Source organism: Hemiscyllium ocellatum, chromosome 44, assembly GCF_020745735.1.
Source record: "Hemiscyllium ocellatum isolate sHemOce1 chromosome 44, sHemOce1.pat.X.cur, whole genome shotgun sequence".
Taxonomy (NCBI): Eukaryota; Metazoa; Chordata; class Chondrichthyes; order Orectolobiformes; family Hemiscylliidae; genus Hemiscyllium; species Hemiscyllium ocellatum.
The window spans coordinates 6,623,642-6,767,820 of NC_083444.1; the positions used below are offsets into that span (position 1 = coordinate 6,623,642).

Genomic DNA, 144,179 nt, shown 5'->3' on the forward strand with positions numbered 1-144,179 from the left:
GCGAAAGCGAGAGTGGGAGAAAGAGAGAAACAGATAGTGGGGTGGTGGTGATGGGGAGCTAGAAAGATAGCGAAAGAGACAGGGAGAGAGAAAGTGGGAAGAAAGAGAGAGAAAGGCAAAGAGAGGGAGAACGAGAGAGAGAGAGCGAACGAGACAGGCAGATAAATATCTGACCGGTTGGACCAACGCTGTTTTAAATCTGAAACTAACCGGACCCTTCAGTTTCACCTCGCGCTGACCGCTCGGTTCTGACCAGTCCGGCCACTCGGCTGTTAATTTCACCCAGAAACTGACCAGACCTTTCCCTTTCATCCCATCTGACCCCGACATCTTGGCAACTCATCCGTGTGATTGACTGGAGACCAGTCCCCAAACCCAACACTGGGGCAGTTCCCTCCCAGGGACACGGATAGGAGACAGATTCACCCCCAGGGACACAGAGAGGAGACAGGATCCACCCCCAGGGACGCAGAAAGGACACACAACCACCACCAGGGAGAGAGGACACACAACCACCCCCAGGGACAGAGAGAGGACACAGAGCCACCCCCAGGGACACAAACCCCCACTCCCACAGACACAGACCCCCAACCTCCCAGGGACACAGACAGGAGACAGACCCCCAGGGATGGGGGGAGATTCTGTCTGGTGAGGCTGCTGACCCACGGTAGGGAGGGAGTCAGTGACCACCATGGCTAACGAGTCTGCCTTCTCCCGGGACGATCTCCTTCAGCCGGGCGGAACCTTCAACGAGTCCACCTTCAGCAATGTCTCCGTGGAGCTGCTGAGGAACCTCATCCACTCGGTCCGGCACAGTACGGGCTCTCAGACCCTGACGGTCAGGGCATTACTGATCGGCGCTTACACACTCACCATCACCGTCTCCCTATTCGGAAACCTCCTGGTGTGCCAGGTATTACTGAAGAACAAGAGAGTTAACACAGCAACTGGCCTCTTCATCACCAACCTGGCCGTAGCAGACCTGATGATAACTCTGCTCAACACCCCCTTCACTCTGGTAGGTTGGAACTCACCTTCACTCGCTGGCTCAAGGCTGCCTTGAGGGTGTCCCTACTCCTTACCTCCAATCCTCGCATCCATCCCCTCTACTCCCCAGTCATGGTATCATTGCATCCCTACAACCAGAATTACTCTGTATCTAACTCCGTGCTGTCCCTCCCTGGGAGTGTTTGGTTGGGGAGGGGGAAACAGTGTAGAAGGAGCTTTAGTCTGTATCTACCCCTGTACTGTCCCTGTCCTGGGAGTGTTTGATGGGAGATAGTGTAGAGGTAGCTTTACTCTGTATCTACCCCTGTACTGTCCCTGTCCTGGGAGTGTTTGATGAGGACAGTGTAGTGGGAGCTTTACTCATGCTGTCCCTGTCCTGGGAGTGTTTGATGAGGACAGTGTAGTGGGAGCTTTACTCTGTATCTAACCCCGTGCTGTCCCGGTCCTGGGAGTGTTTGAAGAGGACAGTGTAGTGAGAGCTTTACTCTGTATCTAACCCCGTGCTGTCCCTGTCCTGGGGAGTGTTTGATGGGGGACAGTGTAGAGGGAGCTTTACTCCGTATCTAACCCTCTGGATCTAATGCTATGCTGTTCCTGTCCTGGGAGTATTTGATGGGGTGACAGTTAGAGGGAGCTTTACTCTGTATCTAACCCCGTGCTGTCCATGTCCTGGGAGTGTATGATGGGGGGACAGTGTAGAGGGAGCTTTACTCTGTATCTAACCCCGTGCTGTCCTGTCCTGGCAGTGTTTGATGGGGGGACAGTGTAGAGGGAGCTTTACTTTGTGTCTAACCAATACGGTTCCTCTGACCCTGTTCAGGTGCCATACTCTGAAGAGGATATTGTTGACCATGTGTTTTGGTCCTTGGCCAGGTTGTGAAGTTTTGCTGTGGTTAACCAGGTGGCACTGCCACTCTCACCAGCTGGCAAACCCTTTGTATGGCCACCAAAGTTTGGAGCTGCCTGTTTGGAGTCCATCCCCATGCCCTCTCCAGACAGTTTGCCGAAGCCTTTAATTCTTGTCGCCAGTCCGGAGAGCGTTAGTTCAGAGCTGTCTCAACACCACCCCATGCTCAACCCCGCTCATTTTCCAAGTGAGCCCTCCAATCCCTGCCATCAGTTCAAGGTCCAATCCAGAGCCCTCATAAACCAGGCTGACACTTCCACAGATGACCTGCAGGAGGTGCTGAGCTGTCCTCGAGCCTGGATGTTCAACCCTGCCTTACTTCAAAAGGGAGTACGGATCTCTCCCAGTCACCAAATGGAGGATGGCGCCTTCTATACCGCTTGTGGGATCTTGCTGTGTACAGCCTGGTGGCTGCAGCCCTCGCATTTGTGCTGGGCTGTGGAGAAGCAATGGGAGGCTCGGAGGTCCTTGAAGGTACTACCCAACTGCAAAGTCTTTCCCATCAGTGAATCTCTGCAGTGTGGAAACAGGCCCTTCAGCCCAATAAGTCCACAGTGACCCTCCGAAGAGCAACCCAAGCATATCCATTCCCCTGCTACTCTACATTTCCCCTGATTAAAACCCGCACACCCCTGAACACCGTGGGCAATTTAGCACGGCCAATCGACCCTAACCTGCACATCTCTGGTCACTATGGGGCAATTTAGCACGGCCAATCCACCCTATCCTGTGCATCTTTGGATTGTGGGAGGAAACCCACGCAGACCAGACAAGGGGAGAATGTACAAACACCACACAGGCAGTCACCTGAGGCTGGAATTGAACCCTAGTCCCTGGCGCTGTGATGCAGCAGTGCTAACCACTGAGCCACCATGCCATCCTACGCACTTCAAGGCAAGCAACAGGTTTTCCAGAGGTTCCTGCGGTGCTAGTGTCCCAACCTCTGAGCCAGGAGACCCGAGTTCAAGTCTCACCTGCTCCAGAGGATATGCCTTAACATCCCTGAACAGGTTGGTGATAGAAAGTAGATTGACCTCGTTTAAAGCAGTTGTTGACTGGGTATGGGTTGGTGAGGTCTTCTCAAGTCACAAAGGGGACCGTGGCTTGTGGATGGGTGGGGTGGGTGGAACAGGAAGACAGCATCACCTCCAACACTGAGCTGCAATGTTCTCCCTTAGGTCCGGTTTGTGAACAGCACCTGGATCTTTGGCAAGACTATGTGCCACGTCAGTCGTTTCGCCCAGTACTGCTCGCTCCACGTCTCCGCGCTGACTCTGACCGCCATCGCCCTGGACAGGTACCAGGTAGGTCCACCACGTGTTCATCCATTGGCTCCCCCACTCCCCACCACCCCCATCTCCCTTCAACCTTGGAGTCCTTGTATCCAGCCACTCTTTCCCGAACCCGGGCACTGTCCCTGTCCTGCAATCGAGAATTTGAATGGAGGGTCCTCCCCCTCCAGTGATTTCCAACATTCGTCCATGTAACTCCAGCCAAGTTTGGCCTGGGAGCCAGAAACCATAAACGGATGCCACACAGCAGTTATCGAAAAACCAACTATCCTTGACATTCCAGCCCTCAACCCACGTCTGAGAGACATGGCTCTCTGATCCCATTCCTACCTCCCCAGTCCAACTGACAAGTAACACCATTCCCTCCTCACCCTGATCGTTCCCACACTTTGTTCACCCAGGGTTATGCAGCACAGAAACAGACACTTCCTCCACACTAAATCAATTATAATGTTCCCTACTCCCTCAGCTTCCAGCTTCCACCAGGGGTAATCTATAATGCTCCCCTCAATGTCTCCCTGTGCAAGTGAGATTCACAGTCTCCCCAGGGTCCGGGTGAAGACCAATCTCCTCAATACCTGATTGGATTCATTAGTGGTGGTCTCCTAATTTTCCCCTTCACCACAAGAGGAGACATAGGAACATAGAAAATAGCTGCAGGAGTAGGCTATTCGGCCCTTCGAGCCTGCCCCACCATTCAATATGATCATGGTTGGCTGTGCAATTTCAGAATCCTGCTCTTGCTTTCTTTCCATTACCCTTGATCCCTTTAGCTGCATGTCCAAATCTTTTTTGAATATATCTGATTAGCTATCCCCAACAGCTTCCTGTAGGAGAGAGTTCCACAGGCTCCTAACTCTCCGAGTGAAGAAATTCTTCCTCATCTCCATCCTGAATGGTTTATCCCCTTATTCTTAGACTGTGACCCCTTAGTTCTGGACTTCCCTCAACATCAGGACCATTCCTCCGGCATCTAGCCTATCCAGTCCCATCAGGATTTTATATGTTCCATGAGATTCCTCCTTCTAAATTCCAGCAAATACAAGCCCAGTCAATCCAGTCTTTCCTCATACGTCAGTCCTGCCATCCCGGGAATCAGTCTGATGTTCCTTCACTGGAATCGCTCAATAGCAAGAATGTCCTTCCTCTAACTAGGAGACCAAATCTGCACACAATACTCAGGGTGTGGCCTCACCAAGGCCCTGTATAACTGCAGCAAGAGATGTTCCCCCTCTCTCTGGTCTCTGAAAAATCTTCCATTGTTTTCCTGACTTTCACTCACCTCTGGGAGAGTCCTTCCTGATGAAGGGCTTTTTCCCAAAACATCAATTCTCCTGCTCCTTGGATGCTTTTTCAGCCACCACACCTTTGACTCTTAATCACCCCTTAGCCATCCCTTTTCAAGAGAATAGAGTCCCAGAATGTCTATCTTTTTCTGAAATCCTTTCCAGATATATTTCCTGTTATTATAGAGTCATACAGCACGGAAACAGACCCTTCAGTCCAACCAGTCCATGCCGACCGTAATCCCAAACTAAACTAGTCCCACCTGCCTGCTGCTGGCCTATATCCCTCCAAACCTTTCCCGTTCATAGACTTATCCAAATGTCTCTTAAACATTGTAACTGTACCCATATTCACCACTTCCTCAGGAAGTTCATTCCACACACGAACCCCTCTCTGTGTAAAATAACTACCCCTCATATCTTTTTAAAATCTTTCTCCTCTCACCATAAAAATATGCCCTCCCCCCCCCCCCCCCCCCCCCCCCCCCCGACTGGGTCTCGAACTCCCCTACCCTAGAAAAAGACACCAGACACCTGTAATTCACCTTATCTGTGCCCTTCATGATTTTATAAACCTCTATAAGGTCAGCCCTCAGCCTCTGACACGAGTGAAAAATATCCCAGACTATCCAGTCTCTCGTTATAACTCAAACTCTCCTCACCCGGCAACATCCTGGTAAATCTCTTCTGGACCCTCTGCAGTTTATATATATATATATAAATTCTATAACAGGGGGACTGGCACTGGACACAGTACGCCAGAAGAGGCCTTACCAATGTTTTGTACAGCCTCAACATGATATCCCAACTCCTGTCATCAAAGCAGGAGCAATTTCCTGCAGATGTTGGACTCTGTACTGAAGACAAAAAGTGCTGGAGATCAGGCAGCATCCGTGCAGAGAGGGCAAACTCATGTTTTGCGTCGAGATGACTCATCATCAGCGCTGACGTGAAGCTCTGAGCAACAGTAATCTAGCCTCGAAACGATAGCTTGCTTTCTCTCCATGGATGCTGCCTGACCCAGTGTGATCTGCAGCACTGTTTGTTTACAGTCCTGCACTTGAAGGACTGAACAATGAAGGGAGGCATGCTAAACACTTAACTGGCCTGTGATGCAAACTTCAAATTATCATGTACCTGAACCCCTGTAATACCTCGCATTTATCCAAATTAAACTCTATCTGCCCCTCTTCAGCCCAATGGTCCAATTGATCAAGGTCCCTTTGTAATCTTAGGTAACCCTCTTCACTGTCCACAATACTCTGTTGTAAATCTTCCCTGCACCCCTTTCCCTCACCTCTGTATAACCAGCTCTCCTACAGAGGAGTCTGGCAACTCTCTGGCATTTTAACCCCTTTATACCCCTGTGAGATCACAGTTGCCCCAAGAATGGCAGTGTTTCCAAAGGCGAGAGTGTGGTGCTGGAAAAGCACAGCAGGTCAGGCAGCATCCGAGGAGCAGGGGAATCGACGTTTCAGGCAAAAGCCCATCATCAGGAATGAAAGGCTCTTGCCTGAAAGCCCGATTCTCTGGCTCCTCAGATGCTGCCTGACCTGCTCACCTTTTCCAGCCCCCCCAACTCTCGACTCTTATCTGCAGTCGTCACTTTCTCCTAGTGTTTCAAGGGGTTGAGCCACTTTCGGGCCATTGGGAGATGTATGGTGATGTAGTGGTGATGTTGTTCCATTTACTCTCCTGCACATGAAGCAAAGAACTCTTGAAGACTTGAGTACAAATCCCACCCTGAGACGTTCAGATCTACATTGTACGAGATGTAAATCCAGTCTCAGTTCACCAGAGAAATTTACGGTCTTTATCTGGTCTGGCCTACATGTGACCCCTGACCCACAGTCCAGTTTTGGGGGGGTGAGGAGGGGGGGTTGTTGTCTGTGAAATGGCCATCAAGGCAGTTAGAGGTGGACAAATGAATATTGCCCCATTCCCATTGTATGCCTCAATCCCATTAAAGTGTTCAAAATAAAGTAAATTGGAGCCCACTTTCTACAACAAGGCCAGAGTCTTTGCAAGGTGAACATCCTATCCTTATCCTCCATCCTAACCCAGGGTCTTTTGGAGAGTCATGTCCAGGAGGCTATTCAGTCCATCGAATCCATGCCATCTCGCTACAGATGGCTCCCTGGGAGTTGATTTCCTTCCAAGTGCCATCTCTTTCTCTTCTGAAGTCATTCATTGTCCCATCTTCCATCCCTCACATCGTGGTCAGTGAGATCTAGGTCATTCCACTCACGGTGGCAACTCCTTCCTCATCACATCCCTCTCCTGCATCTCAAACCCCAAACCTTAAAGCTGTGTCCATGCAGCTTTGTAATGCAAGAGACCCTTCCCGTACACCTATCTAGATGCAACATAATCTTGTATACCACTTCCCCGTCAATCTCTTCTGTTCCAAGGTGGACCAACTAATCTTGCAATGAGAACCACCTCAAACATCCCACCCCCACACTCCTCACTCCAATAATCAGCCCTTTAGACATCCTCTAAACCGGGCCATTAACAGCATTTTAATGATGGTACGTGGGGAGGTGATGGCTTATTGGTATTATCGCTAGACTGTTAATTTATATTTGCCAGGAATTGATGTTGGAGAGACTGTTAGGTCTGAAGGTTGATAAGTCCCCAGGGCCTGATGGTCTACATCCCAGGGTACTGAAGGAGGTAGCTCGAGAAATCGTGGATGTGTTGGTGATTATTTTCCAGAGTTCGATAGATTTGGGATCAGTTCCTGCGGATTGGAGGGTGGCTAATGTTGTACCACTTTTTAAGAAAGGTGGGAGAGAGAAAACAGAAAATTATACACCAGTTAGTCTGACCTCAGTGGTGGGAAAGATGCTGGAGTCTATTATAAAGGATGAAATTACGACACATCTGGATAGTAGTAACAGGATAGGTCAGCGTCAGCATGGATTTATGAAGGGAAATCATGCTTGACTAATCTTCTGGAATTTTTTGAGGATGTAACTCTGAAGATGAATGAGGGAAATCCAGTAGATGTAGTGTACCTGGACTTGCAGACAGTTTTTGATAAAGTCCCACACAGGAGGTTAGTGAGCAAAATTAGGGCGCATGGTACTGGGGGCAAAGTACGAACTTGGATTGAAAGTTTGTTGGCTGATAGGAAACAAAGTGTAGTGATAAACGGCTCCATTTCGGAATGGCAGGCAGTGACCAGTTGGGTACTGCAGGAATCAGTACTGGGACCGCAGCTTTTTACAATATATGTTAATGATATAGAAGATAGTATTAGTAATAACATTAGCAAATTTGCTGATAATACTAAGCTGGGTGGCATGGTGAAATGTGATGAGGATGTTAGGAGATGCAGTTTAATGTGGATAAATGTATGGTTATTCACTTTGGTGGCAAGAACAGGAAGGCAGATTACGACCTAAATGGAATCAATTTAGGTAAAGGGGCAGTACAGAGAGATCTGGGTGCTCTTGTACACCAGGAGAAAGTGAGGTCTGCAGATGCTGGAGTATCAGAGCTGAAAATGTGTTGCTGGAAAAACGCAGCAGGTCAGGCAGCATCCAAGGAACAGGAAATTCGACGTTTCGGGCATAAGCCCTTGTACACCAGTCAATGAAGGTAAGCATGCAGGTACGGCAGGTAATGAAGAAGGCTAATAGCATGCTGCCCTTCATAACAAGAGGAATTGAGTATAGAAGCAAAGAGGTTCTTCTGCAGCTGAACAGGGCCCTGGTGAGACCACACCTGGAGTACTGTGTGCAGTTCTGGTCTCCAAATTTGAGGAAAGACATTCTGGCTATTGAGGGAGTGCAGCGTAGGTTCACGAGGTCAATTCCTGGAATGGCGGGACTACCTTACACTGAAAGACTGAAGCGACTGAGCTTGTATACCCTTGAGTTTAGAAGACTGAGAGGGGATCTGATTGAGACATATAAGGTTATTAAAGGATTGGACACTCTGGAGGCAGGAAACATGTTTCCGCTGATGGGTGAGTGCCGAACCAGAGGACACAGCTTAAAAATACGGGGTAGACCATTTAGGACAGAGATGGGGAGAAACTTCTTCACCCAGAGAGTGGTGGCTGTGTGGAATTCTCTGCCCCAGAGGGCACTGGAGGCCCAGTCTCTGGATTTATTTAAGAAAGAGTTGGATAGAACTCTCAAGGATAGTGGAATCAAGGGTTATGGAGATAAGGCAGGAACAGGATACTGATTGAGGATGATCAGCCATGAGCATATTGAATGGTGGTGCAGGCTCGAAGGGCAGAATGGCCTACTCCTGCACATATTGTCTATTATCTATTGTCTATTATTATCTATTAAAATCCAGAGATCCTGGTAATGTTCTGGGGACTCAGGTTTGAATCCTGCCACAGCAGATGGTGGAATTTGAATAAAAATCTGGAATTATGTGTCTAAGGACAACCATGAATCCATGGTTGGAAAAATCCATCTGGTTCACTAATGTCCTTTAGGGAAGAACACTGCCATCCTTACCTGGTCTGGCCTACATGTGACTCCAGACCCACAGGAATGTGGTTGACTTTTAATTGCCCTCTGGGCAGTTGGGGATGGGCAATAAATGCTGGGCCTAGCCCCCACCCTGTGAATGAGTAAATGGTTTAAAAATAGCTGATCTGATCCAGGGGAAATGGTCTCACAGTGGTAATGTTGCCAATTCATTTTTAAGAATTCAAGTTCCCAATCTAATTAATGTTCTGGTGGAGCTGGGTTTAAATTTGGTTACTATTCATGGGCTGTGGATGTCACTGGCTGGGCCTACATTTATTCCCCTTCCCTAATTGTCCAGGAAACACTTATGTGTCAATCCCATTGCTGTGGGTCTGGAGTCACATGTATCATAGCATCCCTACAGTGTGGAAACAGGCCAATTGGCCCTTTGAGTCCATAATGGTCCTCTGAAGAGAATCCCATCCAATCCCTGTAACCAGACATTTCCCGTGGCTAACCCACCTAGTCTGCCTATCCTTAGACCCCATGGTGCAATTTCCCATGACCAATCTACCCTAGCCTGCACATCTTTGGACTGTGGGAGGAAACCAGAGTAAACCCAAGCAGACATGGGAGAATGTGCAAACTCCACACGGACATATGCCCGAGGGTGGAATTGAACCCGGGTGCTGTGAGGCAGCAGTGCTAACCATTGAGCCACCATGCCACCCAACATGTAGGCCAGACTGGGTAAGGATGGCAGCTCTCTGTCCCTAAAATGAGTCCAAAGGGTTGTTACAACAATCAATGATGGTCCTTCGTTCCAGATTGTTAGCAAATTGCACCATTTGCCAAGATGGGGATTTGAACTTGCATCTCCAAGACCTTAGTGCGGGGCTCTGGTGACATGGCAACGCCTCTCGCAGCTTAAAAGCTTATCTCAAGAAACGCCCTCCCTTATGCCCTTCAGGGAAGGAAATCTGCCGTCCTTACCCAGTCTGGCCTACACGCGACCCCCCCGACCCCTGATGTGGGTGACCCTGAAATGGCTGAACGGCCCACTCAGTTCAAAAGCGCTGAGAGACAGGACAGTAAACACTGGCTTCATCTGGATCCCAGACTGACTTAGCCTGGATAACCAGGAAGAACTGAGGAGCCTTTGTCTTTGCTGAGGAAGTTGTTTTGAACATAGGACACGTCAGCAGCTCCACAGACTCATTGAAAGAAGAGCGCGGACGGTGTGTCACAGGCTGAACTGCGCATGAGTCACTCTGTTAGGTTCAGTGAAAGCTGCAGTGGTAATTACTCGACTGTCGATGCTTGCTTACAGGCGATTGTGCATCCTCTGAAGCCTCGCATGTCGGTTCCCCGGGGTATCATCTGCGTCGCTGGCATCTGGGTCCTGGCCTCCTGCTTCTCGCTGCCTCACGCTATTTACCAGAGGCTCTTCCGCTTTGTGTACAGGTAGGCCAGGCTGCACAGTCCAGGAACGCCGGAGGCAATGGAACGCAGAGCCGCGCAGTATACAGCAGACCCTTTGGCCCTTCCAGGCTGAGCCTAAACCCTCCTCTTTCCGGGCCAGGGGCCTTGAGTGTTGGCTGCTAGAGGTGATGGGCCCACTCCTCCATGGGTCAGGTAGTTGGTTGCCACAGGCGCCTGCTCATTAGGAGTAGGAATAGGCCATTTGGCCCATCTAGCCTGCTCCGTTACTCGATGAGAGGGGCTGATCTGATTTTAGCCACTGTCCTCACTCCCACCCATCCCTTACAGCCTCTGACACCCAAAAATCTAACCATCTCCGCCTCACCTCCATCCAAACGATAACCCCACATCCACCATTCTCGGGGTGAGTGGAAAGACTCCTGCCCTTCAGAGATGAAAGAAAAATCTGCTCATCTCTACTGTACCACCATATTCTCTTCTATTACCCTGACATAGAATCCCTACAGTGTGGAACCAGGCCATTTGGGCCACTGAAGCCACACCGATCTCCGGGAGAGCATCCCAACCCCAAAACTCTGCATTTCCCATGGTTAATGCACCTAGCCTGCACTCAATGGACAATTTAGCATGGCTAATCCACCCTAACCCAATCCTCTTTGGATGGTGGGAGGAAACCCACACAGAGATGGGGGAGAACGTGCAATCTCCAAGGATAGAATCGACCCCAGGTCTCTTCGCAGCAGTGCTATCCACTGAGCCACCCTTTCTCCCATACCTGAACAGCACGGTGTAAGGTATGATCTGCTTGGACAGCATGCAAAATAATTCACTGTCTCTCAGTACACGTGAAATAATAAATCAAATCAAATCAAATCAAAAGCTTCAACCTTGAAGTGTAATTACTCAAAAATCATGGCACTTATTTCAAAGTAATGCGTTGGTTGGGGGATAATTACTGACTCAGGGAGAGAAATCTAGGCTGGGACGGTTTTCGCTGGAGTGTCAGAGGCTGAGGTGTGACCTTATAGAGGTTTGTAAAATCATGAGTGGTATGGATAGGGTAAACAGACAAGGTCATTTTTTTCCCCAGGGTAGGGGAGTCCAAAACTAGACGGCATAGGTTTAAGGGAGAGGAGAAAGATTTATAAAGGAACTTTTTCACACAGAAGGTAGTACGCATATGGAATGAGCTGCCAGAGGAAGTGGTGGGGCTGGTACAATTACAACATTTAAAGGGCATCTGGAAGGGTACATGAATCGGAAGGGTTCAGAGAGATATAGGCCAAATGCTGGTAAATGGGACTAGATTAGGTTAGGATATCTGGTCAGCATGGACGAGTTGGACTGAAGGGTCTAAATCAAATCAAATCAAATCAAAAGACTAGAGCCATGATCTTTAAGCTACTGACCCCGAGTTCTAGACTCTCTCAGAAATGGAAGGAAACTCTTACCTTCAACTCTGAGGACCTCATTAATCTCAATAAGATCACCGCTCATTCTGGTATCGGCCCAGTCTCTATTCTCTCAGGATAACTCCTCCTATCCTGGGTGCCAGTCAAATGAAGTTCTCGAAACCGCTTCTAACATCTCCAGGAGCAATCATTGTGTTGTCCTTACCTCAATAAAAACAACAGGCTTGCATGTAACACTCAGAGATCAATAAAAATGAACTGGGATCTTTCTGTGTGGCCTGTGGGGAAGTGGCGATAGAGTTGGTTGGAGCAGAGGCTAAGTAAAAATGGTAGCTCTCAGTTTACAGTTCTGGACCCGAAATGTTGACTTTACTTTCTCTCCATGGACCTGCTGAGTTTGTCTGACAATTTCTGCTTTTGTTTGCGATTTCCAGCATCCACAGTTCTTTGGATTTTTTTGTTAAGTTGTCAACCTAGCTCCTGTCCACTCTGATTTCTGAATTGATCTTCTAACCTGCCTCGGGTACTGCAAGCGTTAAGTACACATGGAGGTGAGGCTCCTTGTTCATCTATCCTCCTCCGTTTTCAGCTGAAACCTCAACCCTGAGTTCCCACCACCATCTTGATTCATAGATTCATACAGCACAGAAAAAGCCCTTCAGCCCATCAAGTCTGCACTGACATTACCGTTCAAAGTGCGCTAATCCCAATTTCCTGCCTTGTCTCATATCCTTGAATGTTATGATATTTGAAGTACTCATCCAAATAATTTTTAAATGTTGCAAGGTTTCCAGCCTCTACCTAAAGGTTTTACACTTCTTGTGAACTTCCTCTCACCCCAACTTCCCTCCCCTGTCAAGGCCAGTCTATCCTTGCTTAGATATGGGGCCCACAACACCTCACAATATTCCAAATGCGGGCCTGACCAGAACCTCGGCAGTACATCGTTGCCCTTGCTCTCCAGCCCTCTTGAGATGAATGGCAATATTGCATTTGCCTTTGTATCGACCTCTCTCCACACTGTAACGATGCTGTGGTCCTGATACAGAGGTGGTGGAGTTCAGGGAGGCGGTTCCAGAGCTTGGAAGCTAAAAGAACAGTGACCAATGTTGGGAGGATTAGCATTAACGATTCACGTCAGAGGCTGGCATTGGAAGAACATAAAGATCTCTCATTGGTGTTTTGGGCTGGAGGAGATTGCGGAGAGAGAGATGACGAGAGCTCGTGGGGACTCGAGTAGGAGGAAAGGTAACGATAAAGACAAGGTGGTGCTGGAGGAAGGGTAGGTCATTGGGAGAGGGTTGGTGGTGAAGGGGTGATGGGTGAACGAGATATGCTCCGAGTTGAGATTTTTACGACCTGAAGTTCACAGCATGTGGGAAAGAGGGCGTCTACTCAAGATGGTCGTCAACTGAGGTGACACAATATAGGAAATAGGAGCAAGAGGAGGCCAGTCAGCCCTTCCATCCTGACCCATTGTTTGATGAGGTCAGATCAGAAAGTGGCTTTAACCAACTTCCCTCATAGAGTCATAGAATCGTACAGCATGGAAACAGACCCTTCTGTCCAACCCACTTCATGTCGACTATAATCCCAAGCTAAACTAGTCTCACCTGCCTGCTCCTGGCCCATATCTCTCCAAACCTTTCGTATTCATGGATGAATCCAAATGTCTTTTAAACATTGTAACTGTATCCCCATCCACCACTTCCTCAAGAAATTCATTCCACACACGAACCACTCTCTCTGTAAAATGTTGACCCTCCTGTCATTGTTAAATCTTTCTCCTCTCACCATAAAAATACACCCCCGAATCTTGATATCCCCCACTTTAGGGAAAAGACTCCTGCCATTTTCCTTGTCTATGCCCCTCATGATTTTATAAACCTCAATGTGGTCACCCACCAACCTCCTAGGCTTCAAATAGAAGAAGTCCCAGTCTATCCAGCCTCTCCTTCAAACCCCATTCTTGGTAACATCCTCATAAATCGTTTTTGCACACTTTCCAGTTTAATAACATTCTTCCGAGAGCAAGGCGACCAGAATTGTATGCAGTGTTCCACATTTAGAATTAGAATTAGAATCACTACCATGTGGAAACAGGCCATTCGGCCCGACAAGTGCACACCGACCCTCCGAAGAGTAATCCACCCAGACCCATTCCCCTACATTTACCCCTGACTCATGCACCAAACCTGCACATCCCTGGGCACTATGGGACAATTTAGCACGGCCAGTCCACCCTAACCTGCACATCCCTGGGCACTATGGAACAATTTAGCACGGCCAGTCCACCCTAACCTGCACATCCCTGGGCACTATGGGACAATTTAGCACGGCCAATCCACCCTAACCTGCACATCCCTGGGCACTATGGAACAATTTGGCACGGCCAGTCCACCCTAACCTGCACATCCCTGGGCACTATGGGACAATTTAGCACGGCCAATCCACCCTAACCTGCACATCCCTGGGCACTATGGAACAATTTAGCACAGCCAATCCACCCTAACGTGCACATCCCTGAACACTATGGGACAATTTAGCACGGCCAATCCACCCTAACCTGCACATCCCTGAACACTATGGGACAATTTAGCATGGCTGGTTCACCCTAACCTGCACATCCCTGGGCACTATGGGACAATTTAACATGGCCAATCCACCTGAGCCTGCATATCCTTGGACACTATGGGACAATTTAGCACAGCCGACCCACCCTAACCTGCACATTTTTTGGACTGTGGGAGGAAACCCATGCAGACACGGGGGAGAATGTGCAAACTCCACACAGACAGTCACCCGAGGCTGGAATTGAACCTGAGGCCCTGGTGCTGGGAGGCAGCAGTGCTAACCCCATGCCTCCCCCCCCAACCCTTGCCACTACTCCCACACGTGGCCTTGACTTATATACATCACCTCCCTTGCAATAGAGGTCAACACTTGCATTCTTAATTTGTTGCCTCTTAAATGTGATTAATGTACAAAGATGCTCTGCACAGTAGTATTCTGAAAATGTTACGTATCAATTGTAATGTGTAAAACCAATGTCACCACTGCTGAGAGTGCCTACAGCAACCCTTGCTGACCCATCTCGGTGGATAACTGTGCCCACTTCAAATTCTAAATTGCAATACCTATAAGCAAATCATTTCCAGTGTAGCCAAAGGAATAACCTCAAAAGCTTTTCTAATTGGTTTCTGAGATGAAATCCGTACAATCGCTGTGTTACCTATCAGCTGGAGTGTATTGCACATCACTGACTTGAAAATTGTATATTGTAAATAAAGTGCAACTCATGCAGAGGGTGAGTGTTGTGTTAGATTGAATACTGGACTGAAGTGTCTGCTATCCACATACTGTGCCTGTGACAACAAACACTTTGGTCATGTTTGTGCCTGACCTGGTTTTGATCCTGTTGTAGAACAGAGAGGCCTTGGATCAGGTACATAATTCTTCAAAATTTACATCACAAAAAGGCAGGATGGTTAAGAAGGCATTTGGCGCGCTTAGCTTCATTGCCCAGGGCTTTGAGTATCGGAGTTGGGGCAAATGTTGAGGTTGTACAGGACATTAGTGAGGCCTCTTCTGGAATACTGTGTCCAGTTCTGGTCGTCCTGTTATAGGAAGGATATTATTAAATTGGAGAGGGTTCAGAAGAGATTTACCAGGATGTTGCCGGGTATGGAAGGTTTGAGTTACAAGGAGAGGCTGGGACTGTTTTCCCTGGAGTGTTGGAGGTAACCTTATCAAGTTTATAAAATCATGAGGGGTATTGAAAAGGGAGCTGTCCTTTCCCTAGGGTGGGGGTACAAGAATAAAGGGCACATTTAAAGGTCAGAGGAGAAAGATTGTAAAAAGACACAAGGTACAACTTTTTTTTACACAGAGAGTGGTTCGTGTGTGGAATGAACTTCCTGAGGAAATGAAGGATGTGGGTACAGTTGCAAAATTTAAAAAATATTTGAATAAGTCCATGAGTAGGAAAGGTTTGGAGAAATATGGGCCAGGAGCAGGCAGGTGGGACTAGTTTAGTTTGGGATTACGGTCAGCATGGACTAGTTGGACTGAAGGGTCTGTTTCCGTGCTGTATGACTCTATAATAACAGGAAATATATCTGGAAAGGATATCAGAAAAAGATAGACATTCTGGGACCCTATTGTCTTGAAAAGGGATGGCTGAGGGGTGATTAAGAGTCAAAGGTGTGGTGGCTGAAAAAGCATCCAAGGAGCAGGAGAATTGATGTTTTGGGAAAAAGCCCTTCATCAGGAAGGGCTCTCCCAGGGGTGAGTGAAAGTCAGGAAAACAATGGAAGATTTTTCAGAGACCAGAGAGAGGGGGAACATCTCTTGCTGCAGTTATACAGGGCCTTGGTGAGGCCACACCCTGAATATTGTGTGCAGGTTTGGTCTCCTAGTCAGAGGAAGGACATTCTTGTAATTAAGGGAATTGAGTGAAGATTCACCAGACAGATTTCCCAGGATGTTGCTAGGTACGGAGGGTTTGAGTTATAAGGAGAGGTTGGATAGTGTGGGACATTTTTCACTTGCGTCAGAGGTTGAGGGGTGTCCATATAGAGGTTTATAAAATCATGAAAAGCGTGGATAAGATGAATGATAGGTGTCTTTTCCTAGGGTGGGGGAGTTCGAGACCGGGGTGGGGAGGATGGGGGGGCTGGCATATTTTTAAGGTGAGAGGAGAAAGATTTTAAAAAGATATGAGGGGTAGTTATTTTACACAGAGAGTGGTTCCTGTGTGGAATGACCTTTCAGAGAGAGTGATGGATGCGGGTTCAGTTACAGTGTTTAAAAGACATTTGGGTAAGTCCATGAATGGGAAAGGTTTGGAGGGATATGGGAAAGGAGCAGGCAGGTGAGACTAGTTTAGTTTGGGATTACGGTCGGCATGGATTGATTGGATTGTACAGTCTGTTTCCGTGCTGTCGGACTGTATAACTGATAAAGGTTTTATGACTGAGCTGTACATTCTGGAGTGTAAGTGTGAACGTGCCTGTGATTCTCTGAATGAAGACATTCCCCTTCCTCTCAATCCTTGACTATTGTCCGTTTGGCGATCCTAGGGAGACAACAGTCCGGAGCCTTTGCGTTCCCGCTTTCCCGCAGCCCTCCGACGTGGTCTGGAAGTACTTGGATCTGGCCACCTTCGGCCTGCTGTACGCTCTGCCGCTGTTGGCCATCACCGTGGCCTACACCGCGGTGGCCAAGAAGCTGTGGCTGAGGAACGCTGTCGGGGACATCACCCTGGAGCAGTACGCTGCCCAGCGCCACAAGAAGAAGAAGACCATTAAGATGATGATGCTGGTGGTGGTGGTCTTTGCCGTCTGCTGGTCGCCCCTCAACTGCTACGTGGTACTCATCTCCAGTCAGCTCATCCAAAGCAGCAATGCCCTGTATTTCACCTTCCACTGGCTTGCCACCAGCAGTACCTGCTATAACCCCTTCATCTACTGTTGGCTCAACGACCGCTTTCGCTCCGAGTTGAGGGCGCTGGCCGGCCGGTGCTGTGGGCCGAGGAGCTCAGAAGCCAAGATGGTGGCCCCCGTCTCCCACAGGGCAATTCGGAGGGCCTGGCCAGAGGATCGGTGCAGCTTTGACCCACGTCCTCCCGACGCACTGATGGGATCCAACCTGCCAGGCCCGTTGGGCAACAGCGGAGGTGTAAGTGTATGTCTTAACCCATGTTCCTCGGTCAGTTTGATCCCTTGATGTGCCAAAGAGGCAGGAGAGGGCCTTCAGGAAGTTGCTGCACAGCGCCATCCACTGGCCAGAGCCTGGGACTACACTGTTACTGTTTACATACAAAGGTTCCCATTTTACACAGACGAGGGTGGGATTTTCCTCTCCTCGGAAGTGGGGAGAGGAGGAAATACTCGGGCGGGTTGCCCCTAGTGAGTTTATTGCCACGAAATTCCAGATGAAAAGCTTCAATTGACCCCTGCACCCCCCAACCAATTGTAAGACCCTTAAAAGTGGTCAATCAATGGCCAATTGAAAGGCCCCATCCTGCCACCACCTGTACCAATTGCCCCCATTCCTAGTGGGAAAGGAAGACTGGGAAACTATGGTGACCTTCCTGAGTGTTTGGTGAGGCCTCCAAATACCCCATCCCAATGGGTAATCGCAGGCACAGATGATGGACGAGGCTGTAACCTTGGGAAGTAAACCCCCGCTCTTACCCCCGATGTCCCTGGCCCCGTGTCTCTCACCGAGAGAAAAAGAAACATTCCACATCCAGCCATGGGTCCCAACTCTGCAAGGGGTAGGTACCAGGAAGATTCTGTTTAATAGAACAGGGTATCTCAACCATTTACCTACCAAGACCCCTCATCCGTCTTAAAAAAAAATCATAGGCTACTGTAATAATACCATTGAAATGTGTTCTTTCCTGAAGGAGGTCAGTTCATGTGCGCAAATGCTCAATCGTTTTATGTTTTAGTTGATGTGAAACTTTGTGCTGTTGAAGAGTGGGTGCCAAAACATTAAGGTAGTTTTGACGAACGTATGCAAAAAAGGTGAAAAAGAGTAACTAAAAGGTCAACCAATCTAAGAAGAGAGCAAATCTGGGAGGGAAAATCAGCATCGTGGTTAAGAAGGCATTTGCCGTGCATGCCTTCATCACTCAGCCCTTTGAATATAAGAGTTGGGGCGTCATGTTGAGGTTGTACAGGAATTTGGTGAGGCCTGTTCTGGAGTGCTGTGTCCAGTTCCGGTCGCCCTGTTATAGGAAGGATATTATTAAGCTGCAGAAGGTTCCGAAGGGATTTACCAGGATGTTGCCGGGAATGGAAGGTTTGAGATATAAAGAGAGGCTGGGTAGGCTGGAGCATAGGAGGTTGGAGGGTGACTTTATAGAGATTTATAAAACCATGAGGGGCACAGATAAAGGGAATGGCAGGTGGGGCATTTCAACACTAGGGAGCATATGTTTATGGTGAGATACGTTAGATTAAAAAAAAGACATGAGGTGCAACGTTTTTACACAGAGTGTGGTTTGTGGCTGCAATGGACTTCCTGAGGAAGAGGTGGATCTAGGGACAGTTACAACATTTAAAAGACATTTGGATAAGTGCTGAGGGAATGATGCAGTGCTGGGGGAATGATGCAGTACTGGGGGAGTGGTGCAGTGCTGAGGGGGTGATGCAGTACTGGGGGAGTGGTGCAGTGCTGAGGGAATGATGCAGTGCTGGGGGAATGATGCAGTACTGGGGGAGTGGTGCAGTGCTGAGGGAATGATGCAGCACTGGGGGAGTGGTGCAGTGCTGAGGGGAGTGATGCAGTGCTGAGGGAATGATGCAGCACTGGGGGAGTGATGCAGTGCTGAGGGAGTGAGGCAGTGCTGAGGGAATGATGCAGTACTGGGGGAGTGGTGCAGTGCTGAGGGAATGATGCAGCACTGGGGGAGAGATGCAGTGCTAAGGGGGTGAGGCAGTGCTGAGGGAATGATGCAGTACTGGGGGAGTGGTGCAGTGCTAAGGGGGTGAGGCAGTGCTGAGGGGATGATGCAGTGCTGAGGGAGAGATGCAGTGCTGAGGAGGTGATGCAGTACTGAGGGAGAGATGCAGTGCTGATGGGGTGATGCAGTGCTGAGGGAGTGTTGCAGTGCTGAGGGGGTGATGCAGTACTGAGCCAGTGATGCAGTGCTGAGGGAGAGATGCAGTGCTGAGGAGGTGATGCAGTGCTGAGGGAGAGATGCAGTGCTGAGGAGGTGATGTAGTGCTGAGGGAGTGACGCATTGCTGAGGGAATAATGCAGCACTGGGGGAGTGATGCAGTGCTGAGCTAGTGATGCAGTGCTGGGGGAGTGATGCAGCGCTGAGGGAGTGATGCAGCGCTGGGGGAGTGATGCAGTGCTGGGGGATTAATGCAGCTCTGGGGGAGTGATGCAGTGCTGGGGGAGTGATGCAGTGCTGAGCCAGTGATGCAGCGCTGGGGGAGTAATGCAGTGCAGAGGGTGTGATGCAGTGCTGAGCCAGTGATGCAGCGCTGGGGGAGTAATGCAGTGCAGAGGGTGTGATGCAGTGCAATGCCTAGTGAGTGCAATGGTTAAACTGATCTGCCCCCACAATGTTGACTTTTCCCTCCAGTAGGTGAAGTTGATGAGGCACTACTTATATTAGCTTCTATAACATCAGAAGCAGAGAAGGAGTAACAAAGTATGGAAAGATCTTTCTTCCAGCTCCTGGTATGTTTCCGTGGTACCGTCAGTGGCACTGTCGTTCCTGGGCTATCTACCATCTGTTGCAAACAGTAGCACAATCCAACAGCATGCCACGCTTCCAGAAGCCCCAGTTAAGATGGAGTCTGAGATCCTCCTCTCCTCAGGTCACACATTATTGTACAGTGAGGGTATCACAGTTATCTCAGGGGTGTACCACTTACTTGCTTTGAGCCAGTTTGACTTTGGCTGTGCCATCTGTAGGAGGAGCTGTATGCTTGATGTCTTTTAACTACATTGTAAGGGGGAACCATGATGTGCCACCATCAGATGGGCCGATGGGCTGTCTTTTTTTTCTACACTTACCTGATTGCCTTTCTCCTGCAGACCAATCCATCGAGCCCTCGCAATCTGTGACAGCCGTGTGCAAGTGCAATATCGAGGGAACACCTGGAAATAATACCTCCGCTCCAGATGAGACAACCTCGACGATTTGCAAACCAAGACCCACTCAGGAATTGAACCTCGTGTTCACCTCCGGGGTTCATTCCAGATATTCGGAGAAGCCTTTTTGTTTCACAATGCTCCACCTTTCACCTCTGGTCGCCATTCTCAGTTCACCACTATCTTTGCTGTTTTTGTTCATACAGCATTCATCACTGGATATTTTGCCCCTGCATTCTATCTAATGACCTTGTACAAAATGTTATGGACCAGGCCAGACCCCCTCAAACTATTTTGGTAGCCTAGACCCTAACTTTTTCTTATTTTAAAGGAAAATAACATCAAGGTCAAATTCCTTGATGTTAACTAAAGCGCAATTTATTTAAACATTGTGGTTAAAATACAGAAAAAAAGAGGAATTTAGAATAACTTAACTCTATTGGAAAGCTTAACCAAACAGTAGATACAGTGCCCGTTACTAATTAACTGTTCCAATGCAATAACATCCCATAAGTACACCCCTTGGCAGAAAGGCAAATTCAGACAGAGATTCTCACATGCAGTTCTCCAATGCAGGAGGAAAGAAGATATCAAGACAAAATTCAGAGAATAGCTCGGAGACATCCACTGAAGCTTCTAACTGTTTTCAGACCCCAATATTTTCTGATGTGACTCAGAAATCCTGATCTGTCAGAGCTAGCCACATGCATTCAGACTTCATTAAAATGAGCTATTTACCAGAACCCAGACAGTTTGGTACCTCTGCCTTTTAAACCCTCTTCAAAAACACCAGGACATAATAACCTCCCAATGCCACTGCATCGTCACAAGAATCTTCTTCTTTACAGCTGTGTTTAAATCGAGAGACTCCTGGATGGTGTCCATATGACGCAGGAACAGAATATGGCCATCTGACCCATCGAATCCGTTCTGTCATTCAATGAGATGATGTGGATTGGAATGGGTTGAAGATAAATTATAACAGAAGGTGACAGATGTGATGCAGTGGTTAGAAGCAGGCTAAAGAGCTTTGTTGTCACAGGTACCAAATGAGTACAAAGAAATGTACAGTGAAGAGAGGGGAGAGGAATTCTGCAAAGATGAATGACCTATAACGAGGAGAATCCTCCCGAGGTGCGTCATTCTATCCTGGGTGTATTGACTTCACATAATGACGTCTTATGTAGAATTTCCCAAAGCATTTCTGAAAACTTCAATGCATCACACGCACTTGTTCTTCCTCATCTATTCTGCTCATTAGAAATAAACTCTGATAGTTTTGTCAAACACAATTTCCCTTTCGTAACCCCAGGCTGGCTTTGTCTACTCCCAATGGTATTTTTTCAGGGACCTGTCATCACCTCCTCTATAACACAGGCATTTTCCTTTCTGCTTGTGTTCGGCTAACCAGTCTCTGATTCTGATTTATTCCCTGTCACCTTCCTGAAGGCCTCCCAAGTCTGGATAATAAATAAAGACCTGTGGGAACAAATAGAGGTCTTTGAAACACAGATGCTAAGTCTTTGCTGCATATTCCTTATGCAGACTATGCAACAATGGAAAAGGTACTTGAAATTGCAAAAGAGGAAAAAAATCTGAAGGAGCAGCATCCAGAGAAGCGAATGTCAGAATTTCAGCTGTTCGATCAGAATCGTAAACCTACAGACATCCCTCCTGGAGGGAACTTCGGGTGCAGTCATAGTTCCTTGAGAGTGGAGTTGCAGATAGACAGGATAGTGAAGGAAGCATTTGGAGCGTTTGCCTTCATAGGTCAGTGCATTGGGTGCAGGCGTTGGGAGGTTATGCTGCGGCTGTACAGAGTATTGGTGAGGCCACTTTTGGAGGAATACCTCACACAATTCTGGTCTCCCTGCTGTAGGAAGGATGTTGTGAAACTTGAAAGGGTTCAGAAAAGATTTACAAGTATGTTGCTGGGATTGGACGATTAGAGGGTTGAATAGGCTGGGGCTGTTTTCCCTGGAGCGTCAGTGGCTGAGGAGTGACCATACAGAGGTTTATAAAATCATGAGGGGCATGGATCGGTTAAATAGACAAAAGTCTTCTTCCCCAGGATTAGGGAAGTCCAGAACTAAAGGGCATAGGGTTAAGATGAGAGGGAAGGATTTAAAAGGGACCTAAGGGACAAATTTTTCAAACAGAGGATGGTGTATGTATGGAATGAGCTGCCAGAGGAAGTGGTGGAGGCTGGTACAATTACAACATTTAAAAGGCATCAGGATGGGTATATGAATAGGAAGGTTTTAGAGGGATATAGGCCAAAAGCTGGCAAATGGGACTAGATTAATTTAGGATATCTGGTTGGCATGGACTGGTTGGACTGAAGGGCCTGTTTCTGTGCCGTACATCTCTCTGACTCTATGACACGGTCTGCAAATAGTTGGACATCCCTGTGGTACTCCTACAGCCTTCCACTCAAACTCATTACCCTGTATCTTCTGTTTCCTATCTGCTTAACAATGTTTCCATCCAAGCCGGTATCTGACCTCCAAACCTGTGTGCATTGACTTCCCATAATGACGTCTTATGTAGAATTTCCCAAAGCCTTTCTGAAAAATTCAATGCATCACATGCACTTGTTCTTCCTCATCTATTTTGCTCATTAGAAATAAACTCTGATAGTTTTGTCAAACACAACTTCCCTTTCATAACCCCAGGCTGGCTTTGTCTAATCCCAATGGTATTTTTTAAGGGTCCTGTCATCACCTCCTCTATAATACAGGAATTTTCCCTTCTGGTTGTGTTCGGCTAACCAGTCTCTGATTCTGATTTATTCCCTGTCTCCTTTTTCAAGCAGTATACAATAAATTTGTCACCCTCCAGTTTCCAAAGACTGTTCCAGAACATACAAAATTTTGTAGATGTCAGCCAATGTATCCAATATTTTCATGGCCAATTTTTCCTTTCGTACCCTAGAATGTAGGTTATCAGGCCAGGCAATCGATCAGCTATCAGTCCCATTAATTTCTCCAGCACCTATCTTATCTTTACTCATACTACTTTTCTCCTTTCCTAAAGATGTGTGCTTCAAGAAATTCCTTTTGTTTGCAGACAGCGAATCCCTGTGAATAAATGCACGTCGCTTCAAGTTTAGTGTCAACAGATGACATTGTGAGCTCAACTCGTTATCTTAAACAGGTGGTTGGTGTAGCTTGGGATTTTTCATCAAGTGTTGCCTTGGGAACCTGTAGTTCCCTGTTTAGTTTTCCATGGGAATAACTTGGCCAATCAGGATCAACTTGCCAACCAGTCAGCACACCTTTCTCCAGCAATACAATTTGTCTTGCTCATTTGAAATTTGGCATTCTTGAGTTGTGTCCTGACGAGTACCAGGACGAAAAGCATTTGCATAATGCTTCTCTATACGATGGCACAGAAAATTAGATAGCGAGGTGTCAGGACAGATTTTGTCAAGGAGAAATATTTGATCAGGTGAGAAAGGGTTATGGTGGTGGGGGGGGGGGGGAGGTTCTAATTGATCACTGGCATAGTTGCTGATGGTGTAGAGGAGAAATTGCTTCAAACTGGAGGAACACAGAATAATTGGAGAGCTGCAGAAAGTTAAGAAAGGCTGAAGTCATGGAGGGTTTTGAGCACAAGAATGTGAATTCTTAAATCTTGGTGTTCCTAGAGAGGTAACCAATAGTTTCTCGTTAATCTTAAATTGAAGACCGAAGTTTGCTAACTCCAAATGTAAATATTAGCTTGTGATGTGATATGTCCCTGTGTTCCTTCCTTTTTTTTGTATTCTTGACAGTAATAATTTAAATAAACTTGTGGAAAGTGGTTTATCTTGTCTAAATTGTTTTTTTAAAATATATTGAAAACTAGTTATGCAGGAGCACATGACGAATCCAAGTTTATTTATCCAGGAGACAGCAACAGAGAGGCAAAATCCTGCAGAAATTAACTACACGGTGCCACCTAATGCCCAAAGGCTGTAGTTGCACGGTTACAGTTGACAGGGCAGAATTGGGTGGGAGACATTGACAGAGGAATTCACAACAGGAGAAATGTGATCAAGGATCAGGACAATAGCGCAGGAAGTGCAGAACCTGTGTAATTCTCACAGGAGAGCAGAATCGAACGTAGTTGGAGAGGGGAAGACAGAGTGGAGATGGGATTTAATGGGAGTGGTGGCAGTGAGGCTAAACGATGGAACAAGCTCAAAAATGTTCCCAGAAATAGAATAAATGCAACAGAATTAAACTGAGACATTATAGGAGAGCGCAGCGATGTAACTGATGGGTATTCTTTGCATCTCCTGACTTAAGCTACGACACTGAACAGCGTAAAAAACTTTCCAGAGATAATTAATAGAACTTCAACACAAGGTTTGCTCATTCGTTCGAATGAAAGAGTCTGAGTTTGGTCTGATTAGCAAACAGAAGACTTTTCCAGCCTGTGCTTATGGAGAAATAAGGGTAAAATAAAAGCAAGAGCACATTTTCTGTTTAGTGAAGATAAGATTGAGGAGCTCAGTCCCATAAATTGCAAGATCTGAGAAATCAGACATTCACCTGGTGGTCTGGATGACCTGGGGCACAGGAGGTATCTCCACCTGAGAAACTCAAGCTCTGGTGTTTGGAGTTTGCGGGCGCAGCCACACATTCAGAAGGTACGTCCAGCTTTCAGGAAGCACAGGAGGAAGAGGGATTAGGTGGCCACCAGAAAGAAGAAAAGGGATCAGGCAGGCAGTGATGGAAGGCCAGATCTCACTCACAAATCGTTTCTCAGGCCTTGGAAAATGGTGATGGTTCCTCTGTGGAGGCCAGACAGAGCTCATTCAACGAAGGATGTGCAACAGTAATAAAGCTGGGCAATTCATTCGCAAGGGGAGGAGGCAGACTCGTTTGCAACCGTAGATGTGACTGAAGATGGCATGTTGCTTGGAATCACAGAATCCGTACAGTGCAGGTAGAGGCCATTCAGTCCATTGAGCCTGCACCAATCCTCCAAAGATCATCAATCCTGGATTTCCCATGGCTAAACCCCCTAACCTGCACATCCCTGGGCACTATGGGGCAATTTAGCACGGCCAATCCACCCTAATCTGCACATCCCTGGGCACTATGGGACAATTTAGCACGGCCAATCCACCCTAACCTGCACATCCGTGTCCACTATGGGACAATTTGGCATAGCCAATCCACCCTGACCTGCACATCCCTGTCCACTATGGGATAGTTTAGCATAGCCAATCCACCCTAACCTGCACATCCCTGGACAGTATGGGACAGGTTAGCACGGCCAATCCACCCTAACCTGCACATCTTCATCCCACATTGGATGCTCGGTTTTGACTTACTCTTACACTGGTGACTAATGGAGTGGACAGTCCCTGGTCAGTCACTCGCATCAATTACAAAGGCACCCATTTGAATTCCCGATTAGTGAGTCATCTCTCAGGGTGAGCGGCACGGTGGCACAGTGGTTAGCACTGCTGCCTCACAGCGCCTGAGACCTGGGTTCAATTCCCGACTCAGGCGACTGACTGTGTGGAGTTTGCACATTCTCCCCGTGTCTGCGTGGGTTTCCTCCGGGTGCTCCGGTTTCCTCCCACAGTCCAAAGATGTGCGGGTCAGGTGAATTGGCCATCCTAAATTGCCCGTAGTGTTAGGTAAGGGGTAAAGGTAGGGGTATGGGTGGGTTGTGCTTCGGCGGGTCGGTGTGGACTTGTTGGGCCGAAGGGTCTGTTTCCACACTGTAAGTAATCTAATCTAAGTGAGCTTCCTAATGCACTCACCTCCTGAGTGACTGGGAAAGGTGAGTGCTGTTTTCTTTTTGAGTGGTCTCAATCAGGTAAGTCGTGATTGCTGGTGAGTTGCCAGAGGGATTCACAAAAGGGCAGTAGTCAAAATGCAGGCTTGTTGCTTTTTGATTACACCATGTACTGGTGAACATGCAAATTAGCCCTCCCTTCTTACTATTGTTTCCTTTGTTAGCCATGAATCTGTCTACTTCAGTCATAAAAATGCCCTTCCCTTCCTTCTGGCATAAACCATTCTAAAGAGTCAGACCCTGTTAGACAAAAACACATCCCCCTCGTTCGAGTCTTCTCTTCTGAGAACATCCTGTTCATAATCCTTTAAGATCTCACACATTTCAACAAGGCCACTGCTCATTCGTATTGCAACACATAACACCCAGAAGGAATATGGAATAATGGTTCCATGTTAATTCCTGGCTATAATCAGTGTCAAATGTGTCTTCAGATATTCCCTAATCAGGAGCACTTTATTGCAAAGAAATATCAAGTATTTGGGCTGCATGGGATGACTAGATGATGTTAATATAATCCTGACTCCCCATTTTCCTCATCTCCTGAACTACATCGTTTTCCTCTAAGCTTTTTCCATCTATTGCTCTGCCTTCTTGTCCCATTGGGATGGAACTGCTTGCTGGTGTGCTACTGAGTGTCAATGGAAGAGGACCTATCCCAGAATGCAGTGGGGTAATGAAAGGCCTCTATTGAAAAACTGAGGCACTGAGAAGGGGAGACAGAGGTCTTCAGGGTGAGACCCTCACTCAATTAGGAATAATTGGTGTCATTGCAGGGGTTTAAAACCCCTCAATCCACACCTTCTCACCCTCTCTCCTCCCCCAAGGCACGGTGACCCTTAGGTTAAACCCACACCTGTCATCTCTCTTTAATGAGAGAGCAGCCCTATCATTCTCTGGGACTAGGTCTATAACAGAATGACACATAATACTCCAGCTGTGCCCTAACCAGCATTCTGTACAGTTCCAGCTTAACATATACCATGCCTTAGCTAAAGAGGACAAGCACCTTATAGGCTTTCCTAAGCCCTTATCTACCTGCCCTGCTATCTTCAGGATCTGTGTATATGCACGGCAAGGTCACTCTGATCTCTATACTTTCCAAGGTCCTACTATTCAGAGTGTAATACCTTGCCTTGCTAGTCCTTCCTACTTTTCCAGATTGAATTCCATTTACCACTAGTCTGACCTTTTGAGATCCTCCAGTTTACAGTGACCATCCTACTTACCACCTTAAAATCCCTACGGTGTGGACACAGGCCATTCAGCCCATTTGGTTCACACCAACCCTTCTGAAGGGCATCCCATCCAGATTCACCCCCTACCCTATTCCTGTAACCCTGCATTTCCCATGAACAATCCACCCGAACCTGCAGATCTTTGGACTGTGGGAGGAAACCGGAGTACCTGGAGCAGTCTCATGCAGACATGAGGAGAACATGCAAACTCCACACAGACAGTCGTCCAAGGGTGGGATCGAATCCGGGTCCCTGGCGCTGTGAGGCAGAAGTGCTAACCACTGAGCCACCGTGCCATCCAATTATACAGAAGGTTGTCTCAGAGTTGTTCAAGGAGGAGGAATTAGTGAGTTCACACACATACAATAAAAGACTGTGGGTGCTGGAAATTAATGCTGAAAACTAAAATCAGAAATTGCTGGGAAAACTCAGTAGGTCTGGCAGCATTTGTGGAGAATAAGCAAAGCTAATGCTTCAGATCTAGTGAGTGCTGAAGAAGGATGACTGGACCAGGAGCTAAAGCCCTCCTATATCTCTGCAGCCACCTCTTTATCCCCTCCATCCTTCTATTGTTATACTCACAACTGTGTAGCACTGGGAGCAACCCAGAGATTAAAACCTTTGAAGCCCTGCTTTTCAATTCCCTCCCTCACTCCCTAAAGACTGTTTGCATTTCTCTTTCATGCTACAGCATTGGTCACAAAAAGGCTGTTCCCCCTCCCCCTTCATTCAAAGACATCTTTGACCATTGACATACATGGTGACTTAGTGATTAACACTGCTGCCTCACACTGCCAGGGTCCGATTCCAGCCTTGGGCAACTATGTCAAGTTTGCATGTTCTCCTCCTGTCTGCGTGGGTTTCTTCTGGGTGCTCCAGTTTCCTCCCACGGTGTAGAGATGTGCAGATTAGGGTGGATTGGCCATGTTAAATTGTCCCATAGTGCCCAGGATGTGCAGGTTCGGGTGGAGTGGCCGTGCTAAATTGTCCCATAGTGCTCAGGGATGTGCAGGTTAGGGTAGATTTGCCATGCTAAATTGTCCCATAGTGCTCAGGGATGTGCAGGTTAGGGTGGATTGGCCATGCTCAATTGTCTCATAGTGCCCAGGGATGTGCAGGTTAGAATGGATTGGCTATGCTAAATTGCCCCATAGTGTTCAGGGATGTGTAGGTTAGGATGGATTGGCTGTGCTAAATGATCCTGTAGTGTCCAGGGATGTGCAGGTTAGGGTGGATTGGCCGTGCTAAATTGTCCCATAGTGCCCAGGGATGTGCAGGTTAGGGTGGATTGGCCATGCTAAATTGCCCCATATGTCCAGCGATGCGCAGGTTAGGGTGGATTGGCCGTGCTAAATGATCCTGTAGTGTCCAGGGATGTGCAGGTTAGGGTGGATTGGCCGTGCTAAATTGTCCCATAGTGCCCAGGGATGTGTGGGTTAGGGTGGATTGGCCGTGCTAAATTGTCCCATAGTGCCCAGGGATGTGCAGGTTAGAGTGGATTGACAGTGCTAAATTGCCCCACAAATGACTCTTCATTTCCTTCCCCCACCTTCCATTTCAACACTGCCCCCCCACCCTTTCACATTCTTGCGTTTCAAAGGGAGACAGCACCATCATGTGGTAGTCATGGGGTTAAGTAATTCAGCAATTCAAACAAACTAGGGACACAGGTTCAAGTGGAGATAGTGGGGGTTATAAATCTATTAAAAATCTAGAATTAAAATGCAGCTAACCTTATGGTAACACGCCCTTTTGGAAATGTGAGATTTGCTTTATGATTGTCACATGTACCGAGATACAGTGAGAAGTATTGTTTTGCATGTTATCCAGTCAGACCATACCCTACACAAGTGCAGCAGCGTAATACAACAGAATGTGGAATATAATGTTACAGCTACAGAGAAGGTGCCAAGAGACATCACTTTAACATCTTCAGTGTGACTGCAGACCCACAGAAGTGATATTCACCCTCTGGGCGATGAGCGATATGCTGTTAAATGTTGGATTAGTGGTGCCCACATTCCAATGAATTTAAAAATAAAAGTCACCTTTTAAAAACATTAATCGGACCTGGCTCCACCAAACAGTGCATTTCAGACCCTGATCATTCACTGTGTGCGATAGTTACCGTTGCCAATTGCCTCAAATCTACACCCTTTTGTTCTCAATTGAAATGGGAAGATTCTCCCTCTGTCCAGGCCCCTTCTTATTTTGAACACTCCTCAATCAAATCTCCAGTCTACATTCTCCATAAGACATTGGAGCAAGCCATTGCATTCGCTCTACCATTCGGTGAGATCATGGCTAATCTGATAACCTTCAACTCCTCTTTCCTGTCTTTACCCCACAATCCTCAATTCCCCAGACTAATTAAAAATCTGTCTCAGCCTTGAATATCTCCCTAGTCTTGACAGCTTTCTGCGGTAAAGACTTCCTGCTCCTCTCTCCACTTTTCTGTGGACAAAGTAGTCCCAGTCTCTCCAGTCCTCATCTCTGGAACCATTCCCAAGAATATTCTTTTGTCAGCTCTGTGTTAATACACTTTCAAGTGAAAACAAAAGTGTTGCAGAGAGCAGAGAGATGTATTGAAGTCATAATGAAACAGGGTTATACAAGGAAGGGGACACATTCAGTTTTAGTCTGTGTCAGAATAGCTTTGACAATTCTATACAAAATGCAGAGTGCAGGTGATGTCTCATTTTCATCTGTAAATGAACCAGATCAGCATTTTGCCACAGATTGTAATTATTTGTGTACTTAAATGTTTATAACCTTTGGTCGTTTTATGATTAAGTTTAATGTTAATGATTATCTATAACTAGAGATAGATAGAGCGATAGTTAGAAATGGATAGATGGAAAAGAATCAGATTGCTAAACTGACAGAAAGATAGAGAGAGAGAAGAAATAGACTGATAAAACTGATTGATAGATAGATCGATGCATAGATAGATAGATAGACAGACAGACAGACAGGTAGATAGATAGATAAATAGATAGATAGATTGATAGATAGTCAGACAGGTAGGTAGATGGATACATAGATAAACAGAGAGACAGATATTAGATAGATAGATACAGAGATAGATAGGTTGTTAGATAGAAAGATAGATAGATAGGCAGACAGGTAGGTAGATGGATAGATAGATAAACAGACAGACAGACAGACAGACAGATAGATAGATAGATAGATGGATAGATAGTCAGACAGCTAGGTAGATGGATGGATAGATAAACAGACGGACAGACAGACAGATAGACAGACAGATATTAGATAGATAAATACATAGATAGATAGACAGACAGGTAGATAGATAGATAGATAGATAGACAGACAGATATTAGATAGATAAATACATAGATAGATAGACAGACAGATAGATAGATAGATAGACAGACAGACAGATATTAGATAGATAGATAGATACACAGATAGATAGACAGATAGGTCGTTAGTTAGATAGATAGATAGATAGATAGATAGATAGATAGATAGATAGATAGATAGATATGGAATATAGAGAGGAAATGGAGAGAAGAATAGATAGATGTGGAACGTAAAGAGGCATCTTGAACTAAAAACATGCTGAGATTGAAAAGCCTTTGCATATGGGCCAAGCTATTCTTAGGGAGTTGAGTATGGCATTTTGATACCATGGCAATAGTGAATCAAAGTCATTTTCCTCTTGGATTGATCTCAAGTGTTTAAGTGAGTGAGTTGCGGAAAGCAGTCAGCATCAGAACATTGTCAGATGGGCTGGGTGTCTGGCCATCCCAATAACAGCAGGATAGTAATCAGGGTCAGGGGATACTGGTTCGAGCCTCACTACAGTGCCTTGTAGAATATTAAATTCATGAGTCTAGAATTGACAGCTTGTCTCATTGCTCAACAACAGGACAACTATCATTAACTTGTGTAAACCCATCCATTCCACTGACACCCTGTTAATGAAGGAGATTTGATGTCCCCTCTCAGATCTTGAGGTTGACTCCCCACAATCTGCTGAAAATACCCAAGCAAGCCACTCAGGTCAAGGGCAGCAAATCCTGGCCTCAACTCTCCCATCCTGTGAAAGAATAAACAAAGTTCTTTCCTCACTGTTGCCAGTACAATAGAAAAACGTGAGGTTTTTAATCACTGGATAGACTCATGCAGTCAGTATTTATCCCTCATCAATTAGTGACCTTTGAGAAGGTGGTGGTGGGCTCCCTTCTTGGATCACTGCATTTATTTCACATCAGATGGAGAGATGGATAGATAAATGGAAGGGAGACAGACAGACAGAGCAATTAATAGAAATGGATAGACAGAATATTAGACTGATAAACTGATAGATAGATAGATAGATAGATAGATAGATAGATAGGTAGGTAGGTAGAGAGAGAGAGAGAGATAGATAGATAGATAGATAGATAGATCAATCAATAGACAGACAGATAGATAGATAGATGGATAGATGGATGGATAGATGGATAGATAGATAGATAGATAGATAGATAGATAGATAGATAGATAGATAGATAGATCGATCGATCGATCGATAGACAGATAGATAGATAGATCGATCGATAGACAGACAGATAGATAGATAGATAGATGGATAGATAGATAGATAGATAGATAGATAGATAGATAGATAGATAATATAGAGAAAAAGTAGATAAACTGATAAAGAAGGATAGAAGGCTATACAGAAGAATAAATAGAAAGATAAAGACAAATCAAACAGGATAGATAGGTTTAGAATGGGTTCATTAAAAATCATAGCAGCTTATGATGGGTATAAAACAAAATTAGCTAATAAAATGAGTGATTAAAATTTACAGCGTAGTTCTAGGCAATCATTAACATAAGAGCTAATCATAAAATGAGCATTTAAGTACGCTAATAATTACAATCTGTTGCAAAATGCTGATCTGGTTCATTTACATAACCGAAATGAGACCTTGCCTGCTTTCTGCGTTTTGTATTGGAGTGCCAAAGCTACTCTGACCCATGTAAAACCAGAATGTGCTGTAAAACAGAGAAAGCTCTGACTGGACTATGTTAGAAAGCCAACAAATCCCACCTCCCATGGCCACTATCTCTTTCCATAACCACGTGGAATTAAATGTGCAATGGGGTTAAAGAAACAAAGCATTAATTTCCAGTTGAGATGTAGAATGAATAGAATATGTGATAATCTAATCCCTACTTTATAAAACCTAAAGACATGGTGTCCAAAATGTTAATTTGTCATAAAATTGTTTAGGTATACACTTAGATACCTTGAAATATTGGAAAGGATGCTTAGCAAAGGAGTTTGACCATGGTAGCAATAATTAAGCTTTTGGAAGGAATAAGCTGCTTTAGTGAAGACATTGAGTTTGCAGCATTTTCAGAGTGAGATGACCTGACCCTGGGCGCGAAAAGAAACTGGATTTGAACACAACCAAAGAGATAACTTGCACGCAGCAAAGTTCATGAGTTGTAATTCCACTAGAAAACCTCATCACTACAGACGGAGGGTTCCTGGAAGTGAATTCAGAATCTACACCATTAAAAGTGAATTCAACCAGCCAGAACTGATCCAGGAAGACACTTCAGTACAACCAGCTCTTGTGAACATTATCTTTGGTAATGGACTATCATTTGAGACAATCTGTAAATATTTATTTTCCTGCATTGAACAGTTACTTGGTCAAAGAACTCGTAAGAGCAGACTTTGTGGTTGATATTTTTCGAAAAATGCAATTATATATATTACATTAGTTAAAAAGTAATTGATGATCTTTACATCCTTGCTTCAGTAACACACTGATATAATGTATACAATTAGCAATATCACTGCCCTTTGCAAATTCAAACTTAGTTGTGACAGTGGAAGTGTGGAATTAAGCAAGGAATCTGTTCACCCATCTTAACTTGGCCAGGGTGTCATTAAAATTGTGACAATGCTGTGACTTTAAGAAGTTATTTTGTGCTGGCTTTTTCTTTGAAGAGAGACTGTAAAGCAGAAGTGTTGAGATGTCTTTAAGAAAGTAAACAGTTTGTGAAACAATGATTTTAAGTTGAAACAATAGAAGCAGCCTGGCTGGGTGTTGGGTAGCTACCATAGATCAGGCTTTCCAGTTTGTTTTAGTTTTGGGAGTTTAGTTTTAAGCAGAAACGTTTGGAATCTCAAAAGATTTAGAAACTTCAGTGAATGTCTCTTCGCTGCCAATTGCTCTGAATTTTCTTTTGATGTATTTTTCCTCCTAGATTGGAGAACTGCAGGGAGGATACTGTGTCTGGATTTGCCTTTTTTGCCAAAGGGGTGTGCCAATGGGATGTTACTGTACCTTAATTGGTAATAGGCACTCCAACTATCATTCGGGTAAGTTTTCCAATAGTTAAGTAATTCTAAATTCCTCTTTCCTTTGTATTTCAACTATAGTGTTGAAATGAATTGTGTTTTGCTTAACATCACAAAACATTTGGAACAAACACTTTACATCTACCTTTAAAATAATAAAAAATATTAGAGTCTAGGCTACCTTCTTAAAATATTTTGAGGGGTTCTGGTCTGGTCCATATAAGAATGTTGATAATTCTCACAGAAGTTAATGAATTCAACTTGACAGTATATGATTTGTCAGACAACAGAAGGGAACGATGGTGCAAGACGAAAATGGCAAAAAAGTAGGTGAAAGAAGTAAAAGATGGGTCTCAGGAAGGTGTGAATGGCAGCAGCATATCCATGACTGATGGCTGGTGTGTGAGAAACTGGGAGCTGTGGCTACTGTCTGAAATAATGTGGAGTTCAGAACATGTATTCATTTTAAAATTGTCGAACTGCCCACTTTCAACCAGTAAATAGTCTGCGAATAAAAGTATTTACCATTTGCTGGCCAGCTGTGGAAGAAATAGATAGGTGTTCGCAAGGTTTACAGAGTATCAGCTGAAAACCTACATTTTCAGTACATTTTGGGGGCAGTAGCCCATTCCCATTGCATGAAACCTCTGTGTGGAGTTTGCACATTCTCCCCGTGCCTGCGTCGGTTTCCTCCGGGTGCTCCGGTTTCCTCCCACAATCCAAAGATGTGCAGGTCAGGTGAATTGGCAATGCTAGATTGCCCCATAGTGTTAGGTGCGTTAGTCAGGGATAAATATAGGGTAGGGGAATGGGACTGGGTGGGTTACTCTTTGGAAGGCCAGTGTGGACTTATTGGGCCAAATGGCCTGTTTCCAAACTTTAGGCATCTAATTTAAAGTGCACACTTGGGAGTAATGTGCACAGTTCTGGTTGCCCTGCTATGGCAAGGATAGTATTAAATTGTAAAGAGTGCAGAAAAGATTTACAAGGATGTTACTGGGACTGGAGGATTTGGGTTAGGAGGACAGTCATAGAGTCATAGAGATGTACAGCATGGAAACAGATCCTTCGATCCAACTCATCCATGCTGATCAGATAACCTAACCTAATCTAGGTAAAAGCGATGACTACAGACGCTGGAAACCAGATTCTGGATTAGTGGTGCTGGAAGAGCACAGCAGTTCAGAAAGCATCCGAGGAGCAGTAAAATGATATTCCGGGCACAAGCCCTTCATCAGGAATCTAACCTAATCTAGTCCCATTGGCCAGCACTTGGCCCATATCCCTCTAAATCCTTCCTATTCATGTAGTCATCCAGATGCCTTTTAAATGTTGTAGTTGTACCAGCCTCCACCACTTTCTCTGGCAGCTCATTCCATACACGCACCACCCTCTGTGTGAAAAAGTTGCCCCTTAGGTCCCTTTTAAATTTTTCTCCTCTCACGCTAAACCTATGCCCTCTAGTTCTGGATTCCACTACCCTGGGTAAAGACCTTGTCTATTTACCCTACCAATCCCCCTCATGGTTATATAAACCTCTATAAGGTCATCCCTCAGCCTCCGACGCTCCAGGGAAAACAGCCCCAGCCTGTTCAGCCTCTCCCTATAGCTGAAACCCTCCATCCCTGGCAACATCCTTGTAAATCTTTTCTGAACCCTTTCAAGTTTCACAATATCCTTCTGATAGAATTGTGCACGATATTCCAAAAGTGGCCTAACCAATATCCTGTACAGCCACAACATGACCTCCCAACTTCAATACTCAGTGCTCTGAGGAGAGGCTGAACAGGCTGAGACTTTTTTCTTTGGCGTGTAGGAGCCTGAGGGGTGACCTTACAGAGGTTATGCATAGATAAGTTGAATAGAAAAGGGTATTATTTTCCACCCTAGGGTAGGGGAGTTCAAAACTAGAGGACGTAATTTGAAACATGAACAGAAATTACTGGAAAAGCTCAGCAGATCTGTCAGCATCTGTGGAGAAAAAGCAGAGTTAACATTCTGGGTGAATGCAAACTTCCTCAGATTGACAGTTCTTTCGTTTTTTTTTTATTTCGAGCATAATTTCAAGGTGAGAGGAGAAAGAATAGAAAGGGACCTGAGGGCCAACGTTTTCACACCGAGGGTGGTTGGTGAATGGAATGAACTGCCAGAGGAAGTGGGAGGTGCAGGTACATTTAAAAAACATTCAGGCAGGTACAAGAACAGGAAAGGTTTACCAGGATACAGGCCAATCGCGGGCAAATGGGACTAGTTTAGCTTGGGACACCTGGTCAGCATGGACGAGTTGGGCCGAAGGGTCTCTTTCCAGGCTGTCTGATTCGATGACCCCGCTGCCGATGTGGAAGGTGCAGGTTTATAGCTCCTTGAAAGTGGAGTCGCAGGTAGATAGGATAGTGAAGAAGGTGTTTGGTATGCTTTCCTTTATTGGTCAGAGTGTTGAGTACAGAAGTTGGGAGGTCATGCTGTGGCTGTACAGGACATTGGTTCAGCCAATATTGCGAGCAGTTCTGGTCTCCCTCCTATTGGAAAGATGTTGTGAAACTTGAAAGGGTTCAGAAAAGATTTACAAGGATGTTACCAGGGTTGGAGAGTTAAGCTGTGGGAGAGGCTGAATAGGCTGGGGCTGTTTTTCCTGGAGTTTCGGAAGCTGAGGGAACCTTAAAGATGTTTATAAAATCATGAAGGGGGCATGGATAGGGTAAATAGACAAAGTCTTTTCACTGGGGTGAGGGAGTCCAGAATTAGAGGGCATAGGTTTAGGGTGAGAGGGGAAAGATATGAAAGAGACCTAAGAGGCAACTTTTTCACGCAGAGGGTGGTACGTGTGTGGAATGAGCTGCCAGAGGATGTGGTGGAGGCTGGTACAATTGCAACATTTAAGAGGCATTTGGATGGGTATATGAATAGGAAGGGTTTGGAGGGATATGGGCCGGGTGCTGGCAGGTGGGACTAGAATGGGTTGGGATATCTGGTCGGCATGGACGGGTTGGGCTGAAGGGTCTGTTTCTGTGCTGTACATCGCTCTGAGACAGTGAGTTTTTTGGGACCAAGCCAAGGGGGTTTGGATGCTACCCAATTTGTACAGCTCAATCACCGAACTGATAGGCTTTTTGCTCCCAAAGTTGTTCATTATAGAGAGCCAGCAAGCGATGGGAACTAACCAATATGTTGGAAATCAAACCCCAGCTAAAGTGATTGGTAGTTTCGAAGGTGAGCGAAATGCACTTCAGTTGTTACAAACCTGTGTCCACGCTGTGCATGGAATAATGAGTTCCATTAGCAGAAAATAGTAAGACATTTCACTCATCACGAGCATAATCAAAAAAATAGGGGATTGATTAATGACAGATGCTGAAAGATGCTGAAATTCAACAGAGATTGGAGCCTAATTTGTTGGGCTGGAGATATTCACAGCACTAAAGGTTCCCTTGTCCTCAGAAAGGTGCTGCTTTGATGTATTCCATTAAGCAGCGTCGGCTAGTTCAGTTCAAAGAAGATTTTCAGAACAGAACGTTTGCAGTAGCAAAGGAATAGCACTATCCGTGCTCTGCAGGATATGTTTGAATGCAAGGAGTAGGAACAAGCAGAGGCCATTCGGCCCCACCTTTCCCTCGTTAGACAAACCCCTTCAACTGAGAAGAACAGTCAAGGGAACCTTCCGTGAACAGCCATCAGTACAAGTATACCCATCTTTAAGGAAGGATCCCAAAACGGTACTAAACAAGGTGGGGTCTCACCCATACAGGTGTAGCAAGACTTGCTCACGATCTCTCTTGGGATATAAAAGTCAGGTATTCCTCTTGCCTTTTCAATGACTTCCTATTCACGTGTGGGGCTGACCTTTTCTGACTCAAATACAAAGACACTCTGCAGCATTCTGCAGTCATCGAGGCACAGAGATGCACAGCATGGAAACAAACCCTGCAGCTCAACTCATCCATACTGAACAGACATCCTAAATTAATCTAGTCCCATTTGCCAGCATTTTGCCCTTACCCTTCTAAACCCTTTCTATTCATACACCCTTGAAGATGCCTTTTAAATGCTGTCATTGTACCAGCCTCCACCACTTCCCTTGGTAGCTCATATCATACACTTACCACCCTCTGTGTGAAAAAGTTGCCCCTTAGGTCCCTGTTAAATCTCTCCCCTCTCACCTTAAACCAATGCCCTCTAGCTTTGGACTCCCCTACCCTGGGGAAGAGACCTTGGCTATTCACCTTAACCATGCCCCTCATGATTTTATAAATCTTGAAAATGTTACCTCTCAGCCTCCGATGCTCCAGGGAACACAGTCCCAACCTATTCAACCTCTCCCTAGAGCTCAAACCCTCCAACCCTGGCAACATCCTTGTAAACTTTTCTGAACCCTTTTAAATTTCACAACATCTTTCCGATAGGAAGGAGACCAGACCTGCATGTCATATTCCAAAAGTGGCCTCACCAATGTCCTGTACAGCCGCAACATGACTTCCCAACTCCTGTACTCAATACTGTGACCAATAAAGGAAAGCATACCAAACGCCTTCCTCACTATCCTATCTACCTAAAACTCTACGTTCACAAGGAGCTATGAACCTGCACTGCAAGATCTCTTTGTTCAGCAACACTCCCCAGGACCTTACCATTAAGTGTGTAAGCCCTGCCCTGACTTGCCTTTCCATTTATCTAAATTAAACCCCATCTGCCACTCTCTGATTGTAACCACAGTCTTATTCTTGGCCCTCTGCCCCAACGGTTTTGCCAAGGCATGCCTCAGTCCATGCCGCACAGGACCAGGAGGGGGTCTGGTATGGCTAAGTCAGCAGTCCCATCTCTGATCATTGTGAACCCCAACATGAGACTTAAGCACTGACTCTAAGCTGACACCCCACAGTGACCTACCTCACTGCCTTTACGCAGAACAATGTCGAACCTCATCCCTTCCAGATCTGCCCGGAACTATTTCAAATAAAATTAATAATCTACTTTGTCTACAATATGATTGATAGCAATAAGATGAATGAATTGGCATTTCTGAGCCAACTGTGGGGAGAGGGATGCAACAAGTTCTAGACAATACCCAGGCTTGGGCCGATAAGTGGTTAAAAACATTCATGCCGGCACGGTGGCACAGTGGTTAGCACTGCTGCCTCCCAGCGCCAGAGACCCGGGTTCAATTCCCGCCTCAGGCGACTGACTGTGTGGAGTTTGCACGTTTGCACGGTTTCCTCCGGGTGCTCCGGTTTCCTCCCACAGTCCAAAGATGTGCAGGTCAGGTGAATTGGCCATGCTAAATTGCCCGTAGTGTTAGGTAAGGGGTAAACGTAGGGGTATGGGTGGGTCGCGCTTTGGCGGGTCGATGTGGACTTGTTGGGCCGAAAGGCCTGTTTCCACACTGTAAGTAATCTAATCTAACAAATGCCAGGCTGTGAACACTCTAACCACTGTCCCTTGACATTCAATGGTGTTACCATCACTGAGTCCCCCATCCTGGGGGTTACCATTGACCAGAATCTCAACTGGGCTTTTCACATAACCTCATTGGCTACAAGAGCAGGCCAGAGGCTAGGAATACTGCAGCGAGTAACTCCCCTTGTGAGCCCCCAAAGCTTGTCCCACCATCGACAAGGCACAAGTCAGAATTGTGATGGAACATACCCCATTTGCCCCTAGATAAGGGCAGCCCCAACAACACTCGCGAAGCTCGACACCATCCAGGGACAAAGCAGCCCCTGCTTGATTGACACCACATCCCCAAACATCCCCTCCCTCCCTCCACCACCGACGCTCAGTAGCAGCAGTCTGTACCAGCTACAAGATGCACTGCAGCAATTCACCAAAGGTCCTCAGGCAGCACCTTCCAAACCCACGGCCAGTTCCATCTAGGAGGATGAGGGCAGCAGATATATGGGAACACCACCCTCTGCAAGTTCCCTCAAGCCAGTCACCATCCTGTCTGGGAAATACATCGCCATTCCTTCGCTGTTGCTGGATTGGAATCCTGGAACTCCCTCCCTAACAGCACTGTGGGTCAACCCACAGCAGGTGGTCTGCAGTGGTTCAAGAAGGCAGCTCACCCCCACCTTCACAAGGGGTAACTAGGGACAGGCAATAAATGCTGGCCTAGCCAGCGACGCTTCTATCCCGTGGGTGGATGAGAAAAAAAAGAGAGACACATCGATTCACCATGTCAATCTTCTTCGGGACTGAGTAAGTATCATTGTGTCGAACTGTCATCTCCAGACAGGGGCTATCACAGACAGTGATGGGCTGAAAGGGATGCTGTTGGGCCGCTGTGTGTGTGTGTGTGTGTGTGTGTGTGTGTCCTGGGTGTGTTTGATGGGGTCACTGTAGAGAGAGCTTTAATTTCAGTTTAACAGAGTAGAGAGAGCTTTACTCTGGATCTAATCCCAACTGTCCTGGGAGTGCCACCTTTGAACAAACATTACACTGGAGTCAAAATCACACCAGCTGTTTTCAAAAAGAGATTCATCAATCTTACCAGTAACTAATAGTAATAAAAAAATCAATTAACATAATGAGGAGAAAATAGTTTTGCTCTTGGCTAGCACTCTATTCATTAAGAATCCAATTTGTCTCCTCACTGTAGCAATTCAATTAAAGTACTCATCTGAAATAAGTAGCTGGCAATCCATAAACATTTAATTTGTGCATCCGCTCCGACCCCCTTTGGAAGGGAGAACTACAGCAGTCTTAGAATATTAGATACAGCGTGTTTGATGAGGGGACAGTGTAGAGGGAGCTTTACTCTGTATCTAACCCCGTGCTGTCCCTGTCCTGGGAGTGTTTGATGGGGACAGTGTAGAGGGAGCTTTACTCTGTATCTAACCCCGTGCTGTCCCTGTCCTGGGAGTGTTTGATGGGGACAGTGTAGAAGAAGCTTTACTCTGTATCTTACCCCGTGCAGTCCCTGTCCTGGGAGTGTTTGATGAGGACAGTGTAGAGGGAGCTTTACTCTGTATCTAATCCCGTGCTGTCCCTGTCCGTGGGAGTGTTTGATGGGGACAGTGTAGGGAGAGCTTTACTCTGTATCTAACCCTGTGCAGTCCCTGTCCTGGGAGTGTTTGATGAGGACAGTGTAGAGGGGGCTTTACTCTGTATCTAACCCCGTGCTGTCCCTGTCCTGGGAGTGTTTGATGGGGACAGCGTAGAGAAAGCTTTACTCTGTATCTAACCCCGTGCTGTCCCTGTCCTGGGAGTGTTTGATGAGGACAGTGTAGAAGGAGCTTTACTCTGTATCTAACCCCATGCTGTCCCTGTCCTGGGAGTGTTTGATGTGGACAGTGTAGAGGGGGCTTTACTCTGTATCTAACCCCGTGCTGTCCCTGTCCTGGGAGTGTTTGATGGGAGATAGTGTAGAGGATATAACTGTCAAGACAGTTCCTGGTAATTATTTAGTTTATTTATTCATCTCAGGCCGTAGAATTGCCCAGGTCAGTGTAACAGTCGAGCAGAGGATGCTGCAATGGTCAGTTGTGGAGGCGCTGGAAGATTGTGCTGTCAGCTCCTGGTAGGGGAATGAAGCCTGGGACAGGGTGTTCTCATCCACCACTTGTCGCACAGGTTCAGAGGGAATGTCCCTTCCCGGGATGTAGGGTTTTCCAGCCTTGTCCGCCATCGTCTCCAGCCAGTCCAGGTAATTGGCAAGCAGGGTGTACACGCCAGGGCTGCGAGACTGCCCACACCCAGTCCCCCAGCTCACGATGCCGACCTGGATCCAAGACTCGGAGTTCATGCCTTGGCACATCAGCGGACCCCCGCTGTCTCCCTACAAAGCAAACACAAACTACTCAGCACCTTCGGAAGTCTCTCCGGAGTGGAGTGTGAGAACAAAGCCCTTCAGTTTGAGTGTGATACTCATTTCCCCAGAGAACCGTCGAGGTCATGGTCAAGGGGGTGATAGGAGGAGGTGTCATTGACTTGGCGCCTGGCTCGACCATGACCTCACTCCCCACTAACACCCCATCAGCAAACCATCATCTCCCAGACCATACAGAACCTCATCACCTCAGGAGATCTCCCACCCACAGCTTCCAACCTCATAGTCCGGGAACCCCGCACCACCCGATTCTACCTCCTTCCCAAGACCCACAAGCCTGACCACCCTGGCCAACCCATTGTCTCAGCATGTTCCTGCCCCACCGAACTCATCTCCACCTACCTCAATATTGTCCTATCCCTCCTAGTCCACGAACTCCCCACAGATGTTCAGGACACCACCCACGCCCAAGACTTCCGTTTCCCCAGCCCCCAACGCCTCATCTTCACCATGGATATCCAATCCCTCTACACCTCCATCCGCCATAATCAGGACCTCCATTTCTTCCTCTCCCGACGTCTCCAACAGTACCCTTCCACCGACACTCTCATTCGTTTGGCCGAACTGGTCCTCACCCTTAACAATTTCTCCTTCGAATCCTCCCACTTCTTCCAGACCAAAGGGGTAGCCATGGGCACACATATGGGCCCCAGCTATGCCTGTCTCTTTGTTGGCTACGTAGAACAGTCGATCTTCCGTAATTACACCGGCACCACTCCCCACCTCTTCCTCCGCTGCATTGATGACTGCATTGGTGCCACCTCGTGCTCCCACGAGGAGGTTGAGCAATTCATCAACTTCACCAACACATTCCACCCTGACCTTAAATTTACCTGGATCCATCTCTGACACCTCCCTCTCCTTCCTGGACCTCTCCATCTCCATCAATGACGACCGACTTGACACTGACATTTTTTACAAACCCACCGACTCCCACAGCTACCTGGAATATACCTCTTCTCACCCTACCTCCTGCAAAAATGCCATCCCGTATTCCCAATTCCTCTGCCTCCACTGTATCTGCTCCCAGGAGGACCAGTTTCATCATAGAACATACAGATGGCCTCCTTCTTTAGAGACCGCAATTTCCCTTCCCACATGGTTGAAGATGCCCTCCAACGCATCTCGTCCACATCTCACCCCTCCGCCCTCAAACCCCACCCCTTCAACAAGGACAGAACGCCCCGGTGCTCACCTTCCACCCCACCAACCATCGCATAAACCGCATCATCCGCTGACATTTCCGCCACCTCCAAACGGACCCCACCACCGGGGATATATTTCCCTCCCCACCCCTTTCCGCCTTCCGCAAAGACTGTTCCCTCCGTGACTACCTGGTCAGGTCCACGCCCCCCAACAACCCACCCTCCCATCCTGGCACCTTCCCCTGCCACCACAGGAATTGCAAAACCTGTGCCCACACCTCCCCCCTCACCTCCATCCAAGGCCCCCAAAGGAACCTTCCACATCTATCAAAGTTTTACCTGCACATCCACCTATATTTTATTGTATCCGTTGCTCCCGATGCGGTCTCCTCTACATTGGGAAGACTGGGCGCCTCCTAGCAGACGGCTTCAGGGAACACCTCAGGGACACCAGCACCAATCAACCACACCGCCCTGTGGCCCAACATTTCAACTCCCCCTCCCACGCTGCTGAGGACATGCAGGTCCAGGGCCTCCTCCACCGCCGCTCCCTCACCACCTGATGCCTGGAGGAAAAATGCCTCATCTTCCGCCTCAGAACACTTCAACCCCAGGACATCAATGTGGACTTCACCAGTTTCCTCAATTCCCTTCCCCCCATCTTACCCCAGTTCCAACCTTCCAGCTCAGCACTGCCCTCATGACCTGTCCCACCTGCCAATCTTGCTTCCCACCTATCAGCTCCACCCTCCTCTCCGACCTATCATCTTTGCCCCTACCTCCATCCACCTATTGTACTCTCAGCTACCTTCTGCCCAGCCCTATACCCCCTCCCATTTATCTCTCCACCCTGGAGACTCCCAGCCTCATCCCTGATGAAGGGCTTTTTCCAAATCGTTGATTTTCCTGCTCCTCGGATGCTGCCTGACCTGCTGCGCTTTTTCAGCACCACTCTAATCTAGACTCCATTCCTTTTTGTGTCAACGTCCCCATTTTTAAAATTCTGATTCTCATTTTAGGTGGTCTCACCCCATGTCATTCTCAGTGACCTCCTCCAGCCACATGAGGCATTAAGATTGATTGGATTGGAGGGTTTGAGCGACGGGGAGAGGCTGAACAGGGTGGGGCTGTTTACCCCGGAGTGTCGGGGGCTGAGGAGTGACTTTACAAACGTCTATAAAATCATGAGGGGCATGGATACAGTAAATAGACAAGGTCTTTTTTTTTCCCTCAGGGTAGAGGAGTCCCAAACGAGAGGGCATAGGTTTATGGTGAGAGGGGACAGAATTAAAAGGGACCTAAAGGGGACTGAGTCACACAGAGGGTGCTGTGTGTATGGAATGAGCTGCCAGAGGAAGTGGTGGAGGCTGGTACAATTACAACATTTAAAAGGCATTTGGATAGGTATATGAATAGGAAGGGTTTAGAGGGATATGGGCCAAGTGCTGGGACGAGATTAATTTAAGATATAAGACCATAAGACCATAAGACATAGGAGTGGAAGTAAGGCCATTCGGCCCATCGAGTCCACTCCACCATTCAATCATGGCTGATGGGCATTTCAACTCCATTTACCAGCATTCTCCCCATAGCCCTTAATTCCTTGTGACACCAAGAATTTATCAATCTCTGCCTTGAAGACATTTAGTGTCCTGGCCTCCACTGCACCCCGCAGCAATGAATTCCACAGGCCCACCACTCTCTGGCTGAAGAAATGTTTCCGCATTTCTGTTCTGAATTGACCCCCTCTAATTCTAAGGCTGTGTCCACGGGTCCTAGTCTCCTCGCTTAACGGAAACAACTTCCTAGTGTCCACCCTTTCCAAGCCATGTATTATCTTGCAAGTTTCTATTAAATCTCCCCTATATCTGGTTGGCATGGACAAGTTGGATCAAAGGGTCTGTTTCCGTGCAGTACATCTCTGAGTTTATAAAGTGCTTCCTAACATCTCTCCTGAATGGTCTGACCCTAAATCTCAGATGATGCCCCTGTGTTACAGAATCCCCAACCAGGAATCCCCGACAGTATGGAAACAGACCATTCAGCCCATCAAATCCACACAGACCCCCCAAAACTCATCCCACACCCTACCCTATCCCTGTGACCCTTCAATTCCCATGGGCACTATGGGACGGCTAATCCACCCTAACCCGTACATCCCTGGGCATTATGGAACAATTTAGCACAGCCAATCCACCCTAACCTGCACATCCCTGGGCACTATGGGACAATTTAGCACGGCCAATCCACCCTAATCTGCACATCCTTGGGCACTATGGAACAATTTAGCACGGCCAATCCACCCTAACCTGCACATCCCTGGGCACTATGGGACAATTTAGCACGGCCAATCCACCCCAGCCTGAACATCCCTGGGCACTATAGGACAATTTAGCACGGCCAATCCACCCTAACTACACATCCCTGGGCACTATAGACAATTTAGCATGTCCAATCCACCCTAACCTACACATTCCTGGGCACTATGGGACAATTTAGCATGGCCAATCCACCCTAACCTGCACATCCCTGGGCACTATGGGACAATTTAGCATGGCCAATCCACCCTAACCTACACATTCCTGGGCACTATGGGACAATTTAGCATGGCCAATCCACCCTAACATGCACATCCCTGGGCACTATGGGACAATTTAGCATGGCCAATCCACCCTAACCTGCAAATCCCTGGGCACTATGGGACAATTTAGCACGGCCAATCCACCCTAACCTACACATTCCTGGGCACTATGGGACAATTTAGCATGGCCAATCCACCCTAACCTACACATTCCTGGGCACTATGGGACAATTTAGCATGGCCAATCCACCCTAACCTGCACATCCCTGGGCACTATGGGACAATTTAGCATGGCCAATCCACCCTAACCTACACATTCCTGGGCACTATGGGACAATTTAGCATGGCCAATCCACCATAACCAGTAATCTTCCGGAATTTTTGAGGATGTAACTCTGAAGATGGACGAGGGAGATCAAGTAGTTGTAGTGTACCTGGACTTTCAGAAAGCTTTTGATAAAGTCCCACATAGGAGGTTAGTGAGCAAAATTAGGGTGCATGGTATTGGGGGCAAAGTACTAACTTGGATTGAAAGTTGGTTGGCTGATAGGAAACAAAGTGTAATGATAACCGACTCCATTTCGGAATGGTAGGCAGTGACAAGTGGGGTACCGCAGGGATCAGTGCTGGGACCGCAGCTTTTTACAATATATGTTAATGATATAGAAGATGGTATTAGCAATAACATTAGCAAATTTGCTGATGATACAAAGGGGTGGCAGGGTGAAATGTGAGGAGGACGTTAGGAGATTACAGGGTGACCCGGACAGGTTAGGTGAGTGGTCAGATGCATGGAAGATGCAGTTTAATGTGGATAAATGTATGGTTATCCACTTTGGTGGCAAGAACAGGAAGGCAGATTACTACCTCAATGGAATCAATTTAGGTAAAGGGGTAGTACAGAGAGATCTGGGTGTTCTTGTACACCAGTCAATGAAGGTAAGCATGCAGGTACAGCAGGTAGTGAAGAAGGCTAATAGCATGCTGGCCTTCATAACAAGAGGGATTGAGTATAGAAGCAAAGAGGTTCTTCTGCAGCTGTACAGGGCCATGGTGAGACCACACCTGGAGTATTGTGTGCAGTTCTGGTCTCCAAATTTGAGGAAAGACATTCTGGCTATTGAGGGAGTGCAGCGTAGGTTCACAAGGTCAACTCCTGGAATGGCGGGACTACCTTACGCTGAAAGACTGGAGCGACTGAGCTTGTATACCCTTGAGTTTAGAAGACTGAGAGGGGATCTGATTGAGGCATATAAAATTATTAAAGGATTGGACACTCTGGAGGCAGGAAACATGTTTCCGCTGATGGGCGAGTGCCGAACCAGAGGACACAGCTTAAAAATACGGGGTAGACCATTTAGGACAGAGATGAAGAGAAACTTCTTCACCCAGAGAGTGGTGGTTGTGTGGAATGCTCTGCCCCAGAGGGCAGTGGAGGCCCAGTCTCTGGATTCATTTAAGAAAGAGTTGGATAGAGCTCTCAAGGATAGTGGGATCAAGGGTTATGGAGATAAGGCAGGAACAGGATACTGATTAAGGATGATCAGCCATGAGCATATTGAATGGTGGTACAGGCTCGAAGGGCAGAATGGCCTACTCCTGCACCGATTGTCTATTATCTATTGTCTATCCCTGAACACTGGGACAATTTAGCACGGCCAATCCACCCTAACCTGAACACCCCAGGGCACTATGGGACAATTTAGCACGGCCACTCCACCCTAACCTGCACATCCTTGGATTGCGGGAGGTAACTGGAGCACCCAGAGGAAACCCACGCAGTTATGGGGAGAATGTGTAAACTCCACACAGACAGTTGCCCAAGGCTGGAATCGAACCTGGGACCCTGGCACCAGGAGGCAGCAGTGCCAACAAAATAGTTTATCTTTATCTACCCTGAAGCTAATGCTTTCTCGGGAGGGAAACCCGCTGTCCTTACCCGGTCCGGGCCTCCATGTGACTCCAGACCCACAGTCAACGCGCTTGACCCTTAATCGCTCTCCGAACTGTGTCTGTCAGTGGCAAAGGGCAAGTAGAGATGGATATCAAACAGCGACCTTGCCCACCAATGCCCACACCCTGGGCAAACGAAAGAAGGACTGGCCTGTGTCTTATTGAGGGGCCGAATGGTCTCTCCTGCTCATTCCATCAGCACCACTGCAACAAATAAGACAGGATTTACCTGACAAGCATCTCGTCCACCTTCCTCGTAGCCAGCGCACAGCATGTTCCGCGTCAGACCTTTCACCCACTTCTGGCAGCTGTGCCAGTCAATGAGCTCCACTTCCACCTCTTGGAGAATTATTGGTCTCTTCTCTAAAGGGAGGTGACAGACACAGGATTCAGCATGGCCTTTCCTACCCACCCTGACCAAACCCGTAGAGTTGGCGTTCCACCGAGACCGGAGAAGGGGGACTGGTGCGCCATGGTGGTGCTAGCCAGCGTCAGGGAGAGGGCACAGCCGGGATAGAAACAAAGAGGGGATGGATGATGTTGGAGCCACGGGAGGGGGAAGTGATAATGAAGAGACAACAGACAGGGACCAAGGAGAAAGGAGAGGGAATACAGTCAGTAAGTACAACAAAGAGAGGGGTGAGGGTTACAGCGACTCTCTTTATAACAGCTACCGAGGAGTGAGTTACAAACTGGAATCTAATCAATGGGTTCAGGGTGGTTTATATACAGAATAAAAGATTCCCAGGAGTTTGAGTTACAGACTGGAATCTAATCAAGGGATGCAGGGTGGTTTATATATAGATTAACAGGTAACCGGGAGTGAGTAATAGACCAGAATCTAATCGAGAGGTTCAGGATGGTTTATGTACAGAATAACAGAAGCAGGGAGTGAGTTACAGACTGGAATCTAATCAAGGGGTTGGAGTGGTTTATATATAGATTAACAGGTACTCAGGAGTGAGTAACAGACCGAATTCTAAACGAGGTGATTGGGATGGTTTATATACAAAATAACAGATACCCGGGAGTGAGTTACAGACTGGAATCTAATCAAGAGGTTCAGGGTGGTTTATATACAGAATAACAGGTACCCAGGAGTGAGTTACAGACTGGAATCTAATTGAGGGGTTCAGGGTGGTTTATATACAGAATAACAGATACACGGGAGTGAGTTACAGACTGGAATCTAATCGAGGGGTTCAGGGTGGTTTATATAAAGAATAACAGATACACGGGAGTGAGTTACAGACTGGAATCTAATCGAGGGGTTCAGGGTGGTTTATATACAGAATAACAGATACCCAGGAGTGAGTTACAGTCTGGAATCTAATAGAGGGGTTCAGGGTGGTTTATATACAGAATAACAGATACCCGGGAGTGAGTTACAGACTGGAATCTAATCGAGGGGTTCAGGGTGGTTCATATACAGAATAACAGATACCCGGGAGTGAGTTACAGACTGGAATCTAATCGAGGGGTTCAGGGTGGTTCATATACAGAATAACAGATACCCAGGAGTGTGTTACAGACTGGAATCTAATCGAGGGGTTCAGGGTGGTTTATATATAGAATAACAGATACCCGGGAGTGAGTTACAGACCAGAATCTAATTGAGGGGGTCAGTGTAGTTCATATATAAAATAACAGATTTGTGAGAGTGAGTTACAGTCTGAGATATGTATGCATGCAAGTGTGTGTGAGACTGTGTGTGTGGGAGATGAGGGAGTGAGGAGTATTATAGGGTAAGCTGTAGCACAGGGTGGGGTAGCAGGTTGAGGTTTTCCATGAAGTAGGGTGGATGGTGGGTGTATAGGGGTGGGGTGGGGTGGGGGGGGATGGGGGGGAGGTGTTTTACAGTGGACCTCCTGTGGGCCCAATCTCTCCAGCTGGTACTGAGTGACTGTGTATGAGAGTCTCCCTACTTTTGGAGACCGTCCATTGTGCCAACTCCCTCTGAACGACCTAGGCTGGCACACAGAAAGCCCTTTGCCCTGCCTCTCACTGGGGCTTCATAGCCGCAGTGATGGGATGAAATCTTTAAACATTCATCCATTGGTTCCTGGTGGGTGCTGATATATCATGAGGGTGCTGCCCCCTCCTCCCTGGTCAACATCCTGTCCATTAACATTCTCGCCCTGTCACCAAAATCCCAGGGCGAAGGAAGTGAGGGGGGCAGAGGTCCCACTCCAGAGTACCCTACCCAAGACCCGTTTATACCTCAGGGCCCCCGCGCCTCACCGTGTTGGGTTATACCCCATCCAATGACAAAACAGGGTTTCCAGTCCTCGATGTCGAACTGGTCGCTGAGGGGAAGCAGAACAGGCAACTGGTCTTCACTGAAGGCGATGGGGGTCTGCAGCTCCACCATGGCGATGTCATTGTCTAGGCTCGAGTGATCGTAGTCCTGGTGAATGATGACTCCAGCCACCCTGAACGCCTGCGCCTTGTGGTGCCCCAGTTCAATGGAGCCTGTCTCCACTGAGAGCTGCTCTGCCCTGTACAGAAACCAATCTGTCAGTACCAACCCCTCGGTCTCCCCGCCACCTCCACTCTCCCACTCTCCCTCCCCTAGGGCTCCGACACCCCTTTCCAATTGCTCAAACTCCATTTGAAAGCCTTGACCTACAGGCCTGAATTTAAACAGGCCCTGGCCTACCAGAGATGGCCGTTTACGATGGCTGCTACGATGGGTGGTGGGAGGAGAGGGCAGCCAAGGGGAGGATGGCTGTTGCTGGTTTGGAAATCCTCTCAGCCCCACCCCAACACCAGCTTCAGAAAGGGCCATGTCAAGATGACCAGCTCCCTCCCAAGAGAGGCCTTGAGGAGGTCAGTAGGCCGAGCACAGGTGAGAGGGGGTTACCTCAGAAAGGTGCTTGTCAAAAACATGTGGTGTTGAAGGGTTTATGCTTGAAACGTCGATTCTCCAGTTCCTCAGATGCTGTCTGGCCTGCTGTGCTTTTCCAGCACCACACTCTCGACTCTGATCCCCAGCATCTGCAGTCTGCACATTCTCCATAGAAAGGCATTTGTCAGACCAAATGGAAAATTGGTTGGGTCAGTGTACAGGGGAGTGAGAGACACCAGTCAGTGTACAGATATCTCCCTGAGACTTAGAGAAGGACTGTGAGACACCAGTCAGTGTACAGATATCTCCCTTAGAGAGAGAGAGAGAGAGAGAGAGAGAGAGAGAGAGAGAGAGACTGTGAGATACCAGTCAGTGTGCAGATATCTCCCTTAGAGAGGGGCCTGAGAGACACCAGTCAGTGTACAGATATCTCCCTGAGAGAGAGGGGACTGAGAGACACCAGTCAGTGTACAGATATCTCCCTGAGGGAGAGGGGACTGAGAGACATTAGTCAGTGCACAGATAGCCCCCTAAGAGAGAGGGGACTGAGAGACACCAGTCAGTATTCAGATATCCCCCTGAGAGAGAGGGGACTGAGAGATACCAATCAGTGTACAGATATCTCCCTGAGAGAGAGGGGGCTGAGAGACACCAGTCAGTGTACAGATATCTCCCTGAGAGAAGGGACTGAGAGACACCAGTCAGTGTACAGATATCTCCCTGAGAGAGTGGGGACAGAGAGCTACCAGTCAGTGTACAGATATCTCCCTGAGAGAGCGGGGACAGAGAGGTACAGTCAGTGTACAGATATCTCCCTGAGAGAGCGAGGACAGAGAGATACCAGTCAGTGTACAGATATCTCCCTGAGAGAGAGGGGACAGAGAGATCCATTCAGTGTACAGATATCTCCATGAGAACTGTTTCACTCATTTTGGATTGCACTCTTGCGCTGCGTCGTGCTCACCTGAACCTTTTCAGACAATGAGCTGCTGTCAACACCCACCACGTGTTGAGGATGGAGCCTCCGCAGATGTGCGTGCTGTATTTCCGAAGGCTGACCTGCCAGGGCCAATCGCCTGGCTTAGTGTCACTCCCTCCAATAATCTGGGAGTCCAGGCGCCTCTGCCTGTGATGGGATCGACCTCTGTAACCTGTAACAACACAAGCCAAACCAACTCAGCAACAATCCGCTCGCTTAGGACCTTTGAAACGTCGCTAATGCGGGCGAGGCGGGTGGAACCTAATACCAGGCCTCAGTGGCTTGGTCCGAAGGGGAGATTTCCGAAGATTGGCTCAAAGAGGGGGAGGGTGGGTAGGGGCGAGTTTGAGAGGTGGAGAGGTCCAGGGAGGGAATTCGAGAGCCAATGGAACGCAAATGGGAAGCGACTAAAATTGGGAATTGATTTTTTTCTATTCACGGGGAGTTTTGCTGAACAATGAGACTCAAAGTTTGTGAGAAGATTTGTAGCTCGGGTACTCGTTGTTGTGGTTCTGTTCGCCAAGCTGGGACTTGTTGTTGCAAACGTTTTGTCCCCTGTCTAGGTGACATCCTCAGTGCTTGGGAGCCTCCTATGAAGCGCTTCTGTGATGTTTTCTCCAGCATTTATAGTAGCTTATCTGCCGCTTCCGGTTGTCAGTTGCTGTCCGCGGCAGTGGCCGGTATATTGGGTCCAGGTCGATATGTTTGTTGATAGAATCAGTGGATGAATGCCATGCCTCTAGGAACTCCCTGGCTGTCCTCTGTTTGGCTTGTCCTATAATAGTGGTGTTGTCCCAGTCGAATTCATGTTGTTTGTCATCTGAGTGTATGGCTACATATACCAGCCACTGCAGCGGACAGCAACTGACAACCGGAAGTGGCAGAGACACACCACTATAAATGCCGGAGGAAACATCACAGAAGCGCTTCACAGGAGGCTCCCAAGCACTGAGGATGTCACCTAGACAGGGGACGAAACGTTTGCAACAAAAACTCCCAGCTCGGCGAACAGAACCACAAGAACAATGAGACCTTGGAGTGCAAGTTCATAGTTCCTGGAAATGGAGTTGCAGGTCGATAGGATAGTGAAGAAGGCATTTGGTATGCTTGCCTTTATTGGTCAGAGCATTGCGTACAGGGGTTGGGAGGTCATGTTGCGACTGTCCAGGACATTGGTTAGGCCAATTTTGGAATACTGTGTTCAAATCTAGCCTCCCTGCAACAGCAAAGATGTTGCTAAACTAGAAAGGATGCTGAAAACATCTTATCAAAACCGGAGGAGATGCAGGGACCCTATCCTCAGAACTTCGGAGGCTGAGGGGTGGCCTTATACAGGTTTATAACATCACGAGGGGCATGGATAGGGTAAATAGACAAGGTCTTTTCCCCATGATGCCCGCATCCGATGAATAATATGTCAGGTAAATTTGGGAACTGTGTGTACTTATTTGGAAATCTTTTGTGAAGGTTCTCTGGAACATCAGGGTAACAAGGACATCTACATCAGACTCTGATACTGACTGGAGCTTCAACACCATAGTTCCAACCAAACTCACCTCCGAACTCAGAGACACAGGACTCTGCAGCTGGATCTCCGACTTCCTGACAGGCAAGCTACAATCGGTCAGGTTAGGTGACAACACCTCCTCCACGATAATCCTCAACACAGCAAGGCTGCGTACTCAGGCCCTTACTGAACTCCTTATACCCTCGCGACTGTGTGGCCACATTAAGCTCAAACTCCATTTACACATTTGCTGATGACACCGCTGCAGTGGGTCACAGCTCAAACATCAACGAGACATTGTACAGGAAGGAGACAGAGAGCTTCGCAGCTGAGTGATAAAACAACAACCTCTCCCCCAATGTCAGCAAAATGAAGGAGCTGGGGTATCAACTTCAGGAAGTGGAGTGGAGGATATGCCCCTGTCTGAGGTGGAGACGATCAAGAGCAACAAGTTCCTGGGAGGAGATATCACCAGTAATCTGTCCTGGTCCACCCACATTGACGTTACAGTCAAGAAAGTGCACCAACGCCTCTCCTTCCTCAGGAGGCTAAGGAAATTCAGCATGTCCACAATGACACTTCCCGATGTTTATAGGTGGAAAGCACTCCATCTGGATGCATCACAGTTCAGTACAGCAACTGCTCTGCCCAGGACTGCAAGAAACTACAGAGAGCTGTGAACACAGCCCAGTCCATCACCCAAACCAACCAACATTGATCCTGTAATCAAAGACCCTTCCCACCCTGGTTACACTCTCTGGTACAAAAGTTTGAAAACATGTACCATCAGATTGAAGAACAGCTTTTTCGCTTCTGTTAGCGGACTTCTGAACAGACCTCTCAAATGTTAGAGCTGATCTCTCTCTGCACCTTCTCTGTAGCTGCAACACTACATTCTGCATTTCTGTTCTATTACCCTGATGTACTTGCGTAAGGTATGATTTGCCTGTACAGCATGCAAAACAATACTTTTCACTGTATTTTGGTACATGTGACAACAGTAAATCAAATCAACTCAAAAGATTCTGGAAGTGTTGGGTTTTGATTTCCAGGGTACTACCCCAGTGAGGTATAACAGCATGTAGGAGTAAGGAGTTCACTGGATTTGGTCAGATGGGAGTTTTTAAGACCACCTAGACCACCCAGTGCTCCTACTCATAGGTCTGCCTTTCTCATTCCATCCTTCAGTCTCCCCATTGCATTGTGACCTTGACTGACTCTCCCAGTGCCAGCACTGAGGTGGTGCCGCAGTATCGGAGGTGCCATAGTTTGTGTGTGGCAGAAAACAGAGACTTGCTCTAACCCCACAGGTTAAATGTACAAGATTCTCTCAAACTATTTAACAGAATGGCGGGGGAGTTCTCTATCCCACCTCCTGATGGTCCCAGGGCCAACATTTAACCATCACAAAAACAAGAGATCCTGACAGTTGCCATGGTATGATGCAAAGGGAACGTTTTCCAAACTAATGTCAACCAACACTGCCCTTAGATATGATGTGTCAGTCCCATGACTTGCCAGCTAATCTGCAAATTAGTTGCTGAGGTCCCCGTGCTTCCCAGTCCCCTAGTGAGCATTATTTGGGAGACAGGCGATACAGATCCCATGGTATTCCTTGCTTCTGATCCCTGTGTGTGATTGGTACGTGAATGTGAAAAGAAAGGGAGAGTGCGATGTTGTCACATCACTGCTTGTGGGATCCTCCTGTGCACCAACTATTAATGGCATAGCGAAAAAAATACTTGATGGTGTTATCATGGCAAATCCTTCTTTTAATTCAACCAAACAGCCAGAAAGTCTCACCTCGCCTCGTAATCCGTTAAAATATAATTGACAGAGAACTCCCAACTTCCACTATTTAAAGAAAATAACATCAATTTATTCTTTAAGTCTAAAAGTGAACATTAACAACAACAATTCATACCTCTAAGCCTCCTTTCCCTTAACTGCCTATTATCTGCCTCCAACTCTATAACAATATGCTGTTCCATTAAGACACTTATTAAAATTACATCAAATTAATTTCAAAACCACACAGCCACTGTAGTCTTTGGTGTCTGTCTTCTTCCAGCTGAAGATCTCCCTGGGTAGTCTTCTTTCTTTTTATTGTCAATATGCTTCATATGAAAAGGTACCTTTGATAGAGAGTGTTTCCTAATTTCTTGGATCTATGTCGATGGCAGTTGCTCTGCCTCCAATTTTCAAAATGCCTGCCTTTATTAGATCTCCAATATTGGATTGTCTCATTGGTTAAATGTTGCAAAACAATCAATTCAAACTCGATTGTGTTTAATACCCTGGGACATAATTTAAACTGATTGGTTAAACTGGAATTGTTGTCAAAACAGCAACCAACTCAGGCATCCACTCCACAGCCAAATGTTATGTATTTTCCATTTTCCAGTACACTCTGGGACTCCCATCGAGTCGTATCACACAGCTCTCAGTTCAGAACAACATTCACTCTCTCTTACAACATCATACCAATTGGCCCTAAAGTGCTTTGGGATGCTCTGTGGTTGTGAGAGGCCGCTACACAAATGCAAAGTTTCTCTTAGTATTGTAGAGTTGTTATGGTACTGAAGAAAGCCTTTCAGCCCATTGTGCCTGTCCTGGCTCAGTTACCCAGTTCCCATCTCACCCCATCTCCCTACAGGCCATTTCTATCCAATTAACCATCTGATGCCCCTCTTGGAAGTCTCAATGGAACCTGCCTCCATCACATTTCCACGCAGTGCACTCCTGACCCTAAGTACTCACAGGGTGAAACACTGTGTTCCTCACATCGGCTTGCTGAATTCACACATCACTTTAATTCTTAAGTTTTTGTTGTAAATTCAGTTATTGGATGTGGGTGTCGCTGGCCGGGCCATCCCTAGTTGCACCTTCAGAAGGTGGGGGTGAGCTGAATTTTTGACCCACTGCAGTCCCATGTGGTGTAGGGACACCCACATAGCGCCCATTAGGGAGGGAGTTCCAGGATTCTGGATCAGAGTGGTGCTGGAAAAGCACAGCAGGTCAGACAGCATCCGAGGAGCAGGAACATTGATGTTTCGGGCAAAAGCCCTTCAGGACTGAAGGCAGGGAGCCTCCAGTGTGGAGGGATAAATGGCAGGAGGGGGTGGGGATGGGGAGAAGGTAGCTAAGAGTGCAATAGGGGGTGGGGATGAAGGTGATAGGTCAGAGAGGAGGGTGGAGTGGATAGTGGGAAGGGAGATTGGCAGGTGGGACAGGTCACGAGGACAGTGCTGAGCTGGAAGGTTGGAACTGGGGTGAGGTGGGGCAAGGGGAAATGAGGAAGCTGTTGAAGTCCACATTGATGCCTCGGGGTTGAAGTGTTCCGAGGCGGAAGATGAGGCGTTCTTCCTCCAGGTGTCGGATGGTGAGGGAGTGGCAGTGGAGGAGGCTCAGGACCAACATGTCCTCAGCAGAGTGGGAGGGGGAGTTGAAATGTTGGGCCACGGGGCAGTGGGGTTGATGGGTGCGGGTGTCCCGGAGATGTTCCCTAAAGCACTTCTGACCCAGCGACACTGAAGGCACGGCCGATATATTTCCAAGTCAGGATGGTGAGTGGCTGGGAGGGGAACTTACAGGGGGAGGGGTTCCCATGTCTCTGCTGCTCTTGTCCTTCTAGATGGTTGAGGTCGCAACTTTGGAAGGTGCTGTCTGAGGATCTTTGGTGAGCTTCTGCAGTGCGTCATATAGATGGTACACACTGCTGCTACTGAGCGTGGGTGGTGGAGCGAGTGGACGTTTGTAGATATGATGCCAGGGGGGCTGCTTTGTCCCTGGATGGTATCGAGCTTCTTGAGTGTTGTTGGAGCTGCCCCCATCTAGGGGCAAGTGGGGAGTATTCACTCGCATTCCTGACTTGTGCCTTGATGATGGAGGACAGGCTTTGGGGAGTCAGGAGGTGAGTTACTCACTCCAGGATTCCCAGCCTCTGACCTGCTCTTGTTGCCACCGTGTTTATGTAGGTGGTCCATTTCAGTTTCTGATCAATGATAAACCCTAGGGATGTTGCTTGTCAGAGGGGGGAAGATCATTCTTAGTTTGATATTTAAACTCAGTACTGGAGGTTGGTGAGTAATCCTCACTGTGTGTCCAGGACAAGTGGCGGGAATTTCCGATGTGACTGTTCGGATTTTGGGAAACTGCGGGATATCAGAAATGCATCTGTGCCCATTCAGTGAGATGTATTCGGTGACAGTCTGCTTCCACCTGCTGGTAAAAACGAGAACTGTGGCTGGATTCCACTGCCTACACTGACATTTCCATCCCTCCCCTATGCCTTTATGTTTTTCACGCAATGTGGGCATCACTGGGCAAGACTGGCACTTCATGCCCAGTCCCTAATAGCTTTAAGCTTCATTGGTCATTTCAGTGGGCGGACAAGGAGTCAACCACATTGGCAGTGGGTCTGGAGTCACATGTAGGTCAGACTGGGTAAGGGAGGGCAGAGTTCCGTCCCTAAAGGACACGTGTGTGTGTGTTTTTTTAAAAGGAATATTTTCTAACCGACCAGGTCAGAGATGTTATGACTCAGCTCTGGAGCAGGTAGGTTAGGTCCTCCTGACTCAGAGATATGGGCACTACCACAGCAGCGCTCCAGGTACGACGCCATTTAATGCCTACCCACAATTAAGATTAATTCCAGGCACCTTCACTGAATGTAAATTGCACTGTCTGGGAATGGGGTGACTGTAAAGTCTTAGTCTACCATCACTTCCCCCAGATGAATTTGTCCCCCTCTTCCTGCTCTTCCCCACAGCCCTGTGCGCTCCCTCCCCTCAGATCATTCACCCAAGTATTTGCCGAAGGCTTGGATTACATCTGCCTCCATCCTACATGTGACTCCTGACCCATTGCAATGCTGCTGGCTCCTAACTACCCCTCTGAAATGGCCCTCAAGGGAGGGGCAATTAGGGATGGGCAATAAATGTTGGCCTTTCCTGAAATGTCTGAAGTCCCCTATAGGCCAGAGCTCCCTCCCTGAAGGCCATCAGTAAATCTGATCTACCTTAACGTCTCCTTGGTCACACTGACATCATCTTAAACATCTATCATACAGCACAGAAACAGGCCCTTCAGTCCAACTTAGCCATGCCGACCGGATATCCTAAATTAATCTAGCCCCATTTGCCAGCTTTTGACCTAATCCCTCTAAACCCTTCCTATTTACAGTCATGGCAGCGCAGGCAGTGGAATGTTCCTCCTGCAGGATGTTTGAGGTAGGGGTGACCACCGATACTCCTGCCGACTTCGTCTGCAGGAAATGCAGTCAGATCCTGCTCCTCACCGAACGAGTTAGGGAACTGGAACTGGAGTTGGATGAACTGAGGATTATTCGAGAGGCTGAGAGGGTGATTGATAGAAGCTACAGGGACATAGTTACGCCGGAGAACGGAGGTAGCTGGGTAACAGTTAGAGGTGGGAAGGGGAAGAAGCAGGCAGTGCAGGGTTCCCCTGTGATCGTTCCCCTAAACAATAAGTATACAGCTTTGGAAACTGTTGGGGGGGACAGCCTTGCAGGTGTAAGCTGCAGTGACCGGGTCTGTGGCGTGAGGTCTGGCTCTGAGACTCAGAAGGGAAAGGGGGAGAGGAGGAGAGCGCTAGTTATAGGAGACTCTCTAGTTAGAGGGACGGACAGGCGGTTCTGTGGACATGGGCGAGACTCTCGGAGGGTTTGTTGCCTCCCGGGTGCCAGGGTCCGAGACGTCTCAGACCATGTCTTCAGAATCCTTAAGGGGGAGGGTGTGCAGCCAGAAGTTGTGGTACACATTGGCACCAACGACATAGGTAGGAAGAGGAGTGGGGAGGTCATTCAAGAGCTCAGGGAGTTAGGCTGGAAGCTAAAAGCTAGGACAGACAGAGTCGTCATCTCTGGGTTGTTGCCGGTGCCACGTGACAGTGAGGCAAGGAATAGGGAGAGAGTGCAGTTGAACACGTGGCTGCAAGGATGATGTAGGAGGGAGGGCTTCAGGTATTTGGACAATTGGACTGCATTCTGGGGAAGGAGGGACCTGTACAAACAGGACGGGTGGCACCTGAACCAGAAGGGCACCAATATCCTGGGGGGTAGGTTTGCTAGCACTCTTCGGGGGGGTTTAAACAAATTTGGCAGGGGGATGGGATCCGGACTTGTAGTCCAGCAAGTAAGCTAGCTGTTTGTCAGGATGTCCAAGAATGTAGGGAGGCTGTGGAGAAGGTAGCACTGACAGGGAATACTTGCGGACACAGAGATGGGCTCAAGTGCGTATACTTCAACGCAAGGAGTGTCAGAAATAAGGTGGGTGAACTTAAGACGTGGATCGGTACCTGGGACTACGATGTTGTGGCCATCACGGAAACGTGGATAGATGAGGGACAGGAACGGTTGTTGGAGGTTCCTGGTTACAGATGTTTCAGTAAGATTAGGGAGGGTGGTAAAAAAGGAGGGGGGGTGGCATTGCTAATTAGAAATGGTATAACGGCTGCAGAAAGTAAGTTTGAGGGGGATCTGCCTTTGGAGGTAGTATGGGCTGAAGTCAGAAATAGGAAAGGTGCAGTCACCTTGTTGGGTGTTTACTATAGGTCCCCCAATAGCAGCAGAGATGGGGAGAAACAGATTGGGAAACAGATTTTGGAAAGGTGCAGAAGCCACAGGGTAGTAGTCATGGGTGACTTCAACTTCCCAAATATTGATTGGAAGCTCTTTAGATCAAGTAGATTGGATGGGGCGGTGTTTGTGCAGTGTGTCCAGGAAGCTTTTCTAACTCAGTATGTAGATTGTCCAACCAGAGGGGAGGCCATATTGGATTTGGTACTCGGTAATGAACCGGGACAAGTGATGGGCTTGTTAGTGGGTGAACATTTTGGTGACGGTGACCACAATTCTGTGACTTTCACCTTGGTTATGGAGAGATAGGTGCGCACAACAGGGTAGATTTTACAATTGGGGGAAGGGAAATTACGATGCTGTAAGACAGGATTTAAGGAGCATAAGTTGGGAGCATAGGCTGTCAGGGAAGGATGTGGTGGAAATGTGGAACTTTTTCAAGGAGCAGATACGATGTGTCCTTGATATGTATGTACCTATCAGGCAGGAAAGAAATGGTCGTGTGAGGGAGCCTTAGTTGACGAGGGAGGTTGAATGTCTAGTAAAGAGGAAGAAGGAGGCTTACATAAGGTTGAGGAAACAGGGTTCAGACAGAGCAGTGGAGGGATACAGGATAGCCAGAAGGGACCTGAAGAAAGGGATTAGGAGAGCTAAGAGAGGGCATGAAAAATCCTTGGCGGATAGGGTCAAGGATAACCCCAAGGCATTTTATGCGTATGTGAGAAACATGAGAATGACGAGAACAAGGGTAGGTCCGATCAAGGACAGTAGTGGGAGATTGAGTATTGAGTCGGAAGAGATAGGAGAGATCTTGAATGAGTGCTTTCCTTCAGTATTTATGAACTAGAGGGACCATATTGTTGAAGAGGAGAGTGTGAAACGGACTGGTAAGCTAGAAGAGATACTTGTTAGGAAGGAAGATGTGTTGGACATTTTGAACAACTTGAGGATAGACAAGTCCCCCGGGACTGACGGGATGTATCCTAGGATTATGTGGGAAGCAAGAGAGGAAATTGCAGTACCGTTGCAATGATCTTTTTGTCTTCACTGTCAACAGGGGTGGTACCAGGGGACTGGAGAGTAGCGAATGTTGTGCCCCTGTTCAAAAAAGGGAATAGGGATAACCCCGGGAATTACAGGCCAGTTAGTCTTACTTCCGTGGTAGGCAAAGTAATGGAAAGGGTACTGAGGGATAGGATTTATGAGTATCTGGAAAGACACTGCTTGATTAGGGACAGCCAGCACGGATTTGTGAAGGGTAGGTCTTGCCTTACAAGTCTTATTGAATTCTTTGAGGAGGTGACAAAGCATGTGGATGAGGGTAGAGCAGTGGATGTAGTGTACATGGATTTTAGTAAGGCATTTGATAAGGTTCCCCATGGTAGGCTTATGCGGAAAGTCAGGAGGCATGGGATAGAGGGAAATTTGGCCAATTGGATAGAAAACTGGCTAACCGGTCGAAGTCAGAGAGTGGTGGTAGATGGTAAATATTCAGCCTGGAGCCCAGTTACAAGTGGAGTTCCGCAGGGCTCAGTTCTGGGTCCTCTGCTGTTTGTAATTTTTATTAATGACTTGGATGAGGGAGTCAAAGGGTGGGTCAGTAAATTTGCAGATGATACGAAGATTGGTGGAGTTGTGGACAGTGAGGAGGGCTGTTGTTGGCTGCAAAGGGACTTAGATATGATGCAGAGCTGGGCTGAGGAGTGGCAGATGGAGTTCAACCCTGCCAAGTGTGAGGTTGTCCATTTTGGAAGAACAAATAAGAATGCGGAATACAGGGTTAACGGTAGGGTTCTTAGTCAGGTGGAGGAACAGAGGGATCTTGGGGTCTATGTTCATAGATCTTTGAAAGTTGCCACTCAGGTGGATAGAGCTTGTAAGAAGGCCTATGGTGTATTAGCGTTCATTAGCAGAGGGATTGAATTCAAGAGTCGTGAAGTGATGTTGCAGCTGTACAGGACTTTGGTTAGGCCACATTTGGAGTACTGTGTGCAGTTCTGGTCGCCTCACTTTAGGAAAGATGTGGAAGCTTTGGAGAGGGTGCAGAGAAGATTTACCAGGATGTTGCCTGGAATGGAGAATAAGTCGTACGAGGATAGGTTGAGAGTTCTCGGCCTTTTCTCGTTGGAACGGCGAAGGATGAGGGGTGACTTGATAGAGGTTTATAAGATGATCAGAGGAATAGATAGAGTAGACAGTCAGAAACTTTTTCCCCGGGTACAACAGAGTGTTACAAGGGGACATAAATTTAAGGTGAAGGGTGGAAGGTATAGGGGAGATGTCAGGGGTGGGTTCTTTACCCAGAGAGTGGTGGGGGCATGGAATGCGCTGCCCGGGGGAATGGTAGAGTCAGAATCATTGGCGACCTTTAAGCAGCAATTGGATAGGTACATGGATGGGTGCTTAATCTAGGATAGATGTTCGGCACAACATCGTGGGCCGAAGGGCCTGTTCTGTGCTGTATTGTTCTATGTTCTATTCATATACCCATCCAGATGGCTTTTAAATGCTGTAACTGTACCAGCCTCCACCACTTCCTCTGGCAGCTCATTCCATACATGCACCACACTCTCTGTGAAAAGTTGCCCCTCACATTCCTTTTATATCTTTCCCCCTCACCTTAAACCTATGCCCTCTGGTATTAGATTAGATTAGATTACTTACAGCGTGGAAATAGGCCCTTCGGCCCAACAAGTCCACACCAACCCGCCGAAGCGCAACCCACCCATACCCCTACATTTACCCCTTACCTAACACTACATGCAATTTAGCATGGCCAATTCACCTGACCCGCATGTCTTTGGACTGTGGGAGGAAACCGGAGCACCCGGAGGAAACCGGAGCACCCGGAGTATTGGACTCCCCTACCCTGGGGAAAAGACCTTGACTATTCACCCAGTCCCTCATGATTTTATAAACCTCTTTAAGGTCAGCCTCTCAGCTTCCTGTGCTCCGGGGAATAACAGCCCCAGCCTATCTAACCTCTCTTTGTAAGTCATAGAGTCATACAGATATACAGCACAGAAACAGACTGAATTCGTCCATGCTGACCAGATATCTAAACCAAATCTGGTCCCATTTTCCACCACTTGGCCCATATCCCCTAAACGCTTCCTATTCATATACCCAACCAGATGCCTTTTAAATGTTGTAATTGTACCAGCCTCCACCACTTCCTCTGGCAGCTCATTCCATACACGCACCACCCTCTGGGTGAAAAAGTTGGCCCTTAGGTCCCATTTAAACTTTGTCCCTCTCACCCTTCACCTATGTCGTGTAGTTTAGGACTCCCCCACCCCAGGGAAAAAAACCTTGTCTATTTACCTTATCCATGCCCCTCGCGATTCTATAAACCTTTATAAGGTCACCCCTCAACTTCCGACGCTCCAGGGAAAACAACCCCAGCCTGTTCAGCCCCTGCTCAACCCTGGCAACATCCTTGTAAATCTTTTCCGAACGCTTTCAAGTTTCACAACATCTCTCCGATAGGAAGGAGACCAGAATTGCACACAATATTCCAAAAGTGGCCTAACTAATGTCCTGTACAGCCGCAACACGACCTCTCAACTCCTGTACTCAATGCACTGATCGATAAAGGTCAATCCCTCCATTCCCAGCAATATCCTGGTCAATCTTTCCTGAACCATCTCCAGCTTAATACGATCCTTCTTATAACAGGGAGACCAGAGCTGAACACAGTACTCCAGAAGAGGCCTCACTAATGTCTTGTACAACCTCAATGTAATACCCCAACTCCTATACTCAAGTCTGAGCAATAAAGGCAAGCATGCTAAACACTTTCTTAACCACCTTGTCTATATGTGATGCAAACTTCTAAGAATTATGTACCTGAACCGCTAGCTCTCTCTGTTGTACAACACTATCCAGGGCCCAATGTTTGTGTAAGTTTTGCCCTCGGTTGTTTCAAAAGCAAAATGCAACACCTCGCATTTAAACTCTATCTGCCTGTTGCCCCAATTGATCAAGATCCCTTTGTAATCTTAGATAACCTCCTACGCTGCCCACAATGCCACCAATCTTGGCGTCATCTGCAAACTTACTAACCATCCTCAACCAAATCATTTCTAGAAACGACTCACCAAAGTGGACCCAGCACTGATCCCCGTCACCACCAGTCTCTGTCTCCTGCTCATTTGAATCCAATTGGCAAGCTCTTTTCTTTTTCGGGTTAGCTCCACCAGTGAAGCAGGGTGGGGGGCTTTGAGGAGGGGGATGTGGGGGAAATTGGTGCTGGGGTTTGAACTCAATTGAACTTTCCGTTTGACAGATGGTACGCCACTACTTTCCTCAGGAACCGCTGATCCCTCTTAATAAGAGAAATAAAAGGCTGAGGGAGCCAAAAGTCAGAGTCATGAATAATAAAGAAAGGGCCTTCTGTTTTCTTTCAAGCTATCTGTAAGTAAAATGTCAATAATTAATGCTTAAATACCATCCAACAGTTTCCAGGCCTGGGCTGCTCTGTTTCCTCAAAGGCACTGTGCCCATAGTTACTGTGCTGACATTAATCATCGGCTTGCTGTAATTAAACCTAACCCCCTCATTAAAGGGCAAGGGGTCCCCCAGAGGAATCATTGCCTCTTAATGGGGAGTCTGGGCTCTGAATCATAGAATCCTAGTGTGGAAGCATGTCATTCAGCCCATTGAGTCCACAACAACTGCCTGCAGAGCATTCCATCCAGACACCAGCCCCCACCCACCCCATCCTGGTTCTGTAAACTCCCACAGCCAACCCACCCTCACCCGCACATCCCTGGGCACTATGGGACAGTGCAGCACGGCCAATCCACCCTAACCTGCACATCCCTGGGCACTATGGGACAATTTAGCATGGCCAACCCACCCTCACCCGCACATCCCTGGGCACTATGGGACAATTTAGCACAGCCAACCCACCCTCACCTGCACATCCCTGGGCACTATGGGACAATTTAGCACAGTCAATCCACCCTAACCTGCACATCCCTGGGCACTATGGGACAATTTAGCACGGCCAATCCACCCTAACCTGCACATCCCTGGGCACTATGGGACAATTTAGCACAGTCAATCCACCCTAACCTGCACATCCCTGGGCACTATGGGACAATTTAGCACAGTCAATCCACCCTAACCTGCACATCCCTGGGCACTATGGGACAATTTAGCACAGTCAATCCACCCTAACCTGCACATCCCTGGGCACTATGGGACAATTTAGCACAGTCAATCCACCCTAACCTGCACATCCCTGGGCACTATGGGACAATTTAGCATGGCCAATCCACCCTAACCTGCACATCCCTGGACACTATGGGACAAGTTAGCACGGCCAATCCACCCTAACCTGCACATCCCTGGGCACTATGGGACAAGTTAGCACGGCCAATCCACCCTAACCTGCACATCCCTGGGCACTATGGGACAAGTTAGCACGGCCAATCCACCCTAACCTGCACATCCCTGGACACTATGGGACAAGTTAGCACGGCCAATCCACCCTAACCTGCACATCCCTGGGCACTATGGGACAATTTAGCACAGCCAGTCCACCCTAACCTGCACATCCCTGGGCACTATGGGACAATTTAGCACAGCCAGTCCACCCTAACCTGCACATCCCTGGACACTATGGGACAAGTTAGCACGGCCAATCCACCCTAACCTGCACATTCCTGGGCACTATGGGACAATTTAGCACAGCCAGTCCACCCTAACCTGCACATCCCTGAGCACTATGGGACAAGTTAGCACGGCCAATCCACCCTAACCTGCACATCCCTGGACACTATGGGACAAGTTAGCACGGCCAATCCACCCTAACCTGCACATTCCTGGGCACTATGGGACAATTTAGCACAGTCAATCCACCCTAACCTGCACATCCCTGGGCACTATGGGACAATTTAGCACAGTCAATCCACTCTAACCTGCACATCCCTGGGCACTATGGGACAATTTAGCACAGTCAATCCACCCTAACCTGCACATCCCTGGGCACTATGGGACAATTTAGCACAGTCAATCCACCCTAACCTGCACATCCCTGGGCACTATGGGACAATTTAGCACAGCCAATCCACCCTAACCTGCACATCCCTGGACTCTATGGGACAATTTAGCACGGCCAATCCACCCTAACCTGCACATCCCTGGGCACTATGGGACAATTTAGCATGGCCAATCCACCCTAAACTGCACATCCCTGGGCACTATGGGACAATTTAGCACAGTCAATCCATCCTAACATGTAGCACAGTGGTTAGCACTACTGCCTCACAGCACTAGAGACGCAGGTTCAATTCCCGCCTCAGGCAACTGACTGTGTGGAGTGTGCACGTTCTCCCCGTGTCTGCGTGGGTTTCCTCCGGGTGCTCCAGTTTCCTCCCACAGTCCAAAAATGTGCAGGTTAGGTGAATTGGCCATGCTCAATTGTCCGTAGTGTTAGGTGAAGGGGCAAATGTAGGGGAATGGGTCTAGGTGGGTTGTTCTTTGGAGGGTCAGTGTGGACTTGTTGGGCTGAAGGGCCTGTTTCCACACTGTAAGTAATCTAATCTAATCTAACCTGCACATCCACGGACACTATGAGACAATTTAGTATGGCCAGTCCAGCCTAACCTGCACATCTTTGGACAGTCAGAGGAAACCGGGGCACCTGAATGAAACGCACACAGACATGAGGAAGAACCTACAAACTCCGTGCAGACAGTCACCCGAGGGTGGGATCAAACCCAGATCCCCAGGTGGGATGCCCTTTGGAGGGCTCAATGGGTCAAATGGCCTGTTTCTTCATTGTTGGAATTCTATGATTCTATAATTTCCCCGGGGATTAGTCAGTCTTTAATTATAATAATTTTCTTATTAACATTTCCCTAATAATTGTAACTGTTTAATTTCCTATCTCCCTTTCACCTCTGTGATTATTTCTGAGATAATAATTCTATCCCCTACAGTGAAGGCAGACACAAGATCTCCATTTAGTTGATCTGACAATTCTTAGTTCTCCATTATTGGTTCCTCAGATTCACTCTCTGGAGTAGAGACCACCACTACCTGTGGGTTATTCTCCCAAGTTGCTCACCATTCTGACTTGGAAATACAGACTCACAGATGTTGATAGCCCTGAAGTATGCCATTCGGCCCATTGACTAATCAGATCTGAACACACACGAATCCAATTTCCCAGCTTTGAGCCCACAGCTATGGCAGCGCAAATGACTGCTGAAAGACACGCTGAAATGTTATGCAAATTACCCACTCCACCACCCACTCAGGCACTGAGACACCCACGACCATGTGAGTGGAAAGTACTTCTCAACTTTCCTCAGGCTTCTACGTTCTACCTTAAATTTTCACCCCTTGGGTATAAACCCTTCCTGTTAAAAGTGCCTTTCCATCCACTTTGTTGTTATAATATGTATCTTTATAGGTTTCCCCACCCCCCCAATCTTTGCAGTTCTCTGGAAAACAACCCCAGAGTATCCAATCTCTCTTCATAACTAAAACTCTCCAGCCCACGTGGCGTTCGATAAAATCTCCTCTGTACACTCTCAGATGCATTCACATCTTGCCTATAGTGCATGACCAGAACTATAATCAGTATCAAACAACAGGCCAGACTCCCTCAAAACATTTTAAGAAGGTAACCTAGACCCTAACTTTGTCTTACTTTAGAGGCAGATATGAAATGGATATTCCACTCAGCTACAACATGACGGCATGTTTCAGTGGTTAGTTCAGCTGCCTCATCAGTACCAAGGACCTGGGTTCGATTCCAGCCTCAGGCAACTATCTGTGTGGAGTTTGCACATTCACCCCATGTCTGCGTGGGTTTGCTCTGGTTTCTCTGTCAAAGATGTGCATGCTGAACTGCCCCATAGTGTTCAGTGATGTGTAGGTTAGGTAAATTAATCAGGGGAAATGTAGAGTAATAGGGGAGGGGAATGAGTCTGGGGGGGGTTACTCTTCAGAAGGTCGGGGTGGACTTGTTGGGCCTGTTTCCACACTGTAGGGATTCTATGATGAGAATTTATTTAAACACTACAGTTGAAACACGAACAGACGAAAACTGAATTTAGAATAACGAGTGGAAAAGGTAACTGATGCGATACAATAACTATACTAATTAACTGTTCCAGTTCAGTAACATCCCACAAACACATCTCTTGTCAAAAAGGTAAATTCAAATACAAATTCTTACAGGCAGGAGGGAAGAACCTGCACATGGATAGCAGTTAGTTGAGGAGTGTGTAGGTTAAGTTACTATATTTTACATTAGGATTAAATCTCGGCACAACATTGTGGGCCAAAGGGTCTGTTCTGTCTGTTCTATAAAAGATTTCAGGAGACAGTCAGAGGAGTTCTTTACTGAAGCTTGCAACTCCCCTGGACTCCCACATCTTGTGACTGCTCCAGCTAAACCAAACTAGAAGCAACCTGAACTGGGAGAACTGGCCACTCCACTGCCATCGTTAAACTTGACACTTTTTCACCTCTGCCGAAAAAGAACAAGGACCAACTAACCTTCTTAAAGTTGCAGCATCAATACCAACAGTCCACCAGTCATGTCCTAACCAGTGTTTTATACAATTTCAGAATAACTTCCTTTTACTTGTATTTGATGCCTCAGCTAATGGAACAGTGGCTCAGTGGTTTGCGTCACTGTCTCATAGCGCCATGGTTTGGGTTCGATCGCACCTCTGGGTGACTGTGTGGAGTTTGCATGTTCTCCTTGTGTACGCATGGGTTTCCTCCCGGAGTCCAAGGATGTGCAGGTTAGGTGGAATGGCCACGCTAAATTGCCCCATGGCATCCTGGGATTTGCAGGCTACATGGGAAATACAGAGATCGGGTAGGGAGGTGGGTCTGGGTAGGATGCTCTTCGGAAGCTTGGTTTAGACTTAATGGGCCGAATGGCCTGCTTCTATAATGTAGGGATTCTATGACTCCAATGGTCTGATCATTCTCAATGTCATCCCTTGCCTTTTTGGGTTAAATTCCATTCGCCACTGTCCTACTCAGCTGACCAGTCCATTGCTATCCTCCTGCAGTTTATGTGGCTGTCCTCACTATTTACCACCTAACTAATTTTCATGTCATCAGTGAACTTCTCGATCATAGCACGTTACATTTAAGTCCAGTTCATTTAGATACACACAACAAACAGCCAGGTCACAGAAACATCCCTCTAGAATAATCACCTATGGGTGCAGGAACATGGTTCTTTGAGGTTTGTGACACAAAAAGGCAGGGCAGTTAAAAAGATGTTTAGCACACTCGCCTTCATTGCTCAGTACTTTGAGTATAGGAGTTGGGACGTCATGTTGAAGTTGTACAGTATGTTGGTGAGGCCTGTTCTGGAGCACTGTGTCCAGTTCTGGTCACCCAGTTATAGAAAGGATGTTATCAAGGTGGAGATGACTCAGAAGAGATTTACCAGGTTGTTGCTGGGCATGGAGGGTTTGAAAGGCTGGATAAGTTGTGACTTTTTTCATTCGAGTGTAGGAAGTTGAGAGGCGACGTGATTGAAGATTATAAAATAATGAGAGGTGTGGGAAAAGATCTGCCACCCTGCCTACACAATATAGCAGGCCCACACTGAACACAGGAGAGCAAACTTGGCCAAGCTATACCAGAAATGCCCAGAATGCCTCAGCAGTGACCAAGCAGGCTGACAAGCGAAACCAGACAGCACTCGCAGACAAGGGAATACACTTCCCAACACCCACTAACAATGCCACATCAACACAGCTGTCCCAACATCCCGAGGGCAGTCTCATAACACAGCAATACCAACGCCACCCAAAGAACAGACAGAGAGACACCATCATACCTTGCACCCAGGACAGGAACAATGGAATTCTCACCGACCCGCAAAGAGAGCTAGAATCTCCTGATCCCATCAAGAATTCATGGATTCTGTCAGGATGGTACATTGTATCGACAGTCAGGACATTCTTCCGATAACTGCTTCTCAATTATCACCATTATAACTGGATTACTTCCAAAGACATTGTACCTTTCCCCATTTCTAATCAACTTTATTGTACAAGATTATTATAAAACCTCGCTTCTTCCTCAGCTCGAGGAAGAGAACCCTTGATCTACCTGCACAGACCGTCAGTTCTGGGTCAGCCTCATCAATTTCTCTTCCAGCGATATTGCTTGTAATAAACAGCTTGTCAATTTCACCTGGTCTGTGTGGCCTCTGCTTTATTGGGCTAATTTCTCCAACAAGAGGTATAGGTAGAGTTGATGATACTTCTCTTTTCCCTAGGGTGGGGGTACAAGACTAGGGGGCACACTTTTAAGGTGAGAGGAGAAAGATGTAAAAAGATACAAGGTGCAACGTTTTTACACAGAGAGAGTAGTTTGTGTGTGGAATGAACATCTAGAGGAAGTGGTGGATGTGGGTACAGTTACAACATTTAAAAGACATTTGGATAAGTACATGAGTAGGAAAGGTTTAGAGGGATATGAGTCAGGAGCAGGTAGGTGGGGCTAGTTTAGTTTGGGAACATGGGCCAACACAGACTGGTTGGACTGAAGTGTCTGTGTCCATGCTGTGAGACCGTATGACTCTATGACTCTGCTACCATCCTCTGGTTACTGCCTCTCATCAGTTTTGGATCTAATATGCCACTTTGCATCAGATCTCACAGGCTCTTGTCGTCTCAGCTATTCTGTCAGTGTCATTGGGTCAAAATCCTGCGACTCCCCCCGCTATTGGAATACTATGGGTGAATGTACAACAGGGTCTACAATTTTGGGAAGGCAAATCAGGGCAGGACTTATACTGAATGGTAAGGTCCTGGGGAGTGTTGCTGAACAATGACACCTTGGAGTGCAGTTTCATAGCTCCTTGAAAGCTCACAGGTGGATAGGATAGTGAAGAAGGCGTTTGGTATACTTACCTTTCTTGATCAATGCATTGAGTATAGGAGTTGGGAGACTATGTTGTGGCTGTACAGGACATTGGTTAGGCCACTATTGGAATACTCTGTGTAATTCTGGTCTCCTGCTATAGAAAAGATGTTGCGAAACTTGAAAGGGTTCAGAAAAGATTTACAAGGATGTTGCCAGGGTTGGAGGGTTTGAGCTACAGGGAGAGGCTGAATGGACTGGGGTGTCATCGGCTGATGAGTGACCGTATAGAGATTTATAAAGTCACGAAGAGCATCGAAAGGATCTTTTTCCTAGGGTGGGGGAGTCCAAAACTAGAGGGGCATAGGTTTAAGGTGAGAGGGGAAAGATTTGACAGGGACCCAAGGGACAACATTTTCATGCAGAGAGTGGTGCATGTATGGAATGAGCTGCCAGAGGAAGTGGTGGAGGCTGGTACAATTACAGCATTTAAAAAAGCATTTGGAGGGGTATATGAATAGGAAGGGTTTAGGGGGATATGGGCCAAATGCTGGCAAATGGGGCTAGATTCATTCTGGATATCTGGTCAGCATGAACGAGGTGGGCTGAAGGGTCTGTTTCTGTGCTGTATATTTCTAAGTCTCTATGACTAGTCGATAGCCAGAACTTACATGTGACTCCAGGCCCTTGGAATGTGTTTGACACTTATTGGCCCTCTGGGCAATTAGAGATGGGCAATACATACTGATCCAGCCCACATCCCATGAATGAATAAGGGAAAAGGATAAACATGAGAGCCACGACTATTGAATATCTTGAGGAGAATGGATATTGGAAAAGACTGAGGTACATGGTTTAAGACAGAGATGAAGAGAATTTTTTTTTCTCTCTCAGACAATCATGAATTCTCTCCCCCAGAGAGCATTGGAGGCCTGATCACAAAATACCTTCAAGGCCCAATTAGACAGAGTTTTAATAAACAACAGATTTGATGGTCGTGGGTGAACAGGCAGAGAAGAGTGATCACAACCAGATCAGCAATGATCTTTATGAATGGTGGAGGAGGCTCAAAGGATCAAGTATAGGAGCTAGGAGCAGAAAGAGGCCATTCAGCCCCATGAGCCTGCTCTTCCATTCAATAAGATCATGGCTGATTTGATACATATGCGTGACTGCATACCCCCCAATAACCTTTCACCCTCATGCTTATCAAGAACCTACCGCTGAAAATGTGTTACTGGAAAAGCGCAGCAGGTCAGGCAGCATCCAAGGAACAGGAAATTCGATGTTTCGGGCATAAGCCATTCTTCAGGAAATGTCGAATTTCCTGTTCCTTGGATGCTGCCTGACCTGCTGCGCTTTTCCAGCAACACATTTTCAGCTCTGATCTCCAGCATCTGCAGTCCTCACTTTCTCCTCGAAGAACCTACCTGCCCCTACCTTAAGAAATATTCAAAGACTCTGTTGCCACTGCTTTTTCAGGATGAGAGTTCCACAGAGTCATGGCTCTCTGAGTGAAAAGAATTCCCTTCAACTCAGTCTTAAATGGATGGAGCTTTATTTTCAAACAGGAACCCTTAGTTCTTGACTCCCCTCTATGAAAGAACACTTTCACCACATCAACCCTGTCAAGACATCATGGGATCTTATTTATTTCAGTCAAGCCAGCTCTTACTATTCCTAATTCCAATGAATGCAAGCCCAGTCTGTCCAACTTTCCTCACAAGGCAACCCAGCCATTCAAGGGGTTAGTCTGGTAAACCCTCTCGGAACTGCTTCCCATGAATTTGCAACCTTCCTTAAATAAGAAGACCTGTACTCTCTATAATTGCTGCATACCCACTCTATTTTTGTACTCGATCCCCTCCACAAACAGTAGCATTCTGTTAGCAACTGTGATGTTCTATTAGAAACAGGAGCATTTCATTAAAAATTACCGTATATTTTTGTGTAAACGTTGAATTTTTTTAGGCTATTTTTAAAGGTTCAATTGATAGGGCCGACTATTACACTAGTTTTGAGGGGCCGAAATTCATGCTGCAGTTCGAAATACCGTATTATTAGCAGAAGTCGATTTGATCACTCAACTAATCTCGGGTAAATAACAAAAACACGACAAATTACATTAAAGGCCAGAAGAAGGTAATTACCGAATGAAAGCGAGAGGAACAAGAATGAATTACTGGTAGGAAATTTTATTTTTACATACCGGTATGAAAATTTCACATGTCAAAGATTTATTGAAATCCTGCAAAGTCACACTGTTCAACATCATCATTGCCTGGTATAGTGTCACACTTAAAATGAAATATTTATTAAATTCTGAATGTGTAAGCATCTTGTACTTTCCCTCCAAATTCTTCCATTTTCCTCCCATTTACTCTCGGATGTAATGAACCTCAGCAACATTAACAAATTTGACAAACAACTAAAGATATATGGAGCTAATATATCTCACTTTTAGTCAGATATAATGGCACAATTAAAATAATTAACTTTTTAACGATATTAACTTTTGGAACTATAGCGAACAAAGGACAATAAGCTCTGATGGACTTAGTATCAGTCTGAATGAATGAATGAATGAATGAATGAATCAAAGCATTCTGTGGTAAACCAAGTGGGCTAAGTAGACTCATGAATCACTGAATAGAGACGCAATACAGTAAACAAAGAACAATGAGTAGAGATACTGGTATGAATGAATGAATGCAATTTTGTTTAAGTGGGTTAATGGGAACATGCAATTTCCTTTGTAAGAGGTTTATAATGTGTTATAGTTGGGTCAACTTTTACACAAGCTGCTATTTATGGAAAATACAAGATTTCTTGGCCAAAAGTAAGGGGCCGACTTTTACATGAGGTTGACTTTTACACACGTATGCATGGTCGTAACTTTCTAATAGAAATCACAACATTCTGTTAGAAACAGTAACATTTCATTAGAAACAAGAAAATGTCAATAGAATTAGCAGCCTTCTATTAGAAATAATAACATTATCAGGAAAAGTGACATTATATTAGAAACAATAACATTCATAGAGCCATAGAGATGTACAGCACGGAAACAGACCTTTCGGTCCAACTTTTCAATGCTGACCTGATATCCCAACCCAATCTGGTCCCAGCTGCCAGCACCCGGCCCATATCCCTCCAAACCCTTCCTATTCATATACCCATCCAGATGCCTTTTAAATGTTGCAATTGTACCAGCCTCCACCACTTCCTCTGGCAGCTCATTCCATACGCGTACCACCCTCTGCGTAAAAACATTGGCTGTTAGGTCTCTTTTATATCTTTCCCCTCTCACCCTAAATCTATGCCCTCTAGTTCTAGACTCCCCTGCCCCGGGGAAAAGACTTTGTCTATTTATAAAGGGTCAGTTAGACGCGAAACGTCAGCTCTTTTCTCTCCTTACAGATGCTGCTAGACCTGCTGAGATTTTCCAGCATTTTCTATTTTGGTTTCAGATTCCAGCATCCGCAGTAATTTGCTTTTATACTTTGCCTATTTATCCTACCCATACCCCTCATGATTTTACAAACTGCTATAAGGTCACCCCTCAGCCTCTGAGGTTCCAGGGAAAACAGCCTTAGCCTATTCAACCTCTCCCTATAGCTCAAATCCTCCAAACCTAGCAACTTCCTTATAAATCTTTTCTGAACCATTCTACTAGAAACAGTAATAATCTATTAGAAATAATGACATTATCTTCGCAACAGTAACATTTTATTTTAAATAATAACATTCTGTTACAAATAGTAATGTTATATTTGAAACAATAACAATCAGTTATAACTAGCGAGCTACTTCAAGGGATGATAGTGTACAGGCAATGGCAAACATTTAAAAAATGCATGGTCGAACAGCAATAACCACTTATTCCTGTCCAGCACAAAAGCAAAATGGGTAAGAGGGTCAATCCATGTCTGACAAAGGAAATTAGAGGTAGTGTCTGATCCAAGGAAGAAGCACACAGATTGGCCAAGAAAAACAATAGGTCTCAGGATTGGGAACAGTTTAGAATTCAGCAAAGCAGGATCAAGGGATTGATGTAGAAGGGGAAAATACAATACAAAAATAAGCTTGAGGGAACACGAAGACTGGCATTAAGAGTTTCTATCAGTATGTGAAGAGAAAGAGATAGGGGACAAAGAAATGTCTGAGCAATTGAATATATATATTTCGGTTCTGTCTTCACAAAAGGGAACACAAATCAGATACCAGAAATGTTGGAGAACGTAAGATTTAGTGAGAGGGAGGAACTGAGGGAGATCAATATTAGTAGAGAAATGGTGTGGGAAAATATGATGGGATTGAAAGTAGATAAATCCCCAAAGCCTGATAGTCTACATCTCAGAAAGTGGCTCTCAAAATAACGGATGCATTGGTGGTCATTTTCCAGGATTTGATAGACTCCGGAATAGTCCCTGTAGATTGGAAGATAGCTAATGTCATTCCAATATTTAAAAAGGGAGATAGAAAGAAACCAGGTAATTATAGACCAGTGTCATGAAGTTGAAAGCTAATACAAAGTTAAAAATCACACAACACCAGGTTATATTCCAACAGGTTTAATTCAAAGCACACTAGCTTTCGGAGCGCCGCTCCTTCATCAGGCAGCGCTCCGAAAGCTAGTGTGCTTCCAATTAAATCTATTGGATTATAACCTGGCATTGTGTGATTTTTAACGTTGTACAACCCAGTCCAACACAGGCATCTCAAAATGAAGGCTAATGCTGTACCTTTAAGAGAGAGTGAAAGCTGCTTTGCACTGAGAGCTTGCAGGCACCTGACATGTAACTGACTAGCAGTCTCAGAGTGTATTGAGACTCAGACAAGTAACTGACTAGCAGTTACATGCTCAGTTACAGTCTCAGTGTACTGAGACTCAGACATGTAACTGACTAGCAGGCTCAGAGTGTACTGGAAAATTGAAAAAATGCAACATTTGGCTGTGAAACAAAGACCTGAGTTTTGGTTGTTATGTTTACAACCATTCAATTTTAACCAATCAGTTTAAATTATGCCCCAGGATACTAAACCCCAAGCAATTTTACATTTATTGTTTTGCCAACATTGAACCAATGAGACAATCCAATATTTGGGGTATAAAGAAACAGACATTTTGAGAGTTTGATTAGATTAGATTCCCTACAGTGTTGAAACGGGCCCTTCGGCCCAACAAGTCCACACCGACCCTCCGAAGAGCAACCCACCCAGACCCATTCCTCTACATTTACCACTGACTAATGCACTGAATACTACGGGTAATTTAGCATGGCCAATTCGCCTAACCTGCACATCTTTGGACTGTGGGAGGAAACCGGAGCACCTTGAGGAAACCCATGCAGCCACTGGGAGAATGTGCAAACTCCACACAGACACTCATCCGAGGCTGGAATTGAACCTGGGACCTTGGTGCTGTGAGGCAGCAGTGCTAACCACTGAGCCACCGTGCCGCCCCTAAAATCAGATTCTATCATGGTGGGATTTGAACCCAAGTCCCCAAAACATGAGCCGAGTTTCTGGATTAATAGTCTAGCAATAATACCACCGGGCCATACAGCCCTATATATTTGTGAGAGAGTTAGTGAGAGAGAACAACTGCTACTGTCAGAGTAACTGCCAGCAACAGACTCTCTATCAAAGGTAACTTTTTCGTATGAAACATCTTTGCAACAAAAGACCAAAGATGACCCAGACAGCAAGAGGAAGACATACACCAGAAATGACAGCAGCTGTCTGGTTTTGAAATTAAGTTGATGTAATTTTAGCATGAGTGGATATTGGAAGAGTGTATTGTTGTAGACGTTGGAGGCAGATAACAAGCATTTAAGAGAAAGGAGGCTTAGAGTTATGAATAGTTATTGTCTAGATTAGATTACTTACAGTGTGGAAACAGGCCGTTCGGCCCAACAAGTCCACACCGACCCGCCGAAGCGCAACCCACCCATACCCCTACATTTACCCCTTACCTAACACTAGGGGCAATTTAGCATGGCCAATTCACCTGATCCGCACATCTTTGGACTGTGGGAGGAAACCAGAGCACCCGGAGGAAACCCACGCAGACACGGGGAGAACGTGCAAACTCCACACAGTCAGTCGCCTGAGTCGGGAATTGAACCCGGGTCTCAGGCGCTGTGAGACAGCAGTGCTAACCACTGTGCCACCGTGCCGTCTAATGTTCACTTTTAGAGTTAAAGAATAAATTAATATTTTTTCTTTAAACAGTGGAATTTGAGAGGTCTCTGTCACTCATACTTTAACAGATCATGAGGCGAGGTGAGCTTTTCTGGGTGTTTGGTTTAATTAGCAGAGGAGTTAACCGCCATGTCTTAACACTAGTAAGTCTAACATTGGTGGTGAGGAAAATTCTTGAATCCATTATCAAGGACCTTATGGCGAAACATATAGAAAGCAGTGTCAGGGTCAGACAGAGTCAGTGTGGATTTATGAAGGGGAAATCATGCTTGACAAATCTGTTGGAACTCTATGAAGATGTAATGAGTAGAGTTGAAAGGGAGACCTAGTCAATGTGGTACATTTGGACTTTCAGAAAATGTTTGACAAAGTCCCACATAAGAGACTACTGTGCAAGATTACAGTGTATGGGATTGGGGAAAGTCTACTAGATAGCTAGGAAACCAGCTGGCAGAGGGAAAAAGACAAAGATTAGGAATTTATGGGTCCTTTTCAAATCTGCAGGCACTAACTAGTGGGGTGCCACAGGGATCAGTGCTTGGACCCCAACTATTCACAATTTGTAGTAATGATTTGGATGAGGGAACAAAATGCAACATGTCAAAGTTTGCAAATGGGTGGGAGGGTGAACTGTGACAAGGATGCAAAGATCCTTCAGCACGATCTGGATAGGTTGGGTGAGTGAGCAAACCATTGGCAGATGCAGTATAATTTGGATAAATGTGAGGTTATTCACTTTGAAAGCAGAAACAAGAGGGCGGATGACTACCTGAAAGGCTGCAAATTGGGAGGGGGAGTGTGCAGAGGGACCTGGGTGTCCTTGTGCACCAGTTGCTGAAGGTGAGCGTGCAGGAGAGCAGGTGGTAAAGAAGGTTTATAGGCCTTCATTGCGAGAGGATTCAAGTACAGAAGCCGGGAAGTGTTGCTGCAATTATACAGGGGCTTAGTAAGGCCACACCTAGAATATTGTGAGTAGTTTTGGTCTCCTCTTCTGAGGAAGGATGCTTTTGCTCCCCAGGGAGGGCAGTGAAGGTTTCCCAGGCTTATTCCAGGGGATGGCAGAACTGACGTATGAGGAGAGATTGACTAGGTTAGGATTGTTTTCACTGGAGTTCAGACGAGTGAGGGGGAATCTCATAGAGACTTAGAAAATTCTAACAGGGCTATATAGGATGTTCCCAATGGTGGGTGGGTCCAGTACCAGGGGGTCACAGTCTGAGGATTCAGGGTAGATCATTTAGGACAAAGAAGAGGAGACATTTCTTCACCAACAGAGTGGCGAGCCTGTGGAATTCATTACCACAGGAAGGAGTTGGTGCCAAAACATTCAACACATTCAAGAGGAAGCTAGATGTAACATTTGGGGAGAATGGGATGAAAGGTTATGGGGAGAAAGCAGGATTAGACTCTTGAATTGGTCGATCAGCCATGATCGTGATGAATGCCGGAGCAGGCTTGAAGGGCTGAACGGCCTCCTCCTGCTCCTTTCTTCAATGTTTCTAAATGGTAACATGTTATTAGAAATATTGACATTCCATTAGAATTAGTAACATTCTATTGGAATCAGCAAAATTCTATTAGAAACAGTGGCGTTCCATAAGCCTCACTAATTACTTTTAGAATATCAATGTTACGCAGAGCATGCATCTGTAATAGACACTGCCAAACCTCTGATCTGCACAGCTCTGCGATCTCCCACTGGTCAGATAATCAGCTTCTCTTTTATTCTTCCTGCCAAAATGGGGGCACTTTTGCAACTTGGTTTGCCACATCTGTGCCCACACGCACAGTCCGTGCTGCTCCTTTCTTGGCCTCCTCACGTCCACATCATGATCTAACGTTCCTGCCTATCTTTGCGCCTACCGTTTATATGCAAAGTGCAAAAGGCTGAAGCACTAGTTCTGGATCCTGTGGCACACCACTCATTGCATCTTGCCACCCAGAAAATGACCCACTTATATCAACTTGCTGCTTCGTGTTTACCAACAGGTAGCTAAAATTCGGTGTAACTGGGTCATAAATGGTCCACTTCTGCTCCAAAGTCCTAAATCCTGATCGTTTACTTATTAATGGCTTAGATGATCGCATAGAGAGAGAGAGAGAGAGAACTATCAAACTTGTTAATGTCTCAATGATTAGTGACATTTTAGCCAGTGTAGAATGTTCAGAGCAATTAACTGAGTGTATTAGGTGGGGTGAAATGTGTATTCATTGTGTAGAAAAGATGACATGCACAGTAAAATTCTAACTCTACTATAGATGGAATCCATGTCAAACATAATATCATGACCACACAAGGGTGGATCAACCCTTTAAGACCACAAAATGTAGGACTGAACTGCCCCATCCGTGATTCTTTCCTTCTGTGAGTTTCTGAGTTGCGAGCTGTGGGGAATGCGTGCTTGTTGAGCTTCCTTACTTGGCTGCAATTGTCCACGTTTCATAGTGAAACACGAACAGGCCACTCAGACCTCAGACTCCAACATCAGGCATCTTCACCTTACGCATCAGCTCAATCCTACTCCCTGCACGTCCTGCGAGTTTGCCAAAGGTGTGTGGCTCAGAGAGAAACTTGCATCTGATGCCCTTGCAGACGGCAGAGGTTGCATGCTTGTATGGAGCCTTGGTGAGTTGCTGCAGTACACCATACTGTGGCACAATGGCTCAGGGTGGCACGGTGGCTCAGTGGTTAGCACTGCTGCCTCACAGCGTCTTAGGCCCAGGTTCGACTCCCATCTCGGGCAATTGTTTGTGTGGAGTTTGAACATTCTCTCTGTGTCTGTGTCGATTTCCTCCCACGGTCTAAAGGGTGGGTTGGCCATGCTAAATTGTCCCATAATGTTAGATGCATTAGTCAGGGTAGGGGAATGGGTCTGGGTGGGTTACTCTTTGGAGGGTGTGGACTTGCTGGACTAAATGGCCTGTTCCATACTGTAGGGAATCTAAGCAAATCATATAGACAGTACACACTGCTGCTCCTGAGTGTCAGTGGTGGGGGGAGTGGATGTGATGCCAGTCGATTGGGCTGCTTGGTCCCTGGATGGTGTCAAGCTTTTTGAGTGTTGTTGGAGCTGCCCCCATCCAGGGGCAAATGGGGAGTATTCCCTCACACTCCTGAGTTGTGCCTTGTCGCTAGCGGACTGGCTTTGGGGAGTCAGGAGGTGAGTTACTCCCCGCAGTATTCCAAGCCTCCGATCTGCTCTTATAGCCACAGTGATTATACAATGAGCCCAGTTGGTACAATGGTAACCCCCTACGATGTTAATAATGGGGGACTTCGGTGATGGCAATACCATTGAGTGTCAAGGGGGTGATGGTTTGATTCTCTCTCTTGTTGGAGATGATCATTGCTTGGCATTTGTGTGTGATGTGAATGTTAATTATCACACTTTGAGTACCGAGAGCAATTCAAAACACCTTAACGAGGACATTTCCCTAGGACAGAGTGCAGTGTAGATTCTGAAAATTGTTGTTTTGACTCCATGGATTAAATTACAAGGGAAACCTGACAAAATGGTCATCAACCTATAACTTCAACTTTGTTTTGCTCTCCCCAGTGCTGCCCGACCTGCTGAATTTTTCCAGCACTCTTAATTTTATTACACAAACTACACAAAATGGATTATGCTTCTGGCAATTTAGAACATTAAGCATCGAATTGAGTAAACTTGTCTATCTGTTAATGTGTGTCTGTGTGTACACATGCAAGCGTGTTTGTGTGTATATCTCTCTCTGTTACTGTATCTCTCTGTTACTGTGTGTGTATATGTGTGCGTCTGTTACTGTGTGTTTGTTTCTGACTCTCTGTTGCTGTGTGCATGTTTGTGTTATTGTGTGTGCGCCTGTGTGTATCTATGTTACTGTGTCTGTCTCTCTGCTACTGTGTATATCTGTAACTGTGTGTGTGTCTGTCATTGTGTGCCTCAGTTAGTGTGTGTGTATATCTCTGTAACCGTGTGTGTCTCTCTCTGTTGCTGTGGTATCTCTGTAAATGTGTGTATCTCTCTCTGTTATTATGCATGTGTCTCCGTTACTGTGTGTGTATGTTCATGTATGTGGCTCTGTTATTATGTGTGTGTCTATTACTCTGTGTAACTGAGTATCTCTCTGTTACTCTATGTGAGCAAGTCTGAGTGTCTCTCTGTTACTCAGTATGTATCTCTGTTACTGTGATTGTCTTAGTGTCTCTCTGTTACTCTGTGTATGTATGCATGTGTATTTGAATGTGTCTCTGTCTGAATGACTCTCTCCATTACTGTACATGTCTCAAAGTCTTTCTGGTGGTATCTGTTGGTCTGTGTGTATGTGTGCCTAATTCACTGTAGGTGTGTGTCTGTGTCTGTGTGTATCTCTCTGTTAGTGCGTGTGTGTGTGTGTATCTGAGTGTCTCTGTTACTGTGTGTGTCTCAGTGTCTCTCTGACTGTGTCTGTGGGGGTATGTATGTGTGTCTCTGTCACTGGGTGCGTGGGTGTGTCTGTATCTCTATGTTATTCTGTGTGCGTGTCTGAGTGTCTCTCTGTTAGCTTGTGTTTGTCTGTGTTTCCATGTTATGCTCTTTGTGCATGTCGCTCTGTTATTCTGAGTACATGCATGTGTGTGATTCCCTGTTAGTGTGTGTGTGTGTGTGTGTGTGTGTGTGTATGTGCGCGGGTGCGCTTCTCTGGATTGAGGATTCAGATTATCATCACAATCTCATGGTATAGCAGAGTAGATTTGATGGGCTGAATGGCCTATTTCTGCACCTTTGTCTGATGGCCTTGTTGCCTTGCTTGTCTGTAAGTGCATCTGTGACCTTGACTAACACACAGATCACCCCTGATTTCCCCCCCCCAAAACCCATTCAAATGAGAGCGCTGACCTGCTGGACTGTTCTCGATGCAGAGGAAGACCAGCAGGAGGTAGACTAGGAACATCTCTCCAGCTGTTAATGCTCTGTGAGGCGCCACATTTTCAATTGGTAGAGGAGGAAGGGACCTGAACCAGAGCAGGACAAGAAAAGGCAACATAACCTTAAAGAGACATCTCGTTAGATGGATGAGAGGGATTGCTATCGGGGGAGGACCAGTCGCTGTGATGTTACCCCCCACCCTCTCCACGTCCATTCCACACCATGACCTCATAATCACCAGCTAGCGTCATAATCATCATCCCACCAATAGGGGCCCAGAGTGACCCCTGCACCAGGTATAATAGGTCAATGGCAATTGGTACTGTCACAAAACACTACAGCGGGACATGCAATGACGATTGAGCATAGAGTCATAGAGATGTACAGCACGGAAACACACCCTTCGGTCCAACTCGTCCATGCCAACCAGATATCCTCAACTAATCTACCCCCACTTGCCATCATTCGGCCCTTATCCCTCTAAACCCTTCCTATTCATATACCCATCCAGGTGCCTTTTAAATGCTGTAATTGTGTCAGCCTCCACTACTTCCTCATCTCTTCGTGCACCACCCTCTGTGTGAATAAGTTGCCCCTCAGGTCCCTTTTAAATCTTTCCCCTCTCACCTTAAGCTTATGCCTTCTGGGCTCCCCTACCCTGGGGAAAACACCCTATCCATGCGCCTCATGTAGATTGGATCAACTGGATGACTGCTGGATGATGGTGCCTCCTGCGATGTAGATCGTTGGGCCACGTCATGTCAGGAGAGGTGCACCTGTCCCACAGATTTGGCCCATTTCTGAACATCTAGTCCAGAAAATTGCTGACCTGTGTTGCTGTGTACTATTTGACACTTGCTTCCACCAGGATTTCACTGGCTCACACCAGGGTACACTGAGGTATGATGACTCACATTGGAATTTCACAGATTCTCACTGGGATACACAGGTTCCCACTGGCATGCATTTGTTCAGACTGGGATTTCACTGGCTCACACTGGGATGCACGGACTCAGAGTGGGATATGCTGACTGTCACACTGACTCCCACTGAGATTTCGCTGGCTCACACTGGGATATACTGATCCACACTGGAGTGCACAGATTACACTGGCTCACACTGGAGTATGATACATGCTGGGATACACAGACTCATACTGGGCACACCAACTCACACTGGAGTATACTGGCTCACACTGGGGTACACTGACCCACACTGGTGAACACTGACCCATACAGGAATACACTGACCCCCACTGAGGTACACTGACCCACACTGGGGTACACTGACCTACAGTGGGACACATTGACCCCCACTGAGATACACTGATCCACACTGGGAAACACTGACCCACACTGGGGAACACTGACCCACACTGGGGAACACTGACCCAAACTGGCACACACTGACCCACACTGGGGAACATTGACCCACACTGGGAAACACTGACCCACACTGGGAAACACTGACCCACACTGGGGTACACTGGGGAACATTGACACACACTGGGATACACTAACCCACACTGGGGTGCACTGACCCACACTGGGGAACACTGACCCACACTGGGGAACACTGACCCACACTGGGATACACTAACTCACACTGGGGAACACTGACTCACACTGGGGAATACTGACCTACACTGGGGAATACTGACCTACACTGGGGTGCACTGACACATACTGGGGAACACTGATTCATGCAGAAGTGCACTGACACACACTAGGACACATTGACATGCATTGGGGTGCATGACCCACACTGGGGTACACTAACACACACTGGGGAACACTGACCCACACCGGAGACACACTGACCCACACTGTGGGCACACTAACACACGGGGGTGACTGACCCACACTGGGGTACACTGACCCACACTATGGGCACACTGACCCACACTGTGGATACATGGGCCCACACTGGGGTACACTGACCCACACTGTGGGCACACTGACACACGGGGGTGACTGACCCACACTGGGACACACTGACCCACACTGTGGGCACACTGACACACAGAGGTGACTGACCCACACTGGGGACACTCTGACCCACACTGTGGGCACACTAACACACGGGGGTGACTGACCCACACTGGGACACACTGACCCACACTGGGGGTACACTGACCCACACTGTGGGCACACTGACACACAGAGGTGACTGACCCACACTGGGGACACACTGACCCACACTGTGGGCACACTAACACGGGGGTGACTGACCCACACTGGGGACACACTGACCCACACTGTGGGCACACTAACACACGGGGGTGACTGACCCACACTGGGACACACTGACCCACACTGGGGACACAGTCACCCACAGTGGCTGCACTGCCTTCCCCTGGACTGGTTTATTCTCTCTCAGCGCACGCACTCTCCTGCCGTGCTACACGGCAGTTCTGTCTTTGTGGGTGAGTGATTTTAATTCGGTTCCCTTCTCTGCCTGGGCGGCCCTCCGTATTCACGCTGACTGTCCGGTCCGGTCCGGTCACCTCTCAGCCTCTGGTTAAATGCTGCCATTGACCTGGCCACTTGCAACAACTGCCTGGACGACTTGATGGAAAGACCTCTCGCCCCACCCCCGGCCTGACCCGCCCTTCCGGCTCCTTGTTCTGTGGTGGTGACCCTTGAGCATTAACCCTGCATAGACCTGCTGAGTTTTTCCAGCGATTTATCATCCCCATATCCCTCGCCCCATCTGTTTGTCCCTGTCTGGTCTGTCAGTCTATTTCTATATATAACCACACAGAAGCCTGTCTTTGTCTATTTATACGTGACTCAGTCTATTTATAAGACTGTGGACCTTGTCCACTCTCACGCACACATAAGCCTGTGAATTGGGAAAGTTGCCTGCTACGTTTCGCCACCCAGTGCTACATTTTGTACTCCCCCCCCCCCCCCCACCACTCATTCAAATCCCTCAACTTCTGTTCTGTCGCTCGCTCTTCCGGACGAATCTATCAAATGCAGCCTTTCCCCCGGCACCGTCCGGGAACTACAGAGGGACCTAAAACTTTCAAACATTAAGACGTCAGGTAAGACACGAATGTCGATGAAGATTTATCCTGAGGGTCTCCCAGCAGGGTAAGGGCTGAGGGGGTCGGTGGGGAAGGGGGAGCCCAGAAGCGAGGTACCACCCCCTCTTGATATGGGAGGAGAGAGGTGGGTGGGGGTAGTGGTGTGTTTAAAATGATACACCCCTCCCCCCCCCCCCTCTCCTTCTCCCTTCCTCACATCTCCCCCCTCCTCATCCCTCTGTCACTGGGAGACGGTGCTTGGGAGAGGACTCTCTCTCTCCCCCTTACACACACACACACACACATAGACGCACACAGATATACACACACACACAGACATAGATGCACACACAGACACACACACACACACAAACCGGTCCATTGAACCTGGCAGGGAGAAGGGTGGGAGAATTTAGTTCTCGTGAGGAAATTGTCTGATTTCAAGCTATACTTGATTTTTTGGGAATGTGAAGATGTAGAGACGGTTGCTAAGCGACTGCATCACGTCATTAGATGCACTGGGCCCTACAGGAGCAGACAGAGACAGAGAGAGAGAGGAAATAATTAGGAAAACAGTTTAATTTCACAGTGGACAGATAAAGCTCCTGAACCTCTGTTGTCTACACCAGGCGTGGATTTGGTTAATTCTGGGGAGGAGGAGGGGGGGTTGGGGTGGGGTATATTGGAGGAGAGGAGGCATTCAGTATTCCTTTCAGAGAGCAGGGCCTCCACCCTAGGAATATTTTTTTCTTGTCTTTTTTTTTGAATATACAAAGAGAGGGGGAGATCTGGGAGCATGAGAGAGCGAACAATAGAACCCAGCACCGCGTCTGTTCCCCCAGCAGCTCCGTCGGTAAGTCGGAGACGCGGCGCGAAAATGTCTTTTCCTCTTGTTGTTTTTTGTTTCTTTTTGGCAATAAAACAAGCAACTGTGCGAGCCCGCTTCCCCCTCCCCCTCCGAGGGTGAGTTTGTGCTGTCTTGTTCGCTCCCAGCCCTCTTTTGTTGTCGTTATCCCTGTCTTCCAGGTTTCGTGGGAGTGGTCTGTGGGCGAGAGCTATTATCGAGGGAGAGCCCCACATCCCACTCCAGAGAAAGGGGAATCCTCGGTGAGTTAGGCTTCTCTAGGGGCTGGCTCGGGAGACAGCAGAGAGAGAGAGAGAGAGAACGTGGAAGGGGGACCACAGAGAGAGAGAGAGAGAGAGAACGTGGAAGGGGGACCACAGAGAGAGAGAGAGAGAACGTGGAAGGGGACCACAGAGAGAGAGAGAGAGAACGTGGAAGGGGACCACAGAGAGAGAGAGAGAGAGAGAGAGAGAACGTGGAAGGGGGACCACAGAGAGAGAGAGAGAACGTGGAAGGGGGACCACAGAGAGAGAGAGAGAACGTGGAAGGGGGACCACAGAGAGAGAGAGAGAACGTGGAAGGGGGACCTCAGATAGATAGAGAGAGAGAGAGAGAGAACGTGGAAGGGGGACGGAGGAGGAGCATAGATAGAGAGAGAGAGAACGTGGAAGGGGGACCTCAGATAGATAGATAGATAGATAGAGAGAGAGAGAGAGAGAGAGAACGTGGAAGGGGGACAAAGGAGGAGCACAGAGAGAGAGAGAACGTGGAAGGGGGACCACAGAGAGAGAGAGAGAGAGAGAACGTGGAAGAGGGACGAAGGAGGAGGAGCACAGAGAGAGAGAGAACGTGGAAGGGGGACCACAGAGAGAGAGAGAGAACGTGGAAGAGGGACGAAGGAGGAGGAGCATAGATAGAGAGAGAGAGAGAGAACGTGGAAGGGGGACCTCAGATAGATAGATAGAGAGAGAGAGAACGTGGAAGGGGGACGAAGGAGGAGGAGCACAGAGAGAGAGAGAACGTGGAAGGGGGACGAAGGAGGAGAAGTGTCGAGAGGCCAGGATTATGTATGTGAGCTCCTTACTGTTGTTGCTTGTGGCCCGGGGAGTAGCAAGGAGCTGCCCAGCGCCGTGTAGCTGCTGGAACAAGGTGTCGGACTGCAGCGATAAGGAGTTGGTGGTTCCGCCTTTCGGCTTGCCGCTGCACACCACCAACCTCAGCCTGGCCCACAACAGGGTCCCCGCCCTGCCCCCGGGCTACTTCTCCTGCTACACCGACCTGACGGTGCTCGACCTCCGCAACAACTCGCTGACCGAGCTGCCGGCCGGCCTCTTCCGGCCGCTGGTCAAGCTGACCCACCTGGACCTCAGCTACAACAACCTGAGCAGCCTGAGGCGGGGGCTGCTGCTGGGGCCGGCCCGCAGCCTGGCGCGCCTGGTGCTCAGCCACAACCCGGGGCTGTCGGTGATCGCCCCGCGGGCCCTGGCCGGGCTGCCGCGCCTCCAGCACCTGGACCTCAGCTTCGACGGCCTGACCGGGGTCAGCCGGGACCTGCTGGACGCGCTGCCCGCCACCGCCTCCGTGCGCCTGGCCGGCAACCCCTGGCTGTGCGGCTGCTCCATGGAGCCCCTCCTCAAGTGGGTGGCCAGGAACCTGCACCAGTGCAACTCCGGTGAGTCTCAGACCGTCCCGGGGGGGGGGGTGGGGGCTGTTTGCACAGGGGCTCCCTGGGGGGCAGGGGCTGCACAGGGGCTCCCTGGGGTGGGGGCGGGGGGCTGCACAGGGGTTCCCTGGGGTGGGGGGGGAGAGCTGCACAGGGGCTCCCTGGGGGTGGGGGAGGGTCTGCACATGGTTCCCTGGGGGGGGAGGGTCTGCACAGGGGCTCCCTGGGGGGGGTGGGGGTGTCTGCACATGGTTCCGGGGGGGGGGAGGAGAGGGTTTGCACAGGGGCTCCCTGGGGGTGGGGGAGGGTCTGCACATGGTTCCCTGGGGGGGGAGGGTCTGCACAGGGGCTCCCTGGGGGGGTGTGGGGGTGTCTGCACATGGTTCCAGGGGGGGGGAGGAGAGGGTTTGCACAGGGGCTCCCTGGGGGGGGGGGTGGGGGTGTCTGCACATGGTTCTGGGGGGGGAAGAGAGGGTTTGCACAGGGGCTCCCTGGGGGGGGGGAGAGGAGGGGGTATCTGCACATGGTTCCCTGGGGGGGGGGGGGTTTGCACAGGGGTTCCCTGGGGGTATCTGCACATGGCTCCCTGGGGGGGTGGGGGAGGGTCTGCACAGTGGCTCCCTCAGTGGGAGGGGGAGACTTTTCATGGGGGAGGGTGGATTGTCTGTACATTGGCTCCCTGGGGGGGTGGGGTGGGGCTGATTGCACAGTGGCTCCCTCTGGGAGGGGGAGGGGTGGGTTGTCTGCACAATGGCTCCCTCAGTGGGAGGGGGAGGGTGGGGGGCTGTCTGCATAGTAGCTCCCTCGGTGGGAGACCTTTCATGGAGGGGGGGGGTCATCACCGAGTTGCCCTAAACAAAAAAACGCGGGACCGACCCCTCCACCACATGGACCTTGTCAACTCTGTCCACAGCTGGTGGCCCGGGGTCAATCCCGGTTTGCTGTCAGCTAAGAGAGAGAGAGCTTTGTGAGCTCTTCGACTAGGACAGGCAGCACGGGGAGGGGGAAGCGAGGCTCCCCCACCCTCAACAAGTGCCTGCCTCACGGGGGAACTTGTTTCAATAGAGGTGACCTGATACAAATTCATAAAGTAATGAGGGGGGGTAGATAGAGCAGCTGAAAATGTGATGCTGGAAAAGCGCAGCAGGTCAGGCAGCATCCAAGGAGCAGGAGATTCGATGTTTTGGGCATAAGCCATTCTTCAGGAATGATAGAGTAGCTGTCTTTTCCATAGGATGGGGGGATTTCAGGACTAGGGGGCACATTTTTGAGTTGAGAGGAGAGGGATTTTAAAAAAAAGACTCTTTTACACAGAATGGTTGGTGTATGGATTGAACTTCCAGCGGAAGTGATGGATGAGAGCACAGTTACAACATCCTAAAGGATGGATACATGAAAAGGAAAGGTTTGGAGGGATATGGGGCAGGAGCAGGCAGGTGGGACTAGTTTAGTTTGAGATTATGCTTGGCATGGACTGGTTGGACCTATTTCCATGCTGTATGATTCTATAATAGGAGCAGCGGCCAGTCATTTAACCTTGTGAACTTGCACGTGCATTCCTAGAAATCATGAGTCTGCCCTTTGAGAAAGTGAGAACCACAGTTGCTGGAGACCAGAGAGTGTGGCACTGGAAAAGCACAGCAGGTCAGGCAGCACCAAGGAGCAGGAGAATCGACGTTTCGGTCATAAGCCCTTCACCAGGAATGATGAAGGGCTCTTGCCCAAAACGTTAATTCTCCTGCTCCTGGGATGCTGCCTGACCTGCTGTGCGTTTCTAGCACCACACTGTCCATTCTGCCCTTTGAGCCTGCTCCCCCATTCAATATGACCATCCAAGGCATTTCCTGCTCCCACTTAGAGTCGTAGAATTGTCCAGCATGGAAACAATCCTTTGGTCCAACTCATCCATAGCAGGGGCACAGGGAAAGTAGAGAGGACATAAATTAATCGGATAATCTTAACAAAGCTGTAACAGCAGAGGTGTAGTGGGCTGAATGGCAGCTTTCTGATTTGAGTGTTTTCATGATTCCACACCTCAGGTCACCTGTGTCATAGAACTGTACAGCACGGAAACAGAGCCTTTGGTCCAACTCATCCATGCCGACCAGAAATCATCAATTAATCTAGTCCCATTTTGTCAACATTTGGTCAGTATCCCTCTAAACCCTTCCTATTTATATACCTATCCAGCTGCCTTTTAAATGTTGTCATTATAGCAGCCTCCACCACTTCCTCTGGCAGCTCATTCCATACACGCACCACCCTCTGGGGGAAAAAGTTGCCCCTTCGGTCCCTTTTTAAATTTTTCCTCTCTCACCTTAAACTAATGTTTAGTTTTGGACTCCCCTAGCCTGGGGTAAAGACTTTGGCTATTCACCCTGTTCATGCCCCTCATGATTTTATAAACCTCTAAAAGGTCACCCCTCAGCCTTTGACACTCCTGGGAAATTAACCCCAGCCTATTCAGCCTCTCACTATAGCTCAGAATCTTCAACCCTGGCAACATCTTTGTAAATCTTTTCTGCACACTTACAAGTTTCACACCATCTTTGCTCCCCTTTACCCTTTGATCCCTTTGGGCCTGAAAATCTTATCTAACTTCAGGAAGGATGTTGATTAAGATAATTGGTGAAAAAGCCAAATTTGACATGAGGTAATGTTTTATCACTTGACATAGTGAGTTCTTCTCCCGCCTGAAGGGAGCAGACTCAATCCAACTTTCGGGAGGGAATTAGATTAATACTTCGAAAAGGAAAATAAAATATAAATGGTAGGGGTATGAGGAAAGTAGAAATGACAGGAATCAATTGGATTATTTCAACACCGCTGTAGATATGTGTGGAATGAACTTCCCGAGGAAGTGGTGGAGGCAGGTACACTACAATGTTTAATAGATATTTAGATAAGTAGGTGAATAGGAAAGGATTGGAAGAATACGTGCCAATACCGGGCATGTGAGACTAGTTTGATCTGGGATTATGGTTGGCATGGACTGGTTGGACCAAAGGGTCTATTTCCATGCTGTATGTATTATAGAGATACAGAGTTATGTAACACTGAAACAGACCCTTCAGTCCAACTCCTCCATACCGACCAGATAGCCTAAATTAATCTAGTCGCATTTGCCAGCATTTGGCCCATATCCCTCTACACCCTTCCTATTCAAGTAGCCATCCAGATGCCTTTTAAATGTTATCATTGTACCAGCCTCCACCACTTTCTCACGCCAGCTCATTCCATACACACGCCACCCTCTGTGTGAAAAAAGTTGCCCCTTAGGTGTCTTTTAAATCTTGCCCCTCTCACCCTAAATCTATGTCCTCCAGTTTTGGACTCACCCCACCCTGGGAAAAGGACCTTCAGTGTTCACCCTATCCATGCCCCTCGTGATTTTATAAACCTCTAGAAGATCGCCCCTCAGCCTCCAATACTCCAGGCAAAATAACCCCATCCTATTCGGCCTCTCCATATAGCTCAAAGCCTCCAAACCTGGCAACATCCTTGTAAATCTTTTCTGCACCCTTTCAAGTTTAACAACATCTTTCCTATAGCAAAGAGAGCAGAACTGAAACCAGTATTCCAAAAGTGGTCTAATGAATGTCCTGTACAGCAGTAACATGACCTCCCAACTGCTATACTCAATGCACCATTCAATAATGGCAAGTGTACCAAACACCCTCATCACTGGCCTGTCTACCTGCGATTCCACCTTCAAAGAGGTGATGTTTTTAAAAACAAGTATGGAACTTCATGGTTCCATAATCCCTTATGGGTGGTACAGTGGCTCAGTGGTTAGCACTGCTGCCTCACAGTATCATGGACCTGGGTTCGATTCCAGCCTCAATGACTGTGTGGAGTTTACACATTCTCCTTACATCTGTGTGAGTTTCCTCCAGGTGTTCCAATTTCCTCCTACAATCCAAAGATGTGCAGGTTAGGTGAATTGGCCATGCTAAATTGCCCCATAGTGCCCAGAGATGTGTGGGTTAGGTGCATTAGTCAGGGTAAATGTAGAGACACAGGGTAGGGGGGTGTATCTGGGTGGATTACTCTTCGGAGTGTCATTGTGGATTTGTTTCCACACTGTAGAGGATTCTATGAAATAATTAGAGTTCATATTGTATTGAGTTCCACCAGCACAGAAATGGGTCACGTGCCAATATTTACTGGCCACGTTTGCCACCCTCTTTTCCCCCCCCCATACTGACTTTGAGTGGTGGGACCACGTGGAGCACAAATTATCCTGGAGGACTCAAGGGAAACTTTAGCACAGAATTGGAACAAGAGACAGCTATTGAAGTTCTTTGGTCTTGCACTCATCAGGACAGAATGGCAAGAATGCCAACTCTTGAGCAACAACTTATACTTCATGGGAAGAGGGTGCCAACAGATTGGCACTTTCAGGGAACAGTAATGGACAAATTTCAGTTCAAAGCAGGCAAGTTGTCTCTTGTTTATAGAAATATAGAAAATATAGAGCCTGTAGCACTAGTCAATATGATCATGGCTGATCATGCAATTTCAGTATCCCAGTCCTCCTTTCTCTCCACACCCCGTGGTCCCTTTAGCTGTAAGAGCTGTATTCAGCTCCCTCATGAATATATCTAATGAACTGGTCCCAATAGCTTCCTGTGGGAGAGAATTCCACAGGTTCCCAACTCTGAGGGAAGAAATTCTTCCTCATCTCTGTTCTGAATGGCTTATCCCTTAATCTTAGACTGTGAGCCCTAGCAATGGATGTCCCTTACATTGGTAACATTCTTCCTGCATCCAGCCTGTCCGGTCCCATCAGGATTTTATATGTTTCTATGAGACCCCCCTCTCATTCTTCTAAATTCTGGCAAACACAGGCCTAGCCGATCCAGTCTTTCCTTACATGTCAGTCCTGCCATTCTGGGAATCAGTCTAGTGAACCTTTGCTGGACTCCCTCAATAGCAAGAATGTCCTTCCTCAGACTAGGAGACCAAACCTGCACACAATACTCAAAGTGTGGCCTCACCAAGGCCCTGTATATAAATATAGCAAGTCATCCCTACTTCGATACACCAATCATCTCACTAATAAGGAGAGCATGCCATTAGCTTTCTTCACCACCTGCTGTGCCTGCATGCCAACCTTCAGTGACTGCTCCACCATGACTCCCAGGTATCGTTGCACCTCACCTTTTCCTAAACTGCCACCAATCAGATAACAATCTGCCTTCCTGGTTTTGCCACCAAAGTCAATTTATCCACAGTATTATCAAGGATTTTCAATGGGTAAATATGCCAGGCTGCTCCCACCAACCCCCACCCCAAGCTTTCATTCAGCTGCTGTCTGCCAAGGACAGGGTGTGTGAAGATTGGTGGTTTCTGGTATGTTGTCAGCCAGCTATGCTGCGATTAGCTTAAGTGGCAGTACCTCTACCAATCTGGGTCCACTTGCCCAACCAATCGCTGCCCCTTTTCTCATATGGACTATGTTGCTGCCCCTTTTGAGGTTTGGCATTCTTGCCATCAGGACGATTTTAAAAAAGCCCCAACAGCATGACTTCAGCAACAGTTAGGAATCTAGATAAGTCAATGAGGGAGACAGTTATACAAAGCAACATTGACAGGATTGGATTTAAACAGAATGAGTGGGTGCATTCCATTTGCATGAGGTACTCAAAATAGCGCTTAGTGGAATCTTTGGTTTGTTGTTGACAGGGCATCAAGGCATTGATGGTTGCCATGTGAAATCGGAGGTGGTGTATTGGTAGTGTCGTAGTGGACTAGTAAGATAGGGACATGGCTTCAAATTCCACCAGTGCAGATGGTGGAGTTTAAATTCAATTTGGAATTAAAATTGGACCAAATGGTGACTATCTCACCGTCAAACCCATCTAGCTGACCGAGCCACAGATACAAGGGCAAGCTAGCTTTTGGTAAACTGAGAAGGGGATAGATGCAACTCATCACCCAACCTGTTTGTTTAGCGTCCAAACTATTGAAGACTTGACTTGCCAGACCGAAGTGTAAGGGTCAGGATCCACCTAACCTCTAGCTTGTACCTTGAATTTATTCGAGCAAGTGGGGGAGATTCTGCGTCTGAAATCAAAGGGCTCTGCCAATATTAAGAACAGACAGTTCTGCAGCCTGAAGTTTTCTCAATCCACCTATAAATACATGTGTTTATCTCACGGGCCAGACATCTGAGAGAATGTGTGACTGAGTGACAGAAGATTATTTTTGGAAGCAGCCAGATGTTTTGCATTTCTTTCCATTGCTGGATTCTTGTCATCTGGTGTAATTTCAATTCCCACTATCTGTCTCTGTCTCTTTCATTCTGTCTGTCTGTCTCTCCCTCTGTCTGCTTCTCTTGGTCTCTTTCACTCACCCTGTCTTCTCTGTCTGTGTTTGTCTGACACACTTGCTCTCTATTTCTCTCTTTGTGTCTGTCTCTCACCCGTTCTTTCTCACTCTGCCCATCTGTCTCTTTCCCTCTCTGTTCTTTCATTCTGACTCTGTCTCTCTGTCTCTCTGTCTCTGTGTCTCTGTTTCTTTCTCCCTGTCTCTTTTCTCTGACTCTTACATTATTAATCTCTCTACGTCTCTTTCATTCTGACTCTTTCTCTGTCTTTCACAGTCATTCTCTTTGTCTCTCTCTATCTATTTCCCTGTCTTTTTCAATCATTCATTCTCTCTTTCTATCTATGTCTGTTTGTCTCTTTGTCTGTCTGTCCCTCTGTCTGCCTGTCTCTCTCTCTCTTTCACTCTGTCTCTCACAGCTATTTGCTCTCTCTGTATCTGTCTCTCTGTCTTTCACCCTGACTGTCTCTCTCAATCATTTGCTTTCTCTCTTTTTCTCTCTCTCTGTCTCTTTCAGTCTATCTCTCTCTCTGACTCACACTGCCAATCTCTCAGTTCCCTGCTTCTCTCAGTGAAGCCAATTCTCTCTGCCTCAATCTCTTGATATTTCTTTCTCTGTCTTTTACTTTGTCTCTCACTTTCTATCTGCCTCACTCTACCATTCTTGCCCCTCTGTCTCAGTCATTATCTTCACCTCACTGTACTTTCCTCTCCATACCTCTCTTTCTTTCTGTCAGCTTCTATTTTCTCTCTCTTCAAGCGTCTGTTTCTCTCTCTTTCTCCATTTCCTCTGAGCCTCTCAATGCACCCTTCACTCTTTCTCTCCCTCTGCTACTTTCTGTATGTCCCTGTCCATTTCTCACTGTCTCACTTTCTCCTGCGCACACAAAATGTATGAGCTATACTCATATGAATATTTCAAAGATAGAACTTTGACCCACATAGGTTGGAAATACTTACATTTATTTTTGTGTTGACAATCCAGTTTGATAGTCCCCAGCTTCTGTTATAATCTCCTGTTCTGTAGTGGATGCACTGACCCCAATAGTTTCCTGTAATTGACCTTAATTAAGACAGAGTAACTGTGCAAAGATCATTAATCTCTCAGTAGTGGGGTTGTGACACAGAAGAAAATGAGGACAGTATAACTTAATTGCGGGTACTGGGTGTGAATATTCCCAGTTTAAGGGGTGGGGGAATGGACAGAACTGAATTGTACTGCTAGTCATAGATTGTTGCTGAACAATGGGAGCCAACTATGCAATGAACATACAGGGTTAAGAAGTAGCTAGTAACTGTCTTCGGGTTGTCAATGGACAAAGGTGCAGACCTCAGAATTCAGGATATTATTGAATTGGAGAGGGTGCAGAAAAGATTGACAAGCTTGTTACAGCAGTTGGAAGGCTTGAATTACAAGGAGAAGCTGGGACCTTTCTCCCTGGGCTGACCTTATAAAGATTTATAAACATCATAAGGGGCACGGATAGGGTGAATGGCAAAGGTCTTTCCCCCCTGAGTAGGGGAGCCTGAAACTAGAGGACACCGCTTTAAGGTGAGAGGGGAAAGGGACATAAAGGGCAATGTTTTCACACAGAGGGTGGTTCATAAGTGTAATGAATGCCAGAGGAAGTGGTAGCTGCAGGAACAATTACATTTAAAAGACATTTGGACAGGTAAATGAATAGGAAAGGTTTAGAAGGATATGGACCAAATGCAGGCAAATGGGACTAATATGGCCAGAGCGGATGAATTGGACCCAAGGGTCTGTTTCCATGCTGTATGACTCTATGACTCTATTGACTGAAGGAATGGTCATGTCTTTGACCAGAGATTGCTACCTTGATCCAACTATTTCCTCAAGGTGGGGCCAACCGCAAGGGGAGTTGCTTTGAGGTACCTGCCTGGGGTGAGGCCTTTGAAATGAAATTCTGACCTTTTGATGATGCAATCCCCCTCCAACTGAGGCAGTTCCATTTGAGATTAGAGTCATAGAGCTGTACAGCACAGAAACAGACCCTTTGGTCTAACTCATCCATGCCGACCAGAAATCCTAAATCAAAAGAATCCCATTTGTCAGCACTTGGCCCATATCCCTCAAAAACCTTCCTATTGATGTACTATCCAGATGCCTTTAAATACTGTAATTGTACCAGCCTCCACCACTTATTCTGACAGCTCATTCCACATACACACCAGACTCTCTGTGAAAAAGTTACCCCTTATGTCTCTTCTAAATCTTTACCCTGTCACCCTAAACCTATGCCCTCTAGTTCTGGACTTCCCTATGCCAGGGGAAAGACCTTGTCTACTTATCTTGTCCATGCCCCTCATGAAGTTATAAACCTCTTTTAAGGTCACCCCTCAGTTCCAGGGAAAACAGCCGCAGCCTATTCAGCCTCTCCCTGTAGCTCAAACCCTCCAACCCTGGCGACATCCTTGTAAATCTTTCTCAACCCTTTCAAGATTCACAACATCCTTCCTATCGGAGAGAGGCCAGAATTGCACACAATATTCCAAATGTAGCCTAACCAATGTCCTGTACAGCTGCAACATGACCTCCCAACTCATATACTCCATGCTCTGACCAATAAAGGAAAACAGACTGACGTCTGTGAAGTTAAAGGATTTCCTTGAGGGTTGGAAGTGATGACTTGAGAAAGCATGACCTTTTGAGATGGTCCAGCACCATCGGAGATAGGACCTCGCTATTTGAGGTGGTACCTCATTGGTTGAGGTGATACTCACCATTTGAAGTGGTACCTCATTTTCTGAGGTTGTGTCTCACTGTTTGAGCTTGTACATCACTGTCTGGGGGTGGCAGCCCATGGTCTGAGGTGGTACATAATTATCTGAGGTGGTACATCATTACCTGAGATGATGCATTACTATTTGAGGTAGTACCTCACTCTTTTAGGTTATGCTTCATTATCTGCGATGGTACATCATTATCTGAGGTGGTACTTCACAGCATTTGATCTTTTGCAGTCTCAGGCAAAATCCAAGCAGAAGCCCTTGGGATTGAACTGAACCCTCTGTTGATGCCCACTCTCCCCCTACCAATTTCCCCCATCCTACCCTCTCCATTCCCTCCAATCTCGGTAGGCACTGCAAAGAATGGGATGACCTTGAGGGCATTACGGAGGCAATATAAAGCAAAAATAAAGTATTGAGCCACAACCAGTTCTCAAAAAGAAACATTTGAGGGGCTGCTACTGAGATCGAGTCAAACAGTAGCCCAGTGTTTGAGAGGAGCCTGCATTAATCAACGAGAGAATGTATTCGCAACTAGGTCACTGAGCGCAAAGATAAACTCACAACATGGCACAGGGGACAGGGAAGCTTGCCAGCTCAAAGAAACACAACCAGCCCCTTCCATATTCAATTTGTGCCTCATTGACAAGTTGAACAGTAGAAGACAAATGAACAGAAGTATAAAAGACCTGTTTCCAGACAGTCATAAATCTCAGTGATGAGGCGGCTCCGACAACTCTTGGAACAATGGTGGAATAAATAAATAATTTCCGCTCTCACCACCTCCCTCCCCCCCCCCCCCCCCCCCCCCCCAATTCCCAGAGATTTCTTCCGATTCATATCGCAGCTGGAGGCAGAGAATTAATCCCAAAGAAAGACTCCTAATCTATCAGGTCCCAGTCCAAACCTTGGTACTAGGAAACTACAACTCAAACCTGATTGGAATCATTAAACATTTCGCCCCAACTCCGCTGTCGACCCAGGTCATGATCTGTTGAACTAAAGGTAAATTTTCTGCACTGTCCCCTTAATTCATAGAATTCCTCCAGTGTGGAAAGAGGTCATTCAGCCCATCGAGTCAACTCTAACCCTTCCACCAAAACCCACCATCCTACACTACAACCCTCCATTTCCCAAGGCTAATCCACTTAGCCTACATATCCCTGGACACTACAAGGGCAATTTAGCCTGGGCAATTTAGCCTGGCCAATCCACTTGGCCTGCATAGCTTTGGACTGTGGGAGGAAACCTACACATATACAGGGAGAATGTGCAAACTCCACACAGACAGCCCCCAAGGCGGGAATTGAACCTGAGTTCCTGGCACTGTGAAGCAGCAGTACTAACCACTGAACCACCATCCTGCCCCACATGGCCTCTGCACACCATTTATATCTAGCTATCAGCCTATGTCATCTTGAATGCCTCAACTGAACCTGCCTTCTCATATACATTCAAGACTCTCACTGACAGTAAAAGACTCATTGGGGATTCTTCATCAGCTTGAGCTAATTCAGACTTCTGCCAAGTCCAATTCTCCCACTGCACACCTGCCCTTTTACCCACTGCCTGACTGCTCAATAACCTATCTGCTAGGTTATTAACTTGTATCGCATGATATAGAACATTGTGCAATGTATTTATGATACAGAAAGTCCTCTCTATTTTCAACCTAATCTGTGCTACATAAAGTTTGGTACCGCCAGCTGGTTTGGGGACTGGAGAACTTGTACTTTTGTGTCAATAAGCAATTGTCCAGTTGAGATGACCAGAAGACAGAGGAGCAGAAGTGTGCCATTCAGTCCATCAAGTCCACTCTGATATTCAATGAGGATCATGGCTGATCTATTTATCCTCGGCTCCACTTTCCTGCCTTTCCTCTTGGCTCACCTTCCTGATTAAAAAAATCTGTCTCTCTCAGCCTTGTATATTCTTATTGACACAGCCTCCTCTTATCTTCCCTTCATTGCTCAGACGTTTGAGTACAGGAGTTGGGATGTCATGTAATGAGGTTCTACAACACGTTGGTGAGGCCTCTTCTAGAGTACTGTGCATTAAGTTCTGGTCACCCTGGTATAGAAGGATATTTTTGGACTGGACAGAGTTCAGAGGATATTTACCAGGACGTTGACAGGAATGGAGAGTTTGAGTTTTATGGATAGGCTTGGACTTCTTTCTCTGGAACATAGGAAGTTGAGGGGTGATCTTACGGAGATTTATAAAATCATGAGGGGCATAGATAAGGTGAATGGCAGGTGTTTTTTCCCTCGGTGGGGGGGGGGTTCAAGACTAGGTTACATTTCTAGGGTGAAAGGAGAAAGATTTTTTTTAAAATGAGGGGCAATTGTTTTTAAACAATGGTTTGTGTGTGTAATGAACATCCAGAGGAAGTGGTGAATGAGGGTACAGTTACAATGTTTAAAATACATACATGAATAGGAATGATTTGGAGGGATATGGGCCAAGTGCAGTCAGTGGGACTACTTTGGTTTGGGACTATGTTCAGCATGGGCTGGTTGGACCAAAGGGTCTGTTTCTGCCGTATGACTCTATGAGCTCTTGACCCAACAATGCATCAAATTAGAAATTCTCACCCCATTTTCAAATGCATTCCAGGTTTAACTCCTTTGTCAAGGCCTGGTCCTCAGCTCTGCCCAAGGCCAGTTGAGATGACCAGAAGACAGAGGAGCAGACTTCACCCACTTCATTAATGACCTTCTGTCCATTGCAAGGTTATTAATGGTTGCATAATGTTCAGCACCATGACTGCCTCCTCAGACACTGAAGTCTGGATGTGCAATAAATTCTGGAAACCCTTCAGGCTTGGAATAACGAGTGACACTTGACATTCATGGCAACTAAGACCCAGGCAGTAAACATTCCCCAAAAACAGAAAGTCTTAACTATTGCCCCTCGACATTTAGTGGCATTCCCATCACTGGAGTGTTCTGGATTATTGCTAATCCATGGAAGTGGAGAGTATTTCATTAGACTTGTGCCTTGTAGATAGTATTAAATAGTACCACTGTTTTGAACTGTCTCCAGAATTAATTGCTGCCTAGAGTTGTTGACAATTTCACACACAAAGTGTGGGACTGACGTTACGTGGAGGCCCAAACTAGGCATCTTTTTAAAAATTCATTCATGGGATGTGTGTGTCGCTAGCTAGGCTGAGTTTATTGCCCTGAAGAATGTGATGGCATGCTTGAACCACTTCAGTCCTCGAGCTGTAGAGATACCTGCACTGTTGTTAAAACCTAAAGCAGGGCAGAAACAGCATGATTGTTCAGAGATGGCACAGTAGTCCAGGCAGGAGATCACTGAGAGCCATGTTAGGGGGGTTACACAAGTGAACTGTTAAGACTTGAGAGTGTGTTTCATCAAACAGTGTAGAGAGAGCTTTACTGTACATCTAACCCTGTGCTGTCCCTGTCCTGGGAGTGTTTGATGGGAGACAGTATAGAGGGGGCTTGACTCTGTATCCAACTCCATTCTGTCCCAGTCCTGGGAGTGTTTGATAGGGGACAGTATAGAGGCAGCTTTACTTTGTAACTAACCCTGTGCTGTCCCTATCCTGGGAGTGTTTAATGGGGGGACAGTGTAGATGGAGGTTTACTTTGTATCTAACCCTGTGCTGTTCCAGTCCTGGGGAATGTTTGATGGGGGACATTGTAGAGGGAGCTTTACTCTCTATCTAACCCTCTGCTGTCCCTGTCCTGGGAGTGTCTGATGGGGGACAGTACAGAGGGAGCTGTAATTAGTATCTAATCCCATGCTGAACACGTCCTGAAAGTGGTTGATGGGGGACAGTGTAGATCTAACTTTACTCTGTCTGCAATTTTGTGCTGTCCCTGTTCTGGGGAGTGTTGGCTGACTCAGGCTAGGAGAAAGTGAGGACTGCAGATGTTGGATATCAGAGCTGAAAATGTGTTGCTGGAAAAGCGCAGCGGGTCAGGCAGAATCGATTCTCCTGCTCTTTGGGTGCTGCGCTTTTCCAGCAACACATTTTCAGTTTTGACTCAGGCTAGAGGGAGCTTTGTACTCAGTATTGCATTCAGAAACATTTACTATACATTGTGCCAATATTCATCCATTCTCCAAGTGTCTAATTACTGTCTGCTGGTGTCAAATGCAGAGTTCATTAGATCAGTAACCTGTTGTGAGTCTTTGATTTGACTTTGCAGAGGACGTGGATGATGAAACGTTTGTGTCATTGTGAATTCAGATTGGCTGTAACGTCCCGGTGGTGTTTGTGACTTTAGATTAAGGAGTGACTCACAGAAATGAATGAGCTGCAGTTCCCTCTTATTGTAGCTTGTCTATCTTAAAGCTGACACCACACTTACTCCAATTCAACTCTTGATCTTTGTCTGGGAGGAATGTGTCTCAGTTGGACTGTATTGTTTCCAAGTTTTGTATGTGTGCAGTCAGTCCCACTGTTGGAGTTCTTTCACTTCATATCAAAGATTCCATAGAATCTGAGTTCATTGCACAGCTGGTAAATATTTGGGAGAAACTGGCATCACCATTTTCTCCCCATAGCCTTGTGTCAATCCCAAGCTAATTCCACTCCCTGCTCCACTCCCCTGTATCAATCCTCATACCATTCCCACTGTCCTATGCTCTCCCCACACCCTGAATCAATCCCAAATTAATTACACTGCCCCACTCTATCTCCATCCCCCTGTATCAATCCTCAAACTAACCCTGCTGCCCCACTCTCTCCCCATAGCCCTGGATTAATCTCCAAACTAATCCCACTAACCCATTCAGTCCCCCTTGCCCTGTGTCAATCCCACTGTCTCCCCACAACCCTGTATCAATCCCAAATTAATCCCACTGCCCTACTCTATCCCCACTGTCCTGTATCAATTTCCGAACTAATACCACTGCCCCACTCTCTCCCCATAGCCCTGTATCAATCCCAAACTACTCCTACCGCCTTGCTCTATCCCCATTGCTCTAAGTGAATCCCAGACCAATCCCACTGCCCGCTCCCTCCCCGTGGCTCTGTATCAATCCCAAACTAACCCCACTGCCCTGCTGTCTCCTCTATATCAATTTCAAACCAATTTAAAATTGGTACAATCCCAAAGATATTGGGTGGGGTCAATCAATCTTGAATGAGAGAGCAGTCAAATATGCAACATGGTGACCTCATCCAGATCTCACCACAGTTACGGTCAGCGGCATACGGTTGCTGAACAACTCTCAACAAGTCTTGTCACATGGGTCCCCTGCTCATGAATACTGATCTGGTGAAAATTTGGTTGAAAATCTAACCATGTTGGTCACTGAAGAGCTGAAGATGAGCCAGGAGAAGCCTAAAGGGAGAAAGATTGATATATCAGACTGAGGAACTTGGGCCTTTCATCTCAGAACCGAGGGCCTTCAGTGGGGGAGTTTATAAAGATTAAATATTATCGGAAAGATAAATGTGGGGGATTTATTTTCAGCTAAACTGTGAGGGTAGAACAAAGGACACAAGGTCTCATCAACAGTAAAGAAAATTTAATCATAGAACATAGAACAGCTAGCAGGAAATCTTTCTCTGCCCAGTGTGAGGTGGCTCAGCAGTTAGCACTGCTGCCTCACAGCACAGGGACCCAGGTTCAATTCCACTCTCAGGCTGTGTGGACTTTGCACATTCTCCCTGTGTCTGTATGGGTTTCCTCCAGGTGCTCTGGTTTCCTCCCACTGATCAAAGATGTGCAGGTTGGGGGGATTGGCCATGTCTAAATTGCCCAGTAGCATCCAGAGATGTGCAGGCTGAGTGGGTTGGCCATAGGAAATGCAGTGATAGGGTGGGAAGACAGGCTTGGGTGTCATGATCTTTGGTGGATTGGTGTGGACTCGATGGGCCAAATGGCCTGCTTCCACACTGCAGAGATTCTAGAACTAGATTGATGTTAAAAATTGGAATAAAAATACTCAATGCAGACATGCAAAGCTTAAATCCACTTGTATATTGAAATATGAAAGGCCTTTGACAATTTTGTGCTTCTTGAAATTCACTGATGCCATCAATGAGACACAAAGCAGGTCAGCTGATCATGACCTCATTGCTAATTGTGCGATCTGATTAGATTAGATTAGATTACTTACAGTGTGGAAACAGGCCCTTCGGCCCAACAAGTCCACACCGACCCGCCGAAGCGCAACCCACCCATACCCCTACATTTACCCCTTACCTAACACTACGGGCAATTTAGCATGGCCAATTCACCTGACCCGCACATCTTTGGACTGTGGGAGGAAACCGGAGCACCCGGAGGAAACCCACGCAGACACGGGGAGAACGTGCAAACTCCACACAGTCAGTCGCCTGAGTCGGGAATTGAACCCGGGTCTCAGGCGCTGTGAGACAGCAGTGCTAACCACTGTGCCACCGTGCCGCCCACTTCTCACTGTACACAAAATGGCAGCTGCATATATATGACAACAGCGCTGTCGCTTCATGTGGGTGAACTTTTATTGGGGTAGATGGGAATATGAGGCAATGAGATCTTATTGAATGGTGGGGCAGGCTTGAGGGGCTGAGTGTCCTAAACTCTATGCCCATTTATTTCAGTGTGCATTTGGTTGACCTGAAAATATGAAAGCTGCCAGAGAAATGCAGCATTTATGCTTGTTGTAAGCATATTTTTGTCTTCTCATGCTTGACATGTAGGTGGCGCTTAATCAACACAGTACAGTAGAAGGTAATTTTGAATTTGAGGACCTCACTGAAAAGAGAAGACATCTTGCCATCTGGAACTATCATCAGGACAAATACAAGAATGCCAAATTCTAGACGGTTCCAATTTCTACCACAGAAGGGAGCTGACTGATTGGCAAGTTGACTCTGATTGGCCACATTGTTGCTATGGTGAAGGCAATATGGAGCTACGGGCTTTCGTAATTTGGCTGTTGGAAATTTGGCATCATTAGGTTTGTCCTGATGAAGGCTCAACAAGAAAGTTTGGCAACATGTCTATATTTTCAACAATGTTGAAAATGCTCTTTAATATCATGATAGACCTCATCCAAAAAAAGGTTATCTAGGTGTGCAATGCAATCATGATCAGCTGGGCCAATGGGCTGAGGATGACAGATTGAATTTAATTTAGATAAAAACAAGGGAAGGACTTGCACAGTTAATGGGAGAGCCCTGGGGAATATTAGTTCAGGCACATAGTTCATTTAAAGTGGTGTCACAGTTAGATAGGGTGGTGAAGAAAGCATTTTGCATGTCTGTCTTCATTGGACAGAGCACTGAGTATATGAGTTGGGACATCACGTTATGGCTCCACAGAACATTGATGAGGCCACTTTTTGAGTAATGGACCACAGTTCTGGTCACCCTACTATAGAAAGGATACTATTGAACTGGAAAGGGGGAAGAAAAGATTTGCAACAAAGTTACCAGGACTGGAGGGTTTGAGTTATAAGGGGAGGCAAGATAGGCTGGGACTTTTATTTTTCCTGGACCATAGGAGGTTGAGGGGTGGACTTATAGAAGTTTATAAGTTTACTTATAGAAGTAAATCATGGGGGGCATAGATATGATGAATAACAAAGCTCTTAATGTTAAGGGCATAAAGTCAAGGTGAGAGGAGAAAGATTTAAAAGGGAGCTGAAGGACAACTTTTTCACACAGAGAGTGGTATATACTGTATGTGAAAGGAACTTCCAGAGGAAATGCTAGATGTTGGCACAGTTACAACATTTAAGACACATTTGTCAAGTGCATTAATAGGAAAGATTTAGAGGGATGTGAGCCAAAGGCAGGCAAATGAGACTAGTTTAGTTTGGGAAACTTCATCGGCATGGACAGGTCGGACCAAAATATCTGTTTCTGTGCTGCATACTCTATGACATTATTACACTTATGACATTTGGAAGGTACATGGCTAGTAGAGGTTTAGAGGAATATAGGCCAAACACAGGTAAATGGGACTAGTTCAGTTTGGGATTTTGGTTGGCATGGTCGAGTCGATCTTAAGGATCTATTTCTGTGCTGTATGACTCAATGACCTTTGGACTGGCACATGAATAGGAAACGTTCAGAAGGATATGGTACAAATGGGAGTAGCTCAGTTTGAGATACCTGGTTGGCATGGACAAATTAGTATGAAGGGTCTGTTTCCATGCTGTATAACTCTAAGACTATATGGCATTTGAACAGGTACATGATTAAGAAAGGTTTAGAAGGATATGGCCTGGATGTAGGCAAATGGGATTAGTTTAGTTGGGAAATTGGTCAGCATGGAAGGGATAGACTGAAAGGTATTTCCATGCTGTGTGAATCTGGATAAAATTGAGTTCTTTTGTTCTGTCATAACTTTCTGAGGCTTTTTGTGTCAGATTCTAGGGAAGTGGAGTGTGCTGGTCCACCAGAGGTCAAAGGTATTCCACTCTTCACCCTGACCGAAGAGAGCTTTAAGGCATGCCACTTCTCATTGACCCTGGATGACTATCTCTTCATTGCCTTTGTTGGCTTCATTGTGTCCATTGCATCAGTCGCCACAAACTTCCTTCTGGGAATTACTGCTAACTGCTGCCATCGCTGGAACAAGGCAAATGAAGAGGAAGAGATGTGACACCTCCCTCCCCAACTTTGGTGGACGAACCAATCGCAAAGCTGCAAGGTTAGACCGGTATTTTGGCTCCTTACATTCAGCCCACGCGAGGAAAGAGCGAGGGAGGAGAAATGGGGATGAGATCATGACGAAGACAACATGTCTTGTCAGGGGAAGAGCTTGGCGTTCACGAAGAAACCCACTTTTCCTTTTATATTCTTTCTGTCTCCGGTAGTGAGAGGCAACCAAGGAAGGTACGGATTTGATTCCACCAGCCATGACCCACTGAGCAAGGCTAGTGAGGAAAAAAGGGCATTTTTGGGTGCCGTTGTACTGAACGATTTGGAGAAGTTGAATTTGCTCTGAGACTCGAAAGCCACTTCTATGGGAGTCTTTGATGATATTGGAGAGGATGATCTTGAAAATAGAATTCAAGTTTCTTGATGTTATAGCCATCGGAACTGGAGAGTTAAGCCTTATTCTTTATGCTGTTTGTACGATTGAAGATCAGAGTTGACTCCAAATCATTCAACTGTAATCATCACCTCCGTTGTCAAGCAATGGACGATGCAGTTGAATCTACTCATTTACTAAGTTTTAACTGAGATTGTAATGGTGGAAAGTGACTGAGACTTTGCAACTTTGAAATTCAGATGAGAAGGAAAACTTTGAAATGTTCACTCACTTTTACAATCCGATGTGAAGAAGATCCGATTGAAGATGATCTGATAAGTGAAGACCAGAACTCTAAGCACTGTTTGAAGAAAAATAAAGCTTAAAAAGAAACAAACAAGTTCATTTGTCCTTAATGCTGAGAAGGAGAGGACAGAGTTCAATTCTAGCCTAATTGGTATCAATCTAATTGGCCTTTGGAACTTAGTTGAGTATTCAATGGACAAGAAGCAAAGGACTGTGATTGCAAATAGTTTTGACATGTTTCCCAGCTAGGGTGAAGGTCAAGTGTAATTACCTCCAATTACTTAGTGCAGAACCAGGCCATTTGGCCCAACAGGGCAATGCTGATGTGTCAAGCCTCCTCCCAGCCCCTATTCCATCTCACCTTAGCAACATAACAGATGGTGAGGAAATGTACTGTGCTGTATGGGAGGCTTTCAAAGGTATGCACATCTTGCACATAGCTAACTGTGGGCGATTCAGCGCTTGCTATAAATATTTCACAATCAGTCCTAAACTGAATTTGAACTTTGTGAAACTGACGGAAGGAAAAGGCAATTTGTCAATATCATTATCTTCAAATAAATGTTTGGGGAGCCTTGATGAGCAAGGATATGACAATATTAAGACCAATTTTAACAGGATATATCTTGGTGATGCAAACTGTGCAGGCATCTGCTCATTAAAAGCTGACTAGGTCTGACAGTTCCTGATAAACACCTGATTTATGAGTGTGGATACAAAATACAGAGAGCTTCATATCCGTTGGGCTATTTAAAGACAGAAGCAAAATGAGATTGAGAGGCTGCCTTCCCCGCCAAAAAAAAAATAAATCGGGTAAGGACAATGTTGGCAAGCCTGCCTCAGGAATTCTAACCAGCCTGAGAATGTGTGTGTGTGTGTGTGTGTGTGAGAGAGAGAGAGAGAGAAAGAGAGAGAGAGAGAAGGCTGGTTTAATATCTCCACTATGGAACCAGGTCACGCAACACCCTGGAGCAATTTGCCTTTAGGTAGCAGCAGTTTTTATGAGGAGGATGTTCCCTAGCCAATTCATGGGGAGGGGGCATTTGTCAGGTGAGGAATTGCATGCAAGCAAGTTTGGGGCAGTAGCAGAGGTGAACAAAGGAGTAACTTTTAAGCAGCATCTTACCAGAGCAGAGAGATGACAGTGCTGAGAGGGGGAATTCTTTCCAACTCCAGGCAGCTGAAAGGACGGGTGGCCCAAAGGTGTGACTAAAATTGGGGTGATTTAGGCAGTCCGAATTGTAGTTTGCTCTCCCAAAGAGTTATACGCTCTGCAGACCTCTGACGTCTGATCTAAGGCTGGAATTTATTGTGTGACTTCTGATGCCCAAATCATGGAAAGGATTAACAGCCACCCTAAGGTGACCTTCCTTTGGAGGTCGTTAGAAAACTATTCAGTGTTTGCAGCAATTTCTGGTGGCGATATCAAGGTTCCGGATTTATTGGACTGTATCCAGTGGCAGAATCAGGACTCGTGCCCTGTAGGGTGCCATCATTTCAGCCCAGCCTTATCCACACGTGATCATTTCTTGCTTGAAAACTATACTGTTGTTTATTGAAAGGCCTCTCATTGCTCTTTGACCTCATTCAGTTTATCTGTCTAAATGGCCTTTGAGCCATTTATACTATTTAAACACCCTTTCACTCCCATTCAGATGATTTGCCTTTGCTTTTATATTCATTCTTGGGATGTGTGCAATGCTGGCTGGGCCAGCATTTATTGTATGTACCTAAATATCCTTGAGAAGGTGATGGGGGGGAGTGGATGTGGTGACAATCAAGTGGGGCTGCTTTGATCTGAATGGTGTTGACCTTCTTGAGTCTTGTTAGAGCTTGACCCTGTTTCTCCCCAGTACACTCTGACCCCAGTTATCTGTCTAGATGTCCTTCGACCCCCAATAGTTTTAACTGCCTTGATTTTCTTCCCTGGCAACAGATTGCTCAACACTCAAATCTACAAGGAATGTCGCAATATGAGGAACATGAGGCCATTCAGATCCATTGTGACTGCTCCAGCATGCATATGGCCATTTTGCAGCTCAACTCCTGTAGCCTCACCTTTCCCATACAATTCATGCATCTGTGCTCTCCACCCCACCATTATTTTAAAATCTGGGTACATCCGAAGACATTTTAACCCTCTAGTGAAAGGAATAATTTCCAAGGAGTGGAAGAATGCATGATGGAAGAAAACAACAAACTGAGGAAACCTTTGAAGAAGGGGGTGAAATTAGGGAAGACAACTGTGACTGAGAATGCTAGTGCAGTTGGGGAGGTGAGGTAAGCATTTCAGGTCCTTTTCCAGCCTCATGTCACCTTGACTTGAAACTACATTGGCTTTCGGTCCCTTCAAAATCCTGGGACTTCCTTCCAAATGGCACTGTGTGGGTGGTTCCCTACACTACACAGACTGCAGTTGTTCAAGAACAGGCCTCTCCAGCTCCTCAAGCGGCAATTAGACTTGGACACAAATTCTGGTCTGGCCCACCATGCCCCACATCCCAAACAATAGCTTTCAAAAGACACTTCACTTGAACCCATTTTCTTGTCAATTTCTATTTTGGTTTGATGTTGAATTTTTCTTCACAGTCCTTGGAACTCAAAAAGCAGCAACGTCTCAGAAGCAAGCCATGTTTGAGATCCTTGGCTAAATACCGGATGGTTCGGACACTGAGGATTTTCTTTTTCCTTTCAAAGAATCCTACAGTACGGAAAGAGGCCATTTGGCCCATCACCAACCCTCTGAAGAGCATCCCACCTTATCCCCATAACCTCACATTTCCCATGGCTAATCCACCTAGCCTACACATCGCTGCACACAATGGGGTGATTTAGCGTGGCAAATCCATCCTAACCTGCACATCTTTGGGTTGTGTGAGGAAATCAGAGCGCCTAGAGGAAACCCACACTGACTGCAAATTCTACACAATCGCCTGAGATTGGAATTGAACCTGGATCTATGGTGTCATGAGGCAGGAGTGCTAACCACTAAGCTACTGTGCTGCCCTTGGACTCCAGGGAATTGAGGGACACAGGAATGGGCAAGATCAGTGACCATCCTATGGAATTGCAAACCAGCTTGAGGGACCAAATGGCCTATCCTTTATCCTATTTCTGGTACCCACAACTGCTCTTTTGAAAAAAAAAGCAAATTTTTTGGAATATGAGGATTGATTGCAAAGCCAAGTCATGTTGCATGAGAGAGAGGGGTTGGGTGGGTGAGTGTGGAGATAGGCAAGGAAAAGGCTGAATTCTGAAATCAATTTGGGGAAAAGTGGGGTAAATGTTAACAGGTTATTAGCCATTCAGACTTCACCCACAACTCCCTCTCCCTGAAACATAAAATCCCTTCAGTGCTGAAGCAGGCCATTCGGCTCATTGAGTCCACACCAACCCTCTGAATAATACCCTACCCTATCCCTGTAACCCCAGACTTACCATGGCTAGCTCACCTGTCCCTGGACACTACAAGACAATTTATAGTCATAGAGACGTACAGCATGGAAACAGACCAACTAGTCCATGCCGACCAGATAGCCTAAATTTATATAGTCCCATTTGCCAGCACATTGCCCATTACCCTCTAAACCTTACCTGTTCATGTACCCATCCAGATGCCTCTATGATTTTATAAAGCACTAATAATGTCACCCCAGCCTTTGACGCTCCAAGGAAAACAGCATCAGCCTACTCAGCCTCTTCCTATAGCTCAAACCCTTCAACCCTGGCAAAATCCTTGTAAATCTTTTCTGAACCATTTCAAGTTTCACAACATCCTTCCAATAGGAGGGAGACCAGAATTTCTCATTCTATTCCAAAAGTGGCCTAACCTATGTTCTGCACAGCCACAACATGTTCCCAACTCCTCTACTCAATGCTCTTACCAATAAAGGAAAGCATACTAAATGCTTTCTTCATTATCCTATCTACTTGAGACTTACTTTCAAGGAACTATGAACCTGCATTCCAAGGTCTCTTTGTTTAGCAACACTGCCCAGGACCTTACCATTATTGTATAATTCCTGCCCTGATTTGCCTTTCCAAAATGCAGTACCTCACATTTATCTAAATTAAACTCCATCCATTGGTCCATCTGATCAAGATCCTACTGAGATAACCTTCTTTGCTATCCACCCTAACCTGCACATCTTTTGGGCTGTGGAAAGAACCCTGAGCACCTGGGGGAAACCCACACAGGCACAGGGAGAATGTGCAAACTCCAGGCAGTCGCTCAAGGCTGGAATCAAACCAGGATTCCTTGTATCGTGAGGCAGAAGTACTAATCACTGAGCCACTTTCTTCTCACCCAAATATTCTAGAGTGCAACGGGTGAAATGTGATTGTGAAACCTTGAAGGGCAGGAGCACTGCAGGAGATGCTACAATCAGCTTCAGTGCCATCGCAACTTCTGAAGCAGGTCTATTAGTGCCCGGACTCCAGCCTGGTTGTCCTGCTGTCTGACATTTCACATAGTGGGATATCCTCGCTGGGATTTTTCGCTAAGCCATTGCCTCCTCCTTGAGTGCAGGCAATTAGCATCTCCATAGGAGCATCCTGAAAGCTGTTTGTTCTCAGTTTTTTAAAAAAACTATTTTTCCCTCCTTAATGTACCAAGGCCTCCCTCCACTGCTCCCCGCAAACCCCCCCCACCACCACCACCCTACACTGGCAGTGAAACTGTGGGAGAAAGGCTTTTCAAATTTGTACATTAGCTTTTCCTGCCTGCTCTCGAAAAAGAAGTAATTGAACTTGCACTTTGATATATTTACACTGTGTACACATTGTATGGTAGCATTTATTGAATCATATGGCACACAAACAGATCCTTCAGTCCAACTCGTCCAAACTGACCAGATATCCTAAATTAATCTACTCCCATCTGCCAGCATTTGGACCACATCCCTCTGAACCCTTCCTATTCATGTACCCATCAAGATGCCTTTTAAATGTTCTAATTGTTCCAGCCCCCACCATTACTTCTGGCAGCTCATTGCATACATACACCACCCACTGCTTGAAAAGGTTACCCTTTTTAAATCTTTCCCCTTTCACCTTAAGCCTATAACCTCTACATTTGGACTCCCCTACCCTTGAGTCAAGGCCCTGGCTATTAACCTGATCCATATCCCTCATGCTTTTATAAACTTCCAGAAGGTCACCCCTCAGCCTACAATGCGCCAGGGAAAATAGCCCCAGCCTATTCAGCCGCTCCGGCTAACTCATACCCTCCACTTGTGGCAACATCCTTGTAAGTCTTCCTGCACCCACTCAAGTTAAACAATATGTTTTCTATAGCAGGAAGACCAGAATTGAACACAGTATTGTAAAAGTGGCCTAGCCAATGTAGCCACAACATGACATCCCAACTTCTACACTCACTGCCTGAACAGACAGGACCATGGATTTGTTTGGAGGCTGGAGGAGGCCATTTGGGCTGTTGTGTCTGTACCGGCTGTCTGAGTGTAAGCATCAAACTCCTACCTTTCTTCCCGTTACCATTGCAGCATTGCATTCTAACTCAAATTAATATTCAGTGGGCTCTTGGTCAAACGATCATATAATGTCTGAGGGGGGATACTGGAAGTCTGGGAGAAGCACGCAGCTCTGAACTCGACATCTCCTGAATTCAGGGCAGATTTTACAAAAATATCGTTCCCTCCTTGACATTGCCATCCAATTCTTTCTGCATGAAACAACTCCCAGAAAAAATCATCTGCACCTTCATTCCGGCTGGATTTAACTTTGTTTCTCCCTCATTTGTAACTTTAGATGGTTTCCTTACCTGCTATTTTAGAGGACTCTCACAATACTAAAGGAGGCTTCTCAGCCCATTCTATCCCTGCTGGCATCTGAACAGGCAATTCATAAAAGTGATTCCTAGTGTTGTTGATTGACCTAGAGATATAGGTACAGAGTTCCTTGAAAGGGGCTTCACAGGTAGACAGGCTGTTGAGGAAAACCTTTGGAACACTTGTTTTCATCAGTCAGAGAATTGAGTATAGGATTTGGGATATCATGTTACAACTGTACAAGACATTGGTAAGGCCACATTTGGAGTACTGCATACAATTCTGGTCATCTTGCTATAGGAAGGGTGTTATTAAACTGGAAAGAGTGCAGAAAATATTTACCAGGATGTTACTAAAACTGGAGGAATTCAGGTATAAGGACAACCTGGATAGGGCCAGGACCTTGTTTACTTCTGGAGCATAGGAGGTTGAGGGGTCCCTGGTGCTGTGAGGCAGCAGTGCTAACCACTGAGCCACCATACCGCCCATGTCTCACTCCTTCTTCATCTGCCCCAAAATATCCTTCTACTCTTCTGCCCTCATATGTTGAGCTAGTATTGCTGTTATTCATCTCAACTGATGCCTGTGGTTGTGGATTCCAAGTGCTCACTACCCTTTGGGGATTAGTGATTGGCAAACGTATAGTCAATGGTTCCTCCATTCTGGGCTTACCCACATTTTCTCTTTGTCAACCTTATCAAACTCTCCCACGTTCCTAAGACCTCAAATGGTCACCTCTTAGCCTCTCTTTAAAATGGAAAGACCCTCCAGCCTGTTCAGATCTTCCTAATTATGATTTTACAGTTCAGGTAGAGAACAGAGTCATAGAGTCATACAACACAAAAACAGAAGCTTCGGTCCAAACTATCCAGGCCGAATATAATCCCAAACTAAAGTAGTCGCATTGCCTGCACTTGTCCCATATCCCTCCAAACCCTTCCTATTCATGTATATATCCAAATGTCTTTTAAATATTATAACTGCACTACCATTCACCAATTCCTCACCACACGAACCATTTGTTTCAACAATTGCCCCTCATTTTTTAAAACATCTTTCTCCTTTCACCCTAAAAATGTAACCTAGTCTTGAAACTCCCCACCCAAGGGAAAATACACCTGTCATTCACCTTATCTATGCCCCACATAATTTTATAAATATCTGTAAGATCACCCCTCAACCTCCTGTGCTCCAAAGAAAGAAGTCCCAGCCTATCCATAAAACTCAAATTCTCCATTCCTGGCAACATAGAACATAGAAAAGTACTGCACAGAACAGGCCCTTTGGCCCACAATGTTGTGCTGAGATTTAATCCTAATGTAAAATATAGTAACTTAACCTACGCTTCCCTCAACTCACTGCTATCCATGTGCATATCCAGCAGTCACTTAAATGTCCCCAATGACTCTGCAACATCATGGTAAATCTCTTCTGAACTCTGTGCAGCATAATAATAACTTTCCTATAACAGGATGACCAGAATTTACTGCATAGTACTCCAGAAGAAGCCTCACAATCCTGTAGAACCTCAACACATGATGCCCCAACTCCTGTACTCAAAAGGTCTGAACAATGAAGGGAAAAATGAGATGAGGCTGGATCAATAAGGATATACAAGGCTGAGAGAGACAGAGTTTTTTAATCAGGAAGGGGAGTTAAGGGGAAAGGCAGGGAAGTGGAGCTGAGGATTAGTAGATCAGCCATGATCATCATATCAGAGTGGATTCAATGGGCTGAATGGCCCATTTTGCTCCTCTGTCTTCTGGTTATCTCAACTGGGCAATTGTTTATTGACATGAAAGTACAAATACTCCTGTCCCAAAACAAACAGAAGGTACCAAACTTTATGTAGCACAGATTATGTTGAAAATAGAGGAGAATTTCTGGATCATAAATACATTGCATAATGTTCTATATCATGTGATATGAAACTCTGAAGCTAGATTATTAATGTATATGTGTTTAGATGGCATGATTATTGGCACAACCTCATTCAAGGGATGGAAACACTGAATGAACTTTGCTTCCCCCTAATCCGTACGTCAGTCAATAAATTGGTGATTCCCGGTTTTATTTCAGGGGTCTCCAAATCTGTGAACAATGGCAAAGCACACAGTCTCCTGGGTGAGCCAGTATAATTTCTCCAGCCAGCTGCAGTGAGTGAAGGCTAGCTGAATGATGTTATATAAAGCGCAGGATTTCCAAATCTCTTCAAGAGGGACAGATGTGATGGGCAGGGAAGAAATTACTCAATCATTGCTGTCCTGACTGAGACTAGACTTGTGATGCTCAATGCACTCTTTTCAAGACCCATACATCAATGCAGCTGTCAATATATATCAGCTGGTCCCAGGGATGCGCTTTCCGGTGATAGACCCCCGCCTGATTCTGCTAAAACAAGTCAATGTGATTCACTCACAGGATCTGCAAGTGTAGAGTACAATACCTTTACAAATGTCTATGCACTTAAAGCACCATTGTGTCTTTGAATAGGCTCTATCCATAGGGGATACAAGGTCTGCAATATTTGGGGCAGAGCTATCCACAAAGTAATTGTTATATTCAGTTACAGTTGCTTCTGACATAGGTCATTAGCACCAACCCTTCTCTGTCCAACAGACCATCCCTTTCATTTGGAAAGTTAGCCGAATACATTTCAGATTTTGTTTTCCGTGTATAAGCATCGGCATCATCTTGTGGGTCTTTTTCACGCTGCCATTTCCAGGTAACTAACTTGTAAATAAATCTCGTGATTTTTGCCTGAAAATAATGTGTGTGACGTTGCCACCTTACGAAGGTAAACCAGATGGGGGCAGATGTTATGGCCTTTGCTGAGGAGTCCCACTGAGGCCAGTCTTCATCAAGAGAATTCACACCACGCTGTTCCCATTCCCATCACTGTATGAGATGATGAAGTTTCTCCTGATTTCCCCATCGGGATTCTTGGTGACAATGTTACAAAGATGGCCTTTAGATCTTCTCTTCCTTACTGTAGGACACATCTCTACATTCAGTCAAACTGGGGCTTTCTAACCTTTTCAAACGGGTGGGGGCACATTTTAGTTTATTTCTCACTCGATGGGGGGGCAGGAGGGAAGGAGAGGTGGTATACAAATTTCACACATCCCCCTCTATATCCCTCTCACCCCCCTTAGAATTGGTGGCCCAATCCTCACTTCCCATTTTACCAAACATGAACTGTTTGCCAAACTAGAACTTCTGTTCTAGTCCCCCAGCATCTTTGATGATTTTGTCTAAAACAATCAAAAACAGTCGGGGAATTGGACTAATGTCGAGTAGTGGCAGTATCCTTACCTCTGAGCCAGGAGACCAGAGTTCAAGACCCACCTAATCAAGAGGTGTATAACAGCATCTCTGAACAGGTTGATTAGAAAACAAAAAGGTGCATTAGGAGATCTTCCAATCCTAGAATTGCTCCTCTCCATCTGGATCATACCTCGTTCCAATTTAAAGCCCTTTCATCAAGCAATTGATGTTGAGGCATTTTAGGCACCAAGGTGGTGCTGATTGGTTCGATGGTCGTTGACATGGGAGATGCAACAAGAATAGTTAACTGTCAATCTTCACTCACAGTTGGTAAACAGATTCTGATTTGTCACTGCGCTGCCAATGGCGTGCAGCAGAGGGCTTTCAGAAAAGGTACAATGTGTCCACAAATTACTCCTTTCCTACATAAAACTGAGCCTTGTATGCTTATATTTAGCTTCCTGCACGTGCAAATGCATCACTCTACAAACCTAGCTGATCTGACATTTGTTTCTGTTGTAAACCTTAGCACAGTCTGGATTGTTTAATAAATGATACACAACCACAGATTCACATCGAATGTGGAACCTTCTTCAAGTCTGTTTCTTGTGTTGCAGCTCTGATGAGTACAAGATAAAAAAAGCTTTTTGTCTCCTTTTAACGACAAATTCTGTACTAACGAGCATTTAATTTTGTTATTAACACATCACCATCGATTCTTTCCCGTTCCATTTCTTCTCATGGCGGATCATCCAATTCAGTTCCACGTTCCTGCTTTCTCCCCCATGCCCTTTGATCCCTTTAGCCCTAAGGACCACTGTATATTCTCAAAGTGCAATCTGATTGATATATAAGGTTAAATTTATGGGGTTGACCACTACATGGATACTACTTCTGAGGGAATGAAATTCAACTACTGTCCAAAATACCGTATTCTGAACAAAAGCCTTCCTTCTGCCAACTTCTGATTACAAACTGGCAAAACTGTAATATCTTATCTTCTAGCTCAGCAGGCAGCTTTTCTGCGAGCTTAGTTCTCTGCCGAAGTGCTAAGTCATGCCTTCTGATATGTTGTGGTCTCTGTTGAGCAGTACCACTGAGGCCCGCCTTCATCGAGGGAATTCACAACATATTGTTCCTGTCTGGATACTATCCCATTCTGTTCACTTCAGCTCAGAGGAGAGTAGACCTGCACTCTTCAGAATAGCATAGAAACAGGCCATTCAGCCCAACTAATTCATCCCATCTAAATCTACCTTCCTAACCCTCGACTCGTTTCACTCTCACGTGCCAGTCAGTTTTCCCAGAAAACGCATCCAGATGTTTTCCTTCCATCACTTCCGTGGGTACCTTGTGAAGCATCTAGACCTTGCCTTAAAATCTGAAATTCAATCCTTCTTTCATTCGTTTCATGCATGGATCAGATGGCTTCACAATTAACATTTTCCATTTTGATGATTTTCAACGATCCACTCTATAACTTTTTTCTCCAACTGTGGTCGCTTGAGAGGTTTCCCTCTGTTGGCACACTTGTGTTTTAGTATTTTCTGAAGTTGGTTCGATATCAGTCTTCAGCCTAACCATTAACCTCAACTAGGTATAGGACTGTATTCCATGAATGCTACGGGGAACCTGAGCTCAGCTGAACTGCAGACAAAGGGAGGTTGTCACCTGATTCTGACTTGATGCGGCTTGAACTTTTGTCAAATTGGTGTGAATTATACATAAAAATGTACACAATAGCACAAAAACATTAATTTCCTGATCATCACACTTATGTACAGGATAATACCTTGACTCACAAATGTTGATCTGTTATCCATGAAGAACTAGGGTTGACTTTTACAAAGGATATGTGGAAAATGTCAGACTTTTTGGCCAAAAATAGGGGGTTGTCTTTTACACGAGATCGACTTTTACTTGAGTATATACACTATATATCTACTTAAGAGTCATGGAGTCAGAGATGTACAGCATGGAAACAGACACTTTGGTCCAACTCGTCCATGCCAACCAGACATCCCAACCCAATCTAGTCTCACCTGCCAGCACCTGGCCCATATCCCTCCAAACCCTTCCTAATCAAATACCCATCCAGATGCCTTTTAAATGTTGCAATTGTACCAGCCTCCACCACTTCCTCTGGCAGCTCATTCCATACATGTACCCCCTCCATGAAAAATTTGCCCCTTAGATCTCTTTTATCCAAAACAATGCAACAGCATATAAAACAGCAATTGCTGCTCCTGGAATTTGAGGAAATCACCTCCAACACCTAAAATACTCTTTTTTAAAAAAAAGGAGCAGCTGTTATAGCCAGAAGTTTTTCCTGTCCTCCATCTTGTTTCTTGAAAACATTCAATGTTTTGGTCTAAATCCCCTTCTGTGGCAGAGAATTCCACAGGCTCCCCACTCTCTGGGTGAAGATATTTCTCCTCATCTCAGTCCTACCCGGTCTCCTTTAGACTGTGACTCCCTGGTTCTGGACTCTCTGGTCATCGGGAACATCCTTCATTCGGTTACCCCTGTCTCCTCCTGTTAGAATATTATGGGTTTCTATGAGATTCCCTCTTCATTCTTCAAAACTCCAGCAAATATAATCTTAACCGATTCAATCTCTCTCTTCATACACCTGTCCTACCATCCCAGGAATCATCTTCATTTCACTCTCTCTATAGACAGAGGATATCTTCCTCAGATAAAGAGGCCACAACTACACACAGTATTCCAGGTGAGGTCTCACCAAAGCCCTGTACATTCCAACAATATATCCCTGTTACTGTATCGATAATATAATGATAGCCCCTTTAGAAAGTGCTTTGCTGATCCCAAAGCATTTGGGGATGCCCTTAAGTCATAAAAGATAAAAGAAAATGCAATTTAAACATTAATCTTTTCCTTTCACTCCTCTGCTGAGGAACAGGAGCCAAAGTTTTATCCAGTGAGTGTTACCAGCGACCTAATTGCTAAAAGGTATCCCTGTGGTCCCTTAGCCTTGGCCAGGTCAACAGTCTTTCTTCAGCTTGTCATTAAAGATCCTCTGGGATCTCAAGAAGAGCTTATTAATTAGAGTTTGGGAATGCCAGGATATCAATAACTCACTTTAGCTTCTCATTAGGGGTTTGAGCAAGCGTTACCAAGCAACAAAGGCCCGTCAATTAATTACCGCTCATATTAATGAGAAAATCAAATGCGGATTGCTTCTGGAAATAGTGACCCACTAGCGATTGCACCGCCCACGCACACAACTAATCTGGTGCTGAGTAATGGCACTAACACAGATGAAAACCTCATCCCTTTTCAAAAAAAAATGAAGTTGGGGGTTTCCTATGAACCTCTCAGATCATGCAGACCAGATATCCTTTATAGATTTAGTCCCATTTGCCAGGATTTGGCCCAAATCAATCTAAAACCCTTTGTATACATATATCCATCTGAATGCCTTCAAAATGTTGTATTCATACCAGCTTCCACCACTTCCTCTGGCAGCTTATTCATGTGCCACCCTCAGCGTGAAAAAGGTGCCCCTTAGATCCCTTTTAAAATGCTCCCCTCTCACTTTCAACCTATGCCGTCTAGGTTTGCACTTCCCTTTCACCAGGGCAGACACCTTGTCTATTTATCCTAACCATGCCCCTCATGATTTTATAAACCTCTATAAGGTCACCCCTCAGTCTCCTACACTTCAGGGAAAACAGCCCCAGTCTATTCAGCCTCTCCCGATAGCTCAAATCCTCCAACTCTGGCTATTTCCTTGTAAATCTTTTCTGAACCTTTCCAAGTTTCACAGCATCCTTCCTGCAGCAGGAGGATCAGAATGGCCCATATTATTACAAAAGTAGCCAAACCACTATCCTCTACAACCACAACATGACCACCCAACTCTTATATTCAATGTACAGACAAATTAAGGGCAGCATACTAAATGCCTTCTTCATTATCCAGTCGACCTGAGGCTCCACATTCGAGGAATTATGAACCTGCACTCCAAGGTCTCTTTGCTCAGCAACAGTCCCCGGGACCTTAACGTTAAGTGTAAGTCCAGCTCTGAAACTCCATCTGCCACTTCTCAGCCCATTGGCCTATTTGATTGAAATCCCGCAGTTGTTGGAGGTAACCTTCTTCGCTGTCCACTACGCCACAGATTTTGGTGTCATCTGCAAACTTACTAACCATACTTCCTATGTTCACATGCAAATCATTTATATAAATGATGAAACACAGTGGACTCAGCACTGATCCTTGGGACACATCACTGGTCAGTCCTCCATTCTGAAATGCAATCCTCTGTCACCACCTTCTGTCTTCTACCTTTGGACCAGCTGTTTACTCTAATGGCTAGTTCTCTCTGTATTACATGTGATTCAACACTGTTAACCAGTCGATCGTGAGTAATCTTGTCAAAAGTGTTATTTTGACCACACAGATCACATCCACTGCTCTGCCCTCATCAATCCTCTTCATTAGTTCTTCAGAAAACTCAATCAAGTTAGTGAGACAATTTCCCAGACACCGTCATGCTGACTTTCCCTAATCAGCCCTTGCCTTTCTAAATACATGTAAATCCTTTCCCTCAGGATTCCCTCTAACAGCTTGCCCATCACCAATATCAGGCTCACTGGTCTATAGTTCCCTTGTTTTTAGAGGTTTATAAAATTATAAAGGGCATGGATAGAATGCATAGCAAAGTCTTTTTCCCAGGGTTGGGGAGGTCAAATCTACAGGGCATAGGTCTGAGGTGAGAGGGGAAAGATTTAAAATGGATCTGCATTGCTCATGCAGAGGGTGGTGCGTGTATGGAATGAGCTGCTGAACAAAGTGGTGGAGGTTGGTACAATTACAACATTTATGAGGCATCTGGATGGATACATGAACAGGAAGGTTTGGAGGGGTAGCCAAATGCTGGCAAACTGGACTAGGTCAATATCTGGTCAGCTGCTGTTTTTCTGCTGTACATCTCTTTGACTCATGACAGTTCATTGGTACATGAATAGAAAATGGTTAGAGGGATATGGGCCAATATCAGACAAACATGACTAGTTTAGTTTGGCACTATTGTCAGCAGGGACTGGATAGACCAAAGGGTCTGTTTCCATACTGCGGGACTCTAAAAATGGTTGGACAGACAAAGGACTGGCTAACCAGCTGGCTAAAAGGGTAATTAGCTATTAATGGCGACTGTTTGTGGCTAAAAATCAGTTGTGTAGTAGCAAACTTGTGCGAAAACAAGGCCTACTGTGTGGGGTTTGGGACATGGGAAAGCTCAAGTCCTCAACTTATTGAACTCTCAGAATATAGACATAAACAGAAGTTGCTGGAAAAGCTCAGCAGGTCTGGCAGCATCTGGCAAGAGAAATCTGAGTTAACGTTTCAGGTCCTGCGACTCTTCCTCAGAGAACAGTACAGCACAGGGACTGCTCTTCGGCCCACCATGTTGTGCTGAATATGACGCCAAATTAAACTAATTTCTTCTGCCTGCCCTTGGTCCATATCCCCCATTCCTTGCATGTTTATGTGCTGATCTTAAAGTTCCTTAAACACCCCAATCATGTCTGCCTCCATCACCACACCTGGCAGCATGTTCCAGACTCCTCCTACATGCTAGGAGAAAGTGAGGATTGCACCCAGACCAACCAACCCAATCACTCCGTGGCTCAACACTTGCAAGAAAAACTCCCAGCTCGGCGAACAGAACTACAACAACGAGCACCCGAGCTACAAATCTTCTCACAAACTTTGAACTTCAACTCCCCCTCCCACTCCAGTAAGGACATGCAGGTCCTTGGACTCCTCCATCGTCAGACCATAGCAACACGACGGCTGAAGGAAGAGCGCCTCATCTTCCACCTAGGAACCCTCCAACCACAAGGGATGAACTCCGATTTTTCCAGTTTCCTAATTTCCCCTCCCCCCACCTTGTCTCAGTCCCAACCCTCGAACTCAGCACCGCCTTCCTAACCTGCAATTTTCTTCCTGACCTCTCCGCCCCCACCCCCACTCCAGCCTATCCCCCACACCTTAACCTCCTTCCACCTATCGCACTTCCAACGCCCCTCCCCCAAGTCCCTCCTCCCTATCTTTTATCTTAGCCTGCTTGGCACACCCTCCTCATTCCTGAAGGAGGGCTCATGCCCGAAACGTCGATTCTCCTGCTCCTTGGATGCTGCCTGACCTGCTGCGCTTTTCCAGCAACACATTTTCAGCTCCTCCCATACTCTGCAAACCTGACCCTCCTTTGGACATCTGAAATGCATGCCCCACGTATCACACATTTCAACTACCTGGACCGTCATACCATTCTCATAGTTTTACAGACTTCTGCTCTCAGCCTCCGCCACAGAGTTTTTGTTGAGCTTCTCCTTAAAGTACACACCCTGTTATCTATTTTTGAGATACGTTTTCAATTACATCACACTGTAAACTTTTGCTGTAAATTCTGTGTCTTACAATCTTATTCTCCACAGCCACCTGAAGCAGCAGCACCCAGAAAGCTAGTCTTCCAGATAAACCTGTTGGACTATAACCTGGTGTTGGGTGATGTTTAAACTTTGTCCACCCTGTCATGTGGGCAGCCACCTGGTTGAACCCCCCTTCTGCAGCCTCTGAAAAGCCCTCCACATCCTCCCTGTAATGCAGCAACCTGAGCTGAACGCGATACTCCTTTGCAAGTTGTGGTCTAACCAAAGCTTGACGTCAGAACGGAAGTCCTGTGTGTACAAGTCCCACTGCAGGGAGGCCAGGCCCAGTCTTACCGAGCGCCCGTGAAGGGGGCGAGGGTCTGGCGCCAGAGCTCTGCCGCGGGGAGGGGGAGGGGGAGGGGGAGGGTCACGCGCCGGAGAATGGCCACGTGCTGCAGCGGGGGCCGCAGCACTGGAGACGCTTCAGGCATGGAAGGGGTGTCACGTGCTGGGGGGGGGGGGGGGGGGCGTGGGCAGGCGAAGGGTCACGTGGAGGAGCAGGGCCTCGTACTGAAGGGGTGACGCACAGGAGAAGCTTCAGGCAGGGGGTCACATGATGGAGGTCTCGCGCTGGTGAAGGGTCACGTGGAGGAGGGGGCCCGCTCTGACGAAGCGGCCCTCTTTGGGGGGGGTCACATGATGGAGGTCTCGCGCTGGTGAAGGGTCACGTGGAGGAAGGGGGCCCGCACTGGAGAAGCGGCCCACTTGGGGGGTCACATGATGGAGGTCTCGCGCTGGTGAAGGGTCATGTGGAGGAAGGGGGCCCGCACTGACGAAGCGGCCCTCTTTGGGGGGGGGTAACATGATGGAGGTCTTGCGCTGGTGAAGGGTCACGTGGAGGAAGGGGGCCCGCACTGGAGAAGCGGCCCACTTGGGGGGTCACATGATGGAGGTCTCGTGTTGGTGAAGGGTCACGTGGAGGAAAGGGGCCCGCACGACGAAGCAGCCCACTTGGGGGGGTCACATGATGGATGTCTCACACCGCAGGAGAGCCACGAGCTGGAGTGGTGCCGCACCGAGGACGCCAATTTCCCGGATGTAATGGACATCTCGAGAGATGCCCCACGGGGGTGGGGGGGCTCAGCTACCCGCCCGCCCGTTACCACGTCTGGGTCAGGGACCCGGCTCGAAGAGTCATCCTGGCGAAAAACATAGGGAAAGTGCTGAGTGTGACCCCTTCACCAGTTTCCAACCCCCGCCATATCGAACTAATGCCGCTGGCTCCCCCTCCCCCTCCCCCCGCGAGCTCTTTCCGGCCTCGGGGCTTATTATTTAATTTGTCAGGCACTGATCCGGCCCCGACACTCACTCCTGACCCAAGTCTAACCCTTCTCCCCCTCACCCCCTTTCGAGCTGCCTTCCCACATAGCCTGCTTTGACGCCCCACCTTTGCCCTCCATGAGCTCCCAGCTCCAAACCCCACCTTCGCCCTCCATTAGCTCCTCCCCCAACCTCCAAACCCCACCTTCGCCCTCCATTAGCTCCTCCCCAACCTCCAAACCCCACCTTCGCCCTCCATTAGCTCCTCCCCCAACCTCCAAACCCCACCTTCGCCCTCCATTAGCTCCTCCCCCAACCTCCAAACCCCACCTTCGCCCTCCATTTGCTCCTCCCCCAACCTCCAAACCCCACCGTCGCCCTCCATTAGCTCCTCCCCCAACCTCCAAACCCCACCTTCGCCCTCCATTAGCTCCTCCCCCAACCTCCAAACCCCACCTTCGCCCTCCATTAACTCCTCCCCCAACCTCCAAAGCCCACCTTCGCCCTCCATTCGATCCTCCCCTAACCTCCAAACCCCACCTTTGCCCTCCATTCGATCCTCCCCAACCTCCAAACCCCACCTTTGCCCTCCATTAGCTCCTCCCCAACCTCCAAAGCCCACCTTCGCCCTCCATTCGATCCTCCCTAACCTCCAAACCCCACCTTTGCCCTCCATTCGATCCTCCCCTAACCTCCAAACCCCACCTTTGCCCTCCATTCGATCCTCCCCCAACCTCCAAACCCCACCTTCGCCCTCCATTCGATCCTCCCCCAACCTCCAAACCCCACCTTCGCCCTCTATTAGCTCCTCCACTAACCTCCAAACTCCAACTCCATTCTCCATTGGCCCCTTCCCTAACCTCGAATTCACATTTTTCACCCCCAGTTAGCTGCTTCCCTAACCTCAACTTTCTCCTCCATTCACCCCACCCTGCTGGTCTCCTTCCCATCTCCTGTGTCTATCTCCTAGCTTCAGTGTGGCCTACTTTGAGTCAAACCAGATGTTAAGGTGACAATATCCCTCTGCCTGTCCCTCTCATGGTGTGCATGAGATCAAGGGTCTCTCTTTCGAAGGAATTGTCTCACTGCCTCAATGGTCCTCAACTCTGTACTGCTTTCCATGGTCCCACCCTTTTTCTCAGTGAGTAGTGTTGTGGTTTGGCTAGTAATTCAAGATTCAGTTACCAGGGGCATTGGTTCCCAATTGATATTAATTCAATCCAGTTAATGATGATCATTGGGAGAGTGTAGATATGGCAGTGACTCTGACTCTAGAAGGAGGCCATTCTGCCCAGTTTGATGTTGGTCTGCATCTTCTGGGTGGCAAGATGGTCTTCTAATTAATTTCCTTTCACAAATTTTCTCTGCCATCTCATCATGAGTTAATCTAGCCTTTTTTGATTCACTAATGGGATAAATGGGCGGCACGGTGGCACAGTGGTTAGCACTGCTGCCTTACAGCGCCTGTAGACCCGGGTTCAATTCCCGACTCAGGCGACTGACTGTGTGGAGTTTGCACGTTCTCCCCGTGTCTGCGTGGGTTTCCTCCGGGTGCTCCGGTTTCCTCCCACAATCACAAAAATGTGCGGGTCAGGTGAATTGGCCAAGCTAAATTGCCCGTAGTGTTAGGTAAGGGGTAAATGTAGGGGTATGGGTGGGTTGCGCTTCGGCGGGTCGGTGTGGACTTGTTGGGCCGAAGGGCCTGTTTCCACACTGTAAGTCTAATCTAATCTAATCTCCAGCGAGGCCTAGCATTTATTGTCCATCTCTAATTGCCCAGAGGGCAGTTAGGAATCATCCTCCATTTTAGTGGCAGCATGGTGGCTCAGTGGTTAGCACTGCTGCCTCACAGTGCTAGGGACCCTGGTTCAATTTCATCCTCGGCAGCTGTCTGTGTGGAGTTTGCATATTCTCCCTGTGTCTGTGTGGGTTTGCTCTGGGTGCCCTGGTTTCTTCCCATAGTCTAAAGGCATGCAGGCTAGGTAGATTAGCCATGGTAAATGCAGGGTGTGGGGGTGGATCTGGGTGGCTTGCTTTTCAGCTGGGCATTCAATGGGGCAAATTGCCTGCGTCCACATTGTAGGAATTCTTTGTTTTTTTAAATACATTCATGGCATGAGGGCATCACTGGCTAGGCCAGCATTTATTACCCATCCTTAATTGCTCAGAGAGCAGTTTAGAGTCAGCTACATTGCTGTGAGTCATATGTCAGCCAGACCAGGTAATGACAGCAGATTTCCTTCCCTAAAGGACATCACTGAACCAGCTGGGGTTCCCTAACAATCCAAAATGGGTCCATGATCATTAGACTCTTAATTCCAGATTTTCATAAACTGAAATTCCAACATCTTGAATTTGAAGTATCCTCTCTGCCTCTCGCCCACTTCCTTTCAGCTGCTCCGTAAAATCTTTGACTGAAGTCTCGCATTGAATATCCCCTCTCGTGGCCTGGGGTCGAACCTTCTACTGGATTTGCCTCTCCTTCACGGAATGAAGGCATCACTGTCTCGGCCCAGCATTTATTGCCCATTGCTAATTGCCAAAGGGCAGTCAAAAGTCCAAACACATTTTGTGTGGAGTTATGTGTCGGCCAGACCAGGTAAGGATGGGAGTTTTCCTTCCCTAAAGAATATTAGTGAACCAGATGGGTTTTCCAACATTCAAGCCACGTCCATCATTGGAATCTTAATTCATGATTTATCAATTTCAAACTATCATCTATCATTACAGGGTCCCCAAGAACATTACCAGTGTCTCTGGATTAGCAGACCTGCCAATAAGCCATCACCTACCCTTTACCTGAGCATCTTAGACAGGAGGGGCGATTTCCGGTTTGCTGATGTTAGGTGCCAAACGAATGCACATCATTGTGTTATGGGCTAGGCCAGACCACTCAAAATATTCTTAAGTAGGAACCCCAGATCATAACTTTACAATTTGTTTCATAAATGTACAGTGAGAATTAGCAGGAATAAGCTAGCTCGGTTGACTACTAGGTTTTAAAACAGACAAATTTATTCTCAAAATTACACAATGAAACACAAAGAACCCAATAAAGAATCCCTACAGAACTCAATCTATCCAAACTAGACTTAATTATGCTGTTCTGAATATACACAACAGTCCCAATAAGCAAACCCCTATAAAACACCATTTTAAAATGGAACAGAAAGAGCTTATTCAAGGAAAAGCTCCTGTGTGTCCTAGATAAGTATGTACCTGTCAGGCAGGGAGGAAGCTGTGGAGCGCGGGAGCCGTGGTTTACGAAGGAAGTGAAATCTCTGGTCAAGAGGAAGAAGACGGCTTATGTTAGGATGAGATGTGAAGGCTCAGTTAGGGCGCTTGAGGATTACAAGGTAGCCAAGAAAGACCTAAAGAAAGAGCTCAGAAGAGACAGGAGAAGTTGTTGGCGGATAGGATCAGGGTAAACACTAAGGCTTTCTATAGGTATTTAAGGAATAAAAGAATGACGAGAGTAAGATTAGGGCCAATCAAGGATAGTAGTGGGAAGTTGTGTGTGGAGTCAGAGGAGATAGGGGAAGCACTAAATGAATATTTTTCGACAGTATCACTCTAGAAAACGACAATGTTGTCTAGGAGAATACTGAGATACAGACTGCTAGACTAGGTAGGATTGAGGTTCACAGGAAGTGGTATTAGAAATCCTGCAGAGTGTGAAAGTAGCTAAGTCCCCTGGGCCGGATGGGATTTATCCTTGGATCCTCTGGGAAGCCAGGGAGGAGATTGCAGAGCCTTTGGCATTGATCTTTAAATCGTCATTGTCTATAGGAATAGTGCCAGAAGACTGGAGGATAGCAAATGCGGTTCCCCTGTTCAAAAAGGGGAGTAGAGACAAGCCTGGTAATTATAGACCAGTGAGCCTTACTTCAGTTGTTGGTAAAGTTGGAAAAGGTTATAAATAAGAGGATTTATAATCATCTAGAAAATAATAACTTGATTAGGGATAGTCAGCACAGTTTTGTGAAGGGTAGGTTGTGTCTCACAAACCTTATTGAGTTCTTTGAGAAAGTGACCAAACAGGTAAATGAGAGTAAACCGGTTGATGTGGTGTATATGGATTTCAGCAAGGCGTTCGATAAGGTTCCCCACAGTCGGCTATTGTACAAAATGCGGAGAAATGGGATTGTGGGAGATGTAGCAGTTTGGATCAATAATTAGCTTGCTGAAAGAAGACAGAGGATGGTGGTTGATGGGAAATGTTCATCCTGGAGTCCAGTTACCAGTGGTGTACCGCAAGGGTCAGTGTTGGGTCCACTGCTGTTCATCATTTTTATAAATGACCTGGATGAGGGTGTAGAAGGGTGGGTTAGTAAATTTGCAAACGACACTAAGGTCGGTGGAGTTGTGGACAGTGACGAAGGATGTGAAACTTGAAAGGGCCCAGAAAAGATTTACAAGGATGTTGCCAGGGTTGGAGGATTTGAGCTGGAAGGAGAGGCTGAACAGGCTGGGACTGTTTTCCCTGGAGTGTCAGAGGCTGAGGGAACCTTATAGATGTTTATAAAATCATGAAGGGGCATGGATAGGGTAAATAGACAATGTCTTTTCCCTGGGGTTGGGAGTCCAGAACAAGAGGACATAGGTTTAGGGTGAGAGGGGAAAGATATAAAAGAGACCTACAGAGCAACTTTTTCAAGTAGAGAGTGGTGTGTGTATGGAATGAACTGGTAGAGGAAATGGTGGAGGCTGGTTACAGTTGCAACATTTAAGAGGCACTTGGATGGATAAATGAATAGGAAGGGTTTGGAGGGATATGGGCCGGGTGCTGGCAGGTGGGACTAGATTGGGTTGGGATATCTGGTCGGCATGGACGGGTTGGACTGAAAGGTCTGTTTCCATGCTGTACATCTGAGTTGCTTACAGGTTGAAGTTAGAAGGGCAGAAAAAGAGAGAGTTTCCACGCAGCTCACTGTCGAACTCCTAGCAGTTCTGGACTGAACTGCTCAGCTAGAGACCTGATCACTCCCCTTTCATTATACAGGTCACTCCTAAAACATGACCACTTTGGCCTGAAGTCACATCTGTTTATAAATAAACAAAAAGGCCCCTCATTGCCCTTTAATCTCTGTAACAAACCAGTCTAATCAGCACGAGGAGCATTTCTGACCCCTCTGAATAAAACCAAGGACACAGTATCCTTGAAAAAAGGGACCAGCTTTGTGACAATTGTTGGCAGGTAGCCTTTGCTTCAGTGAACATTGTGGATGATGGGCACACTGTGGTGGTGGAAGGGTTGAGGGTGGCACTGCAAGCGAGGCAAAGGAATCGCTAAGGTCTTCCAGCACGACTGCATCAATCTGCTCAGGGCTCAGTTCCCAGAGGTGAAAGTGTGTCGCCACAACGGAGCCGGACCCTTGACATTTGAGACTCTCGCCAAGTTCCAACTGATATGTACACAGGTAACGTCACGTGCGTGGCTGTGAATAAGCGATACATGGGTTCGTCCAGGCTGTTGCCCTGCTGCCATGTTGCTATGGTGACCAGTCTTGACCTTCGATGGCGGGGGTGGGGGGGGGGTGATTGGGAGTGTGTCAAGTTGGCCAAGAGGCTGTGCCAAGAATTATCCCACAGGATTAAAATCTGAGTAAGCCATTCAGCTCCTCATGGGATAGGAATAGATGAGCAGGAATAGGCCATTCAGCCCCTTGGGCCTGCGCAATGAGATCACGTTCCGTGAAAGTATGAAAAGAAATCTCCTTGGAGAGGAGAAAATTGAGAGAAGATTTGATCGAAGTGTGAAAAATCCTGAGGTGGGGATGGGGGGAATTCCAGGCAGTGCTGATAGATACAAACCTCTCCCATAGGAAAATGATGTAGAATCATTGGGCACTGAAATATGGTGATTGATGAAAGAAGCAATGGTTACATGGGGAAACACACAGTATGTGGTTAGGATCTGGAATGACTTGCCTAAGACTATGATAGAGGTATAGGAACGCAGGAGTAGGCAATTCAGCCCTTTGAGGATGCTCTGCGATTTAACATGGTCATGGCTGATTTTATCCTGGTCTCAACTCACTTTCCTGCCTGCTCCTCATAGCCCTTTATTCCACTTTTCATCAGAAACATATTTCTTTCTTTCTTGAATTGTTGATTTGATTCTGCCTCCTCTGCACTCTGGGCCTGTGAGTTCCACAGATTCACAACCCTCTGAAATTCTAGTTTCTCATCTCACTTTTGAACCACCTCCTCTCACTGTATATCTATGATCTCTTGTTTGAGGCTGTCCCATAATAGATAGCATCTGTTCAATGTCCACCATATCAATTTCCTTTAGCATTTTATATGGGGTGGCTCAGTGGTTAGCACTGCTGCATCATAGCAGCAGGGACCCAGGTTCGATTCCAGCCTCTTTCATAATGTTATAAACCTCTAGAAGGTCAGCCCTCGGCTTCCTTTGCTCCAGGGAAAAGAGTCCCAGACTATCCAGCTTCACCTTATAACTCAAAACCCTGCAATCCTGGTAAATCCTTTCTGCACTCTATCCAGCTAGTTCTGTTGATGACTGTGATGAAATTCTATCAGACTTACCACAACCCAATGAGCAAGTTGCACTGCCTTTATGAAGTTTGGATTTCAGATATTTAAGTTTGAGTAGGATGTATGTGTGTTGAGTTTTGATGAGTATTTCAGACACTGCTGCAGATTCACAACACCGGGACCCCTCATTCATGGAGGTCAGTTATTTCAGTTGGCTGGAAGGCTGGTTTGCAACACAGCATGATGCTCATAGTATGGATTCAATTCCTGCATCAGCTGAGATTATCTTGAAGGTCCCACCTTCTCAACCTCTTGCCTTGCCTGATCATATGGGCCAGACTAACCCCTCTTAATATGGCGAGGAGCTAGCCTAGACTGTCCAATCTTTCAGATGTGTTTCAGCTGCTGAAATTACTAGGTTTGAAAAACAAACTTTTATTATTACAACAAAGTTAAAATATAAATACAAGAAAGAAGAACTGGTAAAACCTCATTGAAATACTTGATAAAGAAATATATTACTTAACTACTAATCACCAACTATTTCAGGGTAGCAGCATCCTATAAACACACCCTTGGCAAAGGTAGATTCAAAAAAACTGATGTTGCCCACATGTGAACACCCTTCCTGTCCACGAGAATGAAACACTGTCAGAAACAATATAGCTGCTGAGAGAGACAACTCAGGCTTTCTGCTGCAGCAGACAGAGCTGTATCTCACAGCTTCAACTGCAAAAGTCCCGACTGAAAACGGCTTCCACTTCAGGCCCACAACAGCAACTGCTGAAAGCTCATACCTAAAATCCCTGGTTCTGTGGGTGGGAGGTTGACCACGCCCACTCAGACTGTTTCTGTTGTTCCAGTTTTGCTAAAAAAGAAAACCCAAGGCTTCACAAGTTGTTTGTCTTCCTAAAGACTACCCTTCACCTGTCCCCCAATCTCTCTCTCTCGCTCGCTAAAAGAAACCAGTAAAAAACAAATCTTTTAAAGCCACAGTATCGTCACACTGGGAATCTTCATCAATGCTTTCATTCTTCCAGAAAATCTTCACTGTGCAGTTTGAGACAGAAACTATCATTCCGGGATTGGGAGCTGCCATCAACCAGCTGAAGGAGAGTGTGGCAGAATGGGAAGATCCAATCCTTCTCGGAGCCACGTATGTCAAGCGGGTGTTCCTTAGCCCCGAGGTGGTGGATGAAGTGCTGCCTGGGAAGACCATTATTCAAGACTGGGCTCCGTACAAGCCATTGGAGAGCAACCTAGAGAAGTTAGTGAGGCAAGACCTCATTTGGATAGTCGACGACAAAGAAGAGCCCAGGGTCATCAGCCTAGGCACTGCCCCCTAAGGGTACCCTTTGGGACCGGCTAGCACCTGCTGAACATTGATATATTTGGGAAGCATTTCCCCAGGGTCAGGAACCAGTTCCTCGCTCAGATGCAGCAAAGGATCAGCACCTTGGAGGGCCCAGTATACTGTGTTTTGAGCTTTGAATCATCCATGTTATCCTTCTGCCAGACTGTATTAGGACTCCACATGGATAGAGACATTGAGGAGCAAAGCTTGCTGGAGACAGATATGTAGACCTGTAAGAGAAAGAGCCCCCTACACTGCTATTGCCAGTCCTTTTGTTGCTTCTGGGCTCAGGAGTTTGTCCGCTGTCTCCTCCTGTCACGCTATTACCTCAGAATCAAGGGTATTGTAGATTCAAGTCCCACTCCAGGGCTTTGAAAGCCAACAAGCCCAATGGCAGACAAGTGTTGAATTGTTCAGTGTTTGCTTGCACAGGTCTTGACTACATGAGCTTGGATGTGGATTCAGTGAAGCAAACAGACACCAATTTCAAAAGACTCTTGTAAATAAACCTGTTACATGTTCTGAAACTTGTCACCCCTGAATTTCTATGAAATTTACAGTAAGAACTGCAGGCAGTGGAGTGGGATGTTAAGGTAAGAATGCCTACTCAGGCCTGATTGTCTTTTCTTAGGGCAATGTGAGCAAGTCATTATTTGGTGTTTGAAAAGGAACATGGGATGAGAAAGCTTGTAGCCCAGATGAGAAAGCACGTCGCTGTATGAAGTGCACTAATAAACTGTTAATGTTGAATCCTTTCAATGTCGCACTGTTAAAATGTTGCATTTTAAGAATTTCCTGTACCCAAAACATGGGGCAAGTGAAGCACGTATTGTGTAGAAATGTCATAAAAGACACTGCTTGTACTCCTACTCTCCAGCTGCTAATACACCTGGATAACTGACCTTTTGGTAACACCCACTGTTTACAAGATTTGGCCCTCGCTTTGAGTGGACTCATCATTTGTCACAGAAGTCCGCCCTCAGAACTCTATTTAGCCTTCATTGGCTATGCGAAAACAAGGCCTACCCATATTTACCCAATGACTGGTATGGATGTTTTGCCTTAGTGCACACCTTACCACTTTTTACCCTCCACCATAAAATACTTAAGGTAGATGATGATTGGAAAGCCCACCAATATGTGAATAGCTACGGGACACAAATTAGAGGGAAAACAAAATGAGACTTGCACAACTTCTTTCATCAACAAACCTGGTGGTCTAGATTGATAGCCTTATTCCTGGCTGGGGTGTTGAGATAGCCCTAGATAAGATAAGTGACCTTGCGTACAACGTCAAAAAACTTGCCAACTCAACTGCCCATGCGTTGAAACTAATGAAAAAGAACTATAGGAGACCTGGATGATTACGCTTTAGAATCGATTAGTGCTAGATTTCCTCCTTGCTAAAGAAGGAGGTGCTTGTTCTGTCATTGGCCCACAATGTTGCACCTACGTAGATGACTTCTCTAAAGGCATTGTATATGGCACAGATGTCCTCAACAAAACAGGTCAAGATCCAGGGAAGATACCTGCCCCACTATCGTCCGACTCATGCGGATGGAGTCCTACCTGCCGGCTATGGCCGCTGTGCAGATGGTTCATGTGGGACGCATTAATACTTCTTGGTCTCATTCTAGGAATATACATTGTCGTTCGCTTATTCATGAAATGGACTGTGCATTACATTTCGCCTAAGCCAAAGAAGAATCCCATTAATCGACTTTTGTTTACTCCTGTATTTCATGTCCAAGCTTTTATGCTGAAATCAGGTATCTTTCCAACTCTGCTCCTAGGACGATGACTCGCCAGAAGGAGGCGCTCAACTTGTTGAACGTACAAATGGACTAATTATACTCATATACGCTGTATCGTGAAATGATAAAAGGAGGGAATTAGAAAGCTTGTAGCCTTACATGTTACACATCCACTACAGGATATGCGGAAAGCACTTGACCCATGGCAGGGTGGGGGTGCAGGGGTGTGCATTTGTTCAGAAGAATTAAGGATATCTATTCCTAGTGTAAATAAGGTGATAACATTTGTTCACTTCTGGAATGTGTGGCAGTACTTCCTTTTGACTCAGAGCTGGAAGGTGCATATATTTTATAGTTGGGGGTTGGATAAGTGAATTTCTGGTTTATATTGAAGACTCTTAGAAAAGTCATACTCAATAGGAAAAGAAATTTAATAAGCTGAGTGTACCTAATAGAACTATCCTGATACACTTTCATGTATACACCATTGAGCAGATTTAAATTTATGAAGCTCAACTCCGTAATCTTGACTGTTTTGGAATGTGAAAGTCTCATTACCCTTACAAGCTAGGAAAACACAAAGGCTGAAACTGAGATGGTAAGAAAGTTGAAAGATGCTCATTGGTGAGAGAGAGGGAGAGACAGGACGGAAGCTAGTGGAAAGGTTCACTTTTGTGGCCTGATTTGGGTGTACATTTGCTTGTGTTAGATTGAATATTTGTGTATTGCTGTCTGGAGCTCGAGATCCAGGAATGTTATGAATTTAATTTCCATTTTAGGAATCTAAGATGATTTTTTTTTAAAAATCCAGTTTGTGGACGATGATACTGGGCATGTTAGCGGAGCGAAGTTACCTCGTGACCTTTTCCACATAGTTTAAACTAAGTCTCTCATTATGATATACTGTTAAAAAGGAAGCTTATCTAGCTGAGGCGATTGGGCCAGGCCAAATGGCCAATCAGCGTTTCCCTCTTTGTGCATGGAGCTTAATTAATCATGCATATTCAGACCTGTCAATGACTCTCTCTTCCTCTACAAACTTTTTCCATTTTATTGCTGCTTATCTGATTAAAGATGTGTGGTGTTTTTGTCAGCTCAGTACCAATTTCTGTATAAAGATAGCTTGTTTGCAGCAACAGAGGGAGTAGCCTGAGAGAGCTCTTAGGGCTAAGAGCTGGCACCGTTACTCTGCTAATGGCTTTAAAACCTTAGCTCAAGCCTGGCTTGTAGATATCTATATTGTCTTGTAACATTGATGCTATTGGTAAATAAAGATGGTAATTTAAAATAAACTGTGTAAGAGTTTTATATTCCAGAGTACAATCTCCAGGAAAAACCAAGAGGCTTACAGGACCAGTCCATTAGGGATTCCCTGAGCCATCTCGAATCGGTACTTTAACAGGGAGAGACTGGATAAAGACTCTAACATGTCCATCAGTCCCATCAAGTCCCTGCCACAGCACCAGGATCGGACGAATAGGCTGAACAGCCAGACCATTATTATTTGTGGGATCTTGCTGCGCTTTGTGATCCCAGCTGCCTATACACACTGGATAATTGAACGCTTACCACACTATAAAACTACATCGAATATTACAGTGCAACTAGATAGCCACTGAACAAAACCGATCCCAGATCAAAGTCTGAATGATAGACCGTGCTTGTTTTTGACAGTTAGGTACAGTGTTGATCAGTCATCAAAATACAAGGCTGCGGTGTTCTTTAAGAGTATAACGTTATTAGCTGAAAGGGGAAAAAAAACAAGGTTATATATTTGTGACTGTTAAAAATGTCTTAACCCAAACAGCAAAAATTAGTCTGAATGTTTTCCAACATCTGTTAGAGGCTGGCACAACTACAACATTTAAAAGTCATCTGGATGTATATATGAATAAGAATGGTTTAGGGAAATATGGGAGGAGAAAGTGAGGTCTGCAGATGCTGGAGATCAGAGCTGAAAATGTGTTGCTGGATAGGCGCAGCAGGTCAGGCAGCATCCAAGGAACAGGAGATTCGACGTTTCGGGCATAAGCCCTTCTTCAGGAATGAGGAAAGTCATTCCTGAAGAAGGGCTTATGCCCAAAACGTTGAATCTCCTATTCCTTGGATGCTGCCTGATCTGCTGCGCTTTTCCAGCAACACATTTTCAGCTCCGTTAGGGTATATGGGCCAAGTGCTGGCAAATGGTTTAATTTAGGATATCTGGTCGATATAGACAAGTTGGACTGAAAGGTCAGTTTGCATGTGGTACATTCAATTATAGGGTCATAGAGATATAAGAGTTAGGATGTCATGTGAGAGCTGTACAGGACATTGGTTAGGCCACTTTTGGAATACTGCGATCAATTCTGGTCTCCCTGCTATTGAAAAGGTGTTGTTAAACTTGAGAGGATACAGAAAACAATTTACAAGTATGTTGCTGGGGTTAGAGGATTTGAGCTATAGGGAGAGGCTGGATAGGCAAGTCTATTTTCACTGGAGCATCAGAATCTGAGGGGTGACCTTATAGAGGTTTATAAAATCACGAGGGGCATGGATAGAGTGAGTAGTCTTTTTACTAGGGGAGAGGTGTTCAAAGCTAGAGGGCATACATTTAAGATGAGAGGGAAAAGATTTGAAAGGGACCTGAGGGACAACTTTTTCACGTGGGGGTGGTGCGTGTATGGAACGAGCTGCCAGTGAAAGTGGTGGATGCTGGTACAACTACAACATTTAAAAGGCATCTGGATGACTACATGAATAGGAAAGGTTTAGAGGGATATGGACCAAATGTAGGCAAATGGGACAAGATTTATTTAGTATATCTAGTTGGCAAGGATGATTTGGACTGAAGGGTCTGTTTCTGTGCTGTATAACTCTGAGTCTATGATTATACTTTTACTGGTAACCAGCTCCAGAGTTATTTCACTCCTCTTCATTCTGTATGATTTTAGTATCTAAAGAAAATTCAATACCTTTCTTGAAAATGTTCAGTGACATGGCCTCCACGGACCTCTGTGGTAGAGAATTCCACACATTGACTCTATATGAGTGAAGAAACTACTCCTCATCTAAGTCTGAAAAGCCTAGCCAGATGTAACAGGATCAAACATGGATATACCTAAAAAGGATGTTCCCAAGGCCTGGGAACCAGGGGTTACAATCTAAAAATACATTGAGAAGAAATGTCTTTATCCAGTGAGTGGGGAGTCTGTGCAATTCTCTGTCACAGAAAACTGTTGACTCCACAACATTGAATGTTTTCAACGAGGAGTTAGATCTAACTCTGGGACTAAAGAGATCAATGGGTGGAGGGAAGAAAGCGAGAAAAGGGGACTAAGTTGGATGATCAGCCATGACCCCATTGAATAGGGTAGCAGGCATGAGAGGCCAAATGGCCTACACCTGCTACTATTTTCCCACCACCTAAGCTGAGCACAGGGCCCCCTCCCATTCCAACAGGACACAGTGGGCCCTTTCTCTCTCCTCAAGCCAGACCCTCGCAGCACTCCTCGTTCCCCCTCCCAACAGGGGCACGGTTGCGTTTGAATGAGGCGTTGGTTCAGCTGTGGGTTCTCAGCCTGTGAGGCCTACCTCAAGCCTCACACACCGTCCCACAGGGAGGGCAGCAGCTGTTGCCCGAGAAGTGGCGCGTGACATGTTGTTCATTTCTCTCTCTCCTCATCTGCTTCTGATTTGTTGACGTTAATTTCAAAAGGAGGCTTCGAGAGATTGTCATCAAGTCATCCAGCATGGCAACAGACCCGTTGGTCCAACCAGTCCATGCCCACCAGAGTACTAAACTAAACTGATCCCACCTGCCTGTGCTTGGTCCATATCCCTCCAAATCTGTCCTAGTCATGAACTTATCAAAAGTGTTTTACACATTGTAACAGTACCTGCTTCCAGTACTTCCTCTAGAAGTTCATTCCACGTATGAATCACTGATTAAAAATGATTGAAAGAGGACTCGAGGTACAATCTTTTTCCTCTCACCTTCAAAATATGCCCCAGTTTTGAACTCCCCACCTCCCAATCCTCGGGGAAAGATCTTTGTCATTCACCTTATCTGTGCCCCTCATGATTTTATATAACTCTTCAGGTCATCCCTCAACCTCATACTCTCCAGCTAAAATAGCCTTTCCAGTCTGTTTGTGTGTCTCAAACCTTCCATTCCCAGCAACATGCTGGTAAATCTTTTCTGAACCCTGTCCAGCTTAATAATATCCTTCCTGTAACAGGGAGATCAACCTCAACATGATGTCTCAATTCCGATACTCAAAGATCTGAGGAATGAATTGTCTTCGAAATGTTCCATTTGCCCCATTCTCCCACATTCTCCCCCCCCCACCCACCCACTGTGAATGGACTACCTGGCATAGCTCTGTACGGGGTACTAACTTGGACAGTCTGGAGTAGGGCATTATGATGATGTCACGTTCCTCTCGGCCAAAGCGATTTGGCCACGGTGTCCATATATAGACAAAAAAAATCGCGTAATTTCTTCCAAAGTGGGACAAAGTTCTCTAAGGAAATGATGGATGGAGTTATTTTACGTATGGTATTGTGAATATGGCAAATGGGTTTCTTGATGATGACAAATTGGTTCGTTGTTAATGACCCCAGTGGGGAATTCAGCCTCTTTACCCAGACAGCGGGGAGAATGTGAAACGCTCTCCCAGAGGGAGCTATTGAAATGGAGTGCTGCGAATCATCAGACAGCGGCAAGGCAGAATGAGGCCATTCACCCTGTCAGTCGTGTGCTGGCTTGCTGCCAGACCATGAGATATAGGAGCAGAATTACACTCTTTGGCCCATTGAGGCTGCTGCACCATTCGATCACGGCTGATATGTTTCTCAGCCCCGTTCTCTTGCCTTCTGCCCATAGACCTTGATCACAAGTGATCTCAATCGCTTGGCCTCCACAGCATGGGGAGGCACTGAACTCCACAGATTCACCACCCTCTGGAGAAATTCCTCCTCATCTCAAGTCATAGAGTTAGAGAGATGTATAGCACGGAAACAGACCTTTTGGTTCAACCTGATCATGCCGACCAGATATCCCAACCCAATCTAGCACTTGCCAGCACCCGGCCCATATCCCTCCAAATCCTTTCTATTCAAATACCCATCCAAATGCATTTTACATATTGTAATTGTACCAGCCTCCACCACTTCCTCTGGCAGCTCATTCCATAAACGTACCATCCTCTGCGTGAAAAAGCTGCTCCTTAGGTCTCTTTTATATCTTTTCCCTCTCACCCTAAACCAATGCCCTCTAGTTCTGGACTCCCGACCCCAGGGAAAAGATATTTATCCTATACATGCCCCTCACAGTTTTGTAAACCTCTATAATGTCACCCCTCAGCCTCCGACGCTCCAGGGAAAACAGCCCCAGCCTGTTCAGCCTCTCCCTATAGCTCAAATCCTCAAACCCTGGCAACATCCTTGTAAATCTTTTCTGAACCCTTCCAAGTTTCACAACACCTTTCCACTTGGAAGGAGACTAGAATTGCACGCTATGTTCCAATAGTGGTCAAACCAATGTCCTGTATAGCCACAACTTGACCTCCCAACTCATGTACTCAGTAATCTGACCAATAAAAGAAAGTATACCAAATGCCTTTTTCACTATCCTACCTACCCATCACCTATCCTTGTGGCACTCCACTGGTCACAGGCCTTCAGTCTGAAAAACAATCCTCCACCATCACTCTCTGTCTTCTACCTTTGAGCCAGTTCTGTATCCAAATGGCTATTTCTCCCTGTATTCAGTGAGATCTAACCTTGCTAACCAGTCTCCCATAGGGAACCTTGTCGAATGCCTTACTGAAGTCCATACAAATCACATCTACTGCTCTGCCCTCATCAATCCTCTTTGTTACTTCTTCAAAAAACTCAATCAATTTTGTGAGACATGATTTCCCACACACAAAGTGATGTTGACTATCCCTAAAAAGTCTTGCCTTTCCAAGTACACATACATCCTGTCCCTCAGGATTCCCTTCAACAACGTGCCCACCACCGACGTCAGGTTCACTGACGTATAGTTCCCTTGCTTGTCCTTACCTCCCTTAAACAGTGGCACCACGTTAGCCAACCTCCAGTCTTCCAGCACCTCACCTACGACTATCAATACAAATATCTCAGCAAGAGGCCCAGCACTCACTTTTCTAGCTTCCCAGAGTTGTAGGGAACACCTGATCAGGTCCCTCTGATCAATTTTCAAAATGTCTCCATTTTTATACCCTCCAACAGCTGATTGTCTCATTTGTGCGATGTTGGCAAAACTATAAATTCAAATTCAATTGGGTTTTAGTATACTGGAGCATAATTTAAATTGATTGGTTAAGTTTGAATGGTTGTCAAACCAGCAACCAAAACTCAGGTATCCATTTTTCAGCCAAATGTTACATAAGTTGGCATGGTAGCTCAGTGGTTAGCGCTGCTGCCTCAGAGCGCCAACGAGCCAGGTTAGATTCCAGCATTGGGGCAACTGTCAGCGTGGAGTATGCACATTCTCCCTGTATCTGCGTGGGTTTCCTCCCACAATCCAAAGATGTGCAGGATGGGTGATGTGGCCATGCTAAACTTCCCATAGTGTTCAGGACTGTGTAGGCTAGATGAGTTAGTCAGGGGAAATATTGAGTCGAATGGACATGGGCCAAATGGCCTGTTCCCACACTATACGGATTCTATGATATTTTCAATTTTCCTGTACAGTCTGGAACTGCCATGTTGTTGTATGCACAGGTGTTTGTAATCTCCCAGTTCAGAACAGCATTCTCTCTCTATCTTAAAGGTACAGAACCTACCTTCAACTTCATAACTGGATGCTGTAAATTTCAATCAGATGCCTACCCCCATCCTTCTAAACTCCATCAAGTACAGACCTAGATGCTCAACCACGCCTCATATGAGCAACTCAGCCGGTCCCACATCTCCCATCTCCTCCCTGTGATCCAACATGTTCTTCTTTTCCACATCATGGTCCAATTCCCTCTCAAAATGTCAGCTTTGATGAATTGGTCTGAAGGGTCTGTTTCTGTGCTGTACATCTCTATGACTCTACAAAATGACATTCCAACTTCTACACTCAGTTGTTGGGAAACTTATTCATACTGTTTTTTACTGTGCATTAAGACATTTCTAACTGTCACAGATATATAACCTTGATTTATTTTTCTTTTGGCTGACAAAGTCATACTCTGTTGTTAAAGAACACCAGCAACTTTGTGTTTTGGTGACTAATCACCATGGTAACCAATTGCAAAAATTAAGCACAACCTATCAAGCCAGTTTTTATTCTGTAATCTGATTTGTGGGTATCTAGTCTGTATTCTAATATACGATGTCGTGTGGTGAGCTCCCAACTATCCAGCTTGTATCGGCACCTGGGAATCATAAAGTACAGCAAAATCCCACTAAGACCAATAGGTTGTCTGTTCAGTCTATTTGTCCTTTCCCAGTGCTGTTGGTTGTGGCTAGGGAATAGATGGGTCTGACACGCAACTTAGATTGTTTATACAGCCTCTCCCATGTTCCTTTTCAAACAACAATCATCATTTGCTAACACTGACCTAACAAAAAAACAATCAGGCCCGAGCAGGCATTCTCAGATTATGTTTGCATTTCAGAGAAATGCAGAGGCGACATGAGTTTCAGAGCATGTGATGTTTATTTACAAGAGCATTTTGAAATTGGTGTCTGTTTGCTTGGCTGTGAGTCCATATCCAAGCTCAAGCAATTAAGTATACTGGGCACAGATCAGTGGTCAGACTTACACAATCAAACACCAGACAATTCAACACTACTCTGGCATTGGACTTGCCAGATCTCAAAGCCCTGGAATGGGACTTGAATCTACAATGCTTTTGATTCTGAGGTGGTGGTTTGAGAGATAGAGAGTGGACAATCTACTGAGCCCATAGGCAGAAAGGGACTCGCAATAACAGGGTAGAGAACTCTTGCCCTCACAGATCTACATATCTGCCTCCAGCGAGTTTTGCACCTTCAAATCGAAGGCAGTCTGGCAGAAAGAAAGCATGTCTTGCCACAGGGATGGCTCAAAGTACAAGGTGCAGTATACTGGGCCCTCCAAGGTGCTGGTCCTTTGCTGGACTTGAGTGAGGAACTGGTTCCTAACCCTGGCGAAATGCTTCCCAAATATATCAATGTTCAGCCGGTGGTAGACAGTCCCCAATGGTACCCTGGAGGGGGAAGTGCCTCGGCGGATGACCCTGGGTTCTTCTTTGTCATCAGCCGTCCAGATGATACCTTGCCTCACTAACCTCTTGAGGTTACTCTGCAATGGCTTGTACGGAGCCCAGTCTTGAATAATGGTCTTCCCAGGCAACACCCCATCCACCACCTTGGGCTAAGGAACACCCACTTGGCATCTCCGTGGCCCCGAGCAAGATGGGATCTTTCCATTCTGCCCTGCTGTTCTTCAGCTGAGTGATGGCAGCTTCCAGCTTTGGATGGATACATTTTGCTTTGAATTATGCACAGAAAATTTCTGGAAAATGGAAGCACTGATGAAGATTCTCAGTTTGTCAATACTGTGGATTTAAGAGGTGTGTTTAGCCCTGGTTTCTTTGAGAGGGAGAGAAATATTGGGGAACATGTGCAGAGCAGTTATTGGGAAGATAAGCAATTATTTAAGAGAGGTCTGTTCTGTGCTGTGTCTCTTACAGGGAGGTATGGCCACATTGGTGGCAGAATATCTGCTTCAGAAGCTGTGAGGGAACAGCTTTGGACTCCCTGAGTTTTAAATTTGACAAAAGAAATTATGAGTGGATGGACACACAGATCAAAGGTTTTTCATTTGGCTTTCAGTTGGGATGTTGCAATCGAAGCTGATAGATACAGCTCTCTCTTTGCTGCAAAAAAAAAACTGGAGTTCCCTCTTCGCTGCAAGATTCATTTTGGCGGTGTTTCTTATCCTGGATTTGGAGGAGATAGCTCATGAGGAAAGTTGGTTTTGCAGAATCTGCCTTTGCCAAGGGTGTGTTTATGGGATGCTACTAGATTAGAAGAGTTCATGATTGTAGAGGCACAGAGTCATAGACAAGTACAGCACAGAAACAGACCCTTCGGTCCAACTCGTCCATGCCGACCAGATATTCTAACTTAATCTAATCCCATTTGCCAGTATTTGGTCCATATACCTCTAAACCCTTACTGTTCATGTACCCATCTAGATGCCTTTTAAATGCTATAACTGTAGCAGCCTCCACCACTTCTTCTTGTAGCCCATTCCATACACACAACACCCTCTGTGTAAAAGCATTGCCTCTTAGGATCCTTTTAAACTTTTCCCTCTTACCCGAAACCTATGCCCCCTAGTTCTGGACTCTCCCACCCCAGGGAAAATACCTTATCTATTTACCTATCCGTGCCCCTTATGATTTCATAAACCTGTAAAAGGTCATCCCTCAGACTCCAATGTTCCAGGGAAAACAGCCTCAGCCTAATCAGCCTCTCCCTGTAGCTCAAATCCTCCAGACCTGGCAACATCCTTTTAAATCTTTATTGAACCCCCTTAAGTTTCACAATATCTTTCCAATAGGAGGGAGACCAGATTTGCACACACTATTCCACAAGTGGCCTAACCAATGTCCTGTACAGCCTCAACATGACCTCCCAACCGCTATACTCAGTGCTCTGTCCAACAAAGGAAAGCATACCAAACACCTTCTTTACTATCCTATCTACTTGTAACTCCATTTATAAGGAATTATGAACCTGTACTCCATGGTCTCTGCTCAGCAAAACTCCTCATGACCTTAACATTAGGCATATAAGATTAGATTAGATTAGATTAGATTAGATTAGATTAGATTACTTACAGTGTGGAAACAGGCCCTTCGGCCCAACAAGTCCACACCGACCCACCGAAGCGCAACCCACCCATACCCCCTACATTTACCCCTTACCTAACACTACAGGCAATTTAGCATGGCCAATTCACCTGACCCGCACATCTTTGGACTGTGGGAGGAAACCGGAGCACCCGGAGGAAACCCACGCAGACACGGGGAGAACGTGCAAACTCCACACAGTCAGTCGCCTGAGTCGGGAATAAGTCCTGCTCTGATTTGCCTTTCCAAAATTAAGCACTTCACATTTATCTAAATTAACAGTTAAATAATATGTTCGTTTATTATGTATTTGAATAAAGTTATGTCAATTCTTTTGTTTGTATTTTAAGTTTGATGTAAGAATAAAGTTTGTATTTAAAGCCTGTTAGTTGGCCAATCAAATCACATCTCTGCCTTTAAATAAAACAAAATGAGTCGATTCTATCTCCTTGATATATCTTGAGGGGTTTTGGTTTGGTCCATAACATCAGACAGGGGAAAGGTTGAGAAAGTGAGACCTTTGTGGTAACCTCAGCCAATGCAGAAATAGAATCCACACAGTTTGCATCATTCTGCATGGCAAACCAGCCTTCCAGCCAACTGAACCAACCGATCTCAACAAATGAAGGGTACTGGTTACATGAATCTGCAATAGCCTTTGAAATAATCATCAAAGCTCAACTGCACTATTCTTTAAATTAAAAAAATATGAAATCTAAACATTACAAGATTTGTGTAATTTCCTTGTTGGGTTGTGGAAAGTCTGATAGCATTGCATCGCGGTCATCAATAGAACTAGCTCTTGCTTGTTCCAGCTTCCGGCCAGTCTACTTGCTTCTTGAGTAGCAGCTAAGGTTGAATATTGTGGAGATGGTGATATAGATCATCTTGAATTTTTTTTTATATCTACCTGCTTGCATGATTTTCTTCTCCTGTATAAAAATTGGGAATGTTGAGGTGAATTGCATCACAGGTTCAGCCATGAGGTAGCTGAAGACGGGAAAGATTATATTTTGCAGAAGAGTCTCCAGACTGGAACCATTAACTCTACTTTCTTCCCAAAGATGCTGTCAGACCCTGTTGCATTTCTCCAGCAATATCTTTTTGTTTCAGAGCTTCAGCATCAGTTCTTTGTTTTACATTCAGGCAGGACAGATACTTCACTGGGGTTGAGTATCTGTAAAGGATATTGCTGGAAAGAGTTGAACGGTCTGCTGTTTATGTTATGGTATTTTTAAATGGTCTTAAATATGTGTATCGTTTTGTTTTTATTTTACCTTTGTGCAATAGGCTTGGCTGTTTGCTTAATAGAACAATTGTAGCCTGATTATGGTGATCTTGAGTGACAGATCACTGTGGTAACCAAACAGCAAAAAATAAAATTTATGGTCTATCAAGCCAGGCTTCACACTGGGATCAGTGGTATAATCAACTGCTGGTTCAAAACCTTAATGCTCCATTGAATTAATGTCAAGAAATAGGGATGAAAACTTAATCCCAGTGGAATATAATAGCAGAAAGCTTCTACAAGTACATTAAGGGCAAAAGAGTAGAATGGGAAATCATTTCTCACAAACTTGAATGAATTTTTAAAGAGGTGACCAAGAAGATAGATGAGGTCAGAGTGGTAGATGTGTCCATGGACATTAGCAAAGTTTGACATGGCAGACTGCTTAGTAAAGTTAGATCACATGGCATTCAGGGAGAGCTAGCCAATTGGATACAGATTTGGCTTGACCAAGAGAAGACAGAGGGTAGTAGCAGGCGTTTGTTGTTCAGACTGGGGCCTGTGACCAGCAGTGTGTTGCAAGGATCAGTGCTGTAACCACTGCTTTTTGTCATTCATATAAATACTTTGGATGAGAATATAGGAAACATGGTTTGTAAGTTTGCTTATGACATCAAAATGTGACGTAGTGGACAGTGAAGAAGGTTATCTAAGAGTACAATGAGATTTTGATTAGCTGTGCCAGTGCGCGGAGGAGTGGCAAGTAGAGTTTAATTTGGATAAATGTAAAGTATTGCATTTTGGTAAGAAAATGCAGGGCAGGACTTTCTACAGTTAATGTAGGGCCCTGCGGAGTGTTATTGAACAGAGAGACCTATGGGCAGAGGTACAGAGTTCCTTGAAGGTGGAGTCACAGGTAGTCAGGGTAGTGAAGAAGCTCTTTGGCGTGTGAGCCTTTATCAGTCAGAGCAGTGAGTATAGGAGTTGGAATGTCATGTTACGGCTGTACAAGACATTCATGAGGCCACATTTACAATTCTGGTCAGCCTGCTGTAGGAAGGTTGTTATTAAACTAGAAAGGGTGCAGAAAAGATTTACAAGGTTGCTGCTGGGATTGGAGGGTTTGAGTGATAAGGATAGGCTGCATAGCCTGGGACTTGTTTCCTTGGAGCACAGAAGGTTGAGGGGTGACAGAGAGGTTTATAAAATCATGAGGGGCATAGATAAAGTTCAAGACAAGTGTCTTCTCCCCAGGATGGGGGACATATTTTCAGGTGGAGGAGAAAGATTTAAAAAAGACATGAGGGAAAATGTTTTTTGACAGAGAATGGTTCATGTGTTGAATGAACTTCCAGAGAAAGTGGTGGATGCAGGTACGGTTACATCATTTACAAGCCATTGGGATAATTATATAAATAGGAAATGCTTGGAGGGGTACGAGCCAAGCGCAGGCAGGTGGGACTAGTTTAGTTTGGAATTATGATTGGCATGGACTGGTTGGACTGAAGGGTCTGTTTCCATGCTCTTTGAATCCATCACTCAAAGTATTTTCTTCATTACCCTGCAACATTTTTCTCTCCCAGCCTAAATCTCCTAGTCTTAATTGAGAAAGGATGTGATGGCACTGGAAGCAGTTGAGAGGGCATTCACCAGATTGATTCCAGGGATGAAAGGGCTGTCA

The 144,179-nt window shown here is 46.4% G+C and overlaps 4 protein-coding genes across 5 annotated transcripts; 3 read left to right on the forward strand and 1 right to left on the reverse strand.

Annotated features, from left to right (window-relative positions):
* Positions 1-691: 691 nt before the first annotated feature.
* LOC132835208 (G-protein coupled receptor 83-like) lies at positions 692-20,379 on the forward strand. Its single transcript, XM_060854572.1, has 5 exons — positions 692-1,018; positions 3,094-3,219; positions 10,263-10,396; positions 16,869-17,466; positions 20,350-20,379. The coding sequence occupies exons 1-5, from the start codon at positions 692-694 to the stop codon at positions 20,377-20,379; spliced, it is 1,215 nt and encodes a 404-aa protein (XP_060710555.1).
* Positions 20,380-41,179: 20,800 nt separating this feature from the next.
* On the reverse strand, positions 41,180-83,716 carry LOC132835209 (serine protease 55-like). Its single transcript, XM_060854573.1, has 6 exons — positions 83,705-83,716; positions 81,137-81,252; positions 51,091-51,277; positions 49,535-49,776; positions 47,508-47,641; positions 41,180-41,548 (listed from the first exon to the last, which is right to left on the reverse strand). Exons 2-6 carry the CDS (start codon positions 81,189-81,191, stop codon positions 41,180-41,182), a joined length of 987 nt encoding a protein of 328 aa, XP_060710556.1. The 5' UTR covers positions 81,192-81,252; positions 83,705-83,716.
* Positions 83,717-85,754: 2,038 nt separating this feature from the next.
* LOC132835228 (leucine-rich repeat-containing protein 55-like) lies at positions 85,755-114,670 on the forward strand. 2 transcript variants are annotated; one of them, XR_009647288.1, is made up of 3 exons: positions 85,755-86,713; positions 104,132-105,858; positions 106,982-114,670. XR_009647288.1 is itself a non-coding variant. In XM_060854597.1 (3 exons), exons 1-2 carry the CDS (start codon positions 86,107-86,109, stop codon positions 104,365-104,367), a joined length of 843 nt encoding a protein of 280 aa, XP_060710580.1. In that variant the 5' UTR covers positions 85,755-86,106; the 3' UTR covers positions 104,368-104,415; positions 106,982-114,670. The 2 variants fall into 2 exon arrangements, 1 of the variants encoding a protein (XP_060710580.1); XM_060854597.1 differs by having other exon boundaries at positions 104,132-104,415.
* A 9,688-nt stretch (positions 114,671-124,358) lies between these two features.
* On the forward strand, positions 124,359-130,298 carry LOC132835309 (probable N-acetyltransferase 16). The gene is made up of 2 exons (XM_060854747.1): positions 124,359-124,418; positions 129,361-130,298. Exons 1-2 carry the CDS (start codon positions 124,401-124,403, stop codon positions 129,664-129,666), a joined length of 324 nt encoding a protein of 107 aa, XP_060710730.1. The 5' UTR covers positions 124,359-124,400; the 3' UTR covers positions 129,667-130,298.
* The last annotated feature ends 13,881 nt before the right edge of the window (positions 130,299-144,179 follow it).

Coding starts and splice junctions, on each gene's coding strand:
- LOC132835208 (XM_060854572.1), top strand. CDS start 692: ATGGCTAACGAGTCTGCCTTCTCCCGGGACGATCTCCTTCAGCCGGGC. Junction 1,019..3,093: donor TCAACACCCCCTTCACTCTG/GTAGGTTGGAAC, acceptor GTTCTCCCTTAG/GTCCGGTTTGTGAACAGCAC. Junction 10,397..16,868: donor CTCTTCCGCTTTGTGTACAG/GTAGGCCAGGCT, acceptor TGGCGATCCTAG/GGAGACAACAGTCCGGAGCC.
- LOC132835209 (XM_060854573.1), bottom strand. CDS start 81,191: ATGTTCCTAGTCTACCTCCTGCTGGTCTTCCTCTGCATCGAGAACAGT. Junction 51,278..81,136: donor CATCGAGAACAGTCCAGCAG/GTCAGCGCTCTC, acceptor GTGTTGTTACAG/GTTACAGAGGTCGATCCCAT. Junction 41,549..47,507: donor GTGGACGAGATGCTTGTCAG/GTAAATCCTGTC, acceptor TTTGCTTTGTAG/GGAGACAGCGGGGGTCCGCT.
- LOC132835228 (XM_060854597.1), top strand. CDS start 86,107: ATGTATGTGAGCTCCTTACTGTTGTTGCTTGTGGCCCGGGGAGTAGCA. Junction 86,714..104,131: donor CCTGCACCAGTGCAACTCCG/GTGAGTCTCAGA, acceptor TTTTTGTGTCAG/ATTCTAGGGAAGTGGAGTGT.